This window comes from Anser anser (assembly GCF_964211835.1).
Source record: "Anser anser genome assembly, chromosome: 6".
Lineage (NCBI taxonomy): Eukaryota > Metazoa > Chordata > Aves > Anseriformes > Anatidae > Anser > Anser anser.
The window spans coordinates 36,144,952-36,289,130 of record NC_139726.1 but is presented as its reverse complement, the minus strand read 5'-3'; the positions used below and the strand labels follow the sequence as shown (position 1 = coordinate 36,289,130).

The 144,179-nt window shown below is 38.1% G+C and overlaps 2 protein-coding genes and 1 long non-coding RNA gene across 7 annotated transcripts; 2 read left to right on the top strand and 1 right to left on the bottom strand.

Annotated features, from left to right (window-relative positions):
* Positions 1-9,800: 9,800 nt before the first annotated feature.
* LOC310902063 lies at positions 9,801-21,501 on the top strand. The gene is made up of 2 exons (XR_014586453.1): positions 9,801-11,330; positions 21,274-21,501. It is a non-coding gene; the product is annotated as an uncharacterized lncRNA (long non-coding RNA).
* Positions 21,502-24,773: 3,272 nt separating this feature from the next.
* Positions 24,774-83,973, top strand: COL5A2 (collagen type V alpha 2 chain). Of its 5 annotated transcripts, none has more exons than XR_014586416.1 (52): positions 24,774-25,257; positions 25,958-25,990; positions 26,657-26,710; positions 30,237-30,347; positions 32,009-32,086; positions 33,613-33,657; positions 34,185-34,238; positions 34,865-34,918; positions 36,421-36,474; positions 39,393-39,446; positions 40,171-40,224; positions 41,547-41,591; positions 42,867-42,920; positions 43,722-43,766; positions 46,803-46,856; positions 48,609-48,707; positions 49,160-49,204; positions 49,310-49,408; positions 49,855-49,908; positions 51,024-51,131; positions 51,786-51,839; positions 52,576-52,674; positions 53,404-53,457; positions 54,267-54,365; positions 54,475-54,528; positions 54,629-54,682; positions 55,163-55,216; positions 55,798-55,851; positions 56,165-56,209; positions 56,712-56,810; positions 57,505-57,612; positions 57,730-57,783; positions 58,627-58,680; positions 58,795-58,848; positions 59,938-59,991; positions 60,804-60,911; positions 61,011-61,064; positions 61,267-61,320; positions 62,299-62,460; positions 62,562-62,669; positions 63,723-63,830; positions 63,985-64,038; positions 64,365-64,472; positions 64,606-64,659; positions 65,985-66,092; positions 67,027-67,080; positions 67,775-67,882; positions 69,425-69,716; positions 70,673-70,860; positions 71,427-71,651; positions 72,567-80,840; positions 82,403-83,973. XR_014586416.1 is itself a non-coding variant. In XM_083842870.1 (51 exons), exons 5-51 carry the CDS (start codon positions 32,024-32,026, stop codon positions 72,711-72,713), a joined length of 3,903 nt encoding a protein of 1,300 aa, XP_083698996.1. In that variant the 5' UTR covers positions 24,774-25,257; positions 25,958-25,990; positions 26,657-26,710; positions 30,237-30,347; positions 32,009-32,023; the 3' UTR covers positions 72,714-83,973. The 5 variants fall into 5 exon arrangements, 1 of the variants encoding a protein (XP_083698996.1); XR_014586417.1 differs by having other exon boundaries at positions 72,567-81,440; XR_014586418.1 differs by having other exon boundaries at positions 72,567-82,605; positions 82,890-83,973.
* COL3A1 (collagen type III alpha 1 chain) lies at positions 83,145-134,585 on the bottom strand. The gene is made up of 51 exons (XM_083842869.1): positions 134,362-134,585; positions 118,199-118,407; positions 116,087-116,119; positions 115,356-115,472; positions 113,056-113,127; positions 110,075-110,140; positions 109,477-109,530; positions 109,205-109,258; positions 108,451-108,504; positions 108,239-108,292; positions 106,635-106,688; positions 106,095-106,139; positions 105,817-105,870; positions 105,096-105,140; positions 104,458-104,511; positions 104,062-104,160; positions 103,894-103,938; positions 103,671-103,769; positions 102,902-102,955; positions 102,665-102,772; positions 101,389-101,442; positions 101,177-101,275; positions 100,014-100,067; positions 99,559-99,657; positions 99,363-99,416; positions 99,198-99,251; positions 98,593-98,646; positions 98,195-98,248; positions 97,960-98,004; positions 97,771-97,869; positions 97,555-97,662; positions 96,933-96,986; positions 95,912-95,965; positions 95,758-95,811; positions 95,039-95,092; positions 94,616-94,723; positions 94,386-94,439; positions 93,833-93,886; positions 92,607-92,768; positions 91,846-91,953; positions 90,416-90,523; positions 89,960-90,013; positions 89,673-89,780; positions 88,984-89,037; positions 88,766-88,873; positions 87,602-87,655; positions 87,270-87,377; positions 86,310-86,592; positions 85,736-85,923; positions 85,305-85,547; positions 83,145-84,315 (listed from the first exon to the last, which is right to left on the bottom strand). The coding sequence occupies exons 1-51, from the start codon at positions 134,438-134,440 to the stop codon at positions 84,169-84,171; spliced, it is 4,380 nt and encodes a 1,459-aa protein (XP_083698995.1). The 5' UTR covers positions 134,441-134,585; the 3' UTR covers positions 83,145-84,168.
* Positions 134,586-144,179: the final 9,594 nt, after the last annotated feature.

Here is a 144,179-nt window from a genome sequence, read left to right as displayed (position 1 = left end):
CTTAGGACTGCATCACTATCCATGGTGAATTCATTTCAAGTTAGGTTTCTTGTAGCATCCCCTGCGCTAAGAAATTGATAGAAATCACAGTTTGTGAAAATGCATAGTAGTGTCATGAATGGCTTTTATTTTATTTTACATTGCATCCTGCAGTGCCCACAAACCTTACCTAGATTTCAAAGCTTGGAGGCGTTGTGACTTAGTGAAGCTTTGCTTCCTTCTGTTGTTATGTGAGGTTGAATCTCTGGTGCTGTATTAATATAATTCCCCACTTTGTGGAGGCCGGAAACTTCTCACATGTTGAAAGGAGCCTTACAACGTGGGCACATTAAGGCTGAACCCCAAGCTATTTGAATGACTCCTTAATGTCAAAGACTGCTGCGTACATTGAGTCCAGGATGAAGCAGGGGTTTCACAAGATGAATATGGAATAAACCTTGCTCAGTTCTGTATATGATAAATATATAAGGCATTTGCACAATGCCAAGTACTGGGAGAGTCACTGGGTATTTTGCCCCTTTGAAACCTAAACAGCCAGTCTGTCTTGGAGAGGGGATTTCACCACCGTGCAGAAGACAGTATGTTGTTCATCTGCAAGGCAGGGATTCCATCCCAGAATTTTTCAGCAGTATTTAAAGAATAATTATTCTAAAGTATTTAAGTGAACTACTCATTCTATAGCAGCAGTACAGGTCACTATAAAAATCTGTAGTTTAGAATAAAATCCAGAAAGTGATTATCATGTTATCTAAAGGTATGTGTGGATATATATGAAATAGTAATTTCTGTAGCACCTTGTTAAGTTTGTGAAAGACTATTTGTTGGATTCTTGGAGGTGAAAGGGACTCTCAGACCATCCATTCTCTGGCCCTCCGTACATCACACTTCATTCATTGTCACCACTTCATCCCTGAGCCCAGTAATCTCTGTTTGACAAAACCTTTTTTATTGATTACATCATTATTAAAAACCTTAGTATACCCTTTCTTCTGATTTTCAAGAACTACAAAGGTACCTTTCAGTTTTTTTGGTGGTTCCTCATCTGTCTAATTAGAAAACACAGTCTGGGAGGCACAGGTGAGGTTCCTGTGGACATTTGGCTCTCCTCTGTGCTTCTTGATAATGTCAGTGGGGTCTGATGCCTGGTCTGTTTCCATGGTGTTAGGAGTTTTGAAACCACAGCATTCACTTAGTATTTACGCAAATATACAATTTGAATTTATCACCTGTTTTATTCACTGTTCACTGACTACCATGACACAATCTTTATTCTCTCATGCCTCAGTAAAAGCATTAAAATACAACAAAGATTTCTGTTACTTGAATTTGTAACCTATTACAGTATGTCAGTATTCATTCATACTAGAAATCTTGTCCTAGTGTTTGTTTTTGAAGGCTGACTGCAATTTGGTTATTACCAGATTGCTCAGGGATGTGGAGCTGAAGCCATTACAACTCAGAGGGCTGCAACGGCTCCTACAGAGGAGGAAAGGATGTTGGTGAGATTTAGTGGATGGCCTTCAGGGACATTTAGCCTGGTCTGGGAGAAGGGCTATATCTGTAATGACGGCCAGACTTGTTAGGCTTTCTTTGCTTTCGTGCACGCAGATCAGCTAGGTTATAAAGAGCTTTCTTTGCCTGTGGGAGAGTCATGGAGCTGCTGCTAACGTGGCATGATAGGGCACGAGCATGAGGGTCACTAACACAGGGGATGCACCATCAGTGATCTTCCTCTGCTCCTGCCTGCTGTCCTTCTTGTAACTTGCTTCTTCACTCTAGTTGCATGCACGCGAAGCTAGCTTCCAGAGGGGCTAGTGAGTCCTCAGGCAGATTTGGACAGGAGCACCTTGTGGAGGACCCAGAAATTCAGTTTAAAATAATTTCTCAATAAATGAGACACTGTAGTCGGTTCTGATGTCATCTCCAAAGGATGATACGGATCAGGGATGGATCACGCAGTCCACTCGTGAATTATCTCAAAAGTAGGGTAAATGTAGCAGCACTTTTCCTACAGTTATTTATTTTTTTAAATACTATACAGTTACATGTCTAGTGTACACACTATATATAGTATATATAATATTTCTAGATGTGCACACTATTTTGTAATATCTATCCATTCTACTTTTCCAAATATTGTCTCAAGTAAATAATATTAAATTGTGGAGGCAATGCACAAAGATATTTACTGAAGTTCAGTAAGCAAATCACCTATGAAGGAAGTATAGAAGATTAAATTATTTTTGAGACAAAGAATTTAATATTTTGACAATCTAACTCATAAGCTTAGATTTAATTGCATATTTAATATTGTTTCATCAAAAATGAGCATTGCAGGTCTACTAATATAATAACTAAGAAAAAATTAGGTTAACACCATTAACTGAAATATTATTTGAATTAAGCTTTGAAAATTAATTATGAAATGCTCTATAGTCATTGTGGAGAACATGATTTCTCCTGATGTTTCTAGCAGTGTACACAGCAGACATTCACCAAACCAAAGCTTTTAATCCATGTGGCAGGTTGCATGGTAGAATTGGTAAATGCCAATGTCTAAGAATTATGGTAGATTGATTTATTTTAAAAATTATTTGCATTTTAAAAAAAAATTGGTCTGCATGAGATTTTTTTATATTTAGTTTGTTGTGTTTACAACTGACAAATAATAGCTAGTGAGTTATTTATTTATTTATTTTAATTCTAAATTTAATAATGATATTTTTTAACTAGTTCTAATGTTCAGATGCTCAGCAGCTGCAAGAGATTATTGCTTTAGAATTGACAGTATTCTGTAATTCCATTTTGTAATCTTACTAGGGTGAAGTAAATGGTCCTTTTATTTATTATTATTCCCTTATAAATGCCATAACTGTATATCACTCGGCAGTTGCCTTTCTGTTTTGTTGGAAAGACGCTATAGAGTACAAAGAACAATGCCTGAGCTATGTGCTTTTGTAAGTTGTTATTTTTGAATTACAGACTGTATCGAGTGTAAACTACCCTGCTCTGCATAATATCAAAAGTGCAGGGGACTCTGAAACAACAAGGCTGTTATATTCTTCAAGCATTCATATCCAAGAAATGCCTCAGAATGAGGTTTACTTTTGAACACAACATATTTTTAACTTTGTTTATCGAAATGATGCAGCAAAAGACGCAGAACTGTGCTCTGTGGGTCAGTGAATGACCTGAAATGACATAAATTTATGTCATTAATTTTATTTAAAAACAAAAGCATATACTTTCATCTCCTAATACACTGAAAGGACATTTTGCATCCCCAAACCTTCTTGACAGACATTTATTGAATCACAGTTTTACAAATATGGCTAGATAATAGTAATAAAGTGTATTTTGATGTGACTGAGGAATAGTTTGTGCTTTGGTATAATGCATTTCAGCGCTAAGTCAGATTTACTCCTGATGTTGAAGAAAAGCTCATTTTCACCTCCTATATTGCTTCCTTGCAGAAGCAAATAAATAACAAAAAACAATCCATAACCAAAACCTACAAAATATACTCCACAGTAGTTTTAAGTTGATGGATTTCTAAATTGATGGTATTGCATTGAAATCAAATCACAGCATTTTTATGTGCTCTGGCAGTTTCTGTCAGCAGTGTGCAGTGGGGTGCCTCTCATCATGGAAGCAGACTTCTGTGCACTTGTCCTGCAATATAGCGACAGGGAAGATCTACCCCGTGCCCCAAAGTAAACACAAATTTGTATCAGTTTCTTGCGGTCACACGTCCTTGTACAGATCTATACAGAGGTTATACCCTGCCACAATGCCCAAAATGCCACACAGCTCAGTGCTCAGCCTTGATTACTCAGTCACTCAGAAACAAAGCAACAGCCTTCAAGTTTCTAAAAATTGCCTCTCTGGAGGATTTCCCAGATGCTTAATTGATGTAATTATACACATATATATATGTACAATATATATATAATAAATATAAAAATAACATTTATAATATGTATAATATATGTAAAATATATGAAACACTATTTCCTAGCTTGGATGGGTGTAACCTTTGTTTTACTCTGTACGTTGTTCTGTTTTAAATAAGAAAGTAACTTTGATAGTTCAGAGCATCTGATACAAATTTAGTCTGCCACGGTGGCAGCATTTAGTTTATTATTCATTTTCAGTGCCTTCCACAACAGTAAAAAAAAAAAAGGGGGGGGGGGGGGGGAAACAACCCCCTCTAACAAAAAAAAATAAAAACAACACTACCACCAAAACCCAACCTTGATTAAAAAAAAAAAACAAAAAGTCCAAAAAATCCCCTGTCAAGCAGTGAGCAAATTCCTCGTCAATAAGGAATTTGTGGCCTAAATATAAGAGGAAATTGGAATACCCCAAAGTTTGTAGCACAAGAAGAACGAAGCTAGTCAATACAAAGTAAATTGAGTACGTGTACACAGGAGAGCCCAATCCACGTTTACTGAAATTAAGAAAAGTGGTTGTGTTTGTTAAATTAGAGCGGCCCAAACCATGATGGGATTGGATCCAGAACTGAGTGGAAATGGAAGCTTTGTTAGTTCTACCTTTAACATTGGAAGCTTTGTTAGTTCTACCTTTAACATAGATCTTAAGAAAAAATCAGTTCATTTTCAACAAATACATTTAGCATACATGCACTCAATTATCTTCGATAATCATCAGCTCTAGATCAAATTGTGCCTCTGTGTCTCTTTGCACAAATCCCATTATGTAGTTGGGAGCACTCGATTGACCCTAACTTCTGTATTTAGAACAGTATTCAGGTTAAATGCTTTGGGGAAGGACAAAGCTGAACTAATATTCTCTGAAATGTATCTGAACATTGTTTGTAAATCTGGGGTTAGTTCCAGCAGCAATAAAATCTGTCACAAATAGCTGTTTTATCTGTGTTATCTTCAGTTTCTAACCACACTTATCTTTGGTTTACAACTGTTCATAAAACTGCATATTGCACACACACATATTTGTACCTATAGAGCCACTACATGACAGATACGATATGCATTATCGTTCTGCAGTGGTGCCGGGAACACCAAGAGCAGCAGGATGAGATCCCACCTTGCTTGCTAAACTCATTTCTGGTAGAAGTCGGAGAACTGCTGGGAACGCCCCACTTCCTCTGTCAATCTGCTCCCACACAAACTACCTTCTCTCTTTTCCAATAGTAGCTCAAGAATGACTTTTTGCCCAGCTTTACCAAATAACTCCTGGGATTGTATCTTGCTAGTTGATGTGGAAATTTCATCTGCCAGCTAGAAAACCACTGGAAACAGGGAGGCCTGTTACAGAATTGCTGACACAACTTTATCTATAGCATAGCAGTGTAAACCATCTGTTTCATATAACGTGGTTATTAGCTTTTCTTGTCAAACTTATCACTATGAAAATACGTTGCTCTCTGTTTTTTTTCCAGTGTCTGTAACATACAGGAGTGCAGTTACTGACGTGCTGAGAATGAGCTTTATGAAAGACAGCTGTCCATTTTGATACCATGCAGTTAATATATCAATTTACGCCTACTTCATTACCAGAGGCAGAAAGTTGCTCCTTTTTTTGTTCCCCCAGTTCATCAGTGTTGGTGGTTCTTCAGGGATACAGCGCACAGGACCACATTAAGATGTGCATTTCATTCTGCAGCTCTTAAAATTGTAACTCAGCCCTTCTGCTCAAACTGGTGTAGAAGGCAGCTGCCCTGAAGGGTCGATATAAGCAGTGGGTGATGCTGCTGATCCAGTAGCTTCAGTGCAACTGAAGGTCAACCCATTCATGCTCAAAAGTGCAACCTAAAAATCTTGTGGGTGGGCTAGGAGCGTGAAATAAATTTATCCCTTTAAGAGCATCCTAGTACAGTTCGCATTGTTACTGAAAGTCTGAAATCTCACATCGCTTTTTGTAAAGAGCCGGGCAGCAAAGCAAGGAGATAAGCATTGGTGTGTTAGTATTTCACTTTTAGATCACTGTTTTATTTAAGGCAAAATTGAAGTTACACTAAGTTAGAAAGTTGGTTTTGAGTACTGGATGCTCATCGAGCATTTGGAAGGTCTGCCTGACATAAGCACTGGTGTGCATTTTTAATTTCTAAAGTAATAACTCATTTCCTGCTGTGCATTTGTTTTGGAAAAATTCATTCATTTTAGCAACCCGTTAATGAATTTGATTCCAGGTATGACCCTTCTAACCTGGTAGAATTCATATTTTAAAAATACAATGATAACATACTTGGCTTTACTTGCACAAAAAATTGTTGGAAGTAGCTGCATGAGGCTACAAGAGCACAAACCACTGGTGGAGAAGGAGTTGCTGAGGAAGGACATTGGCAATATTGCATTTCTTCAATACTGTGAATAATTTTAGCAATGAGACACTGTGTTCTGGAAATTATCACAGACCTCTAGTGTACTTTGTGGATAGATGCCAGCTATTTCTAATCCTCTGGGAACTTTCTTAGAACAGAATGATAGATATCTATATAAACAACAGATGCTCATTGAGGGACTAAAAGTCAAAATCTTTAGCTGGTGTAAATGGTAGAAGATCTAGTTTACTGATAGCTACTGATTTTTAATAGCTGTAACTTGTAGTACCAGCTGAGAATGCAACGCCTTATTTCCAGCATTTTTCTTCAGCTATAAGAAATATGAGTATCTTCAAGGATGCTTTGATGACTGTGAGATTCTGAAGGAGGTAAAAGATTGGAGTTTGTTCTAAAGCTGTCTAAGTCTGAAGTATAATGTTCCTAATTAATTAACAGTATTTCAGGCATTTCAGTTGGGGGGTAGAACAAAAAAATGTTTATTTACATATAGATGTTAGTCTTATTTTACACAGAATTGGGAGTAGTGACTCAAGCAGCCTCACCTCCTAAGGGACTTCAACATAAAAATATCTTACAGGCTTTAAGGTTCCAAGATAATGGTCTCAATTATGTCCTCTTGCTCATAATGAGCATCAGACTTTCCTCTTGTTACCAAAAGCGTATTCCCATATATTTCATACCTCACTGAACTGGATTCCTATTTCTAAACTGATGGTAAGGGATGTTAAATGGTTGTCTATTACTAAATCAATGAGCTGTCATGATTTTTTTTTTTTCCAAGAGGGTGAGGCATTTTGCTTTACTTCTTGCCAATGCAGTTACTGATTCTTCCTAAATTTTATTGGACATTTCTCAAATGGGGAGTTGTAATGTTAAGGGATCCCTTAACATTCCAAGAGATGTAAGGTGCTGAAGTAAAGGAAAGATGTGTTATTTTCTTAGGGAAAGGAAACAGAGGTTCAGAGGAGAAATTTGGTTTTTGGAGGAAGAAGGTAAGGTGGAAGAGCTTTGTGGTTCAGAAAATGGAATTACATAAGAACCTAAAAATAACCGTAGAGATGCTTTTTGAGGAAAAGTAAGATCTTGAAATGCTCAGGTGGATTTGTGATATGTCGGAGTTTAGCAAAACATTATTTGAATTCTCCTGGAAGTCACTTGAAACTACTAGAGGGAGCTGGTGAATGGACTTGTATCACGCTCATATGCCAAGATGTTTTTAAAATCTCAGAACGCTGTTTACATGCAAAGCCTGCAATAATTTCCTGCTCAGGCAGAGGCCACAGGGTCCTGAAAAGGACCCCTCTACATCTTCCTGAGGAGAGGAAATGGATAAAGCAGGTGCTGGTCTCTTCTGGTAACTGATGACAGGATGCCTGGGAACGGCACAGAGCTGCGCCAGGGGAGGTTCAAACTGGACCTTAGGGAAAATTTCTGTATCGTGAGGATGGTCAAACACTGGAATTGGAGGCTGGAGGCTTTCTAGCGAGGTGGTTGATGCCCCAGGCCTGTCAGTGTTCAAGAGACATTTGGATAATGCCCTCAGTAATATGCTTGAGCTTTTAATTAGGCCTGAAGCAGTCATGCGGTTAGACTAGATGATCTCTGAAGGTCCCTTCCAACTTCCCGCTCTACTCTGTACTGGTGCAGCCTCACCTTGAGTACTGTGTGCAGTTTGGGCACCACAGTACAAAAAGGATGTGAAACTGTTGGAGAGTGTCCAGAGGGCTATGAAAGATGGTGAAGGGCCTAGAAGGGAAGACGTATGAGGAGTGGCTGAGGTCACTTGGCCTGTTCAGCCTGGAGAAGAGGACACTGAGGAGAGACCTTATCGCGGCCTACAGCTTCCTCACGAGGGGGAGTGGAGGGGCAGGCACTGACCTATTCTCCTTAATCACCAGTGATAGGACCCACGGGAATGATGTCAAGCTGCAGCAGCGGAGGTTCAGGCCAGACATCAGGAAGAGGTTCTTCACCGAGAGGGTTGTTGTGCACTGGAACAGGCTCCCCAGGGAAGTAGTCACAGCACCTAGCCTGTCAGAGTTTAAGAAGCGTTTGGACTGTGCACTTAGCCACATGGTCTGAATTTTTGGGCAGACCTGTGTGGCGCCAGGAGTTGGGACTTGATGATCCGTATGGGTCCCTTCCAACTCGGGATATTCTATGAACTATTCCATCCCATTCTTTAAGAAAAGTCTTCATCTGTAAAGTTAGTTGACGTAATCGGGCTGCACTTATTTAGTTGGTTGCATTGTGGTCTTAAATGCTGCGTGAAAGATATGATTGGTGACACAATTAATTCACCACTAATAGTCGCTTCTAGCCATCTACTATGTTAGAGAGAAAACATATAAACTAAAAGGTGTTTAGAAGGAGCTGAAGTAATATGATGCATCAGAAATTTCAGTGCCTCTGAATCCAACACAACAGTGCTCTGCATGAGAAGCATTAAGCCCTTGGGCATTACTGGGTGTCTTTTCATTCCAGAGGCTTGATCCCCCAAATCTTACCATTTAATAACACTGAAGACCAAGTAATAGTAATGGCAGTCCAGGTGGTTTTTTTCTTTTCTGTGTTTCCATTTGGGTCTGCAGTACAATCATGTGGCTTGGGAGACAGATGAACTAGGCCTCAGACTTTAACTGCTGAACCAAGGTGAAGGTGGTGCACAGAACTTCTAGCTTCCAGCTCGTCATTTCCACTTCAAAGACAAAACCAGGACTGGTCACAGAACAGCCCAGTTGTGGGCCAGGGTTCCCTATGTAGTTCCTGCAGATTTCTGGATGCAGTGGAAGACCGAGCATTTACACCAATGATAGGGCATAGGCACTCGAATTATAGAGTGCCCACATACCACCCACACAGAGCTATCTCAAGTCTATGTGGAGCATGGACTTGCAGTCAAATATTTAAGTTCTCTCAACACCACACGGATTTTCATTCTTTTACAAAAGGGAAAATAAGCCAAGTTTGCGTGATTTATGCATTATGGGCACCTGCTTGCAGCTTCCACCTCTGCTGGGAGAGTTAACTGCTGCAGAAAGACGTCAGTATTTATAGAGCTTGGCTGTGGGAAAAGAAAAAAAAAAAGTTGCTTGGATGCAGCCTTCCTGGGCTTTTAAAGGCTTGTATCAAAGAAACAATGGAAGGATAAAATTTAAAAGATATGAAAAATGATGAAGTAGTTTTTGAAAGGAAGAACTAAGGGAAATAGAAAGTAAATGAAGTTCAAAGCAAACAGTTGCTGGAGGTGATGACGGCTGGTTTGTTTTAAACTACAGATCTCTACTTGAATTTTAATTCATTCAAACCCTTTTTACCATGGACAATTTGCCTGACAAAAGTTCATAATGCTTCATCCCTGAAGCATGGAAGGATATCCAATGAATAAAAGCAGGAGAGCCTGCAGGAAAGCCTTTCATTTCCTCTGTCCCAGAAATCCTAATCCTGCAGGAGAGCAAAGTAAAGGCTGGTATGTATCTTTTTAAAGAACATTTATTAATGTTATGCATCTAAATGACAGGGTGGACAGGATTTTTTCTTTGCTTACTTTTGTTTTTAACATTCAATGTCATTTTTTATGCTCATCGCTTTTTTTTTTTTTTTTAATATGTATGGACCAAGAATTGGGGCAATACCAGAGCCAAGTTAAAAATGAAATTGGGAAAAAAAAAAAAAAAAAGGTAACCATTTTCAAACACAAGATGCAGTAACAGGGAGTCTCCAGATATGCAGAGAGACCTCTAATTCTGCTTTCACAGTGGATTTTACCTACAATGCCTACCTGTACATTTAAACAAGCATAAGTTAATGTTACCATATCCCCCTGTTACATAAAGGCAAAATAAGAAACTGTCTTCTTTCCTTAAATTTAAGGAAGCTGTACAACACTTTGAAAATGGGGTAGGGATATTCTTTCCCTGACCTAGCTTTATCCTTCTTCTAGTAGGAATTACATTAAATTAAATTGGTCTGCAAACATAAAACTCTACTTGAAGACATCCTGCGAGTTGCAAACACCGGTCTGTGTTAGAGAGGAAGCTGCTTGTAAATATCCATGGCTTTCCTAGCTGGAAGTTCAGGATGAACTGAGGTAACCTTGAGAGGTCTGATGACTCAGTAATAAGGTAGTATCAGGTCAGGTCAATGAAAATGCTTTTCCTCAACTTGACTTGGGTGTCTGTTTTTACAAGGCTTTCTTGGTATAGAGATCTCTGTAGCAAAGCCAATGTTTTCTTGACTGAAATATGTTATTTCAAGCATTCTGAAAATAAAAAGAAGGGTTTTCAAGTGGATGTATCTGGTAAAATTACCTTCTTTGGTATTTCAGTAATTCGATGCTTTCCAACAATCAAAAAAAAAAAAATGTAGAAAAATTCCTGTCTGATGCTAATTGTCCTGCTCTGACATTCAGTCCCAAGGATTTTGATTATTCATACCTATTCTTTATTGAAATGGACTGGATTCTGCTCACTTTTTGCTTATTGACACTTATTTTTAGACATTGAGAGAAGGAAATTGCTTATTACTCCTGTATCTGTAAGTAACAAATAAGTTTAATTTCTGCAGAAGTTAAATTTCTTCTTGGACATGAGATGTATGTGAATCACCATCTTTCTCTCTCACATATGTGACTGACTTTTGATTGCATTTGAAACTAAGCTGCTCCTTCATCCCTGATGCTGTGCAGAAAGCAGCTACAATGCCCTGAGGGCTGCCAAAGCCTATTCCATATAATCTTGAAACCAGAAGTTGCTGACCGAGCTGCCTGAAGTGTGGCAAAGGTAATGGCAGCAGAAAAGAAACAGGTTTTGTTGCTGGAATCTTTGAAAACTTTCTTGCTTACTATTTTTTTTTTTTTATTTTCAGAGGCCCAAATTTTCAGCAAATGAATAGCTATGCTGGACAAACTACATATTATGAGTATAACTTTCCAGCAGTACCTTCCTACTCCACCCAAGCACTGGGTGGTTTTCTCTTCAGTCTGAAATGCTGAGCCTGTTGGAATGTAAGGATTTTTAATTATGGAACTGACTTTTCTTACTAATTACAAATCTTTATTTTTAGTTAAAAAAGAGGGTGATATTAGTCAGCAGAGGATGTATTTAGGGGATTGGGTGAATACACTTTGCAAACCGCAATGTAAAAGAGCTTTGTGGAAAAGGCAATGTAATGATACGTTTCTATTGAACTTTGATGTGTATGGCTTCAAAGAATGAGGATGTTTGGGCAGCAGCAAGTGTGTTTCTCTTAGATGTAATAAGACAACATCCATACCCATTTCGTCTGACTTCAAAGGACATAAATCCTACAAAATAAGGAAGGCAAACCAGCTCTTTTACAGTGCAAAGTAGTTAATTTGTCAGTCAAACTTTGAGCATTATTGCATATATGAAACTAGAACAGCGGAACTTGCCCGAGCTTGGTAGGTGGGTACACAGACGAGATCAGCTTGCAGGTAGGGGCTAGCTGCTTCATGAATTTTCCTGTTGCTGTCAAGTTGGTTAAATCTGATTGCCTTCTACAGTGAGATAATTGGCTTGGTGAATAAAGGGAAGGCAGTGGATATTGTTTACCTTGAGTTTAGCAAGGCTTTTGATGCAGTCTCCCATAGCATCTGTATCCAAATTGAGATAGTATGGACCGAAGGGCTCCAAGGTGAATGAAAACAACAAGGTTAATGAAAAGCTGGCTGAGTTCAAAGAGTAATGGCTGGCAGCTCAAAGACCAGCTGGTGGCTAGTTAATAGTGGCATTCCTCCAGCAGTGGTCAGTGCTGGGGCCAAGATTAATTTTTTTTCAGCATGCACCCTTAAACACTTTGTTGGTGGCTAAATTGGGAAGAATGGCTGATACGCTGGATGGCAGGGGTGCTGGTTAAAGGGATCTAGACAGAAATGGGGTGACAGAAACCTCACTATGTTTAACAAAGGCAAATGCATCTGGAAGAGGATGAACTGGGGATTGACTTGCTGGGGAGCAGCTTTGAAGATAATGACCCAGGGTCTGTGTGGACAGCAAGTAGAACATGAGCTGGCAATGTGAACTTGCAGCAGTGAAGGCAAACTGTACTGGGCTGTGTTAGTGAGAGCACAGTCAGCAGGCAGAGAGAAGGGATTTTTGCCCACTCTTCAGCTCTTTCAGATGTCCATTTTGGGCCGTTCAGGTCAAGATCAAGACCAGAGTGTGTAAATGGATGGGCCACAAAGAAATTAGGGAGCTGACGCACGTGCTGTAGGTCGAGTGATCTGGATCTGCTCATCTTGAGCAAAGAGGTTGTTCTGTGTTTGCCATCAAAATTGAGCGTGGGATTTAGTCCGCTAAGGCTGACGCTGTGGTATATGGTGTTCACACAGACCAGCTCCACTGTTAGTGTCACAGCAGATGGCAGCTTACTTCCCAGTCTCACCACAGGTAGTTAAGCTAATTAGGCTGCATAGAGTAATTTTTCTTTAAAACACACATCACAGATCTGACATGATTTTTTTTTTGAGTTAAATTGTAAGCTATATTCTTGTCATTAATCAGACACTTTAAAACATTGATGAAGAAGTGAGTAAAGTTATTTAGGCAGGAGATTTCTACAGGGCCTATGATGAAATATAACTTCAGGAAGGAAAGATTAGAGTTGGAAAAAAAAGTTAAAATGGAATAATATTGATGATAATATAATAGGTAGAGGAGTTACAAGAACATTTAATACGAAATTAAGGATCCTCTTTATGTCTGTTTCATTTATCAGAGAATGGTACAATGTATTCTTTAATATATACATGATATAAAATTATTCTATGATTCTTTATTAGGAGTAATCTGCAAAGTATATGCTTATAGAAGGGGTTACTTACAGTGCTCAGGTGTCAAAATGTATTTTCTCATCATCTGACACGAGATGAAAACACAAAGCAGTGAGAGGCATCTGTACAACTGCGCAGCAAGCAGCTCCCTTTGTGCTTTCAGAAATGGTTCTCCAGGAGCTGACGCAGCGCAATCTCACCCCATCACCTGGGCAGTCGGTTTCTGGCTGGCTGGATGACCAGGAGGGCTGCTTGTGAAGCACTTGTAGATTTATCGCAGGAATCCGAACGTCCTGTGAGTTTGGAAACTGCGCCTTGCTGATACAAGTTTCTTCACAGACAAAACGGATCATTTTTTTTTTACTGGTGCACAGCAGCCTAAGACTGGACTTCGGAAAGACCCAAATCAAGAGCTCACAGATTCCAGAATAGTGTGCCAAAGTAGACAGAATATTACATTTTCATTTTAAAGTGTTGCTATTTTAGACGTTAGGCACAGTTCCTTACATCCTGATAAGATCTGCAGCAGCAGGTTGGCCAGAAGTCCCTCTGTCGGAGCATGGGTGCTACAAAAACAAAGCCAAAGCATTCAGCCTAGCAGTTTTAACTGTTTTAATTTTAAAGGCAATGCCTATATTGTAGAACATGTGAAAATTCAGCAGTGCCGAGCCCTGGCATTACTCTGCTTCCATAGACTGGAACCATTTCTGCACGTGCCCTTTGTAAGTGCCCCCATCAAAAGAATCTGCTGTTCCTGCGGGCCCAGCAATGAAAGTGATTCCACTTAAAATTGTCATACCAGAGTCAAGACTATGTTCAAATGCTTTGCTTAGAAAATCAAATGACCTCTGTTGCGTCAAGCCTCTTTTGAAATAGTAAAACTTAGTAATTTGCCAGGGTAGGCATGCTTTTAGGCTTTGCCTGCCCCGAGTTGGGAAGTAAATTGTGGGACAGGTGGACATGGCTGAACTGGCTGCACCACGATGACCTCGAAGTCCAAGCACTGTGCTTGTGGCGGCATGGGCTCCAGCAGAAACCAGACACCCCACTACGGACTTGAGCTTTTGACCGATTTCCTCCGACTGCCGAAATCTGCTACAGTGTTTTCTCAGGCATGCCCCGAATGCCTCCACATAACGATCTGTGTGCGGCCTCAGACATTTGGAAGTAATTCCATTTCTCACTGTATACTTGAGGCTTGATTGTTGTCATCGGGGACTATTTGTATGAGCACTGCTGCAGACCAGGCTCTTCAAACTCCCTCTTCAACCTTTTCTCCTACCAAGGAATTTGACCAGCCATTCTACTTCTGAACCAAAGTAACAATGGAGAAAAATAAAGACATTTTTACACCTGTCCTTATTTACGGGATGACTCTAGTGAGTTAGTGAAACCAAATGCTTTTCTGCTATGCACAGACCCAAGGCTGTAAGGTTACCCACAGAAAAAGACCAATGTGACCAATCTTTACAGTGCACTGCCCTGTCCATAGGATAAGACAGGGTCTTTAGAAAGGCTGCCTTGTTCATTAATTAGCTCAGGAATGATGAAGTCAATATGCAGATACAACACCATCAGATACTCTTAATGAATTGAGCAGTATAAGAAACAGTGGATAACACTGTAGGACCAGCAAGAGAAATCCTTTTTACCAGAAGGGCTCCCAGTATATTCTGCCTTCGTATCCAGCGTGTGTTGGACATTGTAATTAAAATATTGTTCTCGATTGTTGTGTTTTGGAAATTAACTTTTTCCATTAAAAAAAGCGCAAAACTATTGTTCTCACTGGTTGAGCCATAACTACATGAACCTATGACTGAGGGGAAACCTGGACCAACAAACCAAACGTTGGGGTAGTATTGCTCCCATACAGTTAAGGAAATGTGGGGAATCAGTTATATTCTTAGAATATCAAGTTAAAATTCATTCAGAGGAGTCTAACAATATCCTAAGCGTGGTTCTTGCTTTTCAGCTTTCCCCATTCATCCAAATCTTGAATCACAGTGCTGAGATGGAAAACAGAATTATTTATTTTGGCAAAATTTTCTGGAAGAGATAAAACCAATAGCCAGATCACACTCAAAGAGGCCTTTACCTGGGAAGTTCTCTCTTCTCCCGAGTCAACATATATTGGTTTATCATTGATTTTTACTTCTGGACTGCTCTTCAGAGCTTGGAGGTTGGGTTTTCTTGGTTGACAAACCTTGGTGGGTGAACTCCCTCCCAGTAGTGCTAGCCAGAACAGCTGGCCAGCTGCAAAATGCATGTATTCAGTAAGGCTCCGGTTAACTGCTGTAGCAATTTCAGCAGTTAATTAAGTCCCTGCTTGGGAGCTGACTTACATCTTGATACTTGGCAGTATTTATTTGTACTTAATGTTATGGTAGTGGACTTTGCAAGAAAAACAGTTGAGTCTCTGTAATTTTCCATTCCTAAAATACACGTTTTAAAATTACCTGCGTTATTTAGGAATATACCCTGGGTCTTTTATTATTCCCAAACAAGGCACAAGGGCTTCAGCTCTTTCTCTAGATGACTGACTAAACAATCACATTGAAATCTCATGATGAACTAAGACCACTGGACTTCTTTAATCTGTAGAATGCTTCTAAAAATATTTATTTCATGTGAACTTTGCAAGTTATCCTGTAAGGTGTTTAAGCAGGAACTTATAGAATGAATTAAACAAACAAACAAAAAAAAAAACCACAAAGCTCCTCTTTTCCTAAGAAACATTTCCGATGAAGCCTGTTTTCCTACATGTTTGTGTTTTAAATACTATCCCAAAAGTGTCATGAAAGGGATTTATCCCCTTGTTTTACAAGGGAACCTCAGGGGGCTCTAACTTGGGGCTGTCTTCTCTTCCAACCTGTGCATTCACAAAAGTTGCAGGAGCACAGTACCTTAGTGACCTGCTCTCTCACAAGGTCTCTCAAATGTGGCTGAAATCAGTCCCTGGAACCAGATGTGCCTGGGGACACAGATGTCACAGTGCACCTCGTAGGACCTTGACGTCCTATAATGAATAAATCCTCTGTGCTATACTCACGATGGGTCTGTATGTGTCATTCCTAATTTACTGGCTTGACTGTGGAGGGGAATTTAACTGACTTTCAAGACATGGAGAGGACATTCATCTTCTGTAACTCTTAGGGAATTAACGATGTGTTAAAGACCTTGTTACTGGTGAGCTTTTCTAAGAGAATGCTGTTATTTGCATTTAAGTGCATCCTTGTGCTGTTGCTATTACTTCTAGTTCATTGAGACGCATGATGTATCTTTAATGGAAACATCTGAACGCAAATTTGATTTGATAATCCCAGTCAAATATTTCACATTAAGTGAATACTGAATCGATTTATTATTATTATTGCTAAGGGATTCCAGGTTCCTCCTCATATATGTTTTTCCTCTGTAAGCTGTCTGTGCTAGTCACTATTAAGAAGAATCCTTTCTATGGAACAAATGCAAAATAGATTTTATATTTCTCAGCACTTCTGAGAAGTATCTGATTTTCAAAATAATTGTTACTTACATTAGAATTTGTGTGATACAATGGTTTGGCTAGTGCTCAAAACTACTCAGAATACTGAGAAAAAATGTTATCAAAAGACAAAATGTCAGGCAGTGTGATTCCTATAGGAGTAAATAAGAGTTTTTTTCCATTGAGTTAATGAGAAATGAATCAAGCTCTATGCTAATGTTGTAGCAGGCTGGCAATCAAGCATTGTTAACACCAAGTTACTCTTGTCCATCTCTTGGCACTCCGTCCACATGCACAACAGTACATCTGCAGAATGGCTGTTAGCACGTACTGTCTTTCACCTTGATTTTCTTCTGCACCTCTGCTTTATGAGTAAGCAGGATTAGATAGTTGTAATGCACAACTTGAAACTCAGCTTTTCATATTCTAGAGTTTTCTTGCAGTTTTTTTTTTTTTAACTTAAACACTAAGTATTTTACTGCAATCTTATATTTCCATATACTTTTCACAGTCTAGAATCAGGCTGACAAAGATGAGAAGCTACCTGCAGAAGTTGTTTTGTCTCCAGTCTTTTTCATTCAGTAATATTTCCTTTTCTGTTCTAGACTTTTTATGTTAAGCAATGTAAAAAAGTACTGGACTTAGTGTAGAATATGCATCAAGAAGTCCCTCTTGGCAGAAAGAAAGTGTAACACTGGCAGCCGGAGCTTTAAGGACCAGTCATCATCTCTTCTGGCTCTGTTAGGCTGTGTTCTCTGCCTCTGTAGGTCTATCAGCATTTACACTCCTTTAATTATGTCACTGCTTGAGCGAGTAAAAGTGAAATGAAATGGAGCTGCTTTGCTGTTAAATCCTTCCCTTTCCCCTACCACTTCAACAAACCAAGACCCATTTTCTCCCACTTTACTCTCTGATTTCCATTTCTTTCCCCTGTGTCAGCCCTTGGAAGAGCAGCCTGGTGTCCAGGCTCTGCTCACCAGTCAACGTGTGCCATAAAAGTGAGCAAGTGGTGGATCTCCAGGTGCACTTGCACCATGGTACACGGCTGGTAGTGCAAGATTTAAGTGGTTTTGTATGCTCTCTCTTAAAACGTTCGTCCTGTCCTTGGCTCCTTGAGGAGGGGAATTAACATGGATATTTGCTTGCAAAGAAACCAAGCTCAGCAAAAATGCCCAAAGCAGGGTGTGGCTTGCACGCCCTTGCTGGATGCCTTTGGGCTTTGCTCGTGTGACTGATGGGCTTTGACAGCCATCTAGTGGCTGGGAGTTTTTTTTTTTTTTTTTCCTTCAGTAATGTGTACAACTTCAGTGTTGTCGGAGCTGGGCCTGGGTATGTCAGTGCATGATGTGATTTCTACTTACAAAGAGTTGATGCTTGGTCTCTGAATATGATGATTTGATATATCAGCTGGGGATGACTTTTGACTTCTGGTTGAACAGTTCTTTCATGCTAAAATGATATTCCAACAGATCAATGTATGACAGAAAAAAAAATCACATTGTAGTCATGGTGCCTTTCATTGAAAACCTCTTTCAGAAAGGTCCTTTTGTACAAGCACACGAATGTCTTTAAATTTTTCATAGGGTATTTTTCGTACCTTGCCTTTTGTGTTTGCAGGCTGCTTTGAGACTCATTTTCCCTGACTCACATGGATCAGTGACCCTGTGGATTCTGTAGTCAGGTCCAATAGCAATAATAGTTGTACTTCTGGTTGGTGAGAAAGGAATTTGTTAATGGACTACCACATCATTTTGCCACATTAACAATTTCTGGAGTCCTTCAGCATCTTGTGTTACAACTGCAGAGGTAGAAAGAACATGTGAAACAAATACTTTGTTACTCGGTCTCTATAATTAAAAAAACTTGTTCGTTTCCAAGCCAGGGAAGAAACAGAATAGTACAATTTCCTTTGCTGCTTTTCTTGGTCTGGGTATGGATGGATAACAGGCCTACAGTTTGGATCTGACAGTGAAAAGTCAAAAGGTGCTTGTGGGATGAGTTGGAGGTGCAGTATCTGCTCTCTGCAGGTTACTCTTAGTGTAGCACAGTCACAGCCCAAAGGAAAACTAGAGACAGCAAACGTGATAAAAAAGAGTTAAAATAAAAAATACATTTACTTTTCTTTTAAAGTTATCAGTGTATCTGCAATCTGAGAGGAAGTCAGACTTCTTAATATATTTCCAGAAGTGAGTATGTGCTTATTTTCCCCCTCTCTTTCCCTGCCCGTCTCTTCCCCAGCCACTGAGCAGGGCTCTGGCAGAAGCTAGTCACCACCTGGCGCAGCTCCGATTTGCCAAAGCAGTTGCTGTGTGGTTTATTTGAAGTCATGACAGAATGCTGACTTTGGGCTCGGTAACTCAGAAATTTCATTTATGCAAACTGCTGCTCTGGAACAGCACAGCGAGTTCTACTGGTGATACGTTAAGGAAGACACAGACCATATGCCAGACATCTGGGGGAAAAAGGCTAAATATGTCAGACAGCGCGTTATGTCATGCACACAAGGGAGAAGTGAGAAGAGTGCTTTTCAAAATGCCTTCTGCAGTTTGGAAAGTGATTCTCACAGTATCCTAAATGGGCTGTGCACCACACTTGGTTGATGTCTTTACTTCACACTGAAAACATTTCCTCCCGAGCTTCTGTGGCACCCCTTTGAGTTGTTTTGTCAGTGTATGTGATGAACCAGTTGAAGAGAGGAGATGACCTGGTATAAATTTGGATTTCAGTTTCTGTTGGAAAGCTGCAGAAGCTGATGATGGCAGGCAACAGTTAATGACACATCTGCTCCGTTTCTCTGAGCTTTGACATTGATGGAGTAACAGGACTTGAGTTAAGGCATGAAGCTGAAATCCTAAATCTGTTCCTGTTTATTGCTTTGTGATTTTCTGTTTACATCTGGTTCAAGTTAGGGCAGAAATGCATAGAACAGTGAAGCTGACCTTGTGCTTAGTGCTGTTAATTGTTATGCTAATAACAGGTTTTCTTAAAAAATGCTGATAGGGATCTTTGACTACTGGGATGCACCCAGAATATATATGTAGAGCTACCTCTGTTCCCAGTCTTTCTTTGGTTCAAAATTAGAGCTGTTTGGGAATCTCCAGACCAAGATTTTAACCAGACTGTTCCAGTTCCAAAGACATTTTTGATAGAAGGGTTTCTGTGGTCAGCTGGAGTTGCCACCCAGAATAAGATTAATCCTTGCCACGGTATCCCAAGGTCAGGAGAGTTGTTTGGAGCACAGGAAGCTGCGTCTGAGAGCTCTGCTGCCTATGGCTCTGAGGAGGGAATCTTGGCACTGGGGTTTTTGGGTTGCACGTTTGGGACCCATTGCCTGGGGACTGTCTGGGGACGGTTCATTCCTTCTGCTGGAGCTTGGGTTGGGTGGAGCTTTAGAGGATGAAATATTCATTAGGCCAAAGTGAAAAAGTCTCTTTTTTGTTGATAGGGCATTTAAAAAATGTTGGACAACCAAAGAATTTTTTTTCTTAAAGTGTATTTTATTTTAAAATTGTATTTTATTTTTAGGAGGAGATTATTGCTTCATTATTTAAAAAAAACAACTCCCCCTCCTCCCCGCCCCCAAACCAAAACCAACCCAAAACAAAAAACTACAGATATCTGGACTGTTTGCTTACATACCTAAAGGGATAGTTATGTTCCCCTCAAATAGGGAAATTTTTGAAAATTTTAAGTTTTCTCAGAACAAAAAAAAAAAAGAGAGAGAGAAGAGAATTCAACCTAGAGAAGTCGTTCTGTCTTGGTGACAGTAGATTGGAAAACTACATTGAACTGCATTGAATAGATTTCTAAATGGAATTAATGGAATTCAAGAAAAAGAAATAAAGGGTAGATAGGATAAAAAGGATGCATAACTTTAGTAAAATAGGACGAGCTCCATACAAACATGAGAAATACATAGATAGGACATTCGTTTAGTCAGTAGATGCTGCACCTATATAAATGGCCACGTAGGACGTTCTTTTATGTATAGTTCAGATATTTAAGAGGTATTTTGTGTATAGTTAACATATATCAATAGCAATGAATTATGCATGCGCTGGTGTCCTGTTGTCCTATTTGGAAGATTTCACCCTCCATGCTGATATTACCTTATGCCAAGGTCCTAATAAATGATTTTTTTTTTCTTTTTCCACCAAACATTCTACCATGTCTGTTCCACACTATTGTAAGTCTGGCTGTGTAAAGTACTTGCAGCAGGGAGCAGGTAGCACTTTTTTATTCTTTACAAAAGTATCACAGGTTCCTTTTTCCCAGAAAATGCCCTAATGCCCTGTGGGCAAACATTGCAGAGAGCTGGCATGTGGCAGGAGTTTGTCAATGCAGAGTTAGTACCTCACTGAGCAGAAAGGCACCCAGACTCCTAAGGCAATATACATTTGAGACCATGTGGTGGGGTTGTGCCTCTCCACAACAACTCCATTTTACTTCCCCTTGACTGAGAAATAAGGTGGTAAAATAAGAAAGACATTTAAGATGACTGGTATTTAATATGGTGGTTATATATTAACTTCAGCTATGCTGGTGGACTGTTTTCTTCATGTATGTGGTGCTGCTTTTCATCTCCAGACCTGCTCTTTCCTCATCCTCATCCTAATACTCCTTTGATTTCACAGTTGGAAAATGCTTTACATATCCTCACTCTTTTTCCAGGAGAAGACGGTGAAGAAATCGCCTGCACTCAGAATGGCCAGATGTACCTGAACAGGGATATTTGGAAGCCCTCGCCTTGCCAAATTTGTGTCTGTGACAACGGAGCTATTCTTTGCGATGAAATCCAGTGTCAAGATGTGCTGGAGTGTGAGAACCCACAGGTGCCCCCAGGGGAGTGCTGTCCTGTGTGTCCCCATACGACACGAGATTTTGACAACGGCATTGGTAAGATTGCTTTCCAGTTCACTTTTTTTTGAAAGGAGAACCAGTCAGGCTGGCCTTGAGAATGAAATTTGCTCTGCTGTGGTTCAAAATGGGATAGGGAGACCCTGATGAAATCTAGATCTGTTCCCAATTTCAAGTCGGAATATACAGGAAGATTGGTGGTGAGGTTAAAGTTCCCTAAAATCAGCCCAAAGAAGTAGGAACTCACGATACTGAAATTTCTAATAGTATTTCCATTGTGAAAGTTTAAATCTGAAGAGAGTAAATACTTGGCAGCTGTTTTCTGTCTTGGTTTGCACCTGAGCTGGCTCTGGAAATAGTTCTCTTCTGACTGTGAGTCTGATTAAGCCCAAAGGCTTTATAGCTAAGAGGTTGAGCTGAATTCCATCTTGATATTTCAAGGAGGTTGCTTTCTGGGTTCTTTTTGTGGTTCATCTGGAACTGAAAGATGAATATGCTAAGACATATAATAAAATAGAGCGTGGTTTGATAGCAAGCTCAATTCCAGGCCTCTCCAATAGCTGAATAAATGCAAATATTATACCTAAGTGGTGAAATGTAAGCACTATAAAGCGTTTCCCCAAGGTGAAACATGGACGCACAATTCTCTCATGAGACATCAGAAAAAAATTAGTATATTCTTAACTTCCTGCTTGCATACTTTCTGTGATATACCTTCAAGATAATGTCTTTTCCAGTCCATTTTTAATTCTGGGAGAGACTTGGATGAAGTAAATCCCTCTGAATATTTTCCTAAGACAAAATCTCTTAAATTGCAATTAATATTCATTAATACAGTGTGTTGCATTATTTGAACTATTCTGTATATGATAATTAAAGCATTTATTTATTTTTTCAGGAGGTATAATTACTGTTGATTAAATTAGCGTAGAACGAAGTAGTAATGAAGAGTGTGTGGTAGGGACTTGTGTAATTGAGCAATGGAGCAAGATGTGGCAAGCATTAATAAACAGATGGTGCCTCCTGCTGTGTTTTGGGAGGCATTAGGCCAAGGCCAACAGATACACCCATAAGATATAAGAGCAGTATGGAAACATTCCAGAATTCCTTACTGTTATTCAGGGTATTAATAAAATATTCCTCTGAAGGATGTTTGTGGATATGAGTGTGGCTACATGGCTCTGAATTCAGGCGTGTGTGATATTGCAAAACTTTAACAAAAACAAGTCACAGACCCTCCAGTCAGCTCTGTCTTTTGAAAAATACTGTGTTGTATGTTGTGGATCCATCAGCATTGCTTGTATGCAAATCTGTAATAAAACTTTGTTTGACTTGACTGCCAGCCATTCAGCCAGTGCTAAAAGCTTCTGAGAGTTCCCCATTGGGCGTTCTGCATTCCTGAAGTGCTGCTTCTTATCTTTGCAATGCTGAAAAAGGCTGAGGGTCAGGGACATCACTGAAACCTTTCTGGTTCCTCACACATGAACGAGGGAGTATGTGTATCTCTGGGACCCTCTCCAGGCCCCTGTGCATCCAGGATCTGGGATGGTTCTAGTTGTAACACCTTCACTCAACTGTTACCATGTCTGTCTCTTGGAGTAAAAACATTAATTGTTTCTCTTTTCTTCTTTTATCCCTTTTAATAGGTAGAGGAAGAAAGGTAAGACTTCCTTTATTTATTTACTTATTTTTAAACATATTACAACTGTTAAAAAGTCTCTTGCATCTCCTTGGAGCGCTTTACAGTAAATAAATATAAGCTCTTGTAAAAGGAATTAATTCTTTTTCTCTTATTCTTCCTCAAGACGGGAAGAAGCAAATCTTCATGGAAAAAATCCTGGGATGCAGACAAAAAATCTTAGCGTTAATATAGAGAATCCCCTGACTGAAAATCCCTGCTGTCTACATCACAGGAATTCCAGTTTAAGTAGTTTGGTTGTTTCATATCTAGCAGTGCCACAGAATGATGGAAGGGACCACCATTGTATTAGAAGTCAAAGTCCTAAAACTTTCAGCTTGGTTTTGCTGAAACTTAGCTGCCCGGTGTGCACTAGGTAGCACAACCACTCTTTAAACATTCCTGCTGTATTTGTTGACACTTTGTGCTGGAGGTATGTCTTATATTCAGGTGCAAGGCATTACTGCATCTTGTCTAGACGTCCTGGTGTTGGCTTTAAACTACACGTAATTCAGGTAACAATCACAAGATAGCTGTTGCACTACTGCATATAGGGCAGAGCAGTCCCTGAGATATCGTGCGTGGCTGGTACATCAGCTTTGCAGCCCATCTTGCTTATCGCTGCACCTAAGGCCAGATATAATTGCAGGAACCTATATGACACCTTCTACTGGTAGGCAAACATACCCCAGATCTGTTCTGCCTTACTTCTGGTATCCCAGGGCACTGATGTGATGAGCTCTATCATAAAGTTATACCTCCAAATTCAAGTTTTTCAAACTGTTTTACATCGCTCTTTGATCTAAATCATGTTTTTAATAATAACGTTGTTTTTCTTACATTTGCTGATATATTTAATTCTATATACTTGGCCATGAATAAATGGGGCTTTGTATAAATCACTAGAGGATTGCCCAAATATCATAAAAATACTCCTCAGCCATATTTAAAGGTATGAAACCATGGTTAAAAATGGTAATTTTTTGACACCCTTCGTGCTTTCACTGTGGTATTAGTTCAGGGTGCCCCAGGCAGCTTGCATCACATCACGACTATGTTTGAGGCACCGCTAAGTAAAACATTGGCAGCTGATACCTGAGGGCTCATGCAGGTCCCCTCCGACAGACAGCTCTGTAGGTGCTGGGTATGTCTGAGTGCAGGATGGGGACACGTGGTCCTGGCACTGCCAAAGGACTACAACGATGTGTTCCTGCACAGAGCCACGCTTCCACAGGCATCACAGCTTATGGTGTGCAATTAAATGCGGAGAAGATCTATTCTTATAGGAGAAATTAAAATGCATTCTGATAAATGAGTTTCTAAGATGGTAAGCAGCCTCAAGAAGTAATTGAAATTAATTTTAGGTTATCAAGTATATACTGTCATTAAAACTGAGTAACTATCTCTGGAGAGGTAGTTTGTGGAAATAAATGGACTGTGACCAGCTCACTACTTGCTAAATGAGGCAGGAAATTTTGTATGTTTACAAAGCCCTCATTTTCTCTTAATAAAATGGTTACCACCAGTAGGTCTAAATCCAGTTATTTTATTTAATGTGTAATCATTGTGAACACATTCAGCACACAGAAAAGTCAATTGCTAAATGCAATCCCCTTCATTCTGAGGCCATGCAACTTTGCTTTGTATTCTGTCCCTATGTTGCAGGTGGACATGCAGGTTTTGTATGTCCATGTTATGAATTCTAATTTAATGTCTTGAAGAAATGGCATCTGAATGCTGCTGTGGGCTTTGCATTTCAACTGAATCAAATCATCCCATAACAGAGCGGCAGCATGTTTTCTACTACTTAAAAAATATCATGGTCATTTCTAACTTTGTGTCTTTTTTTCATCCAGCGTGTTGAGCAGTTAGAGAAACTCAGTTAATTTATAGCCTTCATTTAATCAGTGTCTGTACTCATTAAAATAGTGTGGATTAACTATTGCAGGGACTTTAAATTAGTCACAGTTGTATCCTTAGAAAAGTCTCTGCATTTGTCACAGTCACAGGAATTATATTGGTGAAACTATTACTGTTAATTTCGCTTGTTTTCTGCCATCTGATGTTTTTGCATCCTTTTCCTACAGGGGCAAAAAGGAGAACCTGGAATAGTGCCACCTGTGAGTCCATTTTTTCTTCATCTATCTACACCCCCTAGAAGTTTACATTTCAGTGCTTAAGACAGAATTGCAGCAATTAAAGAAATGCAATACAAATGTACAGGCTGGTAGTGAAAGGTGTGGAATGAATTACCCTGTGTCACATATGTGACATTGGAAATGCCTGTCATTTGCATTTTGGGAAAAGAATCTTAGAGTTAAAAGTGTCATAATCTTTATAGTTAAATTCTGTGGAGGTATGGTGGTATATTAGTGTTTGGAAAGAGTAGAAACATTAGGGAAAATGATATAAATTCTCCCTTTCTATCTTTATTGTTATACATTTCTGGAATTATAGAATCATTTACGTTGGAAAAGACCCATAAGATTGTCAACTTCAACCATCGTCTAACACTCAAAAACATGCTAAAGTCCACTGCTAAACCTGGTCCCTAAGTGCCACATCCACATATGTTTTAAGCACCTCCAGGGATGGAAACTCCACCACCTCCCTGAGCAGCCTGTTACAATGCCTAACCATTCCTTCTTTAAAGTGTGGAGACAAAAGACTAGGTAAATAATTGAGACTAAATCATTGTCATTCACTTATTTATCTCACTTTTTTTTTTTTTTTTAATTTTCCCTTTGTATAGAATAACAATGATATTTCTTTATAGGCATAATGTTGTGTGGTAACTTTAATTTCTATTGCCTTCTTTAGGTTTCCGGAATACGAGGCCGCCCAGGACCTGCAGTGAGTATTTTCTGAACTTCTGTTTCTCTGATGATAGCATTTTCCACTTTCTGCCACTTCTGTTTTGTATTGTGAGAATGATGTGAAGGAAGAATCTTCCATGCGTGTGATGGGGGGCATTGTCTGCCAAACTGCTGAACTTGAGGAGGTATCAAAATTATGGGATTTTGTACTAGCGTCAGGTCAGCCAATGCCCGAAGCAAATGGATGTGTGCTTGTAGAACATGCATGTCTGAGGACCTTTGAGCAAGGTTGTTGCTGGGGAATGCTTTTCTAACAGGAGTAGAAGGAGATGCAGTATGCTCTCCAGCTGCAACTAAGCAGAGAGCAGTTCTGGACTAGCAGGAAGGGCGTCTCAGACCTGTGCAACTCACTATTGATAGACTTCAGCATTCAGAAAACCTGTGCTAAATTAAGCTATGGAGCATGTGAGATATGAAACCATTTTGTAGATCTCTGCATCCTGGTTCTGTTCCATTCAGGCAATGTGCATTTGAGAAGAGATAACTGAATATTCAGTGGTCATAGCTGTTTCCTTTATGATCATGTGGGGGAAAAAAAAATCAAAAATTGATTTTCAAATAAGCATGGTGTTTCATATCTTCAGAGCTTTATAAGTCGTTAGCTACTTTAAGAGGTGTTCAATATTTCTAAACTTTCTTTTAGGGACCTCCAGGTTCACAAGGACCACGAGGAGAACGAGGACCTAAGGGAAGACCTGTAAGTTATTAAATACTTTTAAAAATTAAGTTCTGGACTAACCTTAAGAGGTTAGATTGCTTTGAACTTTCTCCATGTCTTTGAGAGTTACCAGAACTTTCCTCATATCTTCCAAGAATTAACTAACAAACAGAAAAAATATTTATATCTCACCATCTCTGGGTGTTCTGAGATAACTGATAGAAACTTAGCAGTATTTCCACTAAAAGCCATAGTTTTTCAACAGTTACTTGAAGCAGTGTCTGAGAGTACAGTTTTCTCCAGGATTTAAAAGACCAAAGAAAAAAAAAATCTAGAACATCATCTTTCTCTGTTTTAAGAACTTGCTGTTTTTTTTGTTGCTGGTTTCTGTTGTGTATCAGCAGCTGTGTGGACTTTGTGGATCAGAGTATTTCAGAGAAGACAAAGCTCAGGAAGTTAGCAGGAGTTAATATGTGACTACATATGTTGGTATGCTGGTGAATAATATAATCAAGATTGCTCAGTGGAAATAAAGACTTCATAAGGGAATTTCAGCGTCTGCATGTGGAGAACCACAGAAAGGCCAAAAGGGAGTGCTGAAAATACCAAAGACGACACGTTCCTGTTGAAAAAGCTAGGGCAAAATGCAGAAGCTGTTTTTAGCAGGTTTTAAAGAATAGTATCATTGTAATTTCTATGTGGATATTTTCCTATCCCTCAGGAGAGAGCAAGCCAATACTTAACGTATTTTGCTTGAATAACAGAGCTGTGTTTTAGGCATAGGTCTAAAATTGACTCTTTTTGCTGTTCCTCCAGTGAATGCCTGTTGTCCATAGATGGTAATGACAGTGCTTCTAAAGACATGGAATAATTGTATAGCCTCTTTGAGTTGGATGCCAAGCCACTGCTCCTCTCTGGATCACCTTAAGACCTTTGTCTGATGAATTGCTATCAAGATACATAAAAGAATTCTTGGAGTAATTGTGAAACCTTGTCATTTGCAGAGGAATCTTGACTGTGTTTGCAGAGATATCTGAAGTGTCTTCCCAGAGTGCAAGTTTATCAATGAGACACTAAATTTCTGGTCCTGTGCCATGAGTTCCTTGTGTGTCTTTACAGAGTGGTGGCTAGAAACACTTAAAATATCAAAAGGCTGTGAAAAGTTTTGAGTTGCTTTGACATTCATTATTAACAGTGCTTTGAAGGGATATCAAGGCATTAGGAACCAGTCAGCTTCTTTGAAAACATAATGTCAAAGGTTTTGGTGAGACTGTGTGTGTCAGGGTATAGATCAGAGAGCAAAGAGTAGTACTTTAGATAGGGAGTGGCTGCTAGTGCAGGATTTGTGAATTTGGGACTATTAGCATGTAATTTATTTCAAATTCTTTGGTAGCATAACAGTGAGAGAGAAACAGCAAGGCTAGAGTGTGCTTGGATTTACAAAATACATCTGGGGAGGGGGAGTTTTAGACTGTGATACAATTACATGCAATTACAACTAATCCTTTGAAGACAGAAAATAATCTTGAGCATGCTCAGAACCATCAGTGCATTTTTTTTTTCAGTATGCTTTTATACTAGATTGTAATTGAAGTAGCAGTAAAATAGATAGTAGTTTCAAAGTGCTCTACTGTGAATTGCATTTCCTTTTATTCCATTACAGGCAAAATCTGTACTAATGTTTCCTGACCAGCAGCAGCAACGGGCCAGAATTATTAAACTGTCATTATCCTGAATACATGTTTAAAGGATGCCACCTTGTGGCTTGTGCTAGGTTTTTAATATATTTGTTAAACCTCACTACCATGAGCTGGTGGAAGACGATGAAAGGTTTTTAATATGCATATAAATTCATATATATTATTAATTATAATCAATATTTTATTAAAATACAATACAATTTGGTTATACACCATCAGTTAGTTACCAGCTATAAATACAAACAAGCTTTTCAGGGACTTTTGGGGTTTTGAGGTAGGGGTGGTGGCAGTGTTGCTCTTGAAGCAGGATTGGTAACTAAAAAAGTAGTTCCTTTCCTAAGATGGAACTAAAAAGAATATTCCTTTTTCTAAATCAGATCTTGTTAATGCATCTCAGTTTGGGTGTTGAAAATAACTAGTTATTTTATAGAAGTCTGATGAATTCTTTCAGGCAAATCTGTGTTTTTCTGTAATGCATAGCTGTGTTTTCCTTTTGTGCTGAGAATAAAGGAAAGAAGACAACTTAGGCTTTTCCTCCTTCAGACATTATACACTTTTAGGTTTGGCAGTGTATAGTTATATTTTTGATAAAAATACTAGATAATAAAGTTTTTTGAAAGAACTTTCTGTTCCTATCCAACATGCAGCAATCTGTACATTAGTTTCAGAATAGCATCTGTTTACAACTCATGTTCTGCAAGTATATGTGTATGTGTATTTGATACGAAAAAAATGTCCTCTGATTACCAGGCATATAGAAATTCAGGTCATAAAGATATATTGAGAAATAAGAGGAGAAAATTAGCTTGTTTGCTGAGAGTTTCCAGGAATCCTATTGTCAGTACTATGTCAATGTAGCTCTTTCCCAAAGAATGCTTTTTCTTTAAAGTGCACACTATACTAGTTCAAACTATACTAGTTCAGACCCTAAGTTCCACTGAAATTTGTTGCAGACTGCATGGAAATACAGGCCTCATCTCATGGAAATACAAGCAATCTGTCTGATTGTGTTTGTAAAGATGAGTCATTGAGACAGGCTTCCAAAGTTTTCTGTGTAAGGATTCTTAACGTAGAAGAGCTCATTATACAGTATAATTTTTTTCCTCACTCTTTTCCAGCATTTTTCTTCCAAATGAAGAAGGCAAGTGTGACAATTAATTTGAAGTCCATACTTATGATTGAAGTATATATGTATTGGCCATACTGCCATTGATTTTGTTCCATTAATGTCTTATTAGCTGCTTCTGTATTTAATTTTGGTTCTGACACAACCGCATTGTCATCATAAGATGAATGCAGTTTAGGAATCAAAAGTGAACGATAAAAATGGGAGCAATGGAATAGCCTCCCAACCTATTCTGCAAACACTAATTAGAGAAAACATCAACACCAAGGGAGTTACTCTGCATTTTTGGCAGCGTAAGTGTTGGAAATTTAGTAATAGTATGAGCTAAACCATTTGTGATGTCAAGAGGTTGCAGAAATCAGTCTTGCTGGAATTTTCTGAGTGTGTATTATATATGTGCACAAATTTGAGCTATCTGTATTTTATAAATAAATTCTTGATGTTCTATATAATGCACAGCAGTTTATCAGGAATAGTATACCCGAATATGAAGTTATAGGAAGCCTAAGTTTCTAGAATAGCCTTTGAGAGAAATTGTTCCAATTTACTTGTGTGCTGGATTCATAACTCATTTTAGTCAGTGCTACGGATCTGAAAGTAAGAATAGATGTTGATGGATGTTTTTTTTGAAGATCTTTCTTTGCAAATTTGGATTTATCACAAATGAGACCATTTGCCATTTATAAGGCTTCTCCTGAATACCTGTGTGCACACTCTGCATTTATTATTTTCTTTCTAGGGTCCTCGTGGTCCTCAAGGGATTGATGGGGAACCTGGTATCCCTGGCCAGCCTGGTGACCCTGGTCCTCCCGGACACCCTACCCACCCAGGACCAGACGGACTAAGCAGGGTAAGTTTTTCAGTTGGTTTGATAGAAAGCAGAGTGAGTGTCTGGATAGGTTCACATGATATAGAGTAACTTCTCTATGCTTCAGCAAGTACAGAAAACTATGTTCATCATTCCTGCGTCTCAATAATGAGGGGCAGTGGCTAGCAGCAATGCAAGTTTTGCTGAAAATTGGAACACGCTGAAAAGCTCTGAAAGGACACACCTTTCACAATGTATTTTAACAATTAGAAAAGCCAAGGTGCCCAAATCTAAGTAGGGTTCTATTAAATGCAAAGGTTCAGGGAAATTGATAAACTAAATCAGGAATACAGAAGAAGAAAAAAAAAAAAAGATATATTTCAGGAAATAATCAATAGGGTAATTAAAATGTGGTCAAGTCTATTTCTTGCTGAAATTAATCAGACCAACACTTAGATGATTAAGTCAGAAATTATCTATGGAAAGCCATGTTAACCAGCCCTAGATATGTAAAATGCATTCTGCAAGGCTTATTTATTTTTTTTCCCCCAAAATTCTGTGGAAGACTAATTATGATTGATAATGAAATACATATGTGAATTTCTGAAGTATATTCAGTTAAATGTTTGTTTCTATTTGGAAGGTAGCTGTTTTGATTTTTACCTCCATTGTTCCTGCAACATTACTGAAAACTTTCATTATACTGCTCCAATAAACTGGATTATTAGCTGGAATATTAGGTAGGCCAACAGCCTGCAAGTTTGAGCAACATGTCTTGATTTAAACAACTTTGCAAATAGTCCTAAATCTAGCAGGTTCAGCCCAATTTAATCTCTTCAGCACAGAGAACTGCAGAAGAACCAGGATGGGTGATAGACCACCATCCTTCATAAATTTCCACAGAAAAAACGGAAAACTAGGTCTGGCCAGAAATTTAAGGCATTTTTGTTTTATGTTTCTGTTTCTGAAGTTAGGCAATCTCCAGTCTTTAAGAAAGTGTGTATGGAGATGAGTCTCAGAAGACCTGAATATCCATATGTGCTGTAGCTTGTTCTCAGACATTCTAAGCTCTGACCTGCCGTGAGCGAGTATCTGTCTCTGAACCAAACAAAATAAAACTGTTGATTTCAACTACATCTGCAAGCACGAAAATGGAAGAATGTCCGAGAGTTCTCCTTGCTTTAACTCATTTGTCATGAATGAACAGCAGTGGCCTTCGACTTTGCTGGATAAGGGCAACAAAGTCAAAATACTAATATGCAGTCATAAAATTGGCTACATTTTCATTTAATTTCAGATGTTTCTGAACCTGAAGCACAGTAAGTGAAAACAAATCAATCTTAGAAGAAATGAAGTAAATTGCAGGTGATGCTAAGGTGTGATTCATATTTGAGGGCAGTGAAAGAAATCTAATTATTTTCATGGGAAGCTTTCCTCTTTTTAGGTCATCTTCCTATTTGTTTATTATTAAAGTGGGTGTACAGTCAGAATAGTAAGCAGACAGCATGATGCATTTGACTGGTTTTTTGATGCCTTAAACCACATCAAATGTATAGGAAAGAAGACTTTAATGACTGAAATAAGAATTTACTTGTGAGTGTTGCAAAGCCAATGTAAGAAATGAAAAGCTAGTTGCATAGAATTTTGCCTTGTGAATCATCAATGTGACCGACACCTAAAATCACCCATCATATTTTTTTCAGCCATTTGCAGCTCAGATGGCAGGACTGGATGAGAAATCTGGACTTGGTAGTCAGATGGGACTGATGCCCGGTGCAGTGGTAAGACCAGATTAGCCCTGTACTGTTGAAAAAGTCTGAAGTGAAGTGCAAATACAAAAACCAAAAGTAGAATTCTGTTCAACGTCCTATACATCTAGAACCTGAATATACAGAATTTTCTTGTGTGATTTTCCATAGTACCTGAAAACAATGGAAAAAGCTTATTCTGTTAAAGTGAAAGCTTTTTGTCCCATCCCCCTAGCCTTCTTGCTGTCTTCTTTTTCTCCTTCCGAAATATAGCAGCTATTACAAATAAGGTACAGAAAAACAAAAAAACAAACAAACAAAAACCCTTCTGATTTTCTCATTTCTTGAGTCACTGCAGAGGAACTGAAGAGTGTCAGGTATAATGCAAAGCAGAACAAACAAATATGTAACTTTGAAGGCTCTTTTTCATGTTGTGACATCAAAGATAGTTATTTTTGGTAGCAATTTAAAAGAGTATTTCTGAAACCAGCTGTGAGCTTATTATTTTAAGACAGACATTCTCTTTCTCCAGTGGGTCCAGTTTTATGATTGGAATCTCTCACTGTTTAGATATGCCCTTCACTTTTTAGTGTAGCGAGAACAGTGGTAACATGGATTTTTTAATTTTTTTTTTTTACCATCTGTAAAAAAACATTTTGCCACCCTAAGCTGTCTCTGTCTGAACTCTTTTGGTTAATTTTGAATTTTTTACTTTTTACTCTGTGTACTATGTGTATTTATCACATTGTGAAGATACTGTTAGCTTTTTTTTTTTTCCCCCCTGTATTTTTTAGCATTCTTTCTCAAGGAAACTGTCCTTCAGTGATTGCATTGTCCATGAGTTTTTCTACTTGCATCTTATCCATCCAAGACCCCACCAGTAAACTTTGAACTGTTTTAACACTGTTTGAAAGGTTCTCAGTAAAACTCAGTAACTGACTGTCATTCAGCTGATCCACTGTGTTTTGGTTTTATTGTTGATCAGAACTTTTAAATGGCCTATGAGTAACTCTTTTGCATTTGGTTTGCAAAAAGGATTTAAAATGCAATGTAAAAATTTGTAAAAATGAATGTGTGTGAAAGATGACCTCTGTCAAAATGCAAGTTATTGCCTGCTATATATTTTTTGTATTGCTAGAAAGAAGAGCATTACATTCAGGATTATTTTTATTTCATAGGACAAGTTACAATGAGGCATGAAATTTTTCTAAAAATACCATGAAAACGTAAAGGAGAATTTTCTGTAACAAACATCAACCATTTAGAAGCTGTTCTGCTATTTTGTGTGATTCATGAAAATGCATCCTTCCATTGCTGTTTGTTCCTGCTCATGGCCGAGAACAGCAGCATGAGTTTATTTTGACATTAATTCCATTATTAGATTAATATAAGTAATGACTTTCAATTCAAGGGGAGACTATTCTCTCCAACTGTACTTGTAGTCTTACATTTTTTTTCAATATAGTTATGCATTATAAGGCAATTTTGCTGTCAATGCAGAATGAACATTAGTTAGGGAAGTGTGATTTTCAGTGTGTAACAATTTATGGTTTTGATAGGGTCCAGTGGGTCCAAGAGGTCCTCAGGGTCTCCAAGGAAAACAAGTAAGTGTTTCATATCATGGGATTTAAGATAATTGGACAAAGAAGACAAATCACATAGCAACTTGTATATGTAGAAGAGAACTCAGCTCTGAGACATATCTGTCTTGAAGAATGGCTGAATGCATCTTCATCTAGATGTGAACCTAAATATACTGCTCTCGAGCTCTGCTCCAGTTGTACTCTATAGACAGAAATTAACTTGGAAAGAACAATGAATTAGACACTTAAAATGGTTTTAACCCAACACACATCTTTTAATGAGTAAACAGCAATGAAAATGGTGGTTGAGTTATTTTCAGTATTAGGATGGTGTTAGCATCCAGTGGGTTTTGTGTACGGCTGATGACTTATCCATCAAGCTTTAGATCTTAGCATCCACCTTCCACTTGTCTTGCAGAGTGAATTGTTTCTGAATTAGAATCCAGACTGTTCCATGGTCTGTTGTTTACCTGATCATGGATTTTAATTTGCATCCTTTTATGTTTACTTTTTGGAATTTGTAATTGTATTTATGTCATTAATTTTAGGGCGGTGCTGGCCCCACAGGCCCACCTGGTGAACCTGGAGATCCAGGGCCTATGGTAAGGCAAAATAAATACAAACACTTCTACAATAAAAAAGTAAACAATTTATTATACCTCCTTACTATAGAAGAGTTTTTTTTTTTTTTTTTAATGTTGTCTCAACCAAAGCTATCAGGTAACTACTACTTCAGTCAAGAGTTGAGGGGTGCAAAGCATGTTGTCTTGTATCAGTGAATGTGAATTGTTTTGTATATGAATGATAATTATGATTATTGTAAACAATCATTATGACTTTGCCACCACAGATCTGAGGATGATTAAGCACTTGTAACACTGTAGCTAGTAGGTGTTTCTATCATACAAAGGTAGATAAAAATACTCATTTTTTTTGGAATTGATATAATGACTAACGGTAAAAGGGAGAGTCAATCTGGGAACAACAACAACTGATATGTATATTTTTTTTCTCCTGAAAAATCCATCCTATGTTCTTATATAACTTAATGCTCGTTTCTTAGGGACAGGATGGTTAGAAAGAGCACCACAGAATTTAGCAGACATGTTTTGGCATAAAGTCATCCTTTCTCTACACTTGTTTTTGTAAAACACGACTTTCAGATAGAGCAAATAGCTATTTTAGTGATGTCTAAATTGACTTCTCAAGAAATATATTTATTCCTTAGGGTCCAGTTGGTTCTCGTGGTCCAGAAGGACCTCCAGGCAAACCTGGTGAAGATGTAAGTTTGTTATTCTTCATTTCTTGTTTTATTTTTAATAAAAAAAATACTGGCTTCTTTGAGACAATGACTAACCAGCAGATGTTCCTGTCACAGCTACTCTTTTCTACTTCCTTTTCCTTCTAATCATACTTCTCATTATCGCAGTATCATAACTATAACTGTAGCAATGGATATTTTCCAGAACATCCTTTCTTCTCGTTACGTTACCATGATAGCTGTGGTTTAAGCACTGTCTTTTTATTGTTTCTTGCCTCAGCCAGTTCTTCAATTAAGATATCTCTCTTGAAATCAACCTTGATACATGCTTGATTATATACAGCATTATATACATATATATCCAGATTTTTGGGATCACATGATGAGCTAGAAGAACTGTAATGGTAACATTTACCCAGATCAGGACAATAAAATTTTACTATTTAAAAACTTAATAGTTTATTATATCCATAACTGATTTTATGACTATGTATACATGTATATTTATATTACATGTATAAATACATGGATATAAATAAATATGTATGTACCGCACAACAGTAACCTAAGAATTTTCCATTAGACATATATTCTTTGTTTGCAAAGCATGTTAGATCTATCTGAGTTGTAAATTATTACTGAGAAGTGAGATGAAACCTTAAGATGCCAGATGATTTAGTATAGAAATCACCATAGTTTCCGTAATTTTGCTTTCTTGTAAACTGTACAAGAAGTTATAAGAGTCTTTGGAAACAGTTTATTCTCAATCCTCAATGCACTGAAACTAAATCTCAATATTACTTGAAGAACTTGCTCCATTTCCATTTATGTTTGCATGGGGTACTTTAATCGCATCTGTGATGTGTTTTACTGTGTCTCTGTCCAGAAACTGTTTTTCTGAAGCCTTTCATATTCCTGCAGTCCAGTGTCCTGGATGTATTTGAACTAACTGATGCATGTAAAGGGATATTTGGTTGTGGCTGTGGAGGACTTTGAATAGTCCTTAAAATATGCTTGTTTAGTTCTACCATATTTTATTTCCTATTGCATCATGGAGAAAACAGTTACTGATTTAGAATTAAATGATACCCATTTAAAAACAGAATTTGAGTAGAAGAAGTAATGAGCTATAATGCAAACGGTTTTCAATTGCTGCTCCTAATGAAATTTAAATTTGTCAGCATAGTGATGGCAAAAGTTTGCCTGGTTAATTCCCAGGAAAACCACATTGCAGCACCACCTTGTGATGCTGAGGTGCGTTTTGGACTCAATCTTCAGTTTCCACAATTCTTTTTTAAAAACATTTTTAAATTAACATGCCCAATGCACATTGTTAGTCAAGTGTGCATTTGATTTATGTCATTGAAATTGTTACAGTAAAGAGAAAATTTATAATACTGATGTGCTGAATGAGGACGTTTGAATATCCTCATTTGTTTGAATAGAAAATGGTAAGATAAGTGAATTAATTTTGTTATTTGCTATATTTGCTATTTTCATGTGTTCCTTTTTTTTTTCATTAGGGTGAACCCGGTAGACCAGGACAATCTGGTGAGCCTGGATTCCCAGGATCTCCAGTAAGAACATAATTATTTACATTTTAGAAAATAATAATAATTGTGTCACCAATATCTGTTTTAACAGTAAGTGTAAAGCTTGCCCTTTCAATTTCTTAAGTACTTGTGTCAGCTAACTCTAATGATCCTAATCAGTGTAATAGCTAAGAAACAAATAGGTCATTCAATGACCCTTGTGTTAATGCTGAGAGTCGTCTCATAGGTGCGTATCTCAACTATTCCGTAGACGAAATATGCATAAAACAGATGACAGCGCATGCAAGTTGTACAGTTCCCAGTATTTCACGTGGTCATTCACAGTCATGTGCAAAGAGTGCTGATAGAATATAATGTGATGTCAGGTTAGGGTGGCAGTGTCTATCTTTCAAACAATCAGTCTGGGGGACAGGGAAAGAAGGTATCATAACTGTAAATAAAATTTATTTTCAGTATGCAAAAGTGATTAAAGGATTTCCAAATAGTAGGTATTTACAGTGCAGAGGATACTCATAATGGTTAACTTAACAATAAAAGAAAGCGGTTATATCTGAAATGTCATTTTATCATCACATATAATTTTGGCCCATATTATGAATTCTGCTTTTGTTAGTCCCATTTCTGCACCTTGAAGGGAGCTGTAGTGTGGCCAAAAAGGGGATAGATACATCTCAGAACAGAAGCCACTTGATACGCATCATCTCTTAAGCTGCCTCCTTTTCTTTCAAGCATACAGCTTTTGCCTGGTAATTTTGTTAGCAATGGGAGATATGATCTCTTTGAGAGAGAGAAACGATCTTTTAATGAGGCAGCATTTTTTCCTAAGCTTCCCTCCAAAGCTTTTATAAAACACAAAGACATTGTTTTATAAGCTGCTTGAGGCTAATGTAGTCTGCAGAGTGTTGTTCTGTTCAGATCAAGCTGTTTTATTTTTGCTCAATAAAATCATCTTTGCTTCATATGTTTTTAGAATAGTGCATGCTATTGAACATCATCTGCATTTAAAGCCTCTAATAAAATCTTGGGAAAAGTTGATTTGAGAGAACATATTTACATGTGCAATCAACCTAGGATATTGTGGACAGTAGGGTATAGTAAAAGTGTCCTGAAGGACTGAAACACTGGGAATTTTTAGCCTGTAACTTCGGAAAGTGTTTCTCCCTTTGCTCATGATAAATCCAGTTTAACAGATTTGCAGGTTCTTTCTGCAATGACAAGCTAATAAAGAATAGGAATTTGTGTTCTCGTTAAAATCAAAAGACTTTTGAATGAAGGAAAGAAGTATTTTTACTGCACACCCACAAAAGTTAACTAAGAGTTTGCTGCAATTGCATAACACCAGATAGAACAGCATTGATTACACAGTTGGTATATCAGAGAAGTGTGTAATGTCTTGATCAATGACAAGCCCCATAGACTTCTACAGATATATCTGATGAGTATTTCCCCTTGTGCAGGATTTGCCTGGTTACCATCTGACTTGTCCCATGTGTGTCCTTCATCGTTTGAGTGCCCTGGTTGTATAACATGATATACCACTGCTTGAGCACAGCTCAAATAAACTGTTTTTATGGGCTCTATTCAGTCTAAAGAAGCATAATTTGTACAATTTCAAATTTACATGCTAGGCCTTGTACAATGACTGAGATTGTCCTTCACTGAAACTCACTGAGTATAAATAAGTTCACGCAATCTTTCCTACTCATTTCAGAAAATTCATACCTTTATGAAGTAATTTGTCCCTTAGGAATCTGTCGATTCGGGAGTAATTTTCAACTGAACCTTATGATCAGACATTATCCACATAATTGACTATGGGAAAGACATTTCTTACAAAGACCTTTCTTACATTTCTTAATGCTAACAAGGAAACAGCTTGTGCATACATAAAGTGCTTTTCTCTCATGCTGAGGTCTTAGATGTTCTTTTTCAAAGTTACTTCATGATGCTTCATTTTCTGTTATATATCTTTATGAGTTTTTGGTATGCCAAAATGCATGAAATATGCTATTTTTGAAAATTTTGGTTGAGAGGTACTCAATTTTTATTCTTTTCACTAAGCAAGATACTGATGCGCTTAACTCTCTCAAATAGAAAATCACGACTGAAGTGCCCTTGGTTGCAATGAGACCACAAAGGGAGTGAAGTCCTCTCAAAGCAGAAAAAGTTAATCTCTGGTGCTGGTTTCCTAGATAGGTTTGAGAGGCTCCTTCTGGTAAATGCTTTTAGTTTATTAAAAGAATGTATAACAGTAATTCTTTCAAAAACCTGTAAATGAACAAGGAATGAGTTGTAGGTCCATATAGCTGTGGAGAGCTGGGGGAGATGGAAATGCCCAGCTGCCACTGAAGTGAAAAGTCCCTTTTGTTACTTAACCTTTCCTGAAAGAGAAATCCTGAAATTTGGTAGAAATTGAAGAGCGAGGCAACTTTGGTTTAAATTCTAGGTATGTTTTAATAGCTGTTTGTTATGCTATCTGTCTGATATATTCTGATATAACGTACAGTTAGCAGTTTGGCCTCAGTTTCTGTTTTATGTTAAACGATAACTCTGATTTTTGACTTCTATTTAATTGAGGTTACTCCATATTAAGCTTCAAAACTTGATCTACCATTATTGTTTGTTTGTTGGTTTTTTTTCATTACTTCTGTTGAAATTTAAGGTTTGATCATATACCGATGTAAGCTATAAAGCTTTTGGTACCAGTGAAAAAGCATATAACACGAGGATATTCTAGCTTCATAGGATGTTATGTTGTATTGTCTGTGATCCCCTCCAATTCTATGCTTGGCTGTATTGTTCACCAAGCTGAAGGAGTATTAGGAATATTATTATTAATACTACTACCGTCTTCCCTGTTAGCAGCATTATTACTAGGGTTATCTGCAGAAATCAGTGTTTTACTTTTGTTGGTGTTGTTTTTCCTCCTTTTTCCTACTTAGGGGCCTCGAGGCTTTCCTGGTGCTCCAGGTCTTCCAGGCCTCAAGGGTCACAGGGTAAGCAACAAGGTTTCCCTCTCCTTATTCATAATGTTTCAAGACAGTTTCAGTGCAAAGACTTCCAGCTTGGTTTGTATTTGTGGTGAATTTGACTACGCTGTTAGTCCTGCCAATCACAGCAGAATCACTGCCATTAGAGAGAAAGAGGGCCTTGCAGAAAATCAGCGCTATTCCCAGTTAAGCTGACCTCTGTGTTATATTCTTGTGTCTTCACTTTATTTTCAAATGTTCTGGGAATCTGGAAGAAGCTTGCATGAGCCCTGCCAAGTTTCAGGAGGCACAAACCTGACAGTTCTCTAACTTTGTTGGCAAGTCTTGCAGTAGGGTGGGGAACTCGAGAGGTGGATATGTTTGCAAGATGGACTGATTACAAATTACTGAGTTTTCTGGCCAGAACTTTACTTCAGGGAGGAATAAATAGGTTTCCTATGGCTCAGAGCCTTGTCCCTATTGTTTTAGGATTTTTTTAAAAAACTCTTGTTTTAAAAAGGAAAGTAAATCCAAGGAAATGTACCTTGTACAAATGGTTTCCATTTAAAAAATATTTAGAAACTTTTTCCCCTTTTCCATCTGTTTTTAAATTTTTTTCCCCCTTCTTTCTTGCTCTTGCCACCTCAGGTCCATTCTTAAGGCTTTAACATTGAGATTTTAATGATAATAGTAGAAATGGGGTGTGTGTGTATACCAATATAATCTTTCCATATTTTTATAACGTTTACAGGGATTAAAAGGACTTGACGGTCCAAAAGGTGAAATTGGAGCAGCTGGAGCAAAGGTATTTTCATGGCTCAAAGAACTAAACACTTAAGCATGGTTTCTGAAATGCCAAAATAGTGTAAGATAATAGATCTTTAGAACAAAGCTTTGTACCCTCTCCTATGAGTGGTACTTGAATGGAGTTACATTTTTGCTGAAGAGGCTATATGGAATTGACTATTTTTACTGTGTGTTCAATCCACATCAACTGTTACAAACTGGCATGTCTGGTCTCTATACAGGAAGAGGGAGTTTGAGTGAACTGCTGGTCACAGTTTCATTTGGGACTCAGTTTTAGTTCTGTAGAGTATCATGCGGTGAATTAACTAAGGTCTCTCTGTGACACCTATGCAATGTTGAAGACGGCAAATTCTGTTAGCAAGGAGCCCATACACATTGCCACTTGGCTAGTATATGGTTCTTGTTGTTTTTGTGTGAACTGGTTGAGAGACTGCTCCGTTGCTGCTTTCTGAATTCCCTTGGAAATCCTGATTGTAGTGACTTGTGTCAGCCAAACTTAAAACAGAGTGAGGACAGTTTTCTAATATTTTCTTTAGTTAATAAAATAAAACAATTAAATCCTAACTTTCTTCTTTTAGGTTACCATACTAGGTTTAAACAAGGTTGGCTTAAAAGAAGCAGATGTTGCAGAGGGGAGCATAGTTTATCAAACCAAATATTTCTCACCTAACAATTTTATTCTCTTAGTATTTTTGACCCTCACTGGTACTGCACCACCTTTACTACTTTGGCTCAAAGCAGTGACAACATGGGATAGCCAGCTGCATTCAGTATTTTCAAGATGGATTAAAAGTTATTTTAATAAAGCATAGAAGACTTTTTTTCAGGATTTTCCATGCTAATCAGTGCCAATACTGAAACATTTTGGTTTGCTGAAGGTGACAATCACAGGTGGGCTAAACCTATTCCTTCAGATTAAAAATGTAGTAAATGAAGGGAATCTTCCACAAATGTAAATTTAACTGTGAAATCAGGAGTTTAAAGCTTGTCTAAGATGAGATTTCTTTGCTAATACTGTCTACCACTTTCTGTGGATGCAACAAGAGCTGAAACATTGGACTTGACAATACTCCATTAATTGGTGAATGAAGTGAAAATGAAAGAGAGATGGGAAACACCGGGGGAGAAGATGACGACAGTATTTCCTGTATACCAAGGGTATATGAAATGATGTCCTTGGAGCAGGTGTGATGCACACAAACGACTATGCAAATCTGCCTCTTAGGTCTAACATAAGTGCAGAGGAAGGGAATGAGACATGTAACTCTATTATCCTCTAACCTGTTCCCTCTAACTGTGTCATTTCATTTCACTTTCTAGGGAGAATCTGGACCAACAGGTGCCATGGGTGCAACGGGTCCTCTAGTGAGTGTCACATGTAGTGGATATTACTTACAGAACTGTTTTTAAGATTGTTCATGTTATTGCCAGTAGTATATGCAGGAATTTTATGGTTTTGAGATCTGTACTTGATGTCTTGAGGCTGAGTTTTCTCCTTATTAAGGCTTTGTTTTCTATTGTACTAAGAGTAGTTTTAGTCCATTGTAAGTTGTTATTCCTGGCAATTCACAGGCATACAAATAATTACGATAAATCAGAAGATTATAACAGAAATTTGAATGTAGGTTTTGTATTTGTTTGCCAATGCACAGAAATTTAGGGGTAACTACATTCTTTTTTTTTTTTTTTTCTTTTTTTCCTCCAATGTGTTGATGCTTCATATGGATTAGGTTATTACATTCTGTGATAGAAACAGAATAATTTAGGTCAGAGATGCACTAACTAAGAAAATCACAGAGAGAGGAGTTGGGAGGTTATGAGGTTATGGTGAGGATAAGTATGTGTGGCATAAAAATAGAGAAACTTTTTCTCAGAGTAGTTTTCATTCAGATATGGTTTTGGAAAACTGTAAACAGTATAAATTCCAAAAATCCACTTTCAGCAGTGCTTACAGATATCAGACAGGTGCTTTACATAAGTTAATGACATCTCTGTGAAGCACTATCTTGTGTCATGCAGAATGCAATGTCCCTGAAGTGGAACCTAGTTTGTGAATGAGCCATAGTAAATGAGATTGCGTTATTGACCCTAGTGAGTATATATAGAATTCATTCTAATGTGTTTAAAATGAGAAATACTGTTGGAGCAGGAAAAGAGAAATTGCAGTCTATTAAATTTCCACTGGGCGAGCCTGTGAGGCTGCAAGGATTTATGTAAGCTGCTACTTCTTTCCTGCCATAGAACAAGAAAAGGTAAAACTACAGGAGGAAAAAACCATGGCCCTTGGTTTCTGCAACCCTTGTTCACATCGCCAGTTCTTATTGTACTTGTAGTCTCAGTGAAACTAATCGTGTTCTTGTTACAAACACACAAAGAAGATGGAACAGAAAAGTGCTAAAGAGTAATGCAGTGCAAAACTTATTTGAAGGAAAAGAAAAGTCAAGGCTTTTTGAAGAAAAAGTAAAAATAAATGAAAAAGATGGATTAAAAAAGGATGGGGTGGGATGGGGAGGGGAGTGGGAGCGTCCCCTCCTCTATGGAGAAAAAATCAAGTGAGCTGTTTTTTCCACTTTTTGTTATTCTACCATGATGACCTCTTGAATACTGATTTTATTTATTTATTTTAATTCTCTCTTCAAGGGACCTAGAGGAATGCCAGGAGAGAGAGGTCGAATTGGACCACAGGGTGCCCCTGTAAGTAGGGTCTTGATTCTGTCTCCTTGTAATTCTTCTGTTTTAAAGCCATTAGCCTGGAAGTGCTTTTTTTTTGTGTGACTGCTAGTCACTTCCATTGTGACTTTTGCTTAAGAAAGTTATAGACTGGACAGAGTTTTTGGGGTGAAATGATTAATATATATTTCAAAAGTCAAAACAGCTTTAAAAGGAAAATGTTAGCTGCATGGTAATTTCTCAAGCTAGAATTGCCCAAGTAGCCAGATATCCTCCCACCACTTATTTCCGTGATTCTTAAATTTCTTATTTGTTTCTGTGCAATATGGCTTTTCTCTTGAAAGAGAGAGAAAAAAGTTTGGAAACAAGATTAAAATGAAAATCTAGGCTTTCAATTTATATTAACTATTACCATTTAACTCCAGGCAAGAAAGCAATCTTGTTAAAAATTATTTTGCTTTTCAGCAAAAAGGGGGATTAGCCTTGACATGAGACCATATTTGAGTAGAAATTTCTCTCTGTTCCTTTACATCTAGTGTCAAAAACTGCTTGTACTTTTTTTCTTACATTTCTCCCCATGACTTTTCTGTGCTCAATTTGTTATTGTTCCATACAATGACAGTGTCAAAATATCGTCCTCTCTGAATTTAATAGAGAAATCTGTTTACTTAAAGGAAGCATAATTTCTTCCAAATGTAATCCAGCATTTGTTTGAATGCTTTAGTCTGTATGGCTGTTACCACAAATGCTAATGACAACTTAAAAAAAAAGAAAGAAAGAAAAAAAAAAGAGTTCTTACAAATGTTTGTCTGTTTTCATATCTAGGGTGGACGTGGCCAGCATGGAATGCCTGGGAAGCCAGGGCCAATGGTAAGTTTCTTTCGTAATCACATTTTTATTTCACTTCATATTTAGCACTTTCCTTTTGACATCACCAAAAGAAACACAAACAACTGTTGGTAGTTGCTGGTAAAAGAAAGTGTCCCTAGAATATCTGTAATTGGTTCCTGGTTCTGGCACTGACCATAGCTTTAGTGCTGAGAAACAATGCTCTGTATTTTACTTCATCTAAAGGTTTTAATTTGCAGAGGGGTAGGATACAGCACCTTCCCTGGAGAGATGATGCCTTGCTGCTTTTATGAAGTAGGATCCATGTTTTAGGGCTATAATTATCTTAACGATATGTACAACAGTTTATAATTGCAGGTTATCTTCCTTTACGTACAAAGTTGACAAATGAGGTTATACCCATTCTCAGCAAGATGAAATGCGTTCACCAATAGCAAAACTCGATACTTGCAATTGATCCATTACAAAACATGTAAAAGACAGACTTTTAATTATAGACAGTCACACACTGAACTGAAGAACCAGCAGCATATGTGTGAACATTTTCCAAATTGATAAAAAGTGTCTTACTGAGAAAGCCTGGTATGCATGATTGTGGAAGTTCTGACATAATTGCAGTTGAGCTGAATATGACTGTGGCAGCTTAAAGTGTGGATGTTAGCATACCAAAGGGTGATAGTTTTGTTCCTATGATCCAATATCATAGTGCATTTGCAAGATGCATTTAAGTCAATTCACGTGAGCAAATGTATGCGGAAGCCAGTGTGATTATTAACAGTTAAACAGTAGTTATGTATTGCCTTTGCAAATGGAAGTTTAAGATGATTTCATGCTATTTGTGCTAGACCAACTCACACCTTAAAAATGTCGGTTTTTGTTTGTTTGTGTGTTTATTTTGCAAGCATCACTGCTGGGATGCAGTTGACAGTTTCCGCCTGTTGATGCAGCCAACATGAACCTTTACCACTTTGTGATGTTCAACTTAAAAAGCAAAGCAAATCAAAAAAGCAAACAAAAAACAAACAACAAAAAACCCCACAAACAAACAAGAAACCAATCCCCAAACACACCTGACCACAATTAAAATTTCATTCTGTAGAAACTTTTTTTCATAGTGATATAAGTCCTGAGAAACATTTATTTTATCTATGTCACCTTAATGAACTGTTTTCTGACAAACTTCATTTTTAAAAAAAGTAACTGTAATAGAAACAGATAAGTATTTGTCTAAAGGCTTAAAAACTCAGTTATTTAGTGTATCACAAAAAAAGGGCAACTTATTAGAAGAAGCTTTGAACCAGTGAAAAGATTTTTCAGTACTGAAAGCAAAATAGAGTTAAGAGCAAGCCATTCTACACGAAGCTTGAAATTTTTATTTGGCATAAGACATGAGTTCAGCTTCACTGGATATGATAATTGGTTGACTAACATTTTTGGTAAATTCCCATACAGAGTCACAAGGGAGATACTGATTCTTAATGCATATGTTTCTTATTGGAGGAAGAGTTAATGAAATGCATTGTTATCTGAGTCAGTACAGTGGTCTGCCCTAATTCTGGAATTCTCCTTGAAATGACAGAGAGATTTGGCAGACGTGTATTTGTGAGCCAATAAACTGGGACATAGGTTTTCAGAATTATACTTACTGAGCTGTTACATCAGTTCTGTAGAAATCCAGTGCGAGGTCATGGCAGAAATGTTGTCTGTAACTAATACTCACTGTTACAAATTGTTCTTATTAAGTTTGTCAGCAGAGGTTCATTACATAGAACATTTTTTCATGGTATGCATCATATTTTACAAAAAGAGAGAAAATCAGGAAAAGAGAGAGGAATCATCTGGGAAGCCAGAATTGTAGTGAATACTTATAACCACCGTGTGCCGCCACACAGAGTTTAATACAGCAGAAATGTTCTTCTGTTGAATATATTGTTCAGCACAAGAGGCATTATGGAAAGGGAAACAATTTATAATTTATTCCAAGGTCCTTAATAGGAAGCCTTTCTGTTTAATGGGGTTAGCATCATACCAGGTGTGTTACAGTATATACATCTGCAGTTTGCTGTCTAGTGACTTTGGCCAGTCTGCCATGTAATGCAAGTCCAGCTGGTTGCATCCATGCCCAAATGTAAGGTGCACCTGTGCTCTGCAGTACAAGGCACCAAGAATTTGACTCTAGAACTCGAAATAGTGTAGCGACATCAATAGAGTGGTCTGCTCAAGCTGTCAGACTTTCCGCTGTACTGCTTTTGGGAACTGAAGATGAACCTCTGCATGGAATAGTGTTTCATGGTATGCCATAAACAAGCCTTTCCTTCTCTTCCAGAAATATCTGCCTATATCTGTACAAAAATCCAAGCAATAAACACTTCCTGCTGTACATCTTTGTCTATATAGCCTTGAAAACATAATACAAAACCTGCATTTTAAAGTTTGCAAATGAATTTGGTTGTGAGTTTGGGAATCTCAATGGGAGAGAAGAGTAGGAAGCAGGAACATGTAGTTGCACGGCCTTTAATTATATTATTACTTGTCATATTGTTCACCTCAAAAATCTTGTCTAGCAACACAATTGTTTCAATGGAGAAGTGACTAGTATTTCTCCTTTTTATAGGTTAGTGTTTTATGTTTAAAATAATTGAAACTCTCCTCTGCTACTTTCTGCAGGACAAATTGTGATCACTGAACAAATATATTTTCCTTGCCATACCACAGTAATATAAACCTAGAGAGAGAAAATAAGACTTTATTTAAACAAAAATTGAAAAACAATTGCTATAATAACTTTGATTTGTATATGTTGCAATTTGCACATTAATAGCTGAATCAAGCTGCAAATTTACTTATAATTCAGTAAATATATTATTAAAACATCACAATTCCATAGAATTGTGTACAACTCTCAGAAAAAAATATATAGCTATTTATTTTTTGTTATGAAAAATATTTTACGATGAAAATATATGTAATCCCAGAATCATATTTACCCAATGATTAGATACTTATCTGTATGATCTAAACACTGGAATTATACATTTTTGTGTCTATCTTTTACAGGGTCCACTTGGCATAACTGGTTCTCCAGGTTTTCCAGGTGCTCCTGGTGTAAAGGTATGAAATAAAACTACCTTTTAGTATGTTTAACAGCACAGAATCACCCTGGACTACATAGTGTTTCCATAATGACGTGTACACAGGTCACTAAGAATTGCTGTGAAATCAGTCTTGATATTCTTGAGAAAGAAGATGGAAATCAGAAGTCAAATGAAATAGTTGGAACTCACCACAATTAAGATATTTTTTTTTGTTTTCACTTTTGCTTGCACTAAAGGATGATAATAAGATAACTGTCATGCTGTGCTCCCAAAATCTTGTGCAGTTTATTTAAAGAATAACAAGATGAGTTCTGCAAGTTGAGCTGTGATGACTAATCCAAGACTTAGTAAGGAAGCAGCACCTTCCAGTGACCAGTTTTGGCCAACAACAGTTTTTGAGATGACCTAAAGTGATAGGAAAAATGCCTGAAACCCCAACAGAGATGTACCACAATTTATTGCAATAATTCAAATGACGATTTCAAACTTTTGTGGTTCTGAGTGATTGGGCTAACATGGAAAACTTTCACTAGTTCTGGTACTGTGTTTGTGGGAATTTCCTCTCTTGTTTTTCTAGAAACCACTCAATTATTTTTTTCCTAGCCTTGAGAATAAGTCTGCAAAGAAGATAGAAAAGATGACTCATACAGTTTCCCTATACTTCTTTCAATTGCCCTTCACCCAACTGCTCTTAGCTGTTTCCAATTCTTAAACATGACAAGAAAAAATTATACAAAAAGAAATTCTTTTTCAATTAGCCAGGTAGCCAAGTTCAGCAGATGTTTTTTGTTGTCATAAAGCCGGCAACATTCATGAAACATTTTTTTTTTTTTTTTGGAAACGAGTCTTAATAGTATTAACATAACATATATAATTAAATAATAGGCCTTTTTAGTGCATGTCATGAAATGGTTTGGTATGGCTAAACAGTACTAAGTATCTAAATAAATATTTGGAGAAACTGTCATGTGAAGAATCAACGAAAACTTTTGAAAAGGAGGAGCTACCTTCAAGTTAGATCATCAGATGATATAAATTGGAATAGCTGCTTTGAAATTATAAAAGCTAAGCAGACTACATATTGAAAATGTGCACTTGAGTTCTGAAGATGCAATATTAACAGCATCAATTCCAAAATTAAAATTAAAATTTCCTTTATAAAAATAGAATTCAAAGGAGATCTCAGAAGAAATTGTTTTGTTGGAGGAGGATCCAGTCCACCCTGGCAAGGCTTTGCTGGGAGTGATCATTTGTTTGGTCTGTCATACTCTAACCAGCATAACCTGTGACAATCAGAGTATTACAGAATATTGCATGTATAAATATATATTTGTTTGTTTAACATATAATATAGTGCTGCAACAGCAAGTTAATTTGTACTATGCAAAAAAACCAAATGTTTTGTTACTCCTACATCTCAATGCTTGTAACAAAGCTAAAATAAAGCTTCTGAATTGCAAATCTGTCCTGGGATTTTAGATAGAGATGTCTGTCTAAAATATCTGATCTGATTTGGGCCACTGGATAGAGTGCTGCTCCTCCGTAGAAAGTTTCCTTTTATACATTGAGAAAAAAATCTGTTTGTAGTTTTGAAGTTTTATGTTCACATTGACACAGAATTAAGTCAAAATATATTTTAAGGATAATGAAGTATTTAAAGATCTGAGTTGTTTTTGTCTTATGAACCTAGTATTCCTCCTTAGTTACTTTGAAGTGCTACTATTTAGATCAAAATAATCTCCAGTTGTCTTATTTTGTGATGTCTTAGGGAGAAGCAGGTCCAACAGGTCCTCGTGGTCCTGAAGGCCCTCAAGGACAAAGAGGTGAAACAGGTCCACAAGGCCCAGCTGGATCGCAAGGTCTTCCAGTAAGTATATTAAATCGAGTTCCTCAGTAGTTAGTGTGTGCATGTTGCCTGTTTATAGGAAATTTTAATACCCCATTTGACAGGCAGTGAGTTTTGCCCAAATTACTTTCTCCTCCAGAAAAGAAAATGTATCATTTATTTGTTTTCTGGTTTTGTTCAAAACAACTTTCTATAATTCAATTAAAAAAACTTGGAAAGCTTCAAGTTGCACAGTGTGGTATAGTCTCAATCCTACAATTACTTTAAAGCTTAAGATATGAAGATGAAAAGTCACGTTAACTCGCACACTTTGTTACTATTTACATTTGCAGAAGTAGATCCTATGTTAATATATTTATTTAATAGTCTTTATTTTTTGCTCTTGTAAAGTGCATCAAACAGCTATCTTCTGCTTTTGTTATCAACCTCCCCCTAACTAAAATTAATTTTAATGATTTGTGTGTTATTTTTAGGGTACTGAAGGGACAGATGGTTCCCCAGGTGCTAAAGGCCCAACCGTAAGTAGTCACATGGCTTGCTGAAGAAATTGTGTAAGTGGATTTATTTTATTTCCTTATTTATATTATTATTTTTCTTTACCACGCTGTTATTTCTATTTGTAGGGATCTCCTGGCACCGGAGGTCCCCCTGGCTTATCAGGTCCACCTGGCTCCCCAGGACCCCAAGGCAGTACTGGTCCACCTGGTATTCGAGGGCAGCCGGTAATGATGGCTTTGTCACCACGGAAATTACGATATCTAGAAAATGTGTCACTCCATGAAACTAAAACAGTGATTAGCAGTAAGGTTCCATTAAATAAATTAATGAGTATGCTGAGAGTCAGATCTTGTGAGTCTTCTGCACATCCAAAATACTGTTATGGCTTTCTTAGAAATCTAAGTGTGTATATATAAATTTTGAAAAACAGTAACTGTTATCTCCCCAAATTAAAAGTTTTTCACTAAAGTTTTTGTGCAAATGTCATAATAAACAAACACACTAAAGGGAAAGAGAAACCATTGAAAATATCCTATTTATATTACCTACAACTAGTTACTAGAGAATGTTTTTCTATTTCATCACATAATCCAAAATGATCGAATGATTTATGCAGAGTTTTAACTCTATAGGTGTTAATCATGTGATTGGTTTTTTTTTTTTTTTTCAGGGAGACCCTGGTGTTCCAGGTTTCAAGGGAGAAGCAGGACCCAAAGGCGAACCAGTAAGTATAAGCTTTGTAAAATGAATAGGAATCACAAAGGCTTGTAAGAGTATTTGGAATAGACTGGTACAGTTTTCAAGACATTTGTGATGTTATTTCTCATGATTACTTCTGTTTGTCAAATACTTATTGTGGAAGACAAACCAAAGTGAACCTGGCTAGACAGTATAAAGAAAGAATGGTAAAGCAGGTCCTTTGATATTATAAATAGCTTACCCCTTATAGGCCTCAAAGACAGAGAAGCCAGCAGCTACTGAGGTTTCTGTTCTAATTTCTTCATCACACAAGAAATGGATCCCACATGTTTCTGGACATTTAAAAGCACACAGATCTGTGTGCTAATCATAATAAACAAGTATTTGTTTAAACATACATTTAATACACTTTATACTTATGCAGGTGAATATATACAAATTATTAAAGTAATACAAATATATCTATACTTGTATGGTATGAATAGCTGTTTATCCCACAGCTAACGTTTATGAATTATTCTTCGGGAACATGGCTAATTTCATGCAGTAACCATATGAATTTTGGAGGAAAAGTTATTCTGCAAAGTTGGGTTCAGTTTGGTTTGTCAATCTATCTTTAGTTTTTCTTTCTCACCAGTTTAAGTGAGCATGCAACAACCAAAAAACCTGTGCAGATAAAATAATGTTTTCCTTACCACTGACTGGCTTCTTGTTTCTTTGAGAATTTCTTCAAGAATGTCATTGATTTTGAGTCTTTTGCTACTTGTTCAATTGATCATAATAAATAAAATTAAAAATTACCATTTCTGAGCAAATAGATTATTATAATAAGCAGTGTAATAATAATAATAGAGTAATAATAATAATATAGTAGTAATAATAGAGTATTGCCAAACTGTACAGTTATAGTACAATTTATTCATAGTGACCTTCTTACTGAAGAATTTGCTTATAAATAATGAAAAAAGAGAAAAACTGGTCCTGAAATGCTGTGTTTTATAACTGAATCAAAACCTTAACTATTTTTTCTTTCCTCCTTTATTTGGAAAAAATGTTTATGATGTTTAGAAGATAATCTGTTTCAATATGAGCAGTGGTGAGCTTAACAATGAATTTTCAAACATATTTTACTTTTAATAGGGTCCACAAGGTCCACAGGGTCCCATTGGTCCTATAGGTGAAGAAGGGAAAAGAGGCCCTCGAGGTGATCCTGGGTCAGTAGGTCCACCAGGTCCTGTTGGAGAGAGGGTAAGCAATCCAGAAGAATGTCTTGTGAGAGATGCACTGACAATCTGAAAAGGTTTTGAACTTGACCTAACCATTAATTTTCATAGACTTTGGTTGTAGGTGTGGCCAAACTTTATTTTCCTAACAGTAGTCAAATAATGGCTACGACTTGGTTCTGTACCAGATTAGTGACTTTAGGATGTTGTCTTCTGTAATATACTATAATCTTTTTGAAAATGATACTTTGAAGCTCAGGATATAAAAATATGGGAAGATGGTTTTTGCATCCTGAATCGATCTTACTTCTTAGTACTATTTTTGGGGAAAGAAATCCATGTCACTATGTATTACTTTTACAGTGGATATTCTAATTTGTGAATTCAGTGTACAGTACAGCATGGTAATAGTTTGTAGACATGATGAGCTAATCTGCAGAAGATGTGCTTAACCCCTATACAAACGATCATCCTGTTTTCAAAGAGGCTGTTCAGCATGCATGAATAAAATGCTGATTTTTTTACCACTCCAAATGGCCCAAAAAACAAGGTTAAAGTATTGAAGTAAGAAAATCATAAAGAAACAAACTGTACCTACCTCCAGACAAGAAACCAAATACTTTATTTACAATAAGTTATGTAAAAATTAAGGCAGTAATATATCTATGGCTTTTCCCAGGGTGCTCCTGGAAACCGTGGTTTTCCAGGTTCTGACGGCTTGCCTGGACCAAAGGTAAATGAAATAAAAGTGTCTGTCTATTATTTGGTCATTTTTTTTAAATTTTCATACATGCAGATATGAAAGAAAGTGTTCCATTAAAAACATGTGCTTCTGGATAAGTGGGCAGATCCTCAAAATCACTGGAAGTAGATTCACAAGAAATTGGCAAATGCCAAGAAGGGGTCTGAATGTTTTGAGACTAAAAGTTTACTGGGAAAATAACTTTGAATTGCTGTTATGTTCAGCTTTCACTGTATGCCCCTGAGTTAATGCTCCCTCAAGCTCAGATGTGAATAGATAAAAGACATTGACCTCTTTGTACTACTATACTGCTACACACATTGCTCTATAATAAGTGATTATTTGAAGAATTGCCTTTCTTTGTGTGTGGTATAGTTGTTCTAGCTTGTCCCTTGAACAGATCAACTTATCTGTGTTTTTCCTAATTGCTGTAACATTTGCAGGAAAATGACTTACCTATGTGTTTGTCTAGTGTTTCTGCTAATTCTTAACTTTTTGGTAAAAATACAGGGATTCTGAAGTCCTTACATAAGCTTGCGTTATGGAAGAGTAGAAATTTGGAAAAAAAAAAAAAAGTAATAATAGTAGAGTATTAATGTTTTGGAAGTCTGTTCTCAAATATATATATATATATATGTATATCCTTAATTAAAGATATCTGTTGTATTTGACTTTCTCTTACTGTGGCTGTTATACCTGTTAACAAATAGCCCTGGTATCTTTGTAGGGTGCCCAAGGAGAGCGTGGTCCAGCAGGTTCTTCTGGTCCTAAAGGAGGTCAGGGAGATCCTGGGCGCCCTGGTGAACCTGGCCTCCCAGGTGCAAGGGTAAGTAGTTAATAACAGTACACTATAGGCCATGACATTTTTCATTTTCAAAAGTTTGCAGTCATCACTTCGTAAAATTAAGAAACTGCTGTACGAGGACAGATTTATTTCAGTGGGACTACTTAAAGGGTAAAGGCCAAAATACCTGTCGTCTTTTTTTCTGCTGATGTTGGAAAGCACAAGTTCCATTTGTCTCTGAAAGAAACAGCCCTGATTTAGACTGGCTAATGCAACTTAAGGATGTGTGCTTGTAAAGCACGTAGTTACCACAGCTAATATGAATTAAAAGCTTAACCTTCATTTTATTGGTGATTGATGACTTATATAGTTGAGTGGTGCATGTCATCAAGAGATTTTTTTCTGGAAAAAGGTTTAGGGAGAATATGGAATGTCACAAAACGAGAGAGGAAGCATCAAGAACAAGGGGTGATATAGTTCACTGGGTAATATTGGCAGAAGTAAAGATGAATCTGTGGGAGGTTCAAGAGGTGTAAAAGTGAGAAAAGGGTGAATAGCAAAAAGGAAGGTCAAAGACAGTGGATGATGAAGCTGTAAAGTAGTTGGAAGATAAAGATGAGGACTTTGCATGCAGAGAGGAAAATTGTGTGAAGAGTATCTGAGTGCTTTAACAATAGTATTAACTGAGCATATCTTTTGGGTTAATTTACGATTTTCTATTGTCCTAGACTTACATGTGCAACCTAACACCAATATTATTCTCACTTTCAGGGTTTGACGGGAAATCCAGGTGTTCAAGGCCCTGAAGGAAAACTTGGTCCTTTGGTAAGCAACATAACATTTGGTCCTTTCAGCTAATTCCACAGTAATTCAGAGATCTCAACTCATTAAAATTACATTATTAACCTGATTTTTCTTGATTTCTGAAGGTTCACCTTCTTTTTTAAGTGTTCACTTTGGATTCCCAACTCCAAAATTAGTGCAATTAATGTTCCTATAATTTTGTCTGTATAACAGTGTCTGCTTAGCAGTTGCTGCAATATTTTTCAATCATTGTGAACTAAATATCTTTTCTAAGTGTCTCTTTTTGGGAACAATAAAATAATTGTGTGTAATGGTTCAATTATAACAATTACGTATTTGCTTAGCTTCAACAGTGTGGCTAGAGCTCTGTCTGCTTTAAAGACACTTTGACTGATAACTGTAGCACCGAACTATGTTAATATTATTCTATATATGTAAACAATATAAGATAAAGTGTTTTAACTACCACTTGCTATATTCACCAACTTTAAAACAGAAAATTCTAGCATTAAATGCTGGTTTTTTGTTATGATTGTTTGGTTTATGTTGGAAAGACATCCGTCATCGCTGACCTTTTCCCTCTATGATTCCTGAGACACAGCATGGGTTCAATTACTGAGCTGTGACAAAATGAATCCAATATTTTAATTCCATTTAAGGAAATTATTTTGCTGAAGTAATTCAAGTGATTATCTGGTCATGGTTGTTCTTAAGTTCAGTCAGAGCTGGTTGGGCTCTAGTTACACTGGGAGTCATTTTCCAGAGTTTAATAGGCTCATGTGAATAAATAATATTTTTAATCTCATGTGGAAAACGCTTTTTCTCTGTAGGGTGCCCCTGGAGAAGATGGACGTCCTGGTCCTGCAGGTTCAATAGGAATCAGAGGTCAGCCAGGCAGCATGGGCCTTCCTGGTCCAAAGGGTAGTAGTGTGAGTATTGCATCTAGTACCCAAGGTCTGCTTAACCATAACCATTTGGAGACATGTTAATAGCTGAAAACAAAACCTAAAAATGGTAATTTTTATTCCTGCAAATTAGGGTGATCCTGGAAAACCTGGAGAAGCAGGCAATGCGGGTGTCCCAGGACAGAGAGTGAGTGTGACTGTGATCATTTTCAGTGCTTACAGAAAGCGTGCATTTCTGTTATGTATGTTCACTATACAAGGCTTTTTACTATGTAATCTTAATTTAGGGAGCTCCTGGTAAAGATGGTGAAGTTGGTCCTTCCGGTCCTGTTGGCCCACCAGTAAGTCAACTTTTTCAACACTGCTTGGCTGTCTGACCTACCACCCGTTCATTGATCTTTCTGCCTCTATTTTTATTTATCTTCATGCCACTTGTTGATTCCAAACAAAAATTTCAATAACATGAAAAAAAAATCCTACAAAAAATGTGGGCTTTGTATTAACATGTGCTTATATTGGTTTTCCAGTTCCTTTTATGGCAATTATAAAAAAAATAGCACAAGAGCAAAATTTTTTCATAGTTTATTTTCCTAGCTTCCTTAGTTTCAGTGGAACAGAGTGTTTTTCTATCAGCACAGAATTTTGGGGGAGGATATTAAAGAAATAAGGAGATAAGTTTTATCTTTTATATCTTTTAGATAGGGTATACCTTGGCCAGGGAGAAATAAACAAATACATAATTGTAAATATACATATTCAGAGAGAAGGAAAATGTGGAACCTGACTCTATTCCTCTAACACTTTTATTTCCTTTTGTGTAGGGTCTGGCAGGAGAAAGAGGAGAACAAGGCCCTCCAGGTCCTACAGGGTTTCAGGTATGTGCATTTGTTTTTGTAACAGAAAAAAAATAAACCATGTCTTTATCAACTTAAATTAGAGAAGTTCAATCAAGTGATGTTTAACAAAACACAGCTTCAGAATTGATGGCAAAAGTGCTTAGAATGATTACTGATACATAGCTTTCACATCAACTATACACTAAACTGAACTGGCAAAGGCTTAAATGGCAGCTCTGTATCTCTTGAGACAATATTTTTTTTTCGGTTTTTATTTGGAGATTTTCCAAAGATGTTCCAAATACAAAGCAAAATATTTTTTTTGTTGATAATGAAGTATTAATTAAGTTAAGTCAATCTGTTTATAGAGAACTTAATTTTTTAGGGACAGTATACATATGTCTGACAAACGTTAAAGAAGGGCTGCCATTTCACTTAGAGTGGGGAAACACTGATGTAATATTCTTGTAACTATTTCACTTGGGGATCTCTGCTGGCATAATCTTGTATTGTGTATAATACATTCATATTCTTGGTGTCTTAAATCTGGATTTACATAATTTTTCATCATTTTTTAAACATATTTTATTTTTACATTTTTTAAATTTACATTTTAACAGGGCTTGCCTGGGCCACCAGGTCCTCCAGGTGAGGGAGGAAAACCAGGTGATCAGGTAATTTCTGTATAATTTGACAATAATTCACTTCATAATCTAGTTTTACCTTTTCTTTTATTCTCTTTGTAATTTAATTGCTTACACTGTTTCATAATATTTATTGATGTAGTTGACAAGCTGTCTATCAAGACTACTCTTGGATAAAATAATTACTAGAATATAGTCATCTTCTCTTGTCATGGACAGATAGCACCAAGAACTAGTCATTTACATTACAGTACCTCGGAAATGAAAATGTTTCTCTCTAATTTCACAGCTATAAGGCTATGAATAATATTTTCATTCTAATGGTGAGCTCTCTTTTGCATAGGGTGTTCCTGGAGATCCTGGAGTTGTTGGTCCATTGGGCCCTAGGGTATGTATTTTCAAGTATTTTCTTTCAGAAATATTTATAACAGTTCTCTGAGGTTGAAAGCTAATTCATTACATGAACTTTAACAGCTATCATGAACATTTTGTCTTTCTTTTATTTCAATCTTACCTCCAATAAAATGATTATAAACATAGATACATTTTGAGGCGGTATGTTTTTCTATGAAACCGACCACCTCTAATGGCTCCATAGCTCAAGAAGCAGTGTTAATTAATAGGTGCTAAGGTATTTGAACTCTTTTTTAGTCTGTAAAACTGTTTGGCTTACAGTTTGTGAAATGGCTTTATTTTGCTGAACAACACACGGTATTACCTGCTTTTAAAATAAAAACATAACACTTTTTTTCATTGGATTGGTTTGCCTAGAATATGTTTGTAGGCTCTTTTTTTAAATAGCAGTTCTGTGCTTATGGTGTATTAAAGGTTTTTCCTACCAGACTTGTACCCTAGCTAGTAAATAATTAATATTTATCCATTTTTTTTAGGGAGAACGAGGCAATCCAGGGGAAAGGGGAGAGCCAGGTGCATCAGGACTTGCGGGTGAAAAGGGTATGGCTGGAGGTCATGGTCCTGATGGTCCAAAGGTAAGTTGTAGGGAAATTTGTATTGCTGCAGTGAAGTCTTTGATAATTATTTTCATTTGCAAGAACATAAGAGAGATCTTTCTTTTTTTGTTTGTGTTTTTCAGTAGAACTGGGCACAGCCATTTCTAAACTGCAAAAAACCCTCTAGCAATAGCTCTGTTTTAAAAACCATGTCAGTTTACTTGAAGAGGCTTGGCAGGGTTGCGTGTTTAAAAGCAAATGCTGAAAATTGCATGCCTTTCTTTCACCTGCAATTGATTTAATTGGGCCTAGGAAGATCACACCAATAAGGGAGTGCCTCAGTGTGGGACCTGTAATGAATATGAGCTGTGAGAAGCAAAGCATAATTAAAAATCTCTGGCAACTTCTAGCTGTTGCTACTTTGTGTAATAGACCTATGTGGCATCAAGGGCAAGTCAGAGAGAAGCTCAAGCTTCTATTTTTGTCTGTTCTCACCACCAGTAAGCACTGAGTACATGCTAATGTATTTGGAAGGACTATGGTATTACGATTTCCTGAGTAACACAATGGGAAATGAAAAGTATTTGGACATGAATAAGGTCCAAATTTAAGAGAAAATTATTACTTAAAACTACCCCAGAGACTTCAACACAAGGCACAGCGTGTTCTGCAGCCTAGAGACAAAGATACTTCTCAGATGAATAGACAACAACTTGCTCTTTATTTGTTTCAGGGAAGCCCAGGCCCAAGTGGGACGCCTGGTGATCCAGGCCCGCCGGGTCTCCAAGGTATGCCTGGAGAAAGAGGGATTGCTGGCACACCAGGCCCGAAGGGCGATAGAGTAAGTCTCTCTATTTCTGTTGTGCTGAGTAGAATCAGCCATCTCTTAATACTGCAGTTGTCCCAGAGTGTGAACCATTCAGTGTCATAACTTAGACTTTCTGGGTATTTTCCACAGGGTGGCATAGGTGAGAAAGGTGCTGAAGGTACAGCTGGCAATGATGGGGCAAGAGTAAGTAAATCTCTCACTTTTTAGACCTGCTCTTCACACAGAAGATTGTTTATTGTGTTAGGGGTACTCAGGTCATAGAATTAAACAGTACTCAACTTGGAGATATGATGGGCTGAAGTTCTCATTCTGCCTATGATCCAGATTTGGTTTTCAAGTTTTTCCAAGATAGATGTGCACAGTATTCTGGTATGCCTGTATTCCAAGCCCATATTTTGTATAATAGATAATGGGAATTAAGATGTTAATGGAAAAGATTCCCAGAAGTAGTATGTTAATTTGGGATTCTAAATATTCAGGAAAGCTAGTGCTGTATGATCATCAAATGTAGTTGATTGGTTTGGACAGAGAGATTGGAACCTATTTGCCTAACTCCCCCATGAAGAGAAGAAGGAAACTTTTGAGGAGTGTGCAAGATATATATGAAACTTTAAAAGTAACGATAGAAACTTTAAAATTAAAGAGTGAAATACTAGCATAAAAGATATAGTCTTCTTCTTGTAAGTTGGTGAAAAATGACTTCATTTCCTCTTGAGAGGGACAAATGAAGCCAGAGCTGTTTTTTATCATTGGCCTTATCTATAAATGCTGCAAAGGAGAAGATGAATTTAGTGAAGAAAGAGAGAATGAGGGAAAGCAAGGTTATTGAGATATGCAATTTTGGTTACTGGGAAAGGAAACGCTAGTAAATTTTAGATAAAGAAGACCGATAATTATTCAGAAATAAAGGAGAATTTTAAATGAATGAAGAAGCATATGGAAATAGTAACATATGTAAAGTTTTAAAATAACCATTTTGAATAACCATCATTTTTCTAACTTCTTTCATCTTCATTTGTTCAAAAGGGTCTCCCTGGTCCAATAGGCCCAATGGGTCCAGCAGGTCCCACTGGTGAAAAGGTAGAGATTTTTATGCCATTTCCCTACTGAAGTTTCTAATCATCATGCTTTGTTGAAACTTTTGTTACTCATCAGATAAGTTACTTGGAAACTAACCTTAAATTTTATTTTAAGGGTGAACCAGGTCCTCGAGGTCTAGTTGGTCCTCCTGGCTCTCGTGGAAACCCTGTGAGTAAACATTTGTTTTTTTCCTGGCATAAGTTAAAAAATGTTACCAAGGTACGGCTAATATCTAACTCTGATCCACACTCCAGGCATTTGTATCATTTACTGATATATTTTCCTTTTTCTTCTCCTTTCTTTGTAGCCAAAATCTGTAGTTCCTGTCTTGATGCTGTGCACTTGCAGAAGTATTGCCAGATCCTGTTGCTCTGTCTTACACTTATTTTAGGGCAATCTTTACATAAAATTACCCTCATGTACCTCAGACCTGAAAGTATGACACCACGTTTAATTGTTTAAATCTTTTTAAACGCGTGCCCACACCAGATACTACTGTATCTATAAGAATATTTAGATGGAAAAAAGCTCAGAGATGCATCTTATTATTGGATATATCCAATTATGTTAGTTCTTGTCATCTTCCATTTGTGATTTTAGAGATTTTGAGGGTTGGCTTGAATGATTAAAGATTTAGAAGCTTAGCCCTTCTAGGTCCTTCATACTGCTTGGAATTGATTATGTCTCTGTCATAAATCAGAACAATCTTAATTCCAGTATAAATTGGAACAGCTTCTACCCCTCTGGGGAGTGCTGGAGCTTGGCAGACTTCAGCTCCCCCATTTCCAAACAAATGGTTTGTGGAAAGCTCAGTTGAAGCAGTGCACAGCCCATTCTGACCTTGTAGAAGAATACACATTTGAATTATTATTATTATTTTTTATTTTTATTTTTATTTTTTCCCCGATGAGAATGGCAGGTTCCATACAGCGTATGTTCTTCAGCTAATCCTGCAGACACTGGAAGGATTAAGAGCAGAATTCCTCTTAATGCTGTTCTACTGCTTGCACGTGTCTTCCATCTCTAAATTCCAAAAGTTTACATATAGTCTTAAACACATGGAAGATCTTGATGTCATAGTTAACATCCTTTATATTGTGATTAAATGCTCATTTTATTCTGATTAATAGAGCAAGAATGTAATCACACTTATGATGAGAACTGTTTAGCTTCTTTTCTTCTGTATTTATGTGCAAATTTTACCATATATAGAAAGACATTTATGTTAAATACAATTATTCTTAATTTTTTGACCAGGGTTCCCGAGGAGAAAATGGCCCAACGGGTGCTGTTGGTTTTGCTGGTCCTCCGGTATGTGTTTTGTAACACTAATGAGTTTCCTTTAGTCATGCTTTGACTTTAGTTTCTTTCATTATGAATAATACTACAGTGTTCTGGAATGAGTCACAGTTTTGTTTCAAAAAGAGATTTTTTTTTTCCCATCATTATATAAAGTAGAGAAGAGGGCCAATGAATACCCTAGACAGTTGAAAAGTAATTTTGTTGATAAGATTATGTAATTGTTCACCAGATTTCATATCTTCATGAATATGCTATGTTGCTCCTTTGAGATTAAAATGAGGCAAGTTGTAAAGTGTCATCTACTAAAAGTAGAAAAGATTTCCTCCATGACTAGTGGAGGATGGACTGAATTGATGGAGCAAATAGAAAAATTGTGAGCTTTTCAGTGAATACCTCCAAACTTTCCCAGAGTCTAAATATTGTGTGATTCAATCTTTCACAAAAACTTAGGCAACTGCTTTCCCTGATGGGGAAAGAAAAAAGAATGTTTGTTCAGCCTCTTTTACTTTCAGATATGCAATAGGTGTCAAGGAAAATAGAAAATCTAAAGAAATTGAAAGTATTAACTAGCTTAGAAACTATTGTTAATGGAAATACTGATTTCACAGAGTTTTCAGAAAACATATCTGTGATCTGCAGATTGTGGTGAACTGTTAGAGTTCTATTGAGTCGACCCATTGAGCAAATGCACTGTTCTTTGGGCTGATTTGTTCTCCTGTTATTTTTTGACTTCTAGATATTTCTTACAAAATGTCTTTGTTAAGTTAGAAAAATGTGGTATTCTCTGACTTGACGCCCCTTCTAAATACGATCTCTTATAGGGCCCTGATGGTCAGCCAGGTGTGAAAGGTGAACCTGGGGAACCTGGACAGAAAGGAGATGCTGGATCTCCAGGACCACAGGGTCTTGCTGGGTCTCCTGGTCCACCAGTAAGTATAAATAACATAATTGGAGAAACAGTGGCATAGGTTGATCTTGCTTAATTAAAATGTCCTGAGTGTTCACTGTCACTCCACGTTTCTTCTTAGGGTCCTCCGGGTGTTCCGGGTCTGAAAGGTGGTCGAGGAACTCAGGGTCCCCCTGTAAGTAGATTTAATTTTTTGTGAGCTGACTGCAGATAATCTAATACTGCAAATTTATGCGACGTGTGTATCATTCCTCATCTCAGATCGTGTTTCACAGTCTGTAACTATAGCATTTGCTCACTAATTCAGTTAAGAAAACTTTAGGCGATCCATGCTATATTTCTTTCAGTAAAGTTGATATTAAAATGTTTTTTTTTAGGGTGCTACTGGATTCCCAGGATCTGCTGGAAGAGTTGGACCTCCAGGACCAACTGTAAGTCAATTGACGTATTCCTCATAGGTGTAATTTATAAGCTGGTCATTGAGAAATTGAAGACTAAATAAAGTGGGAAGGATGAAGCAATGTTTAAGGCCTGATGCTATGGAAGAGAGCACTGACTTCTGTGACTGCATGTTTACATCCGACTTTATTAAATAAAATTCATTAGTCTTGGGGTTGATCCAGTGTGTCCAAATTAATGCAGGACTTTTCACTGGGTTAAGTAGGCTTTGGTTAGGCTTCAAGCTATTCAAGCTGCTCTGGTGAGTTAAAACAACAACCTTATCTTCCTGTGCCCCTCCGCTCCCCTTCAATGATGACTGAAGTTAGGAGAGTTTTTGTGAAAGGAAGATGCCTCTTCCAGTTTATCTCGTTATGGAGTTACTCATAAGATCTATTAAAATAAATAAAGTAAGAACACACACACACACAAAATCTCTCATGTCTAAACATTTCTAGAAACACTGTAGTTTTAAAAAAAAAACACCTGTGGATCTGCAAGTGAAAATTCACCTCCACAAAGATGATTTTGTCCAAAATAACTTGCAGCCATTGTTAGTTTATCCAAAGGTAAAGTTTATGGAAAACATATTATAAATGTGAAATTCTTTAAAAGTCTTTGAGAAATTAACAAAGGTGTGTGAAAACAGTTGATATTCGAAAGAATGGGCAAGGAGTTATCTGGCAGCAGTTATACACCAGAGGCTAAAATAAGTGAAATAAAATGTCTTTTAAAGGAGGGAGTTTGGAATGACAATGGAATGAGGGAGAGGGGTAAAGCTTGGACATAATTTGAAAACCCTGGGAGTCCAGCACAACTGTAAATTGAGATTGTACTAGCTCTGAGCTCTGTCACACTGTGGTCATCCCTTAGAGTGTGCATGTTTATAGTTAATCAAAACACATTCCTTAGAGTTTAATTGTCCTGATTAGGAAAAGGTCCAATGTAATGAGGTATTTTAATCTTATTAGGGAGCTCCAGGACCTGCTGGGCCTATTGGTGAGCCAGGAAAGGAAGGTCCCCCAGGTCTTCGTGGTGATCCTGGTTCTCATGGCCGTGTGGGTGATCGAGGGCCAGCCGGGCCTCCTGGTGGTCCTGGAGACAAGGGTGATGCAGGGGAAGACGGGCAGCCGGTATGTCCTGGTTGTTGTTATTAATTCCCTCTAGGCTTGGTCTTGTTGTATTATTGCTACAGAAATGATGGTAACATCATTTTATCCTTTGTGGATTTCAGGGACCAGATGGCCCCCCGGGTCCAGCAGGAACTACTGGTCAAAGAGGTATTGTTGGTATGCCAGGACAGCGAGGTGAAAGAGGCATGCCAGGATTGCCAGGTCCTGCGGTAAGTAATGACCAAGTTGATATACCAGCCTTGGACATCCTCATGTTTGTGGGTGTGAGAGTATAGTGCACCATAATGTGAGGAGAAGGTTGGAAATCTCCAATTCCTGGAGTGAATGTAGAGAGAATAGTGAATAACTAAATCTCATGAAAATGCATGAGGTGGGAGATTTTGTTTCTGCCATTACTGGATGATCTGATCCTAAATTAAAAGTGGGTAATATGTTAAGACTTCTTGCTAAAATATTCCTATCTGACTTGAAACTAGATCTTTGAAAAAAACACTCCAGACTGTTCATTTAGGTGCCCAAAGGTCACTTGAATGTGAGTAAATATTCTGTAACTGCTATAAATTGTGATAAAAAATAATATAAATATAAATATAAATATAAATATAAATATAAATATAAACTGCTATAAATCTCAATTTCATAAATTGTGAACTATAGTATTCCAAATTGCCATTTGTGCTCTCTTTACTTTCTTCTGGGGTTTATAGATACTTATTGGAAAGCATAATGATCCAGAAGATCAAGTCATTAAATAGAGTATTAATAAAATGATGATATGGAGGACCTGTCACTACCACTTGATCCATAAAGTCAATTTACAGCCAGAAATTATTCCAGGCTAACAAAATATGTTGTTGGTGAGACAGACAAAGGAAAAAAAGTTACTTATTTCAAACTGCATTACATTTTTGCAGAGTTGGGAAGACCTTGTCTATTGCAGATAAGTCCATCAGATATATTGACATGTCAAGGCGAGTGTGCGCTTAGAGAGTTGCTACTAGATAAACTTCTTGTGAAGCTTCTAGACAATACAAGCCTATTCAAAAGCGACTAACACAATTGAATTGCTTAAAAATACACATTACATTAAATACATATTCAAAATCTATAAGAAGAACACATTACTTAATTCTCAGTTTTAGGAAACTATGAATGTTGATGGTACTTCAGATTCCTGAATAGTGTTTTATAGTCAGCCTTTTTTCTGGTGCTTTCTTCATTTAGTGATTAAAATTTTGATGTCATATTTCTCATCTATTTAGGGTACACCAGGAAAACAAGGTCCCACTGGGCCACCAGGTGATAAAGGCCCCCCAGGACCTATAGGCCAGTCAGGTGCCACTGGTCCCGTCGGTGAAGCTGGCCCAGAAGTAAGTGTTTGAGCCTAGTAATATACAAAAATGAGTAGTCTAGTGGTTATTCTCCTATACTTGAAGCTAAAGATGGAGAACAGCTTTCTAGTTCTTGTAGAAATGTAAGATTATGGAGCTAATCGATAGCCCTGTATCTGTTTCACAACTGTAGGGACCTGCTGGTAATGATGGTACTCCTGGACGAGATGGAGCTGTTGGAGAACGTGTAAGAATACGTTGTTTTATTAAGTCAATTATGTAAATCTCCATTTTTATTATTGATTTATAGTGGATTTCTTTTCTTCATTCAGTTAACCGCCATGGAGAAGTTGTTTTAAAAGCATATTATAGCTTTGAATAATAAATATCTCTCAAAGTTGAGGAAACCTTTATAAGAACACCTGCCTCCAGAAACTCAGACTTGAGTTCTTACAGAATGATTATCTTTGTAGATTGCAACTGTGAGAAAATAGATTAGGAATGCTAAAGACTTATTGCTTTGATCTAGTCCAGTCCTCTTCAGATAGTTAATATTGAAATTATGCTCTGCAGGGTGATCGTGGTGAACCTGGCCCTGCAGGCTTACCAGGTTCCCCAGGGGGCCCAGGAACTCCAGGTCCTGTTGGCCCTCCAGGAGATGCAGGTCAAAGAGGTGAAACTGTAAGTGATACCTTTTGTTTGTTTGGCTGGTTTTGTTTTGTTTGCTTTGTTTTTAATATTTTGTTTATCAAGAGAAGTATTTTGTCTACTTTTGTACATTGCTTCACGTGTCATCTCTATGCAATCTTTGTAGGGTTCTCGAGGTCCAATGGGTCCCCCTGGTCGTGCAGGAAAAAGAGGTTTGCCTGTAAGTTCTCCACGATCGCTGTGATTTTATCTGAGCTATTTTTTACAGAAATGTGTGTGAGAAACAGAACCCAAATGACAATGCTGAACAGGGCTTCAACTTTTAATGTTCTGACTGCATATGAATACAGGTAGTCTTCTGAACTGTAAAGGTGTACAAATCCGTTTAAGTGCACTGGTGTTTTTACTCTTTCTTTAAAAATACTTTGCAGAGAAATAACAAATGCTTTGGAAGTCTCTCTATTTGGAGTGTGATACTGCCCAGAGGATGGGAGACCTGAGTTAGTAAATTGCTAGAGTCTGTCTGACAATTCAAATTAGGGGTAAAGCAATGAATGCTGAACAAAAAGACAGATTTTAGGATCAAAATGGCAGAAATATTAAAGATTAAAAAAAAATCACCTGTTCCTATGAAACTGCCTTGTTCAGCTTATGAGATTCTGACATCAATCCAAACAGAAAAACAAACAAAACCCATCTATTTGTGTTACATAACTTTTTTACAGTCCAAGCTTGGAACAAAAAATGAATTGCAAACTTGAGAAATTCAAAAGAAAGCTGTCCAGTCCCTAAGCAGAAGTCATATGAGAGAAAGGAAAGTTTATTGAGTAGTTAATGATACTGATGCCACTGATCAACTATTTGGAATTTGGCATTGAGAAATTTAGAATGAAATTAAGGATAACGAATATAGAATTGGAAGCAGAAGCCATTTTTTTCCAATGATTCTTGAATTAGTATGAAAAGATTCAACCTATCTAAAATACCAAGAACGAAATTAAGACAGCAATAGAACCGAGCTATTTGTACTGGGGAGCCTGAACACTGTTATCTGCAGTTAGAGAATGTAACTTCAGTTGTACTTTACTCATAATGAAGGCAAAAAGAGCTGCGAGAAGCAAAGTATACAACATGGAGGTTTTCATACTCAAAATAGGTTTTATTGTTACAAGTGTGTGAAAGATCCTCAATACTTCAATCTTGTCCACGATAATCATTTACCATATCCAGTAAGGCAAAGATACTTCGCAATTTCATTATGTAATTTGTTGAGAATCATTATTACAGTTGTTTGTTTTTTTTTTGTTTTCTTTTTTACTCTCTAATGAAACTAAACAGACTAAGTTTACCACACTTGAAATTAAGTATAACAGTTTTATGTAATTATTTCCTTATTCTTTCATAAAAATTAAGATTCCTAGAGCTGCCTCAGCATCACCTTCTTTTTAGCTTTAGAAGTGAAATAGGTCTTAATACAGTGTCTAAAAGAAAATGATTTTTTTTTTCCCAGTTAAGAATTTTACATTTCATTACTGATTCTTACAGGGTCCCCAAGGGCCTCGTGGTGACAAAGGTGACAACGGAGATCGGGGTGACAGGGGCCAGAAAGGACACAGGGGTTTCACTGGGCTTCAAGGTCTTCCTGGTCCTCCTGTAAGTTGTTTTGTTTATACTCTAATTTTATTTCCTTGGTAGTTAAACCATGTATTAGACACATATCAAAACCAAAAAAAAAAAAAAAAACCCCAAAAAAAATCAAAACAAATGAAAAAGCAAGTACACAAGAGCTCCTTTTTTTTTCCCAGTAGGTGTTTATGAGTGGCCTGTCTGTCCGCATTACATTTTTAATGCAATATTACAATACTGCTTCATGGTGAAGGAAACCTGTGCTTTTCAAGATCTGCATTCTCCTCTTCTTGTTCCACTTGCACCAGCCCTGAAAGTGGCCAGTCACTGGCAGTCTATAATGTGTCAGCACAAGATGTTAAAAAAAAAAGTTGGTAGTTTCTGATAATCACATTAGAGTGTGGAATACTTTTTGTCAGTGTATTTGAACACTTTACAGTCAAGAAATCAAATGCAAAATCTCCTGAGGACTATGACTGTCTCTCTAATATTTGTAAGAACTTCATGTTTTCATTGGCAATTGGTTGGAAATACTATCAAAAACTTAGTTTTTTGACAGTTCTTCACTGATCGTGTTCAAGAGCTGAAAGTTTCAACATGTAGGCAAAGAGTTAAACAAAACAAAACCCAAAGCATCTTTCCACTTCATAATAGCAGTCAGTTACTCTTTTGTAAGCCAATCTGATTCTGTGTTGTGAAGCACCCGTCTTCTGGAGAAACAACTTTATATATACTTAAGCATCATTCTATATATCTCAGTCATGATTGTTGTAGTTACTGTGTCTTTCTGACAAAAGAGAACAATAAGATGAAAACTGATCAGAAGAGGAAAGGTACTACCCCTTGTTCCTGTATATATAACCTTATTTGTACATAATGTTGTATATCACTCCCTATTTCTGTAAGACTAAAGGAATATACTGTAAATATCACAATGATAATAATAGTTTCTTCTGTTTAGGGCCCTATTGGTGAACAGGGCAGTCCTGGCATTCCAGGCCCATTTGGTCCTCGGGTGAGTATAAGATTTCAGCCTGGAATTTTTCTTGCTTGTTTTTCCTAAGAATGGATTTCTGTTTGGGTTTCATTTTTAGTTTACTGGCTTTTATTGATTTCATTATCGTGTTGATTACCATATCTTTTGCTGAAAGGCATTGCCTTGCTTAATATAACAAGGCATTAACATAGGTGTAGTTTATAGCTAGATAAAAGGTTCAGAATAACTATAGGGCTACAGTCTGCTTATATAGACACTTATGCTACATCTGATGCAAAGCCACATGTGGCGGTTCTGCTTACTGGTATTCTGCCTTTCTTACACCCGCTGGGTATCATTGACCCAAAAGTAAAGGTGAAATATGAATCCTTGTATGTTCCCAAGTGACAAAATGTCTCTGGGTCTGTATACATGTGGGCATACAGAAGCTACTCCAAAGTGTAGCACTTGGAATTGAACTCACTTAAATGTTTTAGGAAAAGAAATACCATGGATCCAGTGGATATATTGTCTGAGGTGATTAACATTAGAAGAACAGCATTGAAACCGTTTTCTTAATTTTAGAGAAGAAAAAGAGCGATTTTTAAAGTTTGGTAATAGACATAAATGATTGTATTGCTTCCTGAAGAGGTATTGCTTGTAAAAACGCTGTTTTATATACAACTGTTATTAAATGCTAAAACAGATTCCTTCCTTCTCTTATTTTGTCTAGGGTCCTCCAGGTCCAGTCGGTCCTTCAGGCAAAGATGGAAGTCCTGGGCCACTTGGGCCAACTGGGCCTCCTGGTGTTAGAGGAAGTGTAGGAGAAGCTGGACCTGAGGTAAGCTGATAGGAATATGGAGGGAAGAGGTTACCTTCACATAATGAGATTTTTTTTGCAATCCATTGCAGCACGTTCTCAAATGTAAATGAGCTCAAGATAAATCATGATACTAGATACAGCTTCTCCGGCAACTAGTTGGGGTAACTATGTATAGGAATCATAAATCATAAAACACGTTATATCATCCCAAGGAGGGTAGTTAGAAAATTAGAGTGGTCTGAGAAAGGGGTGACGTGGATGAGCATGTGAAGAGTTAAAGAATGACGTTGCTTATTTTGGGAGCGTGGATAGAAAGATGCCTAAAACAAAGAGCAAGACAGAGGAGGCACTTTCAGCTGTTTTCCTGTCTTGTAAGACAAATATTTATGGTGTTTCCTGTCTTTATTGTGCAAATGTTTACACTATTTCATTTGAATTTCTGTCAGTTATCAGAATTTCCATTTCTGCTGAGGCATCAATATTGCATGAATAGTCTGTGGTAAAGTTTAAGAATAATATGTGTATCCAAATATTTCTTTTGTGTAATGAGGCAATACAAGAAATACTACATACCAATATTTTCAGTTTTCCTTTTAATGGTGACTTGCATGCCACTATTAATTGGAAACAGTAAGAAATAAATGTTAAGCATTTCATTTGCCAGATGTAGAGTGTATTAGTTTGGGTGTGTGCACTAGTTTTGGAGCACTAATTAATCTCAAAGGAAATGTTACATTTTGATATACCTTCTGATGCACCAGAGCATCAAACTTACAGTGAAGGTATATTGCAGACTTTCCACTGCCAAGGAGCTCACAGAGCCTGCACGTGGACATATGATGCTTATTGACAGATGTTTTCTGTCTCAAGGCTCAGTTACCTCCCCACATAGCACAGTCCAGATTAACAGAAGGACCTCAAAACCTGCCACTCAGGGATATCTTCTTATTCAGGAAAATACCTGCTGTGCCAAATTAGGATGATGTGAATTCTGTTTCACATCTTTGGTGACCTGGGGCCAGAAAGCTTAGCGCTATGAAAGAAAAACGTATAGATGGTGCCAAATTTTCCCTCCAGGTTTACCAATTGCAAGTGTGCCTGAGGTGACTCAGGGGAGGCAGGAATTTTAGATTGCTCTAAAAATTACTTGCAGCTGTTTGGGATTCTATGAAGTAAAGCAATTAGGCTGGGGTTTGAGAACAAGGAGGGACAGATGGCTTAAAAAACTGGAATCAAGAGGCCGTTCCTTGATGACTTTTTCCAGCTGTTGTCTGCAAGCTAGAGTCAGAAAAAAATGAGCAAGGTATTAAGACAGTCAGTGAGGACATGAAGCAGAGTGCAGTTCTAATCTCTTCTCAGAGTGTGGTACCTCATGTGCAGTTCTAATCTCTTACCTCTGATCCTGGAAATGTAAACTGCTTACCTATATCTGAATTTTCCCTGCACGTCAAGGTGACTGGCCTTGAAGTTTTGCCTGTTTAGTTGCTAGTTTCTATATCATTTTGCCTAGTATTCACTCTGCTGTGCCTCTATTGCCTATTTTTTTTTGTTTTATCTTAGGGTCCACCAGGTGACCCTGGCCCTCCAGGCCCTCCAGGCCCTCCAGGCCACCTCACTGCTGCCATTGGTGACATTATGGGACACTATGATGATGCTATGGCAGATCCACTCCCAGAGTTTACTGAAGATGAAGCAGCTCCAGATGACCACAATAAAACAGACCCAGGAGTCCATGCCACGCTGAAGTCACTGAGCAGCCAGATTGAGACTATGCGCAGCCCGGATGGTTCAAAGAAACACCCAGCACGGACTTGTGATGACCTGAAGCTGTGCCACCCATCCAAGAAGAGTGGTGCGTATAAACACACCACCTTCTGTATGAGCCATATGATTCTGTCTTATTTCCGGTATATACTTGGTCACTGAAAAAAAGTGTAGTACAGATTTTGATGGTCTAAATCAACATTAACACTAAGTACTCAAAAACTTCTCATAAAAATTATTTCTTCTTCCCTATGAAGTATGTATTATGTTGTGCTGCATATTCATTTATTCAATATATATTCAGATGTATTTTTTACATCTGAAATATTTTATACTTCCATGGACTACTAATTCTGAAAGTGTTAGCACAATGGAGTACCACTTACGTGATGGTAGATGCAAGTTGGTACATCAGTTGGGAATAGTGGCTTAATTGTTATTAGCTCAAAATGTTACCTGTGAATTGATGTCCTATGAATGCTTTCCATTCAGAATTCTCTGCTGCTGCTCCATACTGGCAATTCATAGGTGGCAATATTCTAACATGCAAATCAGGAGTTTTCCTAATTAATATGGGTTACCGGTGATAAATCAGAACAGACTGGAAGGTAGAGACAATTTGTTGCAGGCCTTAACAGCTTTTCACCTGTTTCCTGATACGTTGCCTCCAGCATCAACTTAGGAGTGGCTGATATCAGTTCAGAATCTGCAGAAAAAAATATCTTCTAGCATTTTTTGTGTACTTTATGTGCTTGGAGCATTCAGGAGCTTTGAAATGGATTTAAATAACCTTAAACAACTTTCAAGTCTGAATTCCCCAATTTGGAAATATTTGAAATACTTGTCAGCTTTCAATTAAAGCACCATTATAGTGTATACCCGAAGCACACATCAAAACACACATTGGATTGTCACATGAAAGATATGCATGCTTTTTCTTGTTTTTTGTACTGTCAAGACATACTTTTTCGTATAACTCCCCTGTTATTTCAAGAATCTTATTGATATAACAGAATTTTATATTTCATTCATTATTCTTTGTAGGTGAATATTGGATTGATCCTAACCAGGGATGTGTTGAAGATGCTATAAAAGTATACTGCAACATGGAAACTGGAGAGACCTGCATTTCTGCAAATCCATCTGCTATCCCACGTAAAACATGGTGGACCAGCAGATCATCTGACTTGAAGCCCATTTGGTATGGCCTTGATATGAACAGGGGATCACAGGTAAATAAATATATTTTATTTCAAGAATTAACTACTGTGAACGTTGATTCCTTCTGGTTTAGAATTTCGTCTGCTCTACTGAGAATATTCTGCAACAGTCAGAACATTTTAACTCTTGATTAGACTCAGTTATATACAGTTAGTTGTAATCATACAGAAATTATAGGAAAGAGAGCTGGGAGAAACAATGAAAGAACATCTGATGCAGGATTGGCTATAAATAAACCACTTCTGGTAGATGTTTATTTCTCTTGACCCTAAAAATTCCAGCTTTTTAAACAACCTATTTTAGTAACTCACTGTCTTTGTATTTAGGGTGTATATTTACCCTAATATATGATTGAAATCACTGCTGTAATTGTTTAATTGAATTCTATACTTTCTTTCAGAAAGCTCCATACTGCTAAAGTTACAAGTTTTACTTTGTTAATTGTCACCTAATCTGTTTTTAAAGAAAATAAAGTTGTTGTCATGTGTGTCATAGTGTTTCAGAAACGTTTATAAAATTTACAAGATCCTAATCAATTTTCATGTAATAAATGGTGATCTATTTCATATCTTCACAGTTTGTATATGGGGATACAGCTGTCACTCAAATGACATTCCTGCGCCTCTTATCAAAGGAAGCATCCCAGAATATCACTTACCTTTGTAAGAACAGTGTTGGGTACATGGATGATCAGACAAAGAACCTGAAAAAAGCAGTAATTCTGAAAGGGGCCAATGACCTGGAGATCAAAGCAGAAGGAAACAGCCGATTCAGATACACTGTGCTTCATGACAGCTGTTCAGTAAGTTCTGTCTTTTTGTCACTTGGTATGGGGTAAAAGGACTTTTGGTTTCTAACAATGGCAGTAATGGCAGTTCTTCCTTAATTTGGAAAAAAAAAAAAATCCATAGAATAGGGTGACTATAGTGCTGCAGAATTTCACCATGAATTATAGAAGTAAGTGATTGCATAGGTATTTTACTAATTCCAATTTTATATAATAGAAGTCTTCATTATTTAGAGGATATTTATAATTTACTAGTTATTAGTGAGCATATGGAAATAGATATCTTCAGAGTTTGCATTTCCCAATATTAGTTTACTTCTGTGTTAAATCACACAAAGAAGTCAGTTAATTTCACGCATCTGTCTACCAATTGGGTAGGACTATTGCAGCAATACCCTGGAGAAAATTCATTGGTATTGTGGCTTACTGAATAGGAAAGGAAAATGTTCCCCCCAAAACTTTTTAGTGGCCTTAAAAAACAGAAAGTAGAGGTTGTATAAATTTTGTCAAGTTCAATACCATTCTCGGCCTAGTCCAAGATATACAGCAAAATATGCCTAAAATTTGTTTTGCCTTTTATATATATCAGACTACTCTCTGTACTTTAAAGGAATGTACTTCAAGAATGTGGGTGCAGGTCACACAGATATAAAGAAAAATTTAATATCAAAAAGAACAATCAATCCAACTTGAGGGAGGAATCCTGCTGTCAGTCGGAAAGATCTGTTCATCACTGTAAAAGAAAGACATACGCATTTTAAAATAATCGAGGTGCAGTGCAGAAGGGGATGCCGTTACTCAGCAGAGATGCAATGAGATAATTCTGAAATATCTCGGACAATTGACTCACCAGCTGGAATTCAGGCTGTTTCTCAGATGAGATTTGGACTAATTCCCCCCCCCTCCCCCCCCCCCTTTTTTTTTTTCCAGAAACGTAATGGGAACGTGGGCAAGACTGTCTTTGAGTACAGAACACAAAATGTGGCACGCTTACCTATCATAGATATTGCACCAGTGGACGTTGGCAGCACTGACCAGGAATTCGGAGTTGAAATTGGGCCAGTTTGTTTTGTGTAAGAGGAAGGGGGGAGATTAACACACTACCCAGCCACAGCAGCAATTAAACACATGAACTTAGACTGATTGAAGTTAATCCTGAGACTCTTGAAGTAATGGCTGATATTGGATCAGCATTGTATATACAGTTCTTGTTAAATGCCCGGCCTCCTTTTGAATATTTATTTTACTTATAAACGTTCCGTTTTAAATGATTGAAACCAACTTTTTAGTACAACAGTACGATTTTAAGAGAACTGATGACCACCTTTTAAAAATTACATGAATATTTGTCCTTGCTTTTGTTTCAGATAACTTCAGAATTTACAGGTATTCAAAATAGATAGTTTTAATGTGGGACTATGTAAAGCTCTAATAATTTCTTTTGCTTGGATGCATACTGAATAACAGAAAAGTAGAGCACTTTTGTGAACTGTTGGCAATATTTCAATCATATCTACTCTCTCTACCCCAGTTTATCTTCCTGTGGTTGCCAGTGTGTTAGCCATTCACAGATATCTGTCTCTTGTAGAAGAAAATCTCTCAGACAAAATCATCTGAATCTGGCATTGTCTTTCCTGCACTTTCCTCTATAATAGTCTGCTCATAAGAGTATTCCACAGCCATGATTAATTTATGAAGCAAAAATACTACTGGGGTAAATACAAGATTTCCGTAGAGGTGTCCCATATATTAAATTGTAAGGCCTGATTTCACTTCTCACAGTGTATCTGTGTAATTCCATTAAATTATTATTAAGCTTCAAAATACATTTTAAACCCAATACTTGTCGATTTTCCAATACTTGCCCATCTAATAAGCCATTACATATCAAATTATACCAGTGTCTTATATATGGTGCCAATTTATGTATGTTGGAAATCATTCACATGTATATCAGACCAATTGCTAATAAAGAAAAAGAAAATTTATTGGTTTTAGCTGACATCCAGACATGCATCACCAGTAATTTTGTCTTACTGGTCTTGAGCTGTCAAGGCAAGAAAATTCCATCATTTCTTAGCATGAGCTACCTCATCTCTGGAAGTTGGGATGCATTTAATATTCCTATTTTTATTTTAGATATTAAAAGGTGCTACGCTTCTGTTATTATTTCGAGAAAGGAGATAGGCAGGGCAAAAACAAACAAAAAGTGATGGTGCTAAATGACTCTGTAGAAGGCCGATGAAATAAAGATGCTGACTGTCAATGTCATTTTCAGAGTTTAGCTGTTAGGCTTACGGTGTTTGAGAGAACAATGTTGCAGTGCATTTATTTGTTGGTCATGCAGTATATAAAATGTTTTGTACCACCAGCATGCTTTATTTTGTAAAGTATGTTGGTACAAACTTACGTAGGTTTTTTTTTTATTATTATTATTTCTTTATTGCATCTGTGCTCTCCAAGTTTTTTGTTTGTTTCTTTAAAAAAAAAAATAAACAGCTGGGGCCATCCCTAAAGAAAGTCATGCACATAGCTTTATTCATGTATCTTTGCAAAGCATTTAATTAAATACATGCTTCTCGCTATGGAAGTGGTTTCCTTTTTGTAGAATTCCTTTCAGTGTGTCCCATATCAGTTTGTTTCCAAAGTAAAAATAGAAGTATTTAACTTTTGTTGTGTTGCTGTTTGAAAAACTCCTTTGCAATGCGTTCACCTGAAGTATTTTACACCAAAGAATATGAAAGTATATTGAATAATACTTTGTGACAGTTTTCACAAGGTAGGTGTCGATTTGTTTGGAGTAGTCACAAGAACTACTATTAAGGCTGCCAAACTTGTGTTGTCTGAGACACCAGAGATTTGTATTTTTTATTTGAGACTGAGCAAAATGTGATTTATCTGATTCCAAGTGTCAATGTAAGTTATCTCTGACAGAAAACAGTTTCTGGACAACCCATAAAGTTGCACTTTATTAAGGCAGGCAAGAATTTGTTTGTTTCCTCTTGAAAGGGCAGGAGCTTTGGAAGTTCCCTTATTGTCCGTAGGCACATCCATAGGAGTTGGGAGTCATCAGATTCATGCTGTCATTATCTGTTGTTTTATTACAAATGCTGGAACACTTAGGACTTCTTTTTTACTATTATGAAATGATTTCTGTTAATATGTGGCTCAGGAGTCAGCATATCATATTGTAGCCTTAAGAAATGTTTAGATAATATTATCTACAGGGAATGATCTGAGGTATGATGGCTCACTCCAACATGCTTGGGGAAAGGTAGATATCTGATGGTGATGATCGTGTCTCTAAGGGACATTTATCCAGAAGCACAAAGTAAAGAACACGTGGAGGATAAAAGCACGTTTGAAAGTTTTGTTGTTGTTGTTTTTTTTAATTTGTGATTTTCATCATCAGAATATCATAATCCATGATTAGTATGAATGTTTTGCGAGGTTGTTGAAGGAGAAGAGTAGCTAATTGTAAGGGATATATGTTTTCTTTCTTTTCAAGTCTCTCTCCTTGCATCTTTATTTCCATACAAAATGCACAATATTTCCTCAGGAGGGTGCCTCAAGCACAGAAAGAGAGCTTTGACTAGGAAGCACCCTAAAATAATATTTTGTAAAATACATCATTGGAGAATTGCTGAGGCAAAGCCTTGAAGTGTGAGCTCTCAGGAAACCAAAATAGTTAACTTAAGAGTCTTTGTAACGCAAATAGTTGGACATGCTTTTTTTCTGCTCTGGAATAGCAATGTCTGTTTTGTACATGCGTATTACCTCTCTTTTATTGTTTAAACTTTCCCCAAGTAATGTAGAACCTTTTTAAGCATGGAAAAAAAAAAAAAAAAAAAGGTGGGGGAGTGGATGGGAGGAGTTGTGGCAGGATGCTTGATGCTTGATGCTGCTTGATGTTACTTTTCTTCTCATCTGGCCACGTGGCATATCCTTGTATAAATGCAGATTTAATTCCACGAATGTAGAATGAAAGAGCTGATAATTTGCAAAACGCTGATTTGCTTCTAAAATAGCATTAATCAAATATTAGCTATTTAGGGCATTTAGTGCAATTCTCCTGTCTTTTTTGCTAATGGCCTCAGGGATGATAGAAAAGATACTTTAAAACAGCTATGGCAGTAAAATGTCAGAGGCTGCATTTAAATCAATTTTATAATTAAAAGAATTGGTTATTGTTCTGCTTTTCATAACTGCCAGTCCCGCAGAGTGCTGTCCTCGGTGAGAAAGGAACCCCAGTGCTTCCAGTAGCTGACACCTCCCAATAGCAGCTGTACAGCAGTAGTGTGGCAAATAGTCACTAAAATCTCATCTAGAAGGTAAAATTTTGTTATCCACTACTCACAAATTGGCACTTTACTGTATGCTGAGAATGGTGGAGTTGATGATACAATAATTTAGCTTGAATGTTTAGAGAAAGACCTATTTGGATTATTTTATTTTAAAATTTGATTTTAACCAACTTGTCTGGATTGTTCTTAAGCTCGTATCATCACTGCTAAGCTTTTATCCCCGTGTCACTGAACTGTAGCTATAAAATACGCGACTTGACTCTGTGCAATTGTGCAGCTTATTATAGGCTTGAGACCAAGAAGAGCTTGTCTGTTGTGAGGGGCCTTATCAGTGCAATGGGATCCCATCCTTTTTAATATCTCACTGAGAAGAAAAAAGCAGCCGAGTAAGGAAAGGAGCAGCTTTGGTCTGTGGCGCTATGAGTTCTTTAACTTTTCACCTTTGGGGCTTTGATTCTATACGATAGAATCCATTTTGGATGTCTTTTCTTGAGCAGTGACTCCTAACACTGATGACTTTTATGGAGTATTTAACTTAGATTTTTACAAGTTAAATCTTTGAGAGAATATTTTCATTCTGAGGTATGAAAAAATGTGAAAGATCTTTCAGATATGTTCAGTGGGCCTTGAAGGGTCTGGCAAATATTCCCAGAGATGAAAAAGTGTATTTCTCTGCAAGCATAATGTACAAGGAGTTGAGATTCAAGTATCGCTGAGCCTATTCTTATTTTGCTATTGACTAGTTTTAGTAAGCTTTCATCTTATACTTTGATAGGAGTTTAATTATGCTTTCTCCAAGATGTTTTCCTTTACTGCTGCTTGACATCTTTTCCTAATTTATTGGGAGCGGTAAGGGTCACGGAGAAGGACTGATCGTGGTGCTACAGTTTATTGAGCATATCAGTCAACTTGCCCAGTGGTTTGGCTGGGCGATATTAATACTGCTTTGTATACTGTATAATGAATTTTTTGATTTTTTTTTTTGATTTTTTTTAATTAATATTATAGCTTTTTAAAAAACAGTGCTCTTATTCCTTCTGTATTTCCTGATGAGCCCAGCTCTGGATGCATGTGTCAAGTGTGATCAGAGCCTCCTCACAGAGAGCTCTTTATATTGAGCAGTTCTGTATGCTTAATATGTGTGGCAGAAAAGGAATTGATGGTTTAATCCTGCCTGAATAAGAGCGGTTTTTTGGCTTGCATTTTTGGATGTATGCACCTCAGTTATAGAGTGACTGTGAAAAGGAGTTTACTTTTAGCATGAACCGTTTGCCCTTTTAAAAGGCAGCTTAAGATATCTCCCCTCCACTGTCCTTCCTTACAGACCTTTTCAATTCTCCCTGCTCTGGCACCGCCCTCTAGCTCGGTGGTTACTCTTGTCTCTGGGTGTGTGGGACCAGAAGTTCAAATCTCATGTCCTCTCCCTCTCAAGCTCCTTCCTTAACTATTTGTTAGCTTCTTAGTAACTACAATAAACATTTGACTTTAAGTTTTCAATGCTGAAATCATTCTGTAGAGTACCAGGGTACTACACAGCAGTAGAAGAATGCACCAAGCAACGTGGAAATTTAAGAAAGGAAATTTGATAGCGTTGTATCTAGAGGCAACACAATCAAAGTCTGCAGAGCATAGCAATCAAAGAGAGGAGAATGAGGAAAAGCTTTTCTCTGTGAAGGCAAGTAAAGAGTCTAAAAATGGATTAAAAGCAAAATGTATTATTTTTCTTATTACTGGTGGGTATGGGCCCTGAGGTTTATTTTATCTTCTGTAGTTGGCTGAGATTGAGCAAAGCAGTTACTAGACTGGTAAATGTGGGAAGAGTATTGCACGCTGAGAGGTGACACGGTTGAAGAATATGAGGTATGTGTGGGAAATTAGAAAAATAAAGAAGAGTTTGAAGCTCTAATCACAGAATTGAGTTTGGAAGGGAGCACGTGAGAACACCTAGTCCAACCCCCTGCTCAAGAAATCATCTATATTAGATGTCCAGTCAGGGTTTGAGTGTCTCTGTGGGTGGACACTGGGAAACCTGTACCAGTGTTTGAACACCATCACAGTAAAAAATAAAAAATAGTAGTAGTCTGGCTCCCTCATCTGCATTCCCTCCCATCAGCTGTTTATACACATGAATGTATAAATTCCCCAGAGCCCCAGGCGAGCCTTCTGCAGGCCAAACAGTCCCAGCTCTCTCTCCTTCTCATATGAAAGATGCTCCAGTCCCTTCATCATCATTGTGGTCCTGTGCTGGACTCATTGCAGTAAATCCGTATTTCTCCTGTACAGGGGAGCCCAGAACTGAACACAACGCTCTAGGTGTGAGCTCAGCAGTGCTGAACAGGCAGGCAGGATCACTTCCTGTGACCTGCTGAATTTGATTTAGTTTAGTCAAATATCCCTTGGAAGGCTCTCAGAATTTCAGATGAGATTCCAGAGGGAATTCCCAGTTCTAAAACTGGGTAAAAAATTATTTGAATCCTACATGAAATTTAAGAAAGTGATTAGGATTTTCCAGACAGCGGAACCCGCTATACAAAGGTGGCCTTCAGCAGCCTTTTGCTCAGAAATGTGCAAGGTTTTAAAATAACAGATAAGATAATTTATCTACTCACTGACTAAATCTCTCAATCTACAGATTAAATTTTTTTTATTATTTTTTTCAGGAAAGGGAGGATACACTAAAGGCTTAATACTTGCTAGACAGTTGGACTCAATGAGAGAGGCTGTATTTATAATAATAATAGTAAAAAATGGCAGTCAGGAAGATATCAAAACAGATGCAAAACTAATAGCAGAACTAAATGTGAATGTAGAAATAGCAATGCAAAGAAAAAGATTCCCCATCAAGCAGGAAAATACCATACAGAAAACAAGGTAAAAATTATAATAAAAAATGATGGTGTTATCACACACTCCTCACGACAAACGGTAAAACCAAACCATCAGTTCAATACATTAAACAGAAATGCTAAAGAAACCGGTTAGTGTGTTTATGCTAGAAAAAATATGATTTTGATTCTGGATTACTGTGTCCAGTAGATCATTATTTTATTGCTATGAGTTTAAAGATTTTGTTAAAGCCCGTGACTTCATGCAGTCATAGATATGGGTACCATAAAGTTAGATTCAGTTTCTTAAAAGGTATAATATCTTTAGCCTACATGTTTTACTTGTAGTTCAGTAATTTAGCTACTGTTAAAATTGGAGGTAATGCTTATTAATGTATCAAATAGCATGAGAACCATTATGAATATAATGAGTTATGATTAAGAGCCCTTGACTGCCCCAAAAGCATATGTATGGTTGCAAAGGGAAAACCAAGTACAAAAGACCAGCTTTCTTGTGAAGTTGTTACTCACTCCTAGGAGCTGATTATAGGAAAAATAAAATATCTTTAGGAATAGATAAAGAAACCATTGTTTGTTCGTTTGTTTGTTTTTCCATGAGCAGAATAAGAAAGGACACAGTGTCAAACATGAGGAACAGGACATACTGTGGTAAAGCCAGTGAATTTTGGGGAGGACCTGAGCAGAATGATGCAAAGATTAAAACTGAGATGCTTTATATGTGTACCCAATATAGAAGAAAATTCAGAGAGACTAATTGCTAGTATACCTCTTGTGCTATCATGTGTGCTTTACCATTTGTTGGGAGAAGATCTGGGAAAGTACTAAGGTATCGTGCAACATTCTAACTGAACCTAAAGCTATAGAGGAGTTGCTTTCTATTCTGTCCCCTGCACCTTAATTTCTTGCACATTTTTGTTTCCTTGTGGTTAGAATAAGAAATCATCTTTTTATAAGTTCTTGCTCAAGGTTTCTCTAACTAATAATATTTCATAATCATTACAATCTATTGTGTTCTCAGTTTTGAAGATGGAGCACTATCAAATGTTTCTATTGCAGACTTTATTCCTTAATTGAGATATAGTTATGCATCCTCCAGAGAAAACTGCAGCCTTATTTAGGAATGTAAGTGCAGAAAAAACATGCAAGTTTGTGTCTGACAAAGCATCAAAGAACTGCCCTTTGACCTTAGTCAGCTGAGTCAAAAATCCAGCTGGTTGTAATAAAAGAACACTTTTGTAGTTCCGGAACCTCCAGTCAAATATTTTTCCCTGTATGGTAGGGAGCAATCTTCCCAGAGACACAGAAACACAACATTCACGGAACATTGTGACAACTATAGGATCCATCATGGTAATTTAGGAACCTCTGTCCTCTAAGGAACATATATTATTCTACATAAAAAATGAGTAAACCCAAAGCATTTACTGCTGCCTTATCAACTCAGCCATTTCCTGACAGCAATCCTATTCTCTGCCTTGCAGATGCAACCAAACGAACAAGGAAGCATCAGTAGGCTTTTTTGGGTACCTTGGAGGTACTGTAACAAAGACAGTAAAGCTGAAATGTGAGTCATGACAGGAACATTCACAAAACCCCTCAGGAATTGGGACTTGTTAACTGTGTTCTTAATGGATATGAACATGGACCTGAAATTCAGCAACAAAATGCAAGCTTTGATCCTTAATCCAGAGGTGTCCATGGCTAAATGTAAGCTGAAAGGAGACTATGCAGTTTATCTCGTGAATCTCCTCTGGCAGTGATAGAGCAATTTTGAATGAGCATAGCTTTGTCACGGGCAACGTGGGGGAAAAGAAAAGAGGATGACCGCAGACCTGCTAGGCAGGAGATGTCACAAGCAGAGTGGCTGATGTGATGGGAAAGCAGCAGGGCAGGTTACAGTCAATGCTTCCAGAAGACACCCTTTAAGCTGTAGTTATTTCAGGACAAAGTATAGGTAAGAAGACAAGAGCATCAGGAGTTTTTTCTGTGAGACTTAATTCATCCTGGAGTGGCAATCCCTCAGCACGGAGCGGATGACATCTTACCTCCTCATGGTAAGCAGGTGGGCAGAAACAGCTGAGAAGATGTTATGCTGAGAAGGTTCCCTATCTCCCAAAATATCCTTCAAAATATCTTTCTCAGTACTTTAAATCTAGGTTTGTAGATTGTCGTTAAGATCTTAAGATATAATTACAACCACATGCTGAATTAAAATGCTAAATATGAGGAAAAAGATTTCATACACTTCTGTAGCCTAGGATTTGTGCAACAAGTGCCTCCTTACTCACAGTTCTGGAAGAGAAGCACTTAATTTAAAAATCATAACCTGTCAGACCTGATTTCTTTCCTGTGCTTTCTAAGGTGACAAGACATTTATATGATTTTTCAAAGAGCCACTAAGGTTTCTGACTTGGTTGAAATGGGTGTGTTATCCATTGCAAGCAAAACATTTGGTGACCCTAGTACAAATTGAAATTTATATACCAAATGAAGACATGCTTGAATATGTGCTAAAATCAATTTAGAGCTTGAAAGCAAGTGTTGGTGTTTCCGTGCGTCTTTGAAAGTTCTCTAATTGTTGTAACCTCTGCAAAATGGGGTTATTTCCAGAACTGCTGTAGTCTGTGATCTTGATGCGCTCGCTGTCTATAGTGGTGAGTAACGGTGCTGCTAGCCTTAAAGTGTCAGATAAGATTTATTGTTGTTGTTGTTGTTGTCATTGTCGTTGTTATTGTTATTATTATATTTACCATGTAAAATAAAAATTGGAGCCTTTTGCAGATTGATACAATAAGAGTAAGAAATGGGACTAGAAAGCTAAGTCTTCCAAAGGCTATCCTTATTTTCTAGGATAACTCTTTTTTATTAATGCGGTCTATTTCATATTTCCCTTGTCTCAAAGGCCTTCCTATAAAAGTGCAGAAGTATCAGAATCACTATTGGCCTAATTAGTGACTTTCTGAAAAAAAATGAAGGTTATTTGAATTAAGTAAATTACTTAGGTTGAGTAACTGTTAGTCGTCATACACTCAGCTATGGTAGTACTGGAGATTAGAGGCTATTTTTTTTCTGCCATGTTGGTTGAGAACAGGCTTTTCCAATGCATTTTTCCATCAGCTAGCATTCTTACGAACTGCTTTTGTAAAAGTTCAGTTCCAATTATTAGACTTCCCACCATGTAATGTATGTCAGACTAATATTACATGTAATTCTCATCTTCCACAAACAGTAGCTATTTTCATCATAAAATGGGGAGTTTTCCTGTGAGAGCCAATATTTTTTTATGAATTGCTGGCACTATTTTTTTGTGTTGTAAGTACAGTCATGTCTGCATTGATACTGTATTTGCGCTGGCAAAGTCTTCCCAGACCTTCACTGCTCTGGTTCTGTGTGGGCCTGTCCAAATTCTGTGAAACTAGAGCAGGCCAGTGTCTTGGCTCAGCCCCAAGCCTACTGAGGTTTCTTAAAAAACCTTCAGCATTTCTCTACTTATTTTTCCTGCTTGGTCCAATCTAGGAAGTATTTTCAGAGAATGCCAGATCTGCAGTCATCAGTAAGAGCATTTAAGACTTTATAATTTTTTTCCCTTAAGTTTTGTTGTCTGGCCTTGTTGTAGGAGGGGCCTTCATCACCCTGGACTCTGAGGTGATGCATGGTGGTGCAGTAATTCTGGCTGTTTTTCCTGGATCCTCTTTCATGCTAAAGACTGAGTCGCATCTATCAGCATCTACCTGTGGGAGAGGTTTCACAGCCAGGATTCTGGTGTGCGGCTAATTTCTTTCTTCTGGCCTGAAGCTCAGACACCATCAAAGTATTGAGGTAATTGCAACTACTTGAGCTTTTGTTAAGGTCAAGGGATGACTGAGCTGTGCATCTCTATCAGCTATAAACAATATGGAGATGCTTAGATTGTCAGCTGTATCAAAATAACCAATGCCACTAGCCTGCACTGTAGAAGACCCTTGGGCCATTTTATTTAAGCAGCCTACAATGGCCTGTTTAGATGGAGGCACAGTTTTGAGGGGAGAAGTAATTAAGCTCTTGTGTTTCCTCCAAGCTGAACTGTCTAGGTGTATGGGTACTGTTTTGGTTCTTTCTGTCAGAACTGAATCCAGGCTGATAGGCAGAGAAGTTCAACATAAGCCTCTGGAAGAAGAGTGGAAAAAGTAAGTCAGAAAATTTCATTGTATGATGCCATAAATTGCATTCCTTAGGATTACAAAGTTCTCCTTTAAGCAAAATTATCTGAGAAAAACAGTTGAAGTAGCACAAGAGTTGTGTCCTACCTTATTAATTTGTTTGAGGAAAAAAGTACAAACAGTAAAATTAAAAAGTCAGTTTTATGAAACAACAAGGAGTTTTATTAAGATATTTTATTATGTGTCTCTGTAAGGAATAGACCAACAACCATATAAAAGCTTACAAAGATGGTTAACCTTCAACACTATAAATGTGTTAATGTGAAAAAAGAAGTTCACAATTTTGCTTTTTTCATTGACTTTTACAGAGTGAAGGGAAAAAAATTCTGAGTTATGACATGCCAATGACGATCTTTGACAGGAGACATTTACAATTGCTTTTAATCCTTTACTTTTTTTTTTCTTTTTTTAAAAAAAGCAAGTCAATAACCCTGACTTGCAGAGTTAGGAGTGAAAAAATACATTAGCACCATCATATTAGTCTTTTACACTTCCCTAATTTTAGTGGTCTTGACCAGCAATGACAGGAAAGTAGAGAAGCACCTTTGATAACAGAATACAATCCAACAATAAAATTACGGTGACAACTGCCATTAAGGTATTAAACTCTTAAAATACACTGTACTTTTTCACAGCTAATCAGTACAGAAATAACACAATTTTGTACCAAATGATTCCACTGACTTAACCAATGGTTTTAATGTGTTTTGACTGATTTGGTGGATTTTTTGTTTTGGTTTGACTCATCAGACATCCCAGTTTCTGTCCATGTTGAGGTAGTTGAAACAGGGAAGTCTTTCTAGCTTTATGGACTGCATCTTAGAAAGAAGGGTAAACTTTGGTACTGGGAGCAATCAGTGCTTTGTAAATTGGCTAACATTCAACTAATAGAACACAGTGTTGTTTTATTAAGTGTTGAAGTTTTATTATAGCACCACGGAGACATGTTCTGAAGATGGAATTTGGTAAAAAAAAAAAAGAGCAAAAAGCATTTTTACTGTACTTTGTGTAATAGCGAAAAAAAATAACCCTTGATATCAAATTAATTTTCCCCCAGAAATTTTGTTAATAAATAACTGGGATACAGATGGTCATCTGTACTAGCTGACAAGGTTAAAACAAAGGAGCACAGTTGGAGTGTGAATCTGTTTGCTGGGGTTTCAGAAAGAGCAGGATCTTCGATTTATAAGAAGCAGACCGGGCCAATGTCCACGCCAAATTCTTGATCAGGACCACCAATATCTATGGGTGCAATATCAACCACAGGCAACCTCATTGTCTTGCGTGTTCTGTATTCAAAGACTGTTTTACCCCATTCACCAGTGTGTTTCTGTGAAATGAAATAGGTAGAAAAATGTTAGAAATCAATGTTGGGCTATATAAAAGTTATCCTATAGTTTACTGCATTTTCTACTTTATCTTTCCATATTAATTTATTCCTTTCATCATCATAAAAACAGCCCACAATCTCCTTAGAAATTAACACATTGATAGACATTCTTAATTTCTGGTCAGACGCTTGTGTGGTATTGTGGTGTTTTAGACGTTTCTGCTAAGAATGGATGGGATCCTTGATGACAGTTGGGTACTCGGGAGCAGTGCCCTGACTTAATACTGAAATATGCTTGGTGTGCTGAGAGGTTGTACAAATGGCTACGCAGCTTGGAAAGTTGTTTTGGCCACAGGTAAGAGTGCTAGCAGTAATGAAGTAGCTCTTCATGTTCATATTTTAAAAATGGCCACAAAATGGCTGCAAAGTAGATGCATGTAGGTATCCTTGTATGTTGCTAATCTACAGGTTGTTAGTGTTTTGGGATCCTAGCAGGAGGCAGAAATGGTATCTTGGGTTTAGTATTTGTTACTGAAAAGGCAGCAGATAGTGAGAGATCAGCATGCTCATTTATGTTACTGTTTTTCTCCAGTACTTTCTGCTGCAGCACAGTTGAATACGCAAAATACTTGGGTTTGCGCATTCCCATAATCATAGCCTATGCGACTGGCTTGACTCCGCTAGCCTTGAATTTCTTGAATGACTGAGATGATTCACTTACTACTGCTGTTAGTTTTAGAGTTGACATGAGATTGGGATCAAAGCTTGGTCCCCACGACTTCACTGTGGGCCTCTAAATGTCTTTGGCTCTAGAGCAAGATGTCTGTAAAGTACAGATTTAATTGGGAGTGTGTGCAACTTTCTACAGTTGTAACTGTGTCCTCTCCCAGGACCAAGGTCATACAAGGCTCTCTCCCCCTTTATTCTGGGCCTAGTACTCTAGCAGGAGTTATTTATTAGACTACCATAGTAAAGTCTTGTTTACTTACAGTACAGCCGTCTTCCAGAACTGCATACATGTATTTGCTGTTTCCTTCAGCCTTGATCTCACTTTCCACAGAGCTCATCAGCTTCAGAGCTTTTTTAACGTTTCCGCTGGCTTGATCCATGTAGGCAATGCTGTTCTTGCAGTGGTAGGTAATGTTCTGGGAGGCACGGCTGGAGAGGATGCGGAGGAATGCCAGCTGAACTTCTGAGACATCCTCTGGAAGGTCAGGATCGCCGTAGCTGAACTGCAGAGCACAAAATGTAAGCAAAAGGTTTTCATTTAGTCATGCCTAGAGCTGGTTTATATAGTTACTATTTACCCGTTAAATGTTTAGTTCAGTTTAATTTCAGGATTATTTCTTAGCAAATTGTGATGTATACGAGTACATTATTTGTACTACCTTTTTGGCTACTAACAGTGTTAATTTCTCACCTGGAAGCCTCCATTCATAGACTCTCCAAACCAAACATGTTTCTTTCCACTGTTTTCACTGGTCCACCAGTTCTTCCTTGGCACAGTGCTGGGGTTAGCAGAGAGGCATGTCTCACCAGTTTCCATATTACAATATACTTTAATAGCATCCATCTTGCAGCCTTGATTAGGATCAATCCAGTACTCTCCTACAGATGGTAAAAAGAGTGTTCAGGGACTTAGTATATTTGGAGAACAATGCGACTGTATGACATTAGGCTTATTTCTATTTCAGAAAATAAGACTATATAAAAATACACTGATTTTATGTGAATAGTGTAAAAAGAATTATAGAATTTTTTTTTTAAGGGATTTAAACAAATTTGCACTTATAAGTGAATTGAAATCAGTGTATATACTGTGTAAATGCAGGGTATTTAAATGATTATTGTGTTTACCAACTTTATCATGACATTTGGTGAACAAATTAAATACTTCTTATAGCATGTCTCTGAGTATTTAAATACTCAAAGACAATAGTATTCAGGAAAGATCTAGATCTGCTACCATTAGCGCAAATAAAAACTTAGCATACCACTCTTAAGATCAGGATGGCAGAATTTCAGATCTCTGCAGTTACGAGCTGGATTCTTTCGTGATCCATCGGGACTAATGATGTTTTCAATCTGGTTGTTGATTGATTTCATTGAAGACATGATGTCACCCAGGTTGATCTCATTTTCTTTTGGCTCATCTCGATATTCATATCCATAGCCTACTGGACCTTTTTCACCAGCACCCAGGGCAGCTACACCACCACCACAACATGGACCAGGAGGACCAGAAGGCCCAGGAAGACCAGGTTGGCCTGGTGGACCCTAAACAGAAACAGTGGAACATGATGCTGAGTAGAGATCACAGGTTAAAACTATAAATCTGTGTGAATCCTAATCTTAAAAAAGAATCCTCATTTCATTTACTTATTTAATAATGTCACTTGCTATGAATAAATATGTTAGACATTACAGGAAAATATTTGTTTATGAATAAATATTTGTTAGACGTTCTTCTCCTAAACTTGGAATTTTCTTTTCCTGATTTTGTCAGGCTGTGACTGTCCTCCTTCTACTTAAGCTTTAGGAAGGTGGAACCCTTTTCACCAAAATCTAGAGAATGGAATATTTCTTGGCTTTGTAAGTAGTGCCATAAGCTATGCTGGTGACCTCTGCAGTGCTGGTCTCTTTGGAGGAATTTAAGAAAGCCCTTTTTTAGGGCACAAAGGGAAGCTGTTCTCTGAAGTGGAAATTCTATCTTCCCACTGTACACAGAAAAGTCAATAATTATCTGGGACTAACAACACCCAACACATCAGTAGTTACACTGAACTACAAGTTATCTGTATTTTTTTGGACATAACCTTGATAGCTAGATCTGTCCTACCACAAACTCAGTCCATGAAGTACAGAATTTTCTGAGGGAGATATTTCAATGGGAGAGAGCTTTTGTTAAATGAACAATCGCTAAAGTAGTATTTGAGTGTGCACAGTTGACTTACTGCAGGGCCACTTTCACCTCTGTTACCACGGGGGCCAGGAGGACCAATTGGACCTGGATAGCCGCTTGTACCATCTTTTCCAGGGGGCCCAGCTGGTCCTGGGGGACCCTAGAACAAAGGTGAATGCATATATTATGGTAAAAATAGCTTACCAGATAGTCTTAATTCAAAAATATTTGTGAGAGCTTTCTAAAATTTCTGTACAGTTTATCAGGTGTTTTCTTTTTCTTCAGCAGTTGCCTGTTAGGATGGTCATTTTAAAATTATTATTATTATTTTTCAAACATGCTGAATCTTCCTTCCAGTTATGCTAAGTAAGGAGTTTTTCTTACCCTTGCACCCGAAGCTCCTGGACTTCCAATTGCACCTTGTGGACCCAGGGGACCCTATGAGGAACAGGTAAGTAAGTCATTCCAGTAATATTTTTCAGCTAGCTGGATGTGCCTTAAAAAAATACACTGAAAACATCTTTATGATTGTATGAAACACAAGTTTATGAAAGGACTATGTCAGATATGAGAAATAATAGTTGTCACTCTTTTGCCAGTAAAAGTTACCAAATGTTCTCTTAATGAAAAATAAGTTAGTGATATCCAAAATGCAAGACAACCAACGGACATCAACAAGCTTTGAATGGTATCTTGTATTCAAAGAGATAAACCATGTGTTTTAAAATGATTCATCTCATTGTCATAGGATAATTGAGAATTTATCAGACTTCTTTTTACTCATAAGTGACTCAATAGGGTAATGGTGTGTTATTAAATAAATTTATATAGCTGGCATTTATAGTTAAAACTTCCATATTCTTGCCATCATTGGTAGAGTAACTAGATGCTTTTTGGTTTCTTGATTCTCACTTCTATCATGCATGCTATTAAGAGTTCTTTCCACTATAACCACCGCTAAGTTTTTACTTGTCATAAATACCTAGGGCATGCTTGTCTCTTACCCTTCAATTTTAGCTATTAAGAACTGTTTCAAATGGTAATGCATGTTTACAAGTCAGTAGTTTACAACTTCATGCCCATTATGCTCTGAAATTAATTACTGTGAAAGATGCCTGACAGAAGAGACATCTTTAAACTCCAAGCAGCTTTTTTTTTTTTTTAAATGGATTTAGAGATTTAGATGCCTGTCTAGCATAGGTTTTTATCTCTGACAATTTAATCAGGAATAGCCTATATAAATGAATACGAAGAGCGTTTTTTTTTTTTTTTTTTTTTTAGTCAGAAAGACACAAAACTAAAAGGGATTTTAGCAAACTCAGCTCTAGCTCCTAGCAGCTTCTTCCAATTCTTTTAATATTTTTTTTTCAGGTTGATTCAGGAACATGAACTTTTCAACATGTATGACAATTAAATTACACAAGTCATTTCTTCTTTGCATTTTTTTCTTTCCTCTGTGAATTAGTGAAAGCCAACTAGTTACCTGAGATGCAAACCACATAAATTAAGAACACAGATGAAATTCCCAATCCACTGCAAAATACTCACAGGAGGACCAGGGAGACCAGGGGTACCAGGAAATCCTCTATGACCCTTGATGCCTGCGCTGCCTCGTTCACCAGTTTCACCTTTATCACCACGAGGACCTTGAGGACCCTTCAAGAGTAGATTTGCAATAAAAGGCGTATAGAAAGAAATGAGAAACATGACGGAACCTCAGAAAACAGTGAATGTGTTTTATCACAAATACTTTAAATATGACTTACAGCAGGACCACGAGCACCAGCAGGACCAGCAGAGCCAGGAGGGCCAGGTGGACCCTGTGACACAATAAGAACAAGATAGAATGGATCAGTTGCAATTGACTAGACCACCTTTTTATTTCCAGATGGAGTATGTTCAAAGCCAGAAACTGTTCAGAGACAAGGAAAAGCTACACATACTATATAATCAATAAGAATTTTGATCAGTTGCTTTTCCTACCAAAGTCAGTCTTACTCAGCTGCTCATATGCACCAATGCATAATTTGTGCAGAAGACTCCTCCTTCAGTTTGTGAGGTGCTCAGTGCACCCAGTGCTGGTGTCAGCACTTCAGAAAAATAACTTGAATACTTCCAAACTTACTTCCTTAGTTTAATAAATAAGGCTGCTTATGCTGAATGAGCATCATATGGGATGAAAATTAATGGCCTGGTGGGACGATGTGCTTTTTGGCATCTTAGGTATGTGAATTTTGAGTTTACTGTATACATAGTTATCTGCAATATAAACTGTGATGTCTTTCCGCTTGATATTTTGATAAAAGTGGCCCTCAATGCCAAGAAACGAGGGCAGAAACAAATACAGATAGCTATAGTATCAGTCTTCCAAATTTCCACTTCTATTACTGTACGAAATGGACTTTTCACAGGAAAGGTATATAAATAAGCAGTAGGCTATTTGTTTTGGTTTTACCTGAAATCCTCTTTCACCAGCTTTTCCAGGGGCACCGTTGTTACCTGCAGGCCCAGGGTGACCAGGAGGTCCTGGAGATCCAGGAGGGCCACTTTCACCACGGTCACCCTGCAGATGGTAACAGCAAATAGAGCAAGAAATTTAATGTTTTACAGAATTTCAACGTAAAGACTGCATTCTTTGGAATGTAAGAGGATTGAGGAACAAGTTACATGGCACAGAACTAGCTATCTATATTGCCAATATTACACAGAGATGACACTCTGAAGACAGTGTTCAGTCCTTACTTTGCCTCCTGGGGATCCATCGCGTCCAGGCAAGCCATCCGAGCCAGGGTTACCCTGGAAAAAAAACAGTGTGGTACAGTTTGTTTATAAACTGGATTATGAACAACCACCATGTTTTCTAGTAACTGAAATAGTGCTCATCGGAGCAAGGGTTTTCAAAAACGAAGTGTTTCTGGAGGTGGAGGGGCCCATAAACTATTTATTGGACATTTTATTTGGTAAGTGCATGGGCAGTGAAGTCTCTTGTTCAGTTCCAAGTGAGACAGAGACATGGTCCACTGGTAGGAAAAGGTAAAACAGAGATCGTACTTTCTCCTAACGTGAGAAGGTAATCTGTACAGGACATCGTCCATCAGGTGCTTGAGGGAAGCTTTGTGAACCTTAAAACATAGTTACTTCCTGAGTCTTCTGTATATAACTCACAAGCTATCAGGAAAGCCTAACACATCCACTCACATCTCTGCCGGGCTCTCCAGGTAAGCCTCTTTGTCCCATAGGACCTTGTGGACCAGGAGCACCACGTTCTCCTGGAACACCATTGACACCTGGTTTACCGTCTTCACCCTAAAGAAAGAGGGAAGAAATTTGATTGTAGATAATATGCTTATGAAATGCCATCATGTTATATATCTTTAGTGAAATATGCAGTGATTACAAAGGCGACCTGATAAAATGAAATGCCAGTGTGACGTTGGTGATTTTGAATACTTGGAACAAGAAACAAAAAAAAAAACAGCTTGTCCAAACTTTCTTTTCATCATTAGTAATATTTATGCAAGACCATTGAACCTAAGCAGTGTACTTTACTGTTTTCTCAACTAGAAAATTAGTAGGTGTGTCTCTTCTTATGTGCCCAAAAACAATTGCCAAAGCATTTAACAAAAAAAATGACCATCTATCACAATATTAGTGGTAAAACACAAACCAAGCCTCACACCTTCTTTTCTGGAGGCAAGTGTAAGTATTTTCCTGTTTGGGTTCTAAGTTGTTTAGGCAAGAAGCATATTGGGAATTAAGCAAAGATAAACAAGTGGCAGTAGGTGGAACTGTAACTTAAACTCTCTCAAGGAGTGGTTATAGCCCATTACTCTCCATAAAGGGGCAATGCTTCATAAACTGTGGCAGGCTCAGGGCAGTGATCACTTCCCTGGGGAGCCTGTCCAGTGCCTGACCACCCTCTCGGTGAAGAACCTTTTCCTAAGACCCAGCCTGACCCTCCCATGGAGCTGTTACAGCTTCATGCTGTTCCCTTGGGTACTGTCACTGTCCCCAAAGAGCAGGAGCAGAGGGGCAGGCCCTTATCTCTCATGAGGAAGCTGCAGGCAGCCATGAGGCCTCCCCTCAGCATGCTTTGCTCTGGGCTGAACACACCAAGGGGCCTCAGCCACTCCTCACACACCTTGTCCTCTAGACCATCATCTTTGTAGCCTTCCTTTGGACCCTCTCTAATAGTTTAATGTCCTTCTTATACTTTAGTGCCTGAATCTGCATACAGTGCTCAAGGTGAGGCTGCAGCAGCGCAGAGCCGGACACTCCCTTCCCTCAGCCAGCTGGCAGTGCTGTGCCTGAGGCACCTCAGGGTACGGTTGGCCATTTTGGCTGCCAGGCACACTGCTGACTCACGTTAAATTTGCTGTCTCGTTATATACTTCTAAGTAATCTGGTCTAAAAGTCTTGGTATTAGAGACTAAAGACAACCTCACATCCCATAGCTGTCCAATGGATGTTTTAAAGCCTGACCTTATGGTTGTAAGTGCAAATAATGGGATTAAAAAGCATTAAGAAGTACAACATATTAATTACTGTGACTCTAGACTATTTTTGACTGCTGGATTACAGTCACTGCACTAATTTGGAGGCTATCATTTCAGTGAATGTACACTCACCTTGCTACCGGCCATGCCAGCTGCTCCAGGGAGGCCACGCGGACCTGGCAAACCCGTGTTACCGCGGCTACCAATGATACCTTGAGGACCGGGGTCGCCAGGTGCCCCCTGTTTAAGAGAAAGGTCAGTCAACACTGTGCATCTTTGACATTCAGGAAGGTGGCTTCTGGTTCTTGATCATAGAATTATTAAGGTTGGACAGGTCCTCCAAGGTCATCTGGTCCAACCATCCCCCTACTACCAATGTCACCCAATAAACCACGTCCCTAAGCACCACATCCAAACTTTCCTTGAACACCACCAGGGACGGTGATGCCACCACCTCCCTGGGGAACCCATTCCAATGTCTGACTGCACTTTCTGAGGAGAATTTTCTCCTAATTTCCAACCTAAACCTCCCCTGGTGCAACTTGAGACCATTCTCTCTAGTCTTATCACCAGTTACCTGTGAGAAGAGGCTGACCCCCAGCTCCCCACACCTTCCTTTAAGGTACCTATAGAGAGCGATGAGGTCTCCCCTGAGCCTCCTCTTCTCCAGACTAAACAACCCCAGTTCGCTGAGCCGCTCCCCATAGGACTTGTGCTCCAGGCCCTTCACCAGCTTCGTAGCCCTTCTCTAGACATGTTCCAGGGCTTCAATGTCCTTCTTGTACTGAGGTGCCCAAAACTGAACACAGTACTTGAGGTGTGGCTGAGTACAAGAGGACAATACACAATCCCTACCTATCGGTATAACAGGCCCTAGCTTGCCATGTACTCACCCTTTCTCCACGAGGGCCTGGTGTCCCTTTTTCACCTGGTGGGCCAGGCTCACCTCTTGCTCCAGGAGATCCCGAACTGCCAGGAGGACCAGCATTACCAGGAGGTCCAGGGGGCCCATCCTTGCCAGCAGGCCCTGCATTACCAGGGGGACCTGGACTACCCTAAACATTTTAAAAAGAAGAGCATGAGCTGTAGTATCTGAAACAGTGCAACACACTTACTGCATTTATCTTTCCTCACAGAAGCAAATCAAACTTGGTTTGTTGCCTAAAGGTAGAGTTAGGGCACAACCCCTATGCACCCAACTCTGACCTGGTTCTTATAAAGAGGATTAGTCCCATTGTCTACTGCTTTCAAGCCACATTTTTTTCTCCTGACTATCTGGACATACAATTTGCATTTCACAGAATCAGAATCATCTAGGTTGGAAGAGACCTCCAAGATCACCTAGTCCAACCTCTGACCTAACACTAACAAGTCCTCCACTAAACCATATCACTAAGCTCTACATCTAAACATCTTTTGAAGACCTCCAGGGATGGTGACTCAACCACTTCCCTGGGCAGCCCATTCCAATGCCTAACAACCCCTTCAGAAGGCATAAGGAAACACCTGCCTATTTGGGATGTCCAGTGGTTGTTATGCATCCAAAACAGGATGCACGTTCCTTACCCAAGGCTCTGCCACAGCAATTCTAAATAGTAGCAGTCCTAGCTGATTTCTAGATTCACTCATGCCAGATAACTTCACTGCTATCGCAAACGTGTGCTGAATGATGTTCTTCATTAAAACTCTTAGCTTAGGTAATCAGTGGGAAGAATTGCATTGACTTTAATGTTAATGTTAAATAAAACCCTACTTTTTCTTATTATTTAGCAATATTTGCATCTGTCATTAACTATAAAACCGAAATAAAATTCTTTTATTCAAATAAAATAGAAGTTTTCTCAGGTCTTAGTTACAGTACAATGAATAATTTGTAATTTTTATTAAAAAGGGATAAATACATCTTATTCTTTGTATTTGCTTAATCATTAAAGCAAATAAAAACTCAGATTGATTTTTTTACAGAGGGAGAGTAAACTCTCTTTACTAGAAGTTTTTCTCTAAGCACAAACATCATATTCAAGATAACTTCGATTGTGCACTATTCATATCAAAGTACATCCAGATTAATCAAGATTAATAAGTCTAAAGATATCTGCAAGGTAAGAATACAACCTACATTGTTGCCAGGGGGACCAGGTAGACCACGAGCACCAGGGAAACCAGCAGCACCCTGTAAGACATCAATAATTTTGTCAGTTTCTGAAGATTAGAAAAATGACAATTTATCCAATTAAAGTCAGTTTTTGTACAGAAATCATTTATTTATATTTTTTAATAAAATCTGAATTAAACAGCCTGCAACTGACTATCAACTTTGTGAGGAATTTCCCCCCCCATACCTCATGGAAAGGTCCCACATGTCCCTCAAACGTGAACTAATTATCTCTGAGAAACTTGTCATAGATATCATATAAATCTAATAACTGCTGATATAAACCATTTTATAGCTTTGTGTTGTTGTCCCAAAAGCCATTTTGGCACCTTACTTATATTAAAATCTATGAAATCCTGCTCACAAACGCCTCAGCCTTTATTACTCCTTGTGGAAGGCTTTAGTTATTCTTGAAATACAAATATTAAAGTCACTGAAGGCCTTGTGGTTCATTTACACCATGTTTGTTCTAACAGACAGAACCATTCATCAGTTACTAAATCAAAGAAACACTTACAGGGCCTCCAGGTGATCCACGTTCTCCTTTTGTTCCTTGGGGACCAGGTGGACCCTAAATGGAAAGAAACAGGTAAAGCAGATAATGTGAAAAATAAATAAGAAACTATAGGCTGCACCATTAAGTTACAGGCAGTTTGAATGCTTGCACTTAGGCCAAGCCACCTGGAGGCTGAGGGAGAACTGAAGAAGTGTCTCCATTTGGAGCAATAAGGAACAGCACATACTTACTGGTGCACCAGGGCCGCCTTGTGGACCTGCAGCTCCAGGGGGTCCAGCCTCTCCTCTTAGACCAGGTGGGCCTCTCTCTCCTTTCCCACCAGGTTCACCATTTTGGCCCTGTAGAAAAATTGTATTGTTATATTATGACATGACAACCAAACAATGCAGACAATACCACTGTAATGAGAAACTTTATCTAGACACTCTTCAGAAGGGATGACCTTTATTGGTCTACTGGCATGGGAAGGGAAGGGTAAAGAAAATGTTGCTTTGTGCGTGACTGAGTACAAAAAGAGTAGCAAGTAAATTAAATGTATGCAGTAAGTATTAACATTAAAGTGGTTACAGCCAAGTCTTTCTGAGATGAAAATTAATTTAGAGAGATGAAATATTGATAGCCATATTCAATTGCTTTTAAGTAGTTATACTTACTGGAGCGCCAGGGAAGCCAGCAGGTCCAGGGAGACCTTGTTCACCTCGTTCACCCTGTAGATAGCAACAAGTCAGCAATGGAAGATGTCAGAAAAATAGGCTTCATATTAGAAGTTAGAGAACACTCATGAATACAGCTGAAGTTTCTTTGCCTTAACGGGGGGAGGGTTAGGGTAGGAGAACAGATGGACACACGACCAGACAAAAGGCAAACAAAAAAGGCAAACAACCAAAGCCAGCAGTTGCTCCTGAGCTCTAAAAAGAACTGTTCAGTAATTATATAACTATCTAAAGTGTGACAAACTGATCTCAGTTACACTTGTATAAACCCTGATCACAGTCCATGTTGTTTCTTAGATGCAACTGAGAGCCACAAGTGGTTTTATTAATCTAAGTATATATTATTTTTTTACTTAATCATAAGACAAGATAGAAACAAATCAAAAGACATCCCTCTGCTTTATCTAGCAACTACTGGTTCAGACTCTTGCTCTGATCTGTCATTGCAGCCCTCCAATCCCTTTACAATGTTAAAAGCTTTGACTTTCTGAAGCTCAGCATGTGTAAATCCCAAGAGTCAATGAGAGCTGAATGTACTTAGTTTATTATGGACTCAACTGAGTGCATTCTTGATAGGGACAGTTTACAACATGGGTGTAAACCTGTACAACCAGGCTAGATGAGTAGAGTTACGCTGGAAGAAAACCACTGTCACTTACAGGACCACCACGGGAACCCATTGGACCTGGGGCACCTGCTGGACCAGTCTCTCCCTGTAAGGAACAAGAATGATTACCAGGATTTCCTCCTCTTCCCAGGAGACAGTGATGCTACTGTTCATGGTATTACACATCTTTATGGAGGATGCTTTACCTTATCTCCAGGTGGGCCGGCAGGACCAGGAGGACCGATGGGACCAACATTACCCTAAACAATTAGAAAATAATATATTTTTGTATCAAAATATGACGGTGTTATCTCACCTATTTTGATCAATAACATATGTGTTTCAGTGCAAACATGTTCATAATGATATTTAAATGAAAGCAGCTCTACAGTGCCAGCATGTAGTTGCACACTACATTTTGGAGTGATATACTGACACTATTTTGTGATGTGAGACATCTCCATTTCTCATTATTTTTTTCCCCCCCATATAAATCTAATCCAAAGCCATTTGAAGTCAGTAAGGCTCTTTCAATGTCAGACAATAAAAGTCACCTATTGCTCTAACTTCTTATATAGACAATTGGTCCATATTTCTTTGGGATAAATTCAACATCTCTTGACCACTGCCCTCAATTTTTTTTTCCTTGAGAATTGGATGTGTACCTTATGGTTTGAAATCTATTTTTCTACTTCCTCCCACTAGTACAAGCTGTGTTTATATTTTTGCTATCCCTTATTATTTTGATGTATGTACATGCAAGCAGTATTTGTTGGATTTATGTATACATTTCAAGTGCATATGCTATATAGATGTATAAATATATCATACATAGTAAACTGTAGTCTGTATGAGAGCCCTTGCTATCACAGTGTCTTTTTGTGCTTCATTATAACCAACACTCTTCTCAGCTGGCTAGCTTAAGGAAGCTAATAACATTTTTCCTACTTCTGCAGTGGGACAATGCTTTGGAGGGAAAGCACCAATTAACTATAATCTTATACTTGCAAAAACTGTTATATCTGCTTGGGCAGCCATGATCACAAAGAATAGTAGTATGTCTCATTTAGTTCATAAAACCAGATTCACGCAGCCAGAATGAAATACAATGGGGCTACTATTTTACCTCTCCTAGATCGTATTTATTCACTGTAAGTGTACTCGCCTTCTAAGCGTGGACTGTATGAAGCTAATTCATAAACTGTTAGAAGTTGAAAGACCACTCACCCTCTCTCCTCTTGCACCAGGAAGGCCATCAGCACCTTTGCCACCAGGTTCACCCTAGCAAGCAGAAGATGTAAAAAGCATAAGCAAAAAGCAAGCAAAAGACAAAACAACAGAAACAAAACAAAACAAAACAAACACAAACAAAAAACCACCACACATTACTGAGGAGAGCATCTCCTACTGAGGGTATCCAAATAACCATATTTCCTTATTGTGGTCATACAAATCTGAAACAAGGTGACGTTCTGCGCAGTATTCAGCATCAGATACAGAATACCTGGATGCAAAAACTCCAGACTGATTCAAAATGGAGTCCATACTATGGGCAGGCAACTTGGCATAAACTATTCTAGTTGTTTATTAGCTTCATTGGACCTGTTTTGTTTTATCCTTCCCTCATGAGACGAAGCAGAACAAAATAGCTAGCATATTACATCAGCTGTAAAATGCTGTATTTTAAAAATGTATATGGTCCATATAACACTGCTAAATCAACAATACTGCACAATCAGTACCTCTGAAATCAGGCCAAAAGTGAACACGTGAACAAACCCCGTGCCTTATGGGAGGCTGACACTGAGATAGCATAAAACTGGCAGGGTGCGCGAGATGGGTGCATTACCTTATCCCCTTTTGGTCCAGGACTTCCAGAAGGTCCTCTTTCTCCGGGCATTCCCTGTAAGCCAGGCAGCCCTGTGCCTCCAGGGGCACCAGGGGGGCCAGCAGGACCCTAAAGAGTGACAAAACTAATTAGAAAAAGGAAAGAAAAAAAAAAGCGGTGTGGGGCATGCCTGAATGCTGCACAGAGCAACAGGAAGGCAGGCAAGTCTGTCGGTACCTTGGCACCTTCTGAGCCAGCTGGACCTGGCCCACCTCTCGCTCCAGGAGGTCCTGGAGGACCCTGTGCACCACGTTCACCTGGGATACCATTTTCACCCTGTGACAAAGAAACATGTTATTCTTTGTTGTCAGGTTCATAATTGTCAATTTATTAATGTAACTGTAGAAATGATGCTGTATGATTTACCTTAGGGCCTGGGAATCCAGGTCCTCCAATATCACCTTTTGGCCCCTGTTTATGAGAAAATAAACACAAGTTATCCGTGCACTTTATTTAATAAATCTGCACTGTGGTTGGCACCCTGTTTCTCCCTCTTATTATCCCTGAAAACAGATTTCTCTGCTCTGAAGAACATTGATGGCTGTCTGAATTTGGAAACTTGATATATCTGGGAAGAGCTTTGAAAGGAAATAACACTTACTGGTTCTCCAGGCTTTCCATTTTCTCCAGCTGGTCCTGGTCCACCAGGCAAGCCCTACAAGAAGGAACAGTATCATAAGGTAAGTCTAGGTTACATAGATATGCATTCTTCTATTTAGCAAAATGTTTTGACACAAAGATGTGGACCCTACTCATTCCCATCCTCTACAAAGGAGGAGGAACTAATTTGATAGTCAGCAGTTTAATATCCACTGAGCCAGCCATCTGGTTTGCAATTACGAAATACTGAGCAATACATTTTATCAACTGATTGATTTGTTTTACTTCAAAGTATGATGACATGCATGCTAGTGAAAGTGGTTAGATGTCTCTTTTTTCTTTCTCTTTTGTTTTGTTAGTCTGTTAATCAGAAAGAAATTAACTACAAACACACAGTACCTGGAGGCCAGGAGAACCTGATGGCCCTGGTTCTCCTCTCTCCCCAGAAGGACCCTAGAATCAAAGCGACGAGGAAAAAATGAAACTGTCTGAGAATATTTCAACATAGAAACACCTCCACACCACCTCTAATCTATGTCTCTTTATCCTGAGTTGGAGAAGATACTTCACAATTCTAAAGGCTAATGTATCTCAGTGTTCTGGTATTTGCTCTTTTCACCCCAACCACTAGATATAATTTAGGAGAAATATTTATCTCACTTAATATTTGTGTCACTTGACACTAGTCCAAAATTTCTAGCTCTGATAAACTTTGAAGGGAGCACGAATACGTCTCAATTAGAGAAGATATATCCCTAACAGCTGTGAACTGACTTTTCATTTCAACTCATACCACATATACCTGCCTCAGGTTTTTCCCAACATAGTTTTAATGTATGGAAATAATGGGGAAGAAGAACTCTAGTACTTGTCTTCATAAAAGGAAGTTTCTTTATATCATAAAAACATTCCCCCCCACCCCCAAATTTACAGTCTCTTTCTGTAGGTTGCAGACCACCTTGGCAATAGCTGATAATTGACTGTTATGGGAGTCCCACACTTACAGGAGGTCCAGGAGGACCAGGGAGGCCAACATCACCATTCTTTCCAGCAGGACCCTAAACAAAGGCAAAATTGGCTACGGTTATGAGTTGATATTTTTATAAAATCACATTATTAGTAATTAATATTTTTGTTATATTATTAAAAAAATCATGAATAAAACTTACAGGAGTTCCAGGTGGTCCACCAGGGCCTCTTTCTCCATTCTTACCAGGTGCACCCTTACAAAAGAGTAAGATCACATTTAAAATACCTGTTCTGGTCAAAATACAATAATTCAAAGTTGTAGCACCAAATTCCTCCACTATGAAGCAATCATAACAGTTGATTGCTCAAGCACAGATGTGGAGAAATACCACTAACCTCATTTCCTTTAGGACCGGGGAAACCCATTACACCTGGTTGACCACGTGGGCCTGCTGGGCCAGGTGGACCAGAACGGCCAGGTTCACCCTGATTACCCTGGGATAAGCAGAAAATAAATTAAGACATGGCATCTCTTTGGTGAAATAAATGCTTATCTGTGAGTCATTAATAGTCAAGGTGAGATCAGGCTAGAGACATTTAAATGCAAGACTTCATGCATTTTGAATTTCAACCAAGCTTCTATATAATTCAATACATTTGAAATATGGAGTATAAGATCTGCACAAAGCTATTACAATGAAACAGCACCTGAAGCGCTCTGGTAATTAAAACAAAAAAACAAACAAACAATAGACAATCTGACTATGATAACAAAGTGTCATGTAGATACTGTGGGATCAGGGTAAGGCCAGTAGGAAGACTAGTATAAAATACATGCATGTTGTACATACTGGAGGGCCAGGCTTCCCATCGCTTCCAGCACTTCCTGGAATTCCAGGCAAACCCTGCAATAGAAGAAAAAAATTGTTATTCTTCAGTTTAAAATGTGTAGTATTGAGTTACAATAAATAAATTTTAAAAATATTTTCTTGTTTTTGACTTCTTTATTAAAATCCTCTCATTAAGGGGAAAATTGAAGAAATCTAACAAATAATTTTGCTAGGATTTAATCCCTTTCTCATAGATTTTCATAGTATATGATCAAGCCATCAAACAACATGCACAAAAATATATTATTTCATTATTTGAGAAAAAACTCATTTCAGAGGGTAAAAATTCAAAGAATGAAACAAGTTTCACTGTGCCCTGTACTTAAAAGCAGCACAACTTATAATATATTTTTACTTATTTTGTTTTATATTTTAAAATAAGATTATTTATGTTATATTTTAAGTCATTATTTTCATTTCCAATAAAATTTTAACTCCCAGAAGCCTGCATCCAAGCTCAAATTTCAATGTATTTCTTGTCAGCGGTTTCTAATTCTTAGTGCAGTTCACAGAATGTTACTATGTTCTGTGTGCATTATACAATAAATTATCTCTGAAAGTCTTCTTGATATATATCCTATGAAAATCTGATCAATCAGATTTATATTAATTTGCATTAATTGCAAATAAACTATATATAAAGCATTAAATATTTAAGTATATTAAAACACACATTAATGCATAATTTAAACGTATTTAAATTTCAAATTTAGCTCTATTTAAATAAGTAAAACAATATCAAATGCAATAAACCAGCTATCTATTAAATGTTATAAACATAACACATCTTATAATACACTTTAATATTCATTAAAACTTAAAAAGACAATACAGAAATTCATCCAATGCTAATTCATATTAAAGCCATATCTCGTAAGAATGCATGAGAGCTGTGGAGCATGTTCAGCTTCATATAAATTTCATACATTCACTTGTGACAGCTGTTTCTGAAAGCTCCACATTCCTGCATGGTGATCTATAGCGCTATGAATGTATGTACCAGATTCAAAGGAAGTAATAACATCACTAGAATTTGTTCTCTAATTGGACTTCTCTGTTTTATCAGCTCAGATGAGGCATCTTTAATAGAATTTATCGTATTTTCTGTAGATATCTTGTCTTACTCTCATTCCTGGAAGACCAGGGCCTCCATCTTGTCCACGGTCTCCTGCAGGTCCACTTGGGCCAGGGGGACCTGGACTGCCACGTTCACCGGCAGGGCCCTAAAAAAAAAAAATCAGGAAGGAAATTGGAATCATATTCAGTCTGAAATTGTCCATTCAAATTAACATGGATTCAACAGAAGCTTGGGATGGTTTTAGTGGAAGACTTGTACCTTTTCGCCTGGAAGTCCATTGCTACCGGGTAAACCACGGAAACCAGGGGAGCCCTGTGAAATAAAAGAAAAAAAATATGGATCTTAGGCAATATAACTTGGGTAATGGGAAATATTTTCTCTAAACTATTTACCTTTAGACATTCAGAAAATTAATGAAAGAAATACACGGAAATGGCATTTCACTGTGGTAAGAAAGTCTGAAGAAGAATTTTCTCAAGGACATAACCCTACTGATATAATAGATAGTCCTTCATTTTCTTTCAACAGGCCCTACATTAGTCCCTTTATTCATGAGCGTTTTTTTAAAATACATATAAAAAATAAAACAACACGGTCAGTCTTGAAGAACTATTTTCTTCTAATTCAATACTGAAAAGTGCTCTACTGTGTTATTGTAATAATTATATTTACTACTATCTTTATTGCTCACAAAGAATTTTAATTATAAAATATAAATTGCAGCCTAATTTATATATTTAAAATTATTTGTTCACTGTGCATCACATATATCATAGCTTCCTCATAGCTTCAGCAAGCACTGCAAGCGATTCTTAATTTAGGTGTTATAAATAAATGAATACAAGTTCCTTTGATGTAGATGGGAACAGAAATATAAAATTTGTGATGTTGTTGCTATTTTGTTATTCAATAAATCAATTCAAGAACTCCTTTGTGAGAATGCTTTTTGGAAAGTTACTGAATGTACTAGCTGAAAAACTGTTGATAATAATGACATTATAAGATATAAGATATCCTGACCATATTGTTATTGACATTATCAATGCTAAAGACATATTGACAATAAAGATGATGATATAATGACACATCCCGAATGTCGAAGAATTTGCACAAATTTCACTTTTCAAAGCTAATGCTTTGTGATGGCTATCACAAATAGTTTTTTGTTTTTTATTTTTTAAACAGAGAAGACATTTTGAAAGTAGCATAAAAATTAAAATATGCTTCCAATTCCTATGTGGTGTTTACAGTTGTTTTTCAGCATGAAGCTTTAGATATGACTTCCACTTTAGTTCCTCAATATCAAAAAAAGAATTTAAAGTATTTCAGACTGAGATAGAGACAAACTCTGCAGCTGAGATTAGGAACTAGATAAGAATTCTCCCAAGTTTTGTAACCCTGTTCCACATGTTGAATTTGGTGAGAATTGATATGGAATCAAATTTCATCTCAAAGAATTTTGAATACCAGCTTTTTTCACCTTTGTACTAACTCAAAATATACCTAGTATGCATGGTCATCTACAGTGGCTTACCCTTTCTCCAGGTGTTCCAGGGACACCATTCTGGCCAGGTTCACCATTTGCACCTCTTTTGCCTTCCTCACCAGGAGGTCCAGGAGCACCTGGGGTGCCATTTTCACCCTGGCAACAATAACAAAAGCCACCAGTAACCTTAGGATTCCAAAAGAAATCCCCTAGTTTTGTGCGTGGAATGATTCAAGGTTCAAACTTCCTGGGAAGAAGTCTCTGAATGCATTTAAAATCACTTACACGCTCGCCTTTTGGGCCTGGATCTCCTTTTGCACCATTCTTACCAGGCTCTCCCTAAACAGAAGAAAATCTCATTAGGGTTATGGATTGCAACAGGGTATTATTCCAGCACTATCAGGTGGTACTAAAATACTAAGAAATAGACATATTTCAATATATTGACTAATTTTTATTATTTTAGTAATTTATTGCAACAGAATTAATAGAAACCAATTGGATCCAGATGTTGAATGTATGGTGCTCTTTGAAAATTCAGTAAAGAAGTGATGTAACCTTAAGCACCACTGAGAAGAATTTTATGTCTGTTGAGAAAGAACTATGTGTGGTGTATAGCTGCCAGGAGAGAGCATATCAGGGTAAACGACAGGGTAAGACTAGATACAACTCACTAGGTGTAGTGGACTGCAGACTCAGGACAATGGGAATTTTAGCAGGTGAAACTGGGATTTTAACATGACGGATTTTGTTTAATGCAACAGTTTTAGTCAAGATACTGTTTTGTTATGTGTTTCTGATTTGATACATAATTTAAGAAAGTGAATAAGTATTATTGATATGTTTAATTCATATATACCAATATACAAGGTAATGTGTGAAAAATAAATAATATATTTATAAAAAATAATTCTCTATAGTTACCATAAAATAATTTATGAGACCATCTCAAATTAATAGGACAAATTCAATTTATTTATTTTTTTAACAGTATCAGAAGTACTTCCACCATGCTTTTTTTGTACAAACAGTGTAATGAATATTAGTAACTCACAGGAGTGCCTTTTGCTCCAGGATTTCCACTTGCACCAGGTGGGCCAGGAAGACCACGGCCTCCTGGCAGACCAGGAGCACCAGGAATACCAGAAGGTCCCTGTGGAGAGCCAAAAGGAGATGACCGGGATGAACAGAGCTCAGCACGGTTGGATTCTGCCCAGGTCATCAGTGACCCTCATGAACTTAGTGCAGTAAAAGACACTGATATGAAAAGTACCCACCATTTCACCCTTGTTGCCAGGACTTCCAGCTCTTCCAGGAGGACCCTGGAAAAAGGAAATGTCTAAATTGATGCTGCTGACCTATCATCCTTAAACCAAAGGAGCTGTAAGGCTTTGTGAAGAGCAGCTGGCACTCCACTTCCCCATTCTCAGGTGGTATTTACATACCTGAGGCCCAGGTGGCCCAGCATGACCCTGAGGACCAGGTTCTCCTCTCTCTCCAGGACTACCACTAGCACCAGCAGGACCAGGAGGACCAGCTTCACCCTAAGGATAAAAAGGGAAAAATGAATGCATTTTAGCCATATCTCCATGGAAATCAGTATTAATGTCATGGCCTCTTCCTCTCCTTTGCGTGATTTGAGAAAAACGTTACCACTACCATCACCTGAGTGCAAGAGCCAAATCAGCTCAGCTACCCAATGCTGAGACACATGGTCCCAGTGCAATCCATCAAATGTATGATGCATAGCTCCTCTAGATGCTGAAAGTTCACTCGAGACCCTCCCATAATGCAAAATAAAACACTAAATCCTGTATTATCATGTATCTGTAGCTGAATACCTTAAAACCTGGAGAGCCTGGAAATCCTGCAGTTCCAGGGGGGCCTGGGGGACCCTTAAAAAGTAAAAGAAATCCTATTAATACAAGAGCTGAAAGCCATATGGATAGAATTAATCTTAAGTTAAAGAAAAGCCTGATTATGACATTTTTCTCTGAATAAGGAAACACCTGGCAAAATAACAAATATAAATTATGCTATAGAAGATGAAGTTTGGCTAGTCCTAAAATATCACACCTATGTGTTGTTATCCTGACTTTCATGTTCATGTTCAGCTAAATTTCTTTGTTGTCAATTTAAAAAACACATGAAAGCTATCATTAAAGAAATACAGTTATAAAATTGTTCCAGATTTGTTTTAATTATAATAAACAGGTGTAGGAGAAAAATAAGCCCATAAAGGTGCTACACATACAAATGGGCATGCTCAGGTTTCATCATGCAGATGGAAAAGATAAATAACCTTTTGCATACCTCAGCAAAATAATGTCTTGGATAAGAGCATTCAAAATTTTATCTGCATAGAGAACAGCAATTCTATTCTGATTTAAAGTGTTAAAAATCTCCTATTTTCACTGTATGGCTCAAGCATCTTGATCAACACAAATATTCAAATTCAAACAACTCTAGGTCTTCTTACAGGTGGGCCTGCTGCTCCTGGAGCTCCATCTTTGCCATGGGCACCCTATGGAAAAAACAGAGGGGTCTGATAAGAGCACTACCTGGGCACAGAACCCACATGCCTTAATACCCATGACTCACAAAGCATCTCTCTGTGTTTGTACAGTCCCACTTAGTTTACCAAACCCCAAGGATTCCTCAAGTGTGAAATTCTAGAATAATAATTAACTAAATGTTATTGAAGGAATATCCATCACTTTATGTGACTTGCACTGTAATGATGAGACAGCAAGACACAAAAATATATTCTTCTGAGAATTCTTAAGGAAATAACAGTTACAAGAATCACCTGTGGCCAGTTTTTACTGGTAAATAAAAAGTAAAAATAAGTAAGATCAAAATAACAGTTACTTCTAACTCACATAAAAGACAAAAAGATCACTCCAAAAGTCTAACAGAATGTGATACCAGAACAGTATGATTTAAATCATGAATTGCCTGTCTTACAGACATGTTAGACCAGGTCCGCTGCTCAGGTTATCTAATATTTGTACAAACATTGCTGGTTAGCTGGGGAGGGATATGTTTTCATATATGATTTTACAGATGCTATGCAGTTTTCTAATCCTTTGCATTACAGATGTTTTAAGATAAATCTTAAAACAAGCAAGGAATTCACAACATATTGAAACAAGATATATGCTGCTTGCTGATAAGAACAGCTGTGATTAATTACTTACAGGGCCACCAGGATTCCCAGGTCTTCCTCTTTCACCAGATGGTCCTCTTGGTCCCTAGAAAACATAAGAAAACTAGTTTGTGACATGGTTTCCTAAACACATATGGCTTGGTACTGCTTTTATTTGCAGACCTTACTATTGGTCAATGTATGTGGTAGGGTAACTAAGGCTAAAAAAAATAAATAAATAAAAAAAGAAAATGAAAAGATGAATAAATCTATTACGGGGAAAGTGTCAGTGGCCCTTCCATTTAGATGCTACAGGGTACACATATTTACCGGTTGGCCCGGTGATCCGTTTGCTCCAGGAAGACCAGTTTCACCCTGTTATGTAAATTAAAAAAAAAAAAAAAAAACACAAACAATTACAGAATCAACTCTGGTGAGAACATTTTTTGGTTTATTCAAGAGGAAGAGACAGCCCACCCCTTTGCCCCTTTCTGTGTGGTGCTGTGTCTGCAGCATGAACAGACATCTGTGAGGCCTGAGCCACCAAAGAAAATGCCAAAAGAAAATATTTGAACAGAAAAAAATAATTAGGAAGACACAGTCCTTTAATATTATGGAATAAAGTCAACTGATCTGGGTATGTCCTGTCCTTTTAGAATCTCATCTTTGTCACAGCTATAGGATCAGGGCATGACATAGATCAGAGAGTCTAACTCCTTTGGAATGGTTCTTTTCATGGAGATCTTCAGTCAGTTTCTTCAATGCTTAATGGCTTTTCAGAATAGCATAATATGCAATGCATAGCTACATAACAAATAATGGAGGGTATTTTTGCACCTATTAAAAAGGTTACACTACAGTTTTTTTTACCTTTGGACCAGGAGCACCACTGTCACCTTTGGCACCATCTTTTCCATCAAAACCCTGTGGGAAAGGAAAACCATATCTGTGAATACTATTTCTCTTGTGGTCTAGAAAATCTGATTCCCCTTGGCCAATTATTGAGCTTCAAGTACATTGTTTTTTTGTGAATATTTTAAATTTGAAGAAGATTGAAAATGATTTTGAACCATAGGAAGGTACGTTACACATTCTTACAGAACGGCAGTAGGAAATTTGAGATTGTTTAAGAAAGAATTACAGGGAAAAAAAATAGTGACAAAAATCTCTGTGTACATGGATTAAATTGTGGGCTCCAGTTTACACTGCTGAGAACTCACTCTGTCTCTTTTCAGCTAGTTTTCTAGCCTTCACACAGATCTAAAATTTATGATAAAAGAGATGTTTAAATACTGTTGACTGAATCCTGTTAGTCCTGTTATAAAGATGCATGGTATAAATGCTGAATACAAATATTCATTATATCATTACCATAACAGGTGCAAGCTGAGTACTTAGAGCAGAGATTAAAAACAATTATTTCTAAAATCTTGAATAACTTTATAGTTATGATTGATTAATCTTAATTTCCAAAGTATAAACAGTAGAAGTGGAAACAGAGCTTTTAATTTATCTTTGACTTCAGTTAACTTTTACATACATTTATATTGTTTTCCTTTATACTTAAAGCTATAATGTCATAAAGTTAAGAAATGGTGATGTGGATGGAAACAGACTGTATAAACAACAGACAGCTGTTTATAAAATAGCTATTAATCTAAATCAAACTTTCACCTTGTCAGTAAAGTTTATACAGTATAATGTTTAATTATTCTGCTACTGCAATTGTTTTTATAATAGTTTTAGACTGTATACTGTCTTACACTTTCTACAATTTATAATTTAATAAATGATATCACAATGGGTTAGCTTGCTGACACATTGGTTTTTTACTGTTGACTTTAACAGAATAGCATAAATTGTATGTCTGTCACTATTCTTCTTTATCAAATATTTGAATAATGTTTAATAATATTTTTATTAAATGGTTAATTATCACTTAGAATTATCATATCATATACTTATGTTTTTATTACCGAAATAATTTCATTTAGATTGGGGTCTTGGGCTAGGTGCTGTAGAGATGGAGACATGGTATTTGATACTAGGATTTTATAACTTAAGTACCACTCCTGTTTTTTTTTTAATTGACACAGAAGGAAGCACGTTGCTGAGCTTTCAGACAGACATGTTATAACACATTCAGTCATCATTACTTGATGTTAGACATAAAGGAGCACATTTAAACAATGAGTGCTATTAGCTAGTGGAACAGTCTTTGAAAGAAAATTCTTATTCCTCCGTGTCTCTATTTGCATTATTTAAGAGTGGATGCTTTTCTGGAACACATGCTTTAACCCAACGTGCAGTATGGAGCAGTACAATTGAGGTAACTAGATAAAATTCAACGGTCTGTGTTACTATGATTCAATCTCGTTAGCTGGAAATTGATGACTTAAGGAGCACAATGCAATACCATGGCTCATGTAGAGCAACAGACTCCATTGCACCCAGTACAGCCAATAAATACTTACTCGTGAACCTTTCATTCCAGGCATTCCAGGCATTCCAGGGTGTCCCTTGTGACCCTAAACACACAAACACAGAAAGATGAGTAAATTTACATACCTACTGTATGAAGGGCACAAACTGATGCTCATTATTTATCATGTTCACTTTACTAATACGAAATGGGAAAACAAAACCTATCATTAGATTATCACTGTTATTGGGGGCTTTTTCATACCGGTAATCCAGGGATTCCACGGTCTCCATTCCTGCCTGGTCTTCCTGGTTCTCCCTGTGGAAAGAAAGTAAATTGCTGACTTCTTTGCTATTGCTTCAGTTACTGGCAAAGATCTGGCCCTGAGAGATCAAGGTGAGTTGGAATAAGGACGTGAAACTTCCACTGAAGACAGCAAGGAAAATTACACAAGGGTGAAGGTACACACTATGACTGCCTTCTGAAAAACATTGCCAGAATTCATCAACTCACTTTTTTTTTTTTTTAAATCAAGATTTTGATTAACAACTAATATATTTCAAGCCAACATTTTAGAAATTGTATCAACATAGAAAAAAAGTATTTTTCATGGTGAAACACTCAAAATGGACAAAAACTTTAGCTGATTGTCTCTCCCTGTACCATACATATCCAGGATTTCCAGCTGTGAGTCAAAAGATGGTTTTAAGAACCTCAACTCTCAAAGCAAGACTTGAAGGGAGCAGGCAACCACCATTACTGTCTGCTTTTTTATTTTTTTTTCCTAATTGTGTTAGTCGAATATCCTGCTATAATTGAAACTTTTTTGGAATAGACACTTATACCTGACGTAAGCCAAATCCAGTTTCTTACAGTCATGGTGTTTAATTGAGAAACTGGGAGACGTTAAAAATTCTTAAATGCAATGGTATCAATGTGCTCTGCTAACTTAACATTTAATGAAATTTGTTTTTCTTATTTTTAAATCTATAAATAATTTAAATAATAGTGAACTTACATCTTTTCCTGGTGGACCAGCTGGGCCTATCATGCCAGCAGGGCCTGGAGGTCCCTGAAGAAAAATAATGAATATTAAATATAATAATAGATATTAAGTCTCTTTCAAATTAAAAATGCATTAAGTGCCATAAAATATTTGTACTATTGACATAGACAATAGTAAACAGGCAGGATGAACTGCCAGATTTCAATCCACTCCAGTGATGACACAGATTCATGCTTGTAGGAGCATGCCTTTGACATATATAATGATATGTAATGTATACGTACAGAAGGGCCAGGTTGTCCTGGTTCTCCGGGGGGACCTTGGTATCCATTAGAACCCTATGATGCAGCAAAAAGCTGTTAGGATGTGAATAACTCCACGCACTGTACCATGGTGCTACTGTATTTTGTAATGATCTTATTACCAAGCAGAATATGCCTCCATGAAAACAGAACTAAAAGTACTCCTCTAAAAGGGGATATACATTGAAAACCTCAAATCCTTTGTGTGTTTACCGAATGTGCACTAGGATTTCCAGTTTCCTTTTTCTCATGTGAAATTTTTGTGTGAACAAACATTTGGGAATATTAGCAGAGACTCATAGCCAGTGGTGTATTTTAAGGGCAATATTCAACTTTAGGTGACACTCCACAGAATCACAGTAAGCCCCAGGCATAAACACAGAGAATAGCCCTCAGCCATTGAGTCTTGGTGCTGCAGAGATGGTAGAGCCCCGTTAATAAGAAATTACATCTATCCATAAAATTCTTCAGCTTAGTATCTAGATTTAATGGCTGCAAATGTACCTAATACTGATGAAAGAGAAAAGGAGAGGCTAAGATAGAAGAGTCAGATGTTTATGAAAAGATTAATTTTACTTACAGGGGGACCTGCATGACCAGGTGGGCCAGGGGGGCCGCTGGGGCCCGGGGGTCCTGGAAAGCCAGTCTATATTGTAGATTCAAAAATAGTCATTATATCAGTGTAATATATTTACAAAGCTTAATGCAGCTGCAATATTCACCAACAACTGAAATAAATTTTTACATGTGAATGCTTATTAGTACTGAGAAAAATCCACTTGGTGCAGTTAGTGAACTCTGTTTATGACCATAGGACTTACTGAATTAAGGCCATATTTTTGTTGCTTGTCAGTAAAGCAAGCATTTTTGCCAATGAGCCTTTTTCTGAACATTAACAGTGCAAAGCCATAAGGCATAAATTATACCTGGACTAACCAAAGGACTCAGAGGATAACACCTCAATATACCCATGGAGTAACTCAAATCAGCAACACTGTTCCTTATTTAATTGATAAAAATGGAGTAAAATAAAAAACTAAGGAAATTCTCAATTTGGGAAAAGTGTTAATATTTCTACTTTTAGTAGCAACAGCCACAAAAGCATTTGATATGCAAATGTTTTTAAAAATTAGCACAGTGACTTATTGCAGCTGTATGTGGTTCTTTAAAAATGCTTTTGCTAAATTTAACTCTGTGGATTTGATACAGCCCAAAAAATGAAGTATAGGTATTATATGAGAAACAGTGTGCTGCAGTACAGCAAATACATGCTGTACCTTAATATGGCACAGTGTTTGTTTCATGGGATATTGTTATATGGTGTCAGAATAGGTCAGGCGTTACAGATGTCACACAAAACTTATTTTTGTAATACAAGATTAATAGTATAGCTATATATTAAACGGGGTTGCCTTCAGTACATGAATACAACAGACAGCCCCTCTCTGTTCACTGTTACAACCCATTTGGCACAGACTCAGTCTGGATTCAGCGTGGATTGGAATCATCAACTCATCAATTGCAATCCGTCCATCAGACATACGGCTACAAACAAATGAGATGTCATTCTTTTTCAGGGTGCACACTGGAGAGATAAACTCATTGTTAGGAATGGCATTTGCTCACTGCCAGTGTCTCCAGACTGTGGATAAATGAGCGGATTTTAGTTAGGGTATGTGCACTGGTGGAAAGGGTCAAAGCCAACATGTGGAGGTTATATGAGAAAGTACACAGAAACGGAGATGTAAAATACAAAATCAGTCTACATGCAGTAGAAAGCCACTGGAAAGACAGGAATGGAGATGTGTGACTGAGGAAATACCAGGCATAGTAACCACCCATTGGAAAATGTCAGTGCTACGGATGACATTTTTCATTTTATTATGCATCCACTTTATTTCAGTTTGGATATTTATTAAAATTAAGGGGAAGAATCTATGTAATGTTAACATTAAGTGCTGCATAGCTCTAGAGAATTTAGTCACATCTGCCTGTTACTGCTCTGCTACTTACTTTGCAGTCATGTATTGCATGATGCAGTATAAAAAAAAAACAGGTGACAGTATATAGAAAATTCTGGTTGAAAACACTCTAGGATGCCCAATTAAATTATTATTTAATTTAGTTTAGTAATTTGACTTGATTTGTTATTTTAATTGTGATCAAAGCACAAGCAGTAAACACCTCAGGGAAAAATGCCAAGAGAGGAGTAACCATGCTTGTTAACTGAAAGAAACCCTGGTAACAAGCATGGTTCAGTGCATCCCATATTAAGACACCAAGTAGCAAAATGTAGATGATGCAACAAGCTGTGGGCAAAAACTGTAAGGAGCTGAAAACAAATAAATGAACAAACAAATACAAAAATAAAGGACTGAATAAGACAAATGGATGAATGACCACATTAGCGAACGAATGAGGTAGAAATAAAGAGATGAATATAAAGGTGAGAAAGTAACGAACTACAGTTCAGGACAAACAGCTCCAACGATTAAGTAAAATTTATTTCACAAGATGATCTGATGGAACCCTGAAAAACAATACGTTTGCTTGGGAATGCCTGGATATATTGCAATATATGGTACCCAAAACTTGCTATACAGCACAAGATTAGCAATCACGATTACATTTAACCAAAGCAGCAGCCCATTTCAAATAATAGCAATTCATCACATCCATCACATAGCAGATTGCCTGAATCAAGAAAGACACTTAAAGATATCAGTATGATATCACTGCTGCAAGAACGATCCATGTCAACGGTGGTGAATATCTATAAATCCTATTGCCTAAAAGAAAAGTCATGAGGTACACCTTTACCATTTAATTTATATAGTAAGCATAGCTCATGCATAACTCTTTCAGGCAATCCAAGCTTTAGCTCACTAGAAAAATTGTGAAAAACTTGGGCCAGGCATAGCAGGGATCCTTAGTACACAGTCTGAATAGCTGTGGGTAAAAAAAATCATAATAATAAAAAGCGAAAAGCTTTGATGCCTGGGATGAAAAGGAGATTATACCAGGGGTTTTCTCACTTGTTATCAGGCAAATTTGAGTTGTGGAAATGTGAACAAGTATGGAAAATCACACTGAGTAAGGACAGGATGCTGTTGAAAGAATAAAGGAAGATTTGGGACAGTAGAAGGGATAAAAATGTGGTGGAGGTTGGGGGAAGCTATTGGTAGTAGATACCAAAACAGATAAATGAGGAGGGTATGGAAGGGAGAAAGAAGTAAACTCTTGGGCCGGATGAGAAAATGAATCAGAGAGAGATTAGAAAGATGAAAAGGAAGAAAGAGAGAGAAAAAGAAAAAAAATACAACAGAAAAAACCACCCCCAAAACAAAGCACCCACAGATAATCTATAGCAACTTTCTAGAATGACGCTGCCAAGCAAACTCCTGTCTTACACCACATTCCACTTGCAGGCAATAATTAAATTAAAACATAATTTGTTAAATTATAATCAGGATACATAGACATCCAAGGCACAATCTACAAGCAAAAAGTTTGTTCTTTAAAAAAAAAAAAAAGGACAGATAAAAGGCTTTATCATCTTACAATGGGCTGGGGGTAACCTATGCCAACTGAGCCAGCCTTCACATCATAGGAGTCATACTGTGGGGAAAAACTCTGTAAAAGAAATAGAGAAAAACAGAAAAAAAAAAAAAAAGAGAAAAAATGTTTGCTACAAATCAAGTAAGTATTTTCTTACATTTATATGGCAAATTAATAGAAAGAACTCATTTGCATACATTGAGTACCATCATCCATAAGAGAAGCCCAGCCAATAACTTTTGTGTTCTTGGTTTAAACACTTCTGACAATCTGTCTGGAAACCAATGGAAGTTCAGTCAAAAGCATTTAGAGAAAACATGTCTTGTGGGGCTTTGTGACAGCAGATAGCTTCTCTGACATGCCCACTTACATCAAATACTGCTTAAAAAAAGCCCCAACCATTGAATTTTACAATCAGTTTTTCAAGGAGATCCTATGTAAGTCTTCTATTTAACATTGACTTTATTATGCAGATATTAGGGAACTTAGTTGAACAACATGGCATTAGTGCACATAGGTGGTTGACGTGCAGATACATGCAGAGTTCTGTCTGATAACCCAAACCACCTTGGACCCAGCTCTTCCACTGGCCAGGCCCAAGAAGGATCCTGTGCTATTGATATCAGCCATCAGGCCAGGATTTAACAGCATTGGAGGTGGAGACTAGTTCAGCCTCTCTTGTATCTGCATCTGCCAAGCCAAAAGTGGTAGTTATCTTGGTATATTATTGTGATGTCCACTGAGGCTGGTTAGGTGACCTCAAGCACATCTTGCAGCAGCTCAGTCCTTCCCTGACGATTGCTTTCAGAACTAAATAAAACCAAGACATCTTTCCTCAGTGTTTTGGCTCACCTGTGAGTGGGAAGAGTATGTGGACACTATGAACAGATGAACAGTGGCCTGTGTTCAAAAGTAACTGTTTTATCATAACATTTTAACAGTTTTGCATTAAAGCCATTCCATCTCATAAGGTTGGGCTTGCTCGATTGCATGGGAGACAGTGGGACCACTTGACTAAGTGCTAACTGTGAATCAACAACCTTAAAAATCAAGCTGCACAGTACCTGCAGTTAAAATCTTCCGCAATACAGCATGAACCACTTAGAGTGCAAAAAAGAACACTGCCCCATGCATAAAAAATTAAGATTAAGAAAATATTTCCTCAATTATACTACAGTGCTAAGCATAGCTACCAAGGCCACTTGTGCCTGAAAATCATGGCCTGTACATCTGGAAGGTGTCCAAAATGGGGCTTGGACAGAATTTTAGGCATCTAAAGATGAAATTGCAATATTAAAGTCTCCTCTTTACTAGCCAGCTAATCTTGGTGATGCTGGTGCTGCACAGGGGACTCAGGGGTTTTGACCACCACCCCAGTAAGACCTCAGGAGCTTTCCTTCTGTGTCTGCCCAGCTCTTCAGAAGAGAATTCAAGATTTGGTGGGCCAAAAATAAAGAGGGAACACAACAAATAGCAACCAAAATGGGACTTCTCTGCAAGCAGGGGACATGAGTTTCAGTCTAGTTGCCTAGGAATGTTTCTTTGTTAAACATGCAAAATAAAGGAAAGTGAGAGAGTTGCTTTGTCATTAAGCTTGAGGGGACACACTTCCTCCAGCACAGTTCTTTCTGGGCAGATTATTTCTGAGTCATCTAAGTCTTTCATCAAATCTGGCCCAAAAGTTTTAAAAATAAGATAAGACTGAGATTTAATTGTGCTCCAGCCAAATTTCATGGAAAAACAAATAAACTACAGAGAAACAAAACCTTGACCTATTACTCAGCTGTGTTTTTCAAAGGCACAAATGAGAGACAAATGCCTTTGAAAACAACATATGTGTGAAGGTACAAGCGATAAATTCTTTACTGCCTTTGAAAATCCCCCTCCTATGTATTATTTAAAACAAAAACAATCAGGGCAATCCTGTGATTCACATGACACAGGATGTCTCCTATTTCCAGTTCACCCCAAGCTTTCCTGGTGAAATAATGGCCCTTTGAAGTCAATGAAGTGCTGCTATTGACTATATAATGCCTAAAATTTCTCCTCAGCATGGGTGCCTTCCAGTTGCAGACTGCTTGCCACAACTGTGTCTATTTACCTTCCTGATGGTTTGTTGAGGACTGGAAAAGGCTGAGAGACAGTCAAGCTTCTCTCCCTCCCCATCCACTTTTTAGTCATCTCTGGAAGTCATCACCAGCCCAAGAGCCCAGCCTCTCTGCTTCATGGCAAGGGCTGTGGGTGTCCACAGGACAGTATTGCTCATGGGCAACAAGTAGAAGCTGAACACAATGATGACTTACACCTCCGTTGATGCTGGGACACGACTGGCAGATGCCTGGGGGACCAGGAGCTCCAGGGCTCCCTGGCTGTCCTGGGGATCCAGGGGTACCACTTCTGCCTGGAGGACCAGGAGGGCCCTGCAAGGACACAAACACAGCAGATACAGACATCAAAGCTTGCCTCGAAGTGCAAGGGCATTGTGGGACGAATATTTCTATTCGTAGCAAAGTCTGTGGGGTTGTGGTGGTGGGAAGCATTCTCTATTAAGTATAATTAGGGACAGGCCTGATCATTCAGGAAAGATGCAGACAGTAGGCAAGTTTGAATGAGGAAATATTTATTAGCTGCTGGAGCCTTATTGCATCCAATATTTGATCAAGCACACCAGAAATATTAAACAGGTCCATTCCTGAATATGAAAGTAATACTGCAAGTGGAGACCATAGATTTTCCTTCTACTGGGAAGAAACAACAACAACAACAAAAATAACATGCAATGCAGTTTGGACTAAACTCTCCTCACTGTCTATTTTTCCCCAGTTGGAATCATTAAGAGTTGAAGCTAAAGAGATTACTTCAAAGTAACGACACTGCACAGATTTGCTGCAGACAGCGCTGACATCTAGGAAAGCTGGGTATCTCAGCAGCTTGAATGGTATATATTGCAGCTTGAATGGTATATATGTAAGAACTGGCTCTTGATTTTTTTAGTTTTCTTGGGAAAAAAAAAGAAAAAAAAAGCTGCACTTACAGGTTCTCCCCTGGGGCCTTGTGGGACTGGAGGCTAGAAAAAAAGGAAAAGCAATTAAATTAAGAAAGAAAAACAAAGTCAAACTGAAAACTGAATATATATATGAAAAAAATAAACAAGAGGAAAATACATTTAAATACTGAAATATAGTTTTATCAAATAAATTAAAATTGTTCGTATTCAAAACATTTAAAAGCCTTTTTTTTTTTTCAGTCAGTCTTTCATCTTCATATTCATGGCGCATCCATAAAGTGTGTGCATCTACTGCAGGCAAAAATCTGGTGCTAATGAAGTCAGTAGGGCTTTACCATTTAGTACGATAGGGACAGATGTCCACCGTGAAAGTCTGTAAAGGACAAATTATGTGCATCCTTGTCTACTAAAAAGCACATTAATACATGTGATAACATAGTTAACTTTCATTTTCTTTCAGACCTACTCCCCCAATTAATTTATTTTTCAATCAGTAACTCATCTATAGGTTACAATCTGGATTCTCAATTAGCATGTTAGAACAGTTTTTTTTTTTCTTGAATTCAGCTGCTAGTGATAGCAAAGGATATTCAGCTGAAACGATCTTGGATCTTTCAAGGTGGAGATTTCCTGTCCATTACCCAAGGTCAGCAGGACAGCTTCCACTGGGCTGACCAAACTCTTGCAAATTGAAGACTGAAGGAAGTAGCCCACATGGCCTTTGTTACAAGGTACCACAGAACTGATTAAATAGGGTTTGAACCTGCCTGGGGATTTCAGTCCTGAAATGACAACCCCTTACTCCAGGAACTGAACAGAAAGCAGCTCCAAGACTCAAGGAGAGAGGAAGCTGTGCTTGAATCTCCATCATGCTAGTATGGACCACTCATTTGTGCAGCTACAAACTGTTCAGTGAAGCAGCTCAGGCAATTCTGGAAGCCGTATAAGTGCACTAGAATAATGGAACCAACACTAGGATACACATTTGTATGCGACTTTTCACGTTTAAACAGAAACACTATTTATAAAGCCATAATTGCGTATCTTCTGCCTTCCTCTTCTGTCTACACATCTCTGTTCAGCCTTTTCTTTTTCTCTTATGCACAGTCTCTCCTCTCTTCCATACACGAACACAAAGATCACTCTATAGGGATCTGTATTTCTTATTCATAATGGAAGTTGGGATACTGAAATACTGACAGATCATTCATCAGAATTCTTTTAATACAACCCAACCTTTGAAGCAACGAAAATCTCAGGAGTCTGTCCCATTTAAATGCCTGCTTAAGAACTGTCGATGTACCTGTGGAAATCAATATACTTCAACTTTTTTTTTTAATACTTTTTTTTTTTTTTTTAAGATCTCATGGATCTTGAACAAGGATGAAATGTTCAGATGACCTTTGAGTATTTCTACAATGCAGATTTCAGTATAGCTAGCTCAAGGACTGAGGCAGTTTAGGTAGATTTGCCATGCACTAACAATATTTTTTTTCATTAGGTTAAGTTGATGCAACTGCTTTAGCTAATACTGCTTACTTTCCTTTACAGTGCAATAAGTCACGCGATAACTCTGCAATAATAAATTTACTATACAAAGATACAGAATTGAGATGATAAGAAATGCAGGCTCACAGCATGCTGTGAAATTTGTGCTGGCAATAGTTTCATGGATTTACATTGAGCATGATGTTGACAAATAAGCTGTTTGCATTAGTCTTGTGTTTTGCCATAAAATGAAAAAATGAATAGCTAATCATTGCCCTCTATCCCTCTTTTTTTTCTATTTCTATTTGCCTGTTGGCTATGGAAAAGTAGGTTGAAGGACTTCAGGCTTTCAGCTGCATGATCCAAAGGGCTAACAAGTATTTTATCAGATCTGGTACCAATCCACTGCTGGAATACAGACATAGTGATATATTCTCGAATTTACCAAAATAAAGATAAAACTCAGTGAAAGTTCAGTGTTTTTTATTTGATTTGGCAAAATTTGCACATTCTAAGTATTTGCCTGGAGTCATAAAGTGACATGCTTTGTATTTAAAAGAAAAGTATTTAAAACTATCTAAGAGAGAATCAGTTGAGATTGGCCTAGCTCAAGAAGAAGGTGACATCAAAGTAACTGTATCGACGACTTACTTTTGTAGGCTGTGGTGTTGTTTGTGGACAAACTGGACAGCACTCTCCAAAGGGGATCTCTGGGTTGGGGCAGTCTAACTCCTGGTCGTCACAGATGATGTCATCACAGAGAACAGATCCGGAGTCACACACACAGATTTGGCACGGCTCTGGTTTCCAAACATCCCTGTCAGCATAAACCTGCCCAAGATGGGTACATCCTCCTAGGACTATGGGAAAGAAAGAAAAAAATAATGTTCAGTATTATTACAGATGTATATTACAAATCAAAGAGGATTAACATGAAAGCTTTCAGATAGTCTGTTTTGTTTTCTACTGTAATATAGTTTATCTGTGTACAATAAAAGGCTAAATGCTTCTTTTCAGACACTGGGAGGATCTGTTACACTAACTGCAGAGTCTGCTCTGAATCTATAAATAGACATCAATAGAAACCTCCTGGAGTTGATCCAAAGCCCAATTAAATCTGTGATAATCTTCTGTCTAGAGTAATTTCAGTGTCAGACTGAGTGTAATTAGCAATTGAATCCTCTGATGCAGATAAAAAGGAAGTGTGCCAAATCTCTCAAATGAGCATACTATTGGCACCTAAGTGCCAACATGTGCACTTGCACATAGACGCAGAATAAGTGGTCTGTCCATCATGAGCTCTTGCTGCTAGCATCTTGCATTAATAGAGAGCATCAAGAGTTTTCAAAATGGTTTTCGAAAGCTGACATATGCAATAGATCTAAAAGAATGTTTGCATTAATTGCTCAAATGGTTGCCATAAATTTGTCATCTGGACTGCTCAAATGCTGTAAGTCTCTATTTTCAGAAAGTTGTTCATCTGTAATATCCATGGCTATGTGAATTCCTTCCAGCAGCTATTCCACTGATCAAATTTGTTGTAGATAATGAATTTGAGGAGACTAATGGGAAACAGATTTGAACATTAAACTTTGGGTTTGTGTATTCTTTAAGAAACCAGATCCAGAATTCAGCCATTTAATAAAGTAATATACAAATAACGCTACGAAGTTAGATAATCAACAAAGTTCCTTGTAAATTTTGTAGAAGTATTAGAGTCTCAGACTGCAAATATAAGTACCAGTGAATGCCTTCATTAATGACATAAGATATTTTTTTTTCCATGAATAATTCAAAATAATTCTGTTTGCAAACACATAGGGATAGAGAAATAGCTATCTGTGTACCTACACGGTCCTTAAGACTTTGGTACCAGGTAAAGTTGCCTACTACGCATCATTCTTCGAAAAGAAAAACAAAAAGATACCAAATAATGTAATTTAGAGTTCTGACATTAAAATTACTGCTGGCTCTGGACTGAAAACTCTGAATACCATCAAATTGTTGTAATGGTCCTAATTATGTAGTACAAGACTGAGTCCAAATCTATACTGCAGCTTATTACTATTGGTCATGCAGCCCTATTTTCTTTTCTCACATGCAGTATCTTTCATCTCTGTTAATTCTCTGTACCACTACCACATTGGCACATTGGCCTAATTTTATATTCTTTGCTTTTCTTTCTGTCTTTCTTGGTCGCATTTCTTCTCTTCTCATGCTTCTTTTCTTTCTTCTTTTCCCCATTTTCTCTGCTCAGGTCTATCTTTCTCATAATACATAAGTACTTTTCATCTTCCCTTCAGCCTCTTGTCTTAGAGCTGAACAGTCTACTTACTTTTCTGCCCTGCACTCAACTGAAATGAGATTTTCAGACACTGCATCTCCTTGTCCCTATTGACCTGACTTTTCCCTCTGTATCACCCATGAAGTTCATGTCATCATACTCAGACTTTATCTGGGCTCAAACAGGAGGGCAATGGGGAAGCCCACCAAGACCTCCTGTCTGGCTAAGAGGTGGTGAAGAATGTCTTATTTCCAGGACACAGGGTCACAGCATCAGGTGCTGCTTCAGAGGACAACATTTAACAGCCACTATATCTGATAAGAAGTGTCATATTTATTTCAGGGTAGGATCCAGACATCCATCATTAGTCTCTCAGGTTAGATTTAGTTTCTAAATAGTTGCTTGGTTTCCCAGCTCTCATCCTGCATAATCACGTCAGCGTCCCAGGTAAATAAACTGATTCTCTGCTTGATTAATTGCTGACTGTCTCTCTAAGAAACATTTTCCTCCTCGAAGAAACCAATAATTCACTGTGTTGAAAACAAACAAACAAACAAAAAATACCAAACTTGACAAGACAAATTAGAAATGCTTCCCAATAAACAAGAAGGCTGAAAAGTACTTTACAAAACAAGAGCAGCATTACAAATGAAATCTTTTTTTTTTTTTTTTTTTTTTTTAGTGATTTAATGACTCATAAAACAAACAAACAAACCAACCTGAATTAGAAGTACCAGAAGCTGAGTAGGTCAGTGTATGAGTGAGTGGCTCACTGTATACAAGAAGACCCAGAAGGCATTATATTGCATGGAGTAGAATAAATTCAAATCTACTAGGAAGACTAGAGCTTGCTGTCCATAAGAAAGTAGGTAGATGGATGTGCTCTTGAAATCACAGTTGGGCATGGATCTGCTGTACAGCAATGTACCCAGCATCACCTCAACTTACACACTTTCCACCTCCATAGGTTAAAATGTCCTTCTCATTTACAAACATCATGAGCAAGGTAAGAGACCAGTTTTGTTTAGCTTAGGGCAAAACACAGTTTTGCACAGAATTATTAAATAAAAACACCATTACTCAGATCTAGAAGAATTTAATGCTGTTATTGTGTGTACATGTAATGTACACCTAAATGACTGACCTCATTGTACAAGAAAAAAAAAATAAAGCAAATTTCTGTTTTTACAAGATTGCCATTCAGTTTTTCTGCAGTAGATGGCATCATTCAACAGGAAGAAAGAGGAAATAAAGCTTGAAGCCATCTGGATGTAATGACATTCATACTTGCTTCTAACTTTCTGGACATTGTTAAATGAATTAAGAAATAAGCTAGGAGAGTTGCAATGAAAATCGTTGTGGCCTTTGGCAGAATGAAAGTATTAAATAGATTTCCAAAGGAAACTCGCATCTGGGAGGACTTAGTCCATTCAAGACACCCCCTCTGTGCTCAGATGTAGATCCGTTTGTCAGCATGTTATGACATAATGCATTTTGCATTGCTCATAAAGATTAAATGTTAGCTCTGAAATGCTTTGGAAAGCTGATTTGTGCTAAAGCACTGGCAAGCAACATATAGGAAGCATAAGGTCGTAAAAAAGCTGACTTGCCTGCTCCTAGACTTGCGGTAAAACAGTCGCATGCTTGCCTTAACCAGCTTTTCTGATGGATTCCTGAACATATATATAAGCCAAAGATTTCAAAAATATATTAGAACTGAATAGCGTTGGCCTAAGGCAATGCAAAATCTTATTCTGCTTCTGAAAGCCCTCAATGCGGTGGCTCTGGAAAGCTTTGTTTCTGTGACAGTTATTGCGATGGCTTGTTGGGAGCTGTGTCAATCTATGATAAATTTTAAAAATCATTAATTTTGTAGAGTATCTGAAAGCCTGAATAACTTGGCTTTTATGCCTTTTACTGAGCATTCACATTTAAAAATATTTTTGTATTTTGCTGTGAGTAGTATTTCTCTGGGCCAGCCTAAAAAAAGGAGGAGAAAAAAATGGTAACAGTGTTTGTCATATGCTAGTTCTGAGTTATTTCCCATTTTCTGAGCAGAGTAGCAGTTGTATATGGAAGCAGACAAATCAGGCAGAGCTGAAAGGAAAATCACCATTCTGTCTTGAAGGAGAGTGAACATTAAGAGTGGAACATTAAGGAGCCCAGATAGGTAGAGACAGAAGCAAATACGGTCATTTTAGTCCTGGAGGATGACAGATGTCATACATTACATAAGTATTGATACTGGGAAATCTGTTAGCAAGTGCTATGACCTGAGAAGCTGACCTGCTTTCTACTTGCTTTTGGCTTTGTACCTGTGCAAGTGCTGTGATTATGACTTGACCACATTTATGTGGCAAACAAAAAAATCTCCTAACAGCGTCCTCCAAAACCACAGGCTTTTCCACTTTGGACAAAGCAGATGACCAGCTATTGCATTAGTGGCAAACTCACAGAGCCCAGTTGCCAGCAGAGCTGAGGAGCTTTGATCTGCGAGAATCTGGTGACCACCACCACCACCAGTCAAGCAAAAGTTTTGCATTTATTTACCTTAGATCTAGTCAAGCCTAACAGGCTGAAATGAAGGAGCCCTTGCCCCTAAATTTGACTGGATCCAAAGCCTGCTGGAGACAGGAAGGGACTTTTAATTGTACAAAGCCAATGCTTTCTTACGCTGACCTGGTTTGGGTTATTTGCTTTACTGTATGACTACTTCAGAAAGTATTTTTGCATTTCTTCTAGACTAAATGCACCTATTTATTGTATATTCCAGCAATACTTTGTATGTTATTCAACCAAGAGGCCAATTTATGAGGACAAACTTCATTTTCAGTGGAAATGCCCCATTCTCCCCTACACTGAAGGAGCCTGAGGAACCCATCCCAGCTCCTGAAGCATCCCTGCTTTCCATCTACTGAGCAGAAAAATAATGCCAGCGTCTACCTCAAAGCAAGTGGTTTGGCCTTGCTGTCTGGTATTAAGGCGGTGTTTATAACAAAATCAAACACGCTCATTCCATGGTGTGATCACTAATGGAAACAAATGGACTCTCCTCATCAACTAATTGGCTTGCTGAGCCAGACGGGCCTACTCTGCCCATGTGGACTCCAGCAAGGTAAGTGCTGAGGACTCGAAAAGCCTGAAGTAGTTTGTGTTTCATAGGCATCAGGAAAAGAGGCAGAAATATAAGAAAAGCAGTGGGTTAATGACATGGTTTTTAAACTGCTGAGCCTGCAGACATTTGCTCAGCTGGAATTGTCCTAAAACAGCTGGCGAATTTTGTACTGCCTGTGTGGGTGAATGGAAGCGTCAGGGATGAAACCTCCATTGACAAAACACCAACTTCAGCCTGTGAAAAATCAGAGAGGTGTCGTCTTAAAAATTCTTTCCTTCTCCATTGCCTGCAGGAGAAAGAGCTGTTACTGGGTGCAATAGGATGGGAGTGCAACTGAATGGTTCCCAGATTTCCAAAGTTTCAGAGCAAAAAAGACTTTTAGACTGAAAGTGAAGCTTCTAGGGATGCTCATCTGCCGAAAAAGCTGGCGTTTGGACAGTGCCACTGCTCCACTCCCAGCCCTTTTCCTCTTTATTCAGCTGCAGAGCAAGGAAGAGAAAGCAGCATAAAACAATGCTGGTTAACCATAATGCTGTACTTTTATGTCAGAAGTGTTGGAGAAAGGAAACTCTCTCTGTTTCACTGGCGATGTATAGAGAAGGCTGGATTCTCAAGTGAAGGTCCATTATGCCATGTAGCCAGACTGTCCCTGCTCTGAGACCCACCCAGTCTGTCACATTACAAAACAGGGGAAAAACAAAAAAAAAAAACAAACAAACAAAAACCCAACAGGTCTGCACAAGTACAAGCAAGTATTTGTGTTTTAAGCAAATCACTGCTTGTGTCCTTCATTCTTCTTCGTAAGCTCCAAATGCTGCAACCTTTCTGTGGTGTTTAGAAATTTCTGAAACACTTGCCAAACAATATCCTTATGGGCATAATTGGTGACCAAGTAAAACTCAAAATGCTTTTATTTTCCTCACAGGTTATAGCTCTTTCCTAATCTTTCAAAGTTTGATTGATGTTAAGGGCTCCAACTTTTCTTCCATATCTTCTGAAGGCTGCTGCTCTTCTCGAAGGTGATGTGATCTGAAGGGACTGGGACTGTCACAGTGCCCTGTGTTCAACATTTATGTTTCTCTATTCAGTCTCACGTGGTGACATCCTTGAATGATGTTCTCCATGAAACTCCTAAAGGTCACCCTGCCACGGACGCCTTGCTTTGAAACAGGCACCAGTGACATCCCATCATGGATGCTGTTGCTCAACAGCCCCACCGCCTTCAGCTGCGGGACGGCAGGGAGGACAATGGCAGAACAGATTTCTTGTTTCAAAGCTCTTAATGGGAAAACAAATTGGTTTAGTTTGTGTTGTTGGGTCAATAATTTTATTTCTTAAGGTTGTCCTGAGAATTGTTTCTTTCCTGTTTCTGGATTGGTAAGAGTTGTTTTGGGAAAACCACCCGATGGACACAAGAAACAATTCTGTTGTTAGCTATTTCTTGACAACTTCATGGCCTATATATATGTTTGTTTTTTATATTTCTGAATGACCATTTGTATTGGGATGTTAATCTTGGATTTCCTCTCCGAAGTCAACTCAACCAATTACATTTTTACTTGTTTTTTAAGTAGAGGTAGACTTGTTTTGCTATAATCTGCAATGTGTATCATTCATTCCTGATCAAGGGTAAACAGCATCTGATCAGAAACTCCCTTGATTTTACTGGGCTTTTACTGAGCATTTTGACAAGATCAACTGGTTGCATTAGAGGAAGGCACATAGCAAGTAAAAATTTCATCTTAATTCAGTGCAGTCTTTTGGAGGGCCATTGCATAATTTCTCAGTCATTCTTACCATTACTGGTAAAATGCCTATGAGGTTTTTCCATCCCCTCTGCTCTTATATTAAAATGTTTTTTGCACATCACCTTTTGTGCCATTTGGTGTCACTCTAAAAATAAGCAGCAGGCTGCAATCAGCTTATCTGTGGCCATTTAGCTGTAGTGCTGGTATAAATTCTCACTGCTCTGCAGTAATCTGTTTTGATGTGCTCCTTGTCTTTAGAGCGAACGATGCCAAATGGCACAAAGACCCGTGTCTAAAACTTCAACCAGACGGAAGCTGACATAAATTCAAGGTCTGATGTGATTTTATGGATTTATTGGTTTCTTTAAACATATATCCTGCCCACTCTTTGGGCAGTCAATGAATGCTTGTATGGTCAGAGTTCAAGTGTCAAGTTAATCTCAATTTAATCCCATCAAAAACTGGCCTAACATTTTTCTAAAAGAGAGCAATAGCTTCATGTTCACTACTACTAGGATTAAGTAAGTGGAAAAAATTACCAAAATCCAGCACACCATTCTATCACAGAGATAAAAATCACCCAAGGTGAAGGTGTATCTCCAAGACATTCTCTTCTCCATTTCTGTTTTTGACCAGGATGACAAATTGTTTATAATGCTGAAGGATTCTTTGCACCATTCTTGCCATAGGCCTGCTCTGGGAAGAATAAAGAAAATCTGGGAAAGTTGTTGTGTATGAGCAAGTTGCCCAGGCTGTGCAACCAGATTTTGCTTTTCATTGCCTAAATTTGCAATTAAAACAACTTTTTTTTTTTTTTTTTCAGATAATTAAAGTTTTGAGCTGCCCATGATCTTCTCTTCCCCCTTAGCTCAGTGAGAGGGCTAATGACTTTATGCAATGCTGTTTCTCTGCTTTTCCTTGGAAGAGACCAGCTTGATTCAATACTTCTCTCCTGAGGCTGGAACAGATGGGAAATGTTATAGTGCACTGTATTACATATGGTAATAACATTTATATTTTCAGATACGTTGGGCAAAGTCAGCCCTCTTATAGCTCTGTGGCCGTAGTGGATTTGCATCAGAGATGAGTAAAAAAACAGGGGGTCAAATTCTATGCTCACATAACTCCCTGTACAGTTTTATTGATTTCCCTGTAATTTCAGAATTTGGAAGTAAATGAAGGCTTTGGTTCTTGTATTTCATATTCCAGTGATGGATTAAAGAACTCTGGCATATAGTCCACAGAAAAGAATCATGTCTTTGACAATAAATTAAAAGTATTTGTAATTCACAAGGTCAGGGGAAAAACAAAAGGCAGCAGGCATTTCTGAATGCCTAGAACATCACTAGCCTAGTTTCATCTGCAAAAGGATCTGTATTCATTCACTCCTTGTTCCAATTTGTACCAATTCACCTCACAGCCATTCTGGACAGTTTGCTGGATACAGATGGCAGTATTTGATTCTCATAGAGGACATTAATTGGCTATTTGTACGCTGAGCACGATGTTCTTATTGTCAACTTGCTAAGGCTACTAAAGCCAGTATTGCGATGGTTTTCTCAGGGTACTGAAGACACTTCCAACTTCTCCACCTATTTTCTAAATCCCTAAGCATCTTCCAAACTAGAGCCCTTGTCAGGTGAAGGCCAAGCTTTAGGCGTAGCAAAGCACCTGCAAGGCCAGAGCTGACTTTTGTTCCTACAAGAGTTGAGCAGCATCGCTTACTGCGGTGCCTGCCTGGCCCCTCGCACGCATCCTGCTCGCCCAGCCCCATGCAGCTGCAGAGCCAGCTGGCATGGAGCGAGGGTAGGCAGCTCCCCAGAGCAGAGGAGAGCTGTAACATCCTGAGCAGACACAGCCAGATGCACCAGTTAATCTGTTGGAGTCCTTAAAAGGTATGAGTGGAAGAGCTTGAGCCAGAGGAAACCTGATAAATGAAGAGGCTCTGTCCTCTTATTCTTTTTTTTTTTCTCCTTTTCACTGAAAGAAGTTTAAGCCACTATTTCTCCTTGCAGCTACTCTAGCAGCAAAAGAATTGGTTGGATTTAAACTCCTCTTTTTTTTTTCTTTTTTTTTCCCCTCCATATTTATGCTATTCTGTCTATGCAAAAAAAAAGAGTGCTCTAACGAGAGGACCACCCTGCCAACTGCGAAGCCACCAACAGGCTCAGAACATTGCACAAAAAAATCTTGCAACTATCTGAGCAGATTTCAATTACTCTTTTCAAAGATTTGCAATTCCCACCACACAGCCTATTGTTTGCTTTCACTAGAACATTCCTCTCTTAAACAACTGGCACAGAATGACTACTGCTCTGCAGGGAAACGAGCTAGAAACATACAGCAGATTTAAAGCCAAGCCCAGAAAAAAATATAAATTTTTAAAAGAGCCTCTCGTGAATGCAGAAGTGTTTTCCAAGATAATATGAAGGCTATTTTCACTGCTTATAACTGAAGAAAAACATGGGGGATGAAATTCATTCTCCTTTGATGCTCAGTGTGGCTATTATCCTGAACATCAAAGGAATAATGAGTGATGCTGCCCATATTTTCCATTAGCTGTATCCAAGCGAGCAATTGTTTCTCTCGTGTCTGTTTGAAAAAGGAGCTGCAACTTTGCTCTTGCCTCTTTTCCTAAAAGAAAATGGAGAGAAGGAAAAGAGAGAAAAAAAAAGCAGCAGCAGAAAGGGGATGGGAAAGAAGAGGGGGAAAATAGAGTTTTGCAGCAGATGGCCTGCTGATGCCTGGGCATTGGGCATGAATTTCAGTGGGAAATAATTACGTCCAGAAATTTTCCAAGAACTGCCAGTGTTGAATTGCTGTGAGAAGTAGTTTCCAGACACAGATCATCCTTTGATATCTACTGCTGCAACCATGCTTGGGTTGTTCCTGGGTTCTGCTGCCCTTCGCAGTGCTGAGGCTGGGACTAACACAGACCCTGAAGCCACCATAGCAGCCCACAGAAGTTTTCCACATGGAAGCAGACCTTTGGCTGTCCTGGCAGGAGAGCAGAGGTGCCTGTGCCACCCCGTGGGGCAGGATGCACATTAACTGAGAGAGAAAAGCAGCAGCAGATAGGGATTGGTCTCCTTTGGCTATGGATAACTTTGTGTTCCTCTGGCTTATGCTGCAGGCCATTCTTGTACAAAGTCAGCTAGTCTTAAATTTACAAATGTCACCCCCCTTTAACTGTAAGAGAAGCCCTGGGCTTCCAAAACAACACATTCAGCGTTAAAACATGCATCTTCTCATTATCTTCACATCATTCCTGTTCAATGTCCTGTGCATGCTTTCTCTCCCCTGACAGCCATCTCTTCATGGAGTATTTGTGTGATTCAAAGAAAGACAAAACTGTGCAGACATTGTTAAATGAGGTACCGCTTCCATTCTCATCCTGATAGTTCATGTTTAAATGAAGGGGTTGACGTAAATGAGGGAAAATGGAAGCACTCTTAGTTAATCTGAAAGGAATCTCTTCTGCTGTCCTTTCACTAAACAAAGCCAGAAGTCCCAGAGATGAAGTTTATCTAAACTAAAGCCAACAAACGATTGTTGTTGGAGGGGGTTATATCATGTTTTCCATTGTCATTTTGACAAGAAGCAGGCAGAGACTTCAACTTTGCACACTCAGAGATGAGGATATTGGGTCTGAAGTGAAAATAAATAGTGGTTGGAACTAGGGTAGATTTTCTCAAGCAAAATGGGGAGAACCTTTGCTGTGCATTACAAGATGGGAAAGAGAAATGGTTGTCTGAAAGTATAAATGTGACGTACAATGTACTGTACCTTTGTGTAAAAGATGTTTTGGTTATTGCTGGCAATGGAACTCATTCCTCCTTGCACCCTTCTGGCATTCAAGATAGGATAAGCACACCTCTCTATTATACTTACAGAAGAGAATTTCTGACTCCTGTAAGGTGTTATAAATACTCTATTTTTTAATGTCTGTGGTGATTATCAGTCCAGTAGCCACAACCAGGAGTAAAGTAAGGGTTAATCTTTGAAGCTATTATGCAGCGCCAAGCAATGCAAGCAATATTAATGACACTGTCCCTACAGTTATGCATGGGACTCTTATTTGCCTGAAATGCAAAGTGTCTGACTGGGCTAAATGGAGAAGGCTCAGAAAACTCCACGGGGATTCCTTCTAGATTTTGCAGGCACAAAGCACCTCTTGTCAGAGAAACCATGGAGAGGACAGAAAGCAAAGCTTCACAACCCCTGTGCATCAACAGATTTAATGCAAGAAAGAAACTCCATACAGGACTAGCCGTCCCACAGCAGTTACTAAGCCAGAGCACTGTCTGTTAACAGCATGGTCCTGGGAGAGAACTGCAGTGAGTCACCATGCGGCCTGTAACTGAGAGAACATCACCATGAGCAGCATGGCCCCAGACAACCTTCTCTCCGGGAGCAGTCCCTTGGGTCCCCGTCTGGTGATGGGCAGCACATGGAGGGCTGGGGCTGCAGTACGCTGTTCTGCATCCATCTACACCTCCCTCAACAGCCTCTCCCAAAGGAACAGGGACAAAATAGCTCGCTCTGTGCACTACTCCTGAAGAAGGAATCACATCCATGCTCAGTTCTCCATGTGCACAAGACATATCATCATGGATGTATTGAAGGAGGGACAAGTTGGTAAAGTATTGTAGCAGCTACTTCAAGGTAAAATGATGACACTAAAATAGCTCCCTTTTTGTTCCACCTTGGGTTGAAGGTTATTTACCTGACTGCCAAAAATCACACCCAGAAAGTCTTAAACTGTAAGCATACAGGTAGGTGATAGGTACTGAACTCTAAGCCACTTGAAGGTTGTGCAAGTACAATTTATCAAGCTACCTCAAAGAGAATGAACCAACAGGTTTTTGTGTTGCATTAGAAAGGATTTCATTCTGTCCTTTTCAAGTTTGAGCTTTAGTTTCTGGGCATTGCCAACAATAAATTGAATTTTGTTCCATCACATCAAATTTCTGCAGTGAATTGGGAATCTAATCTAGTTACTTCAAGTCCAACAAAACACTTTGCTAACAACATGTATTTGCTATTACCAATAGCTTTCCTTTTCTCAGCTGAGATCATTTGCCTTGTTGCTTAAGCATGACTAAAGCATAACACAATCTGGAGCATTAATGGACATGACAATTGTGCTAATTTCCAGTTCTGTGGGTTTTGAGGACTCATTACTTCTAAGCGACAAATTAAAACATGCAACTGCTACAGCAGCTGTGGCTTGTGCTTTTCTCCAGACTGCTAACCTGCCGTAAGAGCATCGAGCAATGTAGCTTTCAGGTCACCGGCTAGCCTGGGGAAGCACACTTTGTTGTTGTTTCCCCCTACTGGTAGGCTGAACCTTTCAACTCTGAAGAGATTGCTTTTGATCCAAAATGCTAGGTGACTATCTGATCACTGCTGATCTACAGCAAGCTTTCCCATTTGTAAAGCTAGGTATGTCCGATTTTCTGCACATTTCTGATCTAAACAAGAAAGGAGCAACGTTAGCACATTATCAGGACAATAACTAGTAGATCCATGTCAGCCTGCTTTATCAGCCAGTCTGATAAAATAATAGAAATTAATTCCTTTCTTTCTCTTCAATAGCATTAATTAAAGCTAACACTCAGCTGTTGTGTAAGGTTGGCATCAAGTACGACTCTGCAAGTGACACTTTGCCTGCCTATTTCAAGCCTCAAAATTTTGGCAGAAGCTGGAAGAGGAAATAGGACCAGTTTGTAATCTGCAACACAAAGAAGGGAGCAACTGTAATGGCTCTGAGACATCACCAATAACATCAGTGCCAGAGACAACACCCTTCTACCTCTGCCTTTTCTCCCTGTAATAAACCAACTCCCCCTTCTCCTTTAAAAATGCAGTCTGTGTAGACTTGGTCTCAAATCAAAAACAAATATGGAAAATAATGAAAAGGATATTTAATGGTCTCATTTTCCTAAGTCTAATGTCTTCCAGGGATGTGTGATCTGAAATGTGTTTATGAAATTTGACATATTTCCAAGTACATATATATAATGTTTAGAGGGGGTGGATTCCCCAGGCTTTCGTTTAGCATGATTTTTCCAAACCAGAAAGAGATGTATCAACTTTCCTAAGCAGAACATTGCCTGCTATAAACTAGTTAGGAGAAATGGAAGAAGAGCAGTAGACCCCTGACCTACTGTACCTTCAATAGTTTAGATGACCTAAGAGTATGTAATTATATGTTAACACACAGTAAGTGTACCACATATACATTGTCTGTTTTTACCTTCAAAAATCTGGAGGAGGTTTTGCTTGTGTTACCATAACCTTTCAGGAAAGATAGTTCTGACTGTCATTAACATTACCCTTAAACTAGCTAATTTATCAACAAAAAAATAAAAGAATATGTACAATGTTGCATATAGCTAAGTGCTAAAAATGCTAGTCTGGAAGTATCACTGCATCTGAGCAGTACCTGTCTATTCCATTGCCCATCTAATCCCTTCCAATTAAAAGAAGAAAGCAAAATAGTTCAATCAACCTATTTACAAGTGTTCCTAAAATATCATCCTTTCTTTTTGGGTATTTTAATCAGAGATCAGTACTCAGCATAAAGAGTTCTTTACATGTTGCCCCCTAAAGCCTCCTTCATTTTAAAACCGTAACTTGGAACTCGAACTAATAGGAAAGGTCAATAAGTCTTCCCAGTGATATTTTAAGATCCAGTCATTATCTTAGAAACGAACTTCCTGACCGGACATCCAAGATAATACATTACAATGAAAACACTAAATTACATTAGAGCAAAAAATCTAGTTGGAATAAAAATGGGTTTCTGTCTCTGCTTGCACCCTGCTTTTAGAGCAGCAGTGTTCTCCTGGTGACCTCAGGGAAGTCCCTCATGGACTGGTGGGTGTACGTATGAGAAGTGTCACGCTCCAGGTGACAGCCTTTACTCATTTCAGATACAGCTGAGGCAGGCCCAGGTCCATCTCAGCTTGCTTTTGGCCCCGACACGAGTGGGGCTGTGCATGTGCTTCCTGTGTAGCCAGTGTACGTTGCCAAGTACCTCCAGCCAGTCTAGCTAAAATTAAAGCTGTCTTCTGGAAGTTGCTGTCTGTACTGACTCTGCTAACTCAAGTTAAACGAGATGAACCTAGGCCTGAAGACTACACAACTATACGAGTCACGGGGGCTGGGTAGAGGATGGATTTCTTTCCTGAAGTTGTTTTCTGAGTTCTTTTGCTATTTGGTAGCTTAGCATGCAGGGTGCAAAGGTGCCTACAGATGGTGGAAATTAATACACCTTTCTGGAATGTGTCACGTCTACCTGAAGGCCAGCTGTCAGTCACCAGGAGGCATTTCATCCTGAACACGCTCAGGGCTTGGCAGCTCTTTACACCACAACTCTCAGCACACATCAGAAAACCTGAATTGTCTCAAGCTGACTTCATTTACAGGCTGAAATGGATTACCAGGGTACTCAGCTTTTCTTCTTGGAAGTCACAGAGAATTTCTTATTCCACAACATCCAGAGCCCAAGCTTTTGAAGAAGTTCAACCTGAGGCTATACTCAAACCTCCATTCCTAGCTATTACAGCCATACAAAGAAACACGTAGCCCAGAGGTACATCTGACTATCCTAAGCTTAGTATATACTGAGCAGTTTCCTTAATATCTTGCCAAGTCTTGTCTCCTGGCAGGCTTTCCCAAGGAAAATTTTATATTGACTTACATTTGATACTAACCATATAAACATTTTTCTTGACAAGAGAGAGCATTTTAGCATGTCTGGAAATTCTCTTTTGAATCCTGGAAAATTTGGCTTCCCAGTCCATCACTGGGATTCGCAATGCTAATAACCGACTTCAATTATCTCTTTCCCTGTGAGAAAAGCAAATTGAGCAGTGTGGAAAGGAGCATTCCAAGGAGAGGATATTACTGGGTATATGAAAGGCTAACTTGCATTTTATCAATCTCTCTGTGTAACTGCATCTCTGTAAGTAGTATGGAAGTGAGCCCAGGAAGGAAATGTTACTACACCATGAAACAGGAATGTGGCAGAGAAATGAGAATACTCCCTCACACTTCGTTTGTATATTGTTCTTCTAACCCCAGATTTACCATCTCTTGAGTCAAATATGTGTTGCACTTCAGAAATGTCCAGGGAAGCAACCAGAGGGAAAGAAAGAGACCTGGCCTCAGTTTATTGGGAGAAATAAAACTGATGTTTGTTCTTTTTATATTGGACATTCCTTAACCCTCTGAAGAGAGAGAGAGAGGAAATATATTATAAATATTTAATACAAATTATATGTGTTAGCTCAAATTTTCCCATATTGCCATCACTGAGGATTACTGAAGCACAGCATATATGCTGGAAAAGCAGAAATAGAAAAGCCTCGGTCTGCAGCACACCACATTTCATCTCTACAGAATTCCAGGTGCCGTGCAGTGCCTCGCCCATGCCCACGCGTGGCAAGGTGGGCTGGTGCTGGGCACGCTGCTGCTGCTGCAGGCGGTGCTACCTGGCTGCCACAGCCGGCTGCTGGTCTCATGGCAAGCTCCTGCTTTCTAACCAGGCTTAGCCAGATAGCTTTGCTATCAGCTGACTAGCTGTTTTCCTGATTTTCAGCATACAGACAGGGCTAGGGTGTGGCTTTAAAGGCCTTTGGCTCTCCTTTGCTGCAGTGTAACTGGCTGCCACTTATCCAGTGATTTGTAAAGTTATTTGTTGCCCTAGTGCAGGAATAAATACATTGCAGATCTTTTATATTTACAAGAAAGAAAAACGCTTTATCTTAAGGAAGCTCTGGTCTCAACTGCCTGGCAAGCAGGACCAGGACACATCCAAAAAAGGTCAGATGCACTTGGGAATGTATAACTTAAATCACCATACCACACTTATCTCCCCAGTAAGCTGAATTATTCTATATGAAGGACTTTTTTCCTCTCTCCAAATTCCACGCTCACTTGCTGTCTGGCAGACACACACACAAGCACTCTCAGGCACTCGCAGACACTGCCAGCCACTGGTCAGTCCCAGGAGGGACCAAAGCAGCCTGCAGACGCACGACAGAAACCATCGTGGTTAGGGGAATTCAGTCACCCCCCCCGCTTTATGTCAAAGGAAAAATCCCACGCGCTGAAATATTTTTCATGTATCGCTCTTAAAAACTGTTTCATCAGAGCTGAGGAGAATTTTTCAGGCAGTTTTCCGCGCACAAATTGTTTAAACACAGCCCCATGCTGCTGGGGGGAAACAGGCAAGTACAAAGGAGCGCTCCAGATACAAAGCTGGAAGCAGACTTATAGCTTGTGACAAATAACTTCCAGACAGCACCCAGCCAGCAGTTGAAACGCTATTCCAAGAGTTAAAGGAAACAGTCGAAAAGCTCTCCAGTGTCTGTAATAGGAAAACAAGTAAGAACAAGAAGAAATGCAGCACAGCAGTGAGCACTGCACAGTCCCCTTAACCACCGGCAAACAGCAAAGTGAAGAGCAACCTTTGGGAGGGTAATGCATGCTCCCGCAGCTTTCAGCTTCAGCATTCGCTGTCGTTACTGCTGGATTAGCGAAGGAAAAGTGTTCTGGTGAGGTCTGTGAGTACGCGTTTCTTACCAGCTATTAAATGATTGGTGAAAATAAAAAATAAAACAAAAACATTAAATCATAAGAAGCTTGAATTACTCACCGTCCTGTTGTGCCAAAATAACTGAGGGTTGAAACACGGCAAGAATGAGCAAAGTTACTTTTTGCACAAAGCTCATCATGTCTAAATATTAGACATGAGACTCTCTGTGCAAAAAGAAAAAACTGGGGGGGAAGAAAAATCTATTCAAAATAGCAACATCGGTCGTTCCCGGCCCTTCCAGCACCGGGCCATGTACAGAACTCAGCCACAAGCATTCCCCAGCTTTGGCCTTAAATAGGAAAAAAATTGGCTTACTTTACTTTTCCACCCCCTTTACTGAAATATGAGAAGAAGACCCATCCCCTAACAGTAAATGAATGATTAATATTTCTCTTGGCTTTACAGAAGAATAAAGTCAACTAAACAAGATACACAGCACATCTGGAGCTTTTGTGCATGTGTGAAGTGCGCATCGAGCCTATATACACACAGTTAGTGTGTGCTGCGTGCGAGATGTATGGACGGGAAAAAAGGAGCCCAGCAGCAGCCTGCCCAGGGCAATGCATTTCTCATGCAAATCAGCAGTCATACAGCCCAAACACAATTTTTAATTCCTAGTGCTTCCTAGCGCTTCCTAGCAAAGATGAAAGGTGAGTACCTGATGTGACGCCCAAAACTGAAAAATCTCAGCTGTGCAGCAGCAAATTTGGCTGTTTCTGCTGAGGAGCCATCGGAGTTAACGAAGGGGAGGCCTGAAAATTGCAACACTTTTGTTCCAGTGCTTTTCTCACATCAGGATTTTGTGTGACCTAGGAAGAAAGCTCACATTAAAAAAATTTAAATATATATTCAGAGGCACCAATTTCACAATTTGATACTTTTTCAATAATGCAGCTAAATGCTTTTATTACAGTATTTGAAAGGAATGCAGAACAAGTACCACCTTTTTCTTTACTCTTTGCTCCTCAAACAGGAAGATATAGCTGAAAAAAATAATCTTCAAACTACTATTTTTAATTAACCTCTGTTCTTTATTTATTCCATATAACAGTTTACTGATAATCAGAAGAATCAGAACATACAGAGCTATTTTCCAAATAAGATGGCTTAAACAGGTTTTGTTACAAATGCAGTTTTAGCAATTTAGCTTTAATTACAAGTTTGAGAGACTCCAAAGTGAATGCAGAAAGCTGTGTCAGTGCGCATCTCTGATAAATCAGTGATCAAATTAATTACTACTCTCAGTTGGTTAATTTGGTCCAGCTCATTAACTGCAAGAGTGCTCACTCATTTGCTCGTAAGCACTGCTGAGATACCAATGACCCAGGGAACTGTCTCTCCTGTCATTAATGCATTTATCAATCCCCAAAAAAGGGACCCACATCTGTGCATGCATAAAAAAATCAAAGCAGTGTGAGGCTATCTTTTAACCTGATAGGTATTATGTCTCACTTCAAAACCTATTTACCTGAAATACATTTGCACTTAAATGGAAAAGTCATCTTCTGCCAGGGTCACCTGAGGTGAAACAGGGTGAAGCAAGTATGAAGAAATCTTAAATAACTTGATGCCACTTTCAACATACCCGGAGGGTCTCTTCTGCGTCCTACACATCATAAGGCAGAAATGGCTTCATACCTTTCAAAAGAATGATGCAGGGCTTTTCTGTTTGAATTAAATACTCTCAAATTGTCCATCTGGTCTGTGTTGGGATGGCAGAGTTATTTCAGGCAGTTGTAGGTTTTCATACCCAGTATCACTTTACTTAACAGGTTATCAAGTAGCTACAATAAACAAACAGCCACCTGCTAACCAAAAGGCTTCAAATCTTTATGCATATGCCCATAAGGCTTTATTTACTCATTTTTTCATATTCTCATATGATTTTTTTCATATTTTTACCAAATATTTCCTTATACTTCTTAAGTTTATCTTTTTAAAAAACAGAGAACACCCTTGGTGAATGCCTTACTTTCACTACTACTTTCCTTCAATTTATATAGAACAACACTGAATCATTCAATTAAAATTTAAATTCTAAGAAGAGCTCTGGATGGTTCACCTTGGATATTAAATTACGCCCCAACTAAACTATGAAGCCAAATTTATCACGATATATACTATTTCTGATAGGCATGGGAGTATCAATCTGCATGCTTCAATTTGTACAGAAATGAACTCTGACATTCCTGAATAGAAACATTACCTATATCACTTCACAATATATACTATTTCTGATAGGCATTGGAGTATCAATCTGCATGCTTCAATTTGTACAGAAATGAACTCTGACATTCCTGAATAGAAACATTACCTATATCACTTCATGATTACACCCCATAAAAATCACTAGCACTTATGGACATTATCTTCTGTGAGTTCTGGGGTATCTTTGCTGTGGCTCAGCAAATAATTAATGGCAACAATCAGCTGCACTGGAGTTTCTCATTAATGCAACTTCAAATAACAGTGGTGGTAGATTTGATTTTATATTTCTAGAGTGAAAGCACAAGGCAACTGCCTTTAACTGCCACGAGTCAGTTCCTTTTAATTGGGCATTCACAATGTTGTTTGATTTTAATTACCTGTGGCACAGCTTTCCTTGAACATCCATGGACACTTTGTGAGCAGAGACTTCCTTTTCACATCCTCTTTGCAGACGCACCCTCGCTCAAAACCCAGCTATCTTGATTCTTGAGTTTTGCAGGCAGTTTAAGAGTATTCAGTGAGTTGTTCTTGGTTCTCACCTTCTCAGGAATGTAATGTTTTGGCATCTGGATTACACTGGAAAAAAGTATTCATATCAGAATCAGAGAATGGGCATGGAGGGAACCTGGAAAAATTATTTGTTACTGAACGTATTTGCTTTTTACTGTGGATACCATGGAAGATATGTAGATCAAAACTACTGACAATCTTCAATGTCAGACAACTTTGGAGTATTCATGCTGTTCCTTCTGCAATTTGGGATTCTTTGTGTACATTTGAGTCTTGTGGTCAGTGGCATTTTGAATATACTATATATAAATACAAAATATGTATTTATCAGGTGACTTCAGGTCCACCTACACCAAAGATCAGTCCTTAAGCAAATGATTTAAATGTTACTTTGAAAGTTCCCAAAATTCAGACTTGTAAAACAGGCTGGTAGCTATCCTTTATCCCCAAGAGAACTTAATCTGAACTGCCAGTCTTCAATTTTTGTCATTGTCCTATGTCAGGAACAAGAATCTTTTTGTTGTTGTTGTTCTAGGAGGATTTAAATCATTGTAGAGGATCTTGGAATTTAAAAAGGGGTATATAACTTCAAAGGAATAAAAAGCCAAAAATAGCGCAAATAATCACCAAAAGAAAATATAAATAAAAAGGGGAACTTAATTTAGGTAAGTTCCCCCAGATGCCATATCAGTGAAGCCTGGGTCAAGTCTTCTAAGTCTTCTTGTAAGGACTTTATTTTTTTCCCCTGGATTGCACTATTACTGAACACACACACACTGCTAAGATGCATCTAGCAGATTGTTTTCTCTTCAAGCTCACTTTTAAAAAATACTTGACCTACCAGAAGAGCTGAATTTAGAGCCACTAAACAAAGCAAACAACAACAACAACAACAAAAACCCTTGCAATTTAATCATTCCTGTTTATGAACTAGAAGTAATACAAACTACGACCACAGCACTGATGACTAATAGGACAATTACAGGAATTAAGGTGGCCAAATCAATGAAATTGTTCTATTTATCTCCCATCTTTCCATTTCACTGAAATTATTTCCTAAGATGGGAAATTAGCTTTTGAGATGCAGCCTCTTGTTCACATGCCTTCTGCTTTCACCTTTGCACAGCTTCAACGCTTTTCACAAATGAAAATTCTCTTTTTGCAAAAGTCCTGTGCAGATTAAATCAAATCCTTCAACTGAGTCATGTTGGGAACTAACTGTGTTACAGCACAGCTGTGAAGGCTCTTAGAGCAGAGCCAACATTATGACTGCATACGGGTGAAGCAGACAGCACCCACAGCATTTTCTCTTCACAGCAGGAGGGATGCAAGCCAAATGAGTTTAATGACCTTTGGGTGTACCGAATGCTGGGGAATTCAAAATCTGTGGCCAGGGCGTGGTTTTTTGTACTGAACACGTACCTACTCTTGTCGCCAATGATGAAATCTGTTAGAGCACTGGCCCAAAGCCTTGGAGAAGATGCTCCTTTTTTTCACCGAGGTGTCAAACTTACTTTGCAAGGAATCCTTTCTTCTCATCTCTAATTCAGATTTCCACTGTGAAACTGAAAAAAACAGATCTCCACTTATTTTTTTTTTTTTTTTTAAAGAAACACCACCATCCCATTCCCTAAGAAAATACTCAATGGAATGGCTGCAAGACTTTGTGTCAGGACAGTGTCATGTAAAGGCTTTTGCAACTTACAGCTTATGGCTGTTAGATGGACAGCAACAGAACATAAAAATGGCAGAAAATACTTAAATACTTAAGACTAAATTTGGTTGTGAGTTGCTCAGCTACGTTTGCTTTTACATGAGTGCAAAAAATCCTGTTTTGATATACGTCCAAGTAACAAAAAAACTGATAAATCTGTCAAGAGAGCAGTCTGAGATCATGCTAACATATAAAGTAGGTTATCCTTGCAGCACAGAGTTCGTGGAGGAAGTGGGGTGCACCAACCTTCACTCTGTTGTCTCTGCTCAGGGACAGGCTGTCGTCTCTGCTGCCTCTGCTCAAAGCACTGCTGTTCCAGAGAGCACGTGGAGTTCCCAGCACGGCTCAAGCATTCTCCAATTCGGCTGTTGGTTCACCTAAGACCTCGGCACAGAAAAATTCCAGGATTTAGCCTTCAGGACTAGTGATCCAGCACATTTTAGGAATGGTTTTTCTGCCCCCTCCCCCCCCCCCTTTTTTTTTTTTTCATTTTCTAAATAAAAAAGAACAACTGTAAGACACAGCCAGGAATTATTTTAAATTATTGTTTCACATTTTTCTCTTCTCTGATTTATTATTTTTTCTAATGAGGGAATAAATATTCTTGTTTGAGTTTACTAAAGAATAACAAAAGGCCATCCGTACTCATATGACTCATCGTTTGGAAAAAAAAGAAAACAAAAGAACACAGGATTAATTGTTTTAACTCTTGATCTGTTTGGAATTAACACGATTCAAAACAGAAGAAATTAGAAAGGAAAAACAATTGATTTTTTAGAAAAATCTATTCTAAATGGAGGCAAGAGAAGATCTGTGAGTAGGTCAGAAAATATGGCAATACGAGATTCTTCCACAAGAAAGGAAATCCTGGTCATCAAAATGTTAAAAAAAAAACAACAAAAAAAAACTCAGTCTTCAGGATTAGCATTGGACCAATTTTCCCTGACTGTGCAAGGAAGGTGTGACGTTCTCTTCTGGACCACAGGCGTGCCACATGTCCCAAGGAGTGCACGGGTTTCCTAGAACGGAGAGGTGGTGTCCAGCTGCTTCTCTGGGCGGAGGGAGCGTGGACCACGCTGGGGCCAGTCCTGCTGCTGCTGGGTGGCCTGGAAGGCTGGCTCTCCACATCTGCTTGAAGGGATCTCTTCTGATCCATGACCTCTTGTCACATGCATTCCTCTCTTGTTAACTCTAACACTCTCATACAGGCCATGGTATATCTGCTACAGGGAAGTGGCAGCACTTATGCGTTATCTTGGGTAATGCACAGGATCTTCATGCACAGAAGAACTCCTATACTATTGATCCCAACCTGTTTTACGACTAAGCTGTTTATGAGCTTGCACGTTTTTGGTTTTGTATTACAGAACAGAAAATCCTAGTTCAAACGTAACAGCTCAATGTCATTAACAACTGCTTGGGCAAGCCTGGGTGTTTCATTAGATACTCAGAGTAAAAAGATGCCACAAAACCACCCCAAAGTAGTAACAACAAAGTTGTGGTGGACTCTGGTGACCAAGTTAAACAGTCAGGAAGAATTATCAAGAAAACAGAAGGAAGTTAGCTCACATTCATTCCCCATGAACTCTGTGGCACAAACAGCGGTAAAAGTAGTATGAATCCAGCAAACCCTGGAATCCACCTTTTTTGTACTGAGGCATCTCCTCTCGTCCTCTTGCCTCAGCCCCTGCAGATTTCCAGCCTGCCCACAAGCACATCCTCGTCACTCACCAAAGTTCCTGTAACATAACATGGGCTTTCTATGCGTGGTGGGGACTTCTGCTTACACAACTTTCTTCTCTGAGGCTGTTCTTGAGACATCTCCTTTTGTTTCTCCCATATCTCCACATGCTTATAGCATGTAGCTTACACCTATAAATGTAACATATATACAGAATTTACACTTCCCAAGTGCTTGCCATAGTTTTATTTTCTAGTAGCAGCAGTGCAGCCGGATTTATACTGCCTTTACCCAGTCCTGGGTTGATGTCAGGCAGTCTTTTTGCATTTGCTAAACAAACAGATGTTTTTCCCAGACAAAATAACACAAAATGTAAACTTACTGCCTGCCCAAACACCTAAATTTTAATTATTCTATGAATACAAAAATTGTTATGCTTATTTGAGATCCACTTGCTCTTTGTTTCCTAAAGACAAGAGATGTTTTCTGTCTCCTTTCCTAACAACTGTGTCTCATGAAAAAGTGGAAATAAATATCATTATATATATATATATTTAGTGGAACAATACGAGATTATGCTTTTTAACTTTTTAAAATAAATAGCTTTAAAGTACAAAATCTTTTTAATCTTATATATAAGAATGGATTCTTCTCAGCAGTTAATTTTCTACACACATTGGAAAACTCAAAAAAGTACCTACTTCAATTTATTAAATCAATATTTGAAGGTATGGAACAACCCTTTTCAAATGGCAGAACAATGAATAAACTGGTGGAACTATACAGGGAAAAAAAAAAAAAAGACTGCAAGGGGGCAAAGAAATAGAGTATGCCTTGAAACAAAATATAATTAATCCCAACCTTCCCAGCCCCAGATGACTCGCCTTTCCTCATAAGGATGTTCCACCAAACTCCTGTTAGATATCAGTTCCAGGGCCCATAGTATTGAACAAATCTTGCATTCAGAAAATTAAAAGCAGCAGCAGTGGAAAGAATCTTTTCATGGATGCCACTATATCTGGTTAGTGTTTATTTTGAGATTAGAGATCTGGTCTGGGTCATTCTTCCTTGATGGTAAACATACATTGTTTACTGCAGACTCTGTGTTCAAGACAACCCTGTAGACACTGCAGGAGAGAATGGTCTTGACTGCAAAGAGATTCCTCAGGGAGCATTTAGGAATATAGGGATCTCAGTCTTCTGAGGAACCCTGCGTCTCCTTGGCATGGAAAGGGTGCAGATCCCCAGCCATTCTCCTCATAACTTCCCCACTGACTTATCCTTGTTCCCAAAGCCACTCTGAGCACACAGCTGTCTGGAATTTATGAAACAAATGGACATGTACACAGGACCAAAAATCTGACCTGCTGTTATGGAAATCTCGGTTTCTTTGCACAACAAAGAATTAAGCCTGTTTCCATTCCCAGAGTTTCTGGTGCTGCTTTTGATTTAGAAATTGCACTTCCTAATTTACAAGGGTCAGGAGGTCAGTGTTGTTATTGTACTATCTTTCCCATAAGCTGCCTTACTGTGCCTCTTTATGTTTTGTCATTGTGAACAAAACCACTGCAATGCTGTTATTTTTCAAGCTCTCAAGATATCACCCATGACCACTTCAACTACTCAGAAACTGGAGGAAATATTTTCTTTTGGAAGTGTAGTGAAATTTCAGGATGAAGAATAGTTTACATATGCCATCTCTAGATCTCTGAGAACTTTAGTAGGAAGTGTAATCTTTGCTAAGGCAAACGGCAAACTACAACATAAAGGAAACAATATTTTCTAGAAATAAAAAAGAAGACAGAATCCTGGTCCTGATCCAGTGCCATATTTACTGAGCTACAGCGCATGAAGATTGCCGTATACCTCAACTTTGGTTCTCACCAGCCAAGTGACATTTACCATTGTTTCTCAGAAACATTACTGGCATTCCTGTCAAACTCTTAATATCTTTGGAATCAGAGTTGTACCATCACCAAGTGAAAAAGTAAATCTTTTTTTGAAGCATTATGCTGCTGATTCATTAATTTTCTACTAATGTCCAAATAGTGCAGATCGCCACAGTCAGACCTTCTGTACTTTTGGCTGGATTTCTGAAGACATTTCTTAATCGGAGAAACAGAGTAGAACAAATTTCTGAAGAAAAATTTAGTTAACATTACTGTAAGAATACTTAGCCTCTCTGAAAACTGAGTGCAATTGACAGAGCTGTCCAGCTGGTGATGTTTACGTTCTGAGCTAAATCAGGCACTGAAATGCAAAATCTATCAACGGATTTCACTGGCTGATTAAAAAAAAAATCAGTACAGATGGCGACGACATTTTTGCCTCACGACTGTTTTTAGTTAGAGCAGTCCCCTTCCATTTTCATGATTCAAGGCCACTGCCTTAGGGAGACAAACAACAAAGGGACTCGCCTGGTGGTTTCTCTCAGTAGCTGCTGGATTACTTTTTAGCAAGGGTGACCTCAAGATAATGTTTTGTAGTTGACTCCTGCAGGCATGTGCATGCACATTTGCCTGGGTGCAACAGAGATTTCGGAGAACAACACCATGCAAAACAAGCACACTAAGGTTCTTCATCATGAAGAAAACATTGACAGAAATATTTACTTTTCCTACCTAGCAAAACAGAATAAAACATCATTCCTCTTTCAACGACCTCACAGCTTTCTCTTACTCACCCTCCGCACGCACAGCCAGGTGGCACCGTGCCTGGCTCTGGGGGTGATGATGGACCTGCTGAGGGCTACGGCGCAGGTGCACCAGCACACGATGGCACCTTGAAACCTTGGTGGAAAAAAGGAAAAGGTAAATTTGCCACATGTTCCATCAAGTTGTTACATGCTACATCACTGTAATAAGGCCTTCGTACTATTGTGTAGTTACCTCTGCCGTTAAACGGTGTTATGGAGTTACTGCATGTCGCTGTTAAAACTTAATGATAAAGAAAGATCACAGCAAGGTTTATGAACTTCTACTGGGAAGGGTCCTGAGTGTCCTCAAAGTTAGATCTGCCCCTGCTGTCCATGTTGGCAGCTTCCCTTGGGACAGGTACCTGACTCCTGCATGGGTCACACACCTTGTCAGAGCCAACTGCCAGTGCAGACATCATCAAGAAACATCAAGAAAATGGAAGCTGTGTGGTAAATTTTGTACAAATTAATAACAACTAGCTACACTGCATGGTCTAAAAGCCTGGCACCTGGGGATGTTACTATTAAAATATTTTGAATGCAGTACCTCCCATATAAAATTAGTGTACCTGCAGCCTGTGCAGGCGACATGATATGAACACTAATTACTATATTATTTTTGTTTGTGCTAAGGTAGCTACCAAGAACCCAGAGAACTTGCCACCTGGGTGCCACTACTGCCACTGAAGGCTGTAGCATACTTGCATTTTTCAACATACTCTCCATCAGCTTATGAGGAAGAATAGCATGGACAAGCTTACATAGTTATGCCCTGTGGGACAAGATGTGTGCATGCCAACTGCAAAATTCTGGCACCATCCCATTAGTGATCAAAGGATTTTTGAATTCTAGCTTAAAGCAGCTTTCTAATGACGACATACAGCATTTAAATTTTTAACCACTGATTTGGTCATATTGTTTTTTTGTTAACCTGTGAATGAAATGTCACATAGGTGGAAAAGCAGCATACATTTAAATCAAACATATTCAATACACAAGCTCTGGGCAGGGAGATAGGAGGCATTATCTTTTATTTATTTACTAACCCTCTCAAAGTTAGAATGAGGTGT

Excerpts from the sequence above, each read along its gene's own strand:
- COL5A2 (XM_083842870.1), top strand. The coding sequence starts at position 32,024 with ATGGCAGGACTGGATGAGAAATCTGGACTTGGTAGTCAGATGGGACTG. Across the intron at positions 54,366-54,474 it reads CTGGTCCAAAGGGTAGTAGT|GGTGATCCTGGAAAACCTGG; the intron begins GTGAGTATTGCA and ends CCTGCAAATTAG. Across the intron at positions 57,613-57,729 it reads CAGGCCCGAAGGGCGATAGA|GGTGGCATAGGTGAGAAAGG; the intron begins GTAAGTCTCTCT and ends TATTTTCCACAG.
- COL3A1 (XM_083842869.1), bottom strand. The coding sequence starts at position 134,440 with ATGATGAGCTTTGTGCAAAAAGTAACTTTGCTCATTCTTGCCGTGTTT. Across the intron at positions 103,939-104,061 it reads CTGGGCCACCTGGGCCTCAG|GGTCCTCCTGGAAGAGCTGG; the intron begins GTATGTAAATAC and ends TCCTTTTTCCAG. Across the intron at positions 87,656-88,765 it reads CTGGTCTCCCTGGTCCTCCT|GGTCCCCTGGGTCCACAAGG; the intron begins GTGAGTATTTTG and ends TGTTCCTCATAG.